The 144,179-nt window shown below is 35.9% G+C and overlaps 6 protein-coding genes across 13 annotated transcripts in view; 3 read left to right on the forward strand and 3 right to left on the reverse strand.

Annotated features, from left to right (window-relative positions):
• The first annotated feature begins 18,969 nt into the window (after positions 1-18,969).
• LOC131545001 (transmembrane channel-like protein 3) lies at positions 18,970-58,994 on the forward strand. Of its 4 annotated transcripts, none has more exons than XM_058783587.1 (24): positions 18,970-19,173; positions 22,822-23,212; positions 24,059-24,205; positions 27,101-27,176; positions 27,711-27,792; positions 28,087-28,193; positions 28,577-28,675; positions 28,823-28,965; positions 32,169-32,316; positions 32,771-32,814; positions 34,356-34,503; positions 35,388-35,497; positions 35,593-35,671; positions 36,444-36,728; positions 37,989-38,117; positions 39,228-39,295; positions 39,667-39,795; positions 45,409-45,519; positions 50,424-50,549; positions 51,855-51,933; positions 52,100-52,142; positions 52,318-52,582; positions 52,680-52,751; positions 56,054-58,994. In XM_058783587.1, exons 2-24 carry the CDS (start codon positions 23,097-23,099, stop codon positions 56,919-56,921), a joined length of 3,474 nt encoding a protein of 1,157 aa, XP_058639570.1. In that variant the 5' UTR covers positions 18,970-19,173; positions 22,822-23,096; the 3' UTR covers positions 56,922-58,994. The 4 variants fall into 4 exon arrangements, with proteins under 4 accessions (XP_058639570.1, XP_058639571.1, XP_058639572.1 ...); XM_058783588.1 differs by having other exon boundaries at positions 22,856-23,212; XM_058783589.1 differs by having other exon boundaries at positions 19,125-19,173; positions 22,859-23,212.
• Positions 58,995-59,909: 915 nt separating this feature from the next.
• On the forward strand, positions 59,910-66,995 carry stard5 (StAR-related lipid transfer (START) domain containing 5). The gene is made up of 6 exons (XM_058782094.1): positions 59,910-60,462; positions 60,545-60,594; positions 62,003-62,135; positions 62,679-62,796; positions 62,918-63,011; positions 63,153-66,995. The coding sequence occupies exons 1-6, from the start codon at positions 60,373-60,375 to the stop codon at positions 63,295-63,297; spliced, it is 630 nt and encodes a 209-aa protein (XP_058638077.1). The 5' UTR covers positions 59,910-60,372; the 3' UTR covers positions 63,298-66,995.
• Positions 66,996-67,131: 136 nt separating this feature from the next.
• il16 (interleukin 16) lies at positions 67,132-105,963 on the reverse strand. Its single transcript, XM_058782093.1, has 22 exons — positions 105,781-105,963; positions 100,195-100,589; positions 96,442-96,554; positions 95,274-95,406; positions 91,987-92,097; positions 89,837-89,939; positions 89,372-89,520; positions 86,169-86,279; positions 85,967-86,081; positions 85,731-85,804; positions 84,664-84,883; positions 82,427-82,544; positions 80,984-81,116; positions 80,692-80,791; positions 78,956-79,464; positions 77,245-77,341; positions 75,589-76,825; positions 72,964-73,147; positions 71,133-71,234; positions 69,768-70,017; positions 69,132-69,260; positions 67,132-68,336 (listed from the first exon to the last, which is right to left on the reverse strand). Exons 1-22 carry the CDS (start codon positions 105,791-105,793, stop codon positions 68,176-68,178), a joined length of 4,557 nt encoding a protein of 1,518 aa, XP_058638076.1. The 5' UTR covers positions 105,794-105,963; the 3' UTR covers positions 67,132-68,175.
• Positions 105,964-122,198: 16,235 nt separating this feature from the next.
• On the reverse strand, positions 122,199-126,294 carry tlnrd1 (talin rod domain containing 1). The gene has a single exon (XM_058783615.1). The coding sequence runs from the start codon at positions 124,863-124,865 to the stop codon at positions 123,801-123,803; it is 1,065 nt and encodes a 354-aa protein (XP_058639598.1). The 5' UTR covers positions 124,866-126,294; the 3' UTR covers positions 122,199-123,800.
• Positions 126,295-129,868: 3,574 nt separating this feature from the next.
• mesd (mesoderm development LRP chaperone) lies at positions 129,869-135,423 on the forward strand. Its single transcript, XM_058782599.1, has 3 exons — positions 129,869-130,034; positions 133,079-133,311; positions 134,992-135,423. The coding sequence occupies exons 1-3, from the start codon at positions 129,882-129,884 to the stop codon at positions 135,224-135,226; spliced, it is 621 nt and encodes a 206-aa protein (XP_058638582.1). The 5' UTR covers positions 129,869-129,881; the 3' UTR covers positions 135,227-135,423.
• A 3,755-nt stretch (positions 135,424-139,178) lies between these two features.
• Positions 139,179-144,179, reverse strand: part of LOC131543563 (cell migration-inducing and hyaluronan-binding protein-like) — a 141,644-nt gene continuing 136,643 nt past the window's right edge. For all 5 annotated transcript variants that reach the window (XM_058781022.1, XM_058781025.1, XM_058781023.1 and 2 more), the window contains 4 exons: positions 143,801-143,890; positions 142,982-143,139; positions 141,787-141,887; positions 139,179-140,467 (listed from right to left, as the gene is read on the reverse strand). In XM_058781022.1, coding sequence (XP_058637005.1) covers positions 140,340-140,467; positions 141,787-141,887; positions 142,982-143,139; positions 143,801-143,890 — 477 coding nt within the window. In that variant the 3' untranslated portion in view covers positions 139,179-140,339. The remainder of the gene's footprint in view (positions 140,468-141,786; positions 141,888-142,981; positions 143,140-143,800; positions 143,891-144,179) is intronic.

Genomic DNA, 144,179 nt, shown 5'->3' on the forward strand with positions numbered 1-144,179 from the left:
ATTTTATCTCTGATAGTATCGATCTTGGAAGTAAAATAGTTCATAAAGTCATTAATGCTGTGCTGTTGGGAAATGTCAACACCTGCTGATACTTTCATTTTTGTTAATTTAGCCACTGTATTGAATAAATACCTGGGGTTATGTTTGTTTTCTTCTAAAAGAGACGAAAAGTAATCAGATCTAGCAGTTTTTAATGCTTTTCTGTAGGATAGGGTACTTTCCCGCCAAGCAATACGAAATACCTCTAGTTTAGTTTTCCTCCAGCTGCGTTCCATTTTTCGGGCTGCTCTCTTTAGGGCGCGAGTGTGCTCATTATACCACGGTGTTGGAGTATTTTCCTTAATCTTTCCCTAAAGTGCTAGAAAAGAGAGAGTCCATAGTTTCTGTTACATCATCAAGTTTTTCTGTGCTGTTGGATATGCTGAGGAATTGAGATAAATCAGGAAGATTATTTACAAAGCAGTCTTTTGTGGTAGAAGTGATGGTTCTACCATACTCATAGCAAGGAGTAGAATTTACAGGTTTAGTTGTATGGAGTTTGCACAAGACTAGATAATGATCTGAGATATCATCAGTCATCACTTTGCTGCAGAATTTCAATATCATTAACATCAGTTCCATGTGACAATATTAAATCTAGAGTATGATTTCGACAATGAGTAGGTCCTGACACGTGTTGTCTAACCCCAATAGAGTTCAGAATGTCTATGAATGCTGATCCTAATGCATCTTTTTCATTATCAAAGTGGATATTAAAATCACCAAAGATTAAGACTTTATCTGCAGCCAGCACTAACTCTGATAGAAAATCAGCAAATTCTTTAATAAAGTCTGTATAGTGCCCTGGTGGCCTGTATACAGTAGCCAGTACAAACATCACAGGGGATTTATCATTAACACTTGTTTCACTGGATGTTATATGAAGCACCATTACTTCAAAGGAGTTATATTTAAAACCTGCCCTCTGAGAAATACTGAGAATATTGTTATAAATTGTAGCAACACCTCCCCCTTTGCCTTTCGTATGCGGTTCATTTTTATAACAGTAATCTTGGGGGTAGACTCATTTAAAATAATGTATTCATCTGGTTTTAGCCAGGTTTCTGTCAAACAGAGCACATCTAGGTTATGATCAGTGATCATATCATTTACAAAAAGTGCTTTTGTAGAAAGGGACCTGATATTCAGTAAGCCAAGCTTTATCATTTGTTTCTCTGTATTATATAATTTTTTTATTTGTTGAATGTCAAATCAAATTGTTACTCTTAAATTGGTTGGGACGTTTTTTGTATTTTCTAGTTCGGGGAACAGACACAGTCTCTATAGTGTGATATCTAGGTGAAAGAGTCTCTATGTGCTGAGAATTAACTGACTTCTGTGACGTGAGGCGGCTAGCAGACGGTCGGTTTAGCCAGTCTGTCTGCTTCCTGACCTGGGCCCCAGTTAGTCAAGTACGAACTCTAAGACTATGTGCCATATTTCTAGAAAGAAGAGCGGCACCACCCCAAGAGGGATGAAGACCATCTCTTTTTAACAGGTCAGGTCTGCCCCAAAAACTCGTCCAATTGTCTATAAAACCTATGTTATTCTGCGGGCACCACTTAGACATCCAGCCATTGAGTGACGACAGTCTGCTATGAATCTCATCACCCCGGTAAGCAGGGAGGGGACCAGAGCATATTACAGTGTTTGACATCGTATTTGCAAGTTCACACACATTATTTTTAGTGATCTCCAACTGGCGAAGTCGAACATCATTAGCGCCGACGTGAATAACAATCTTAATGAATTTACGTTTAGCATTAGCCAGCACTTTTAAATTAGCCAAGATGTCAGGCGCTCTGGCTCCGGGTAAACAATCGACTATGGTGGCTGGTGTCTCTATTTTCACGTTCCGTACAATAGAATTGCCAATAACTAGAGCACTTTCATCAGGTTTCTCAGTGGGTGCATCACTGAGTGGGGAGAACCTGTTTGATGTTCTGATCGGAACGGAAGAGCGGTATTTTGACCCGTGACTAGGCCGCCTCACAGTCACCCAGTTGCCCTGCTGCACGGGCTCTGCCAGAACCGAACAATGTACAGGACTCCCTGAGCTAGCATCCAAAGCAGTATCTACAGCCCTCACATTTTTACTATCCTCAACTAAAGTCTGGATGCGTGTCTCTAGTTCTAAAATCTTCTCTGTCAGCCTAACTATTTCCCTGCATTTATCACATGTGAATCCCTCGTCGCAGAGAGAGAGATAAACTATACATGTGGCAAACAGTGCAAACAACAATAGCAGGAGAAGAAGTCAAGTGTTCATGAGATGGATTGCCTGAGGGAAGAAACTGTTGCTGTGCCTGGCCGTTTTGGTGCTCAGAGCTCTGTAGCGTCGACCAGACGGCAACAGTTCAAAGAGGGAGTGTGCTGAATGTGAGGGATCCAGAGTGATTTTGCCAGCCCTTTTGCTCACTCTGGATAAGTACAGTTCTTGGAGAGTGGGAGGGTTGTACCAATGATTCGCTCAGCAGTCCGGACTACCCTCTGTAGTCTTCTAAGGTCAGATGTGGTAGCTGAGCTGAACCAGACAGTGTTATTGACGTGCAGAGGACGGATTCAATGATGGCGGAGTAGAACTGTTTCAGCAGCTCCTGTGGCAGGTTGAACTTCCTCAGCTGGCGAAGAAAGTACAACCTGTGCTGGGCCTTTTTAACAATGGAGTCTATGTGAATGTCCCACTTCAGGTCCTGAGAAATTGTGGTGCCCAGGAATCTGAATGACTCCACTGCAGTCACAGTGCTGTTCATGATGGTGAGTGGGGGGAGTGCAGGGGGGTTTCTCCGATCATCTCCACTGTTTTGAGCGTGTTGAGCTTCAGGTTGTTAAGACTGCACCAGACAGCCAGCTCCTTAACCTCCTGTCTGTATGCAGACTCGTCACCGTCCTGAATGAGGCCGATAAGTGTGGTGTCATCTGCAAACTTCAGGAGCTTGACAGAGGGGTCTTTAGATGTGCAGTCATTGGTGTACAGGGAGAATAGCAGTGGGGAGAGAACGCAGCCCTGAGGAGCTCCAGTGCTGATCGTACGAGTGCTGGATGTGTATTTTCCCAGCCTCACTAGCTGCTGCCTGTCTGTCAGGAAGCTTTTGATCCACTGACAGACGGAGGTGGGCATGGAGAGCTGAGTTAGTTTGGGCAGGAGGAGGTTTGATAGTGTTAAAGGCCGAGCTGAAGTCCTCAAACGGGATCCTCACATAAGTCCCTGGTCTGTATAGATGTTGCAGAACATAATGCAGTCCCATGTTGACTGCATCATCCACAGACCTGTTTGCTCTGCAGGCAAACTGAAGAGGATCCAGTAAGGGTCCAGTAATGATCTTCAGGTGGGCCAGCACCAGTTTTTCAAAAGACTTCATGACCACAGACGTTAGAGCCACAGGCCTGTATTCTTTTAGTCCTGTAATTTTGGATTTCTTTGGCATGGGGATGATGGTGGAGCATTTGAAGCATGAAGGGACTTCGCACAGCTCCAGTGATCTGTTGAAGATCTGTGTGAAGATGGGGGCCAGCTGGTCAGCACAGGATTTCAGACAGACTGGTGTAACACAATCTGGGCCTGGTGCTTTTTTCCTTTTCTGCTTCCGGAAGACCTGGCACACCTCATCTTCGCTGATCTGAATTGCAGGTGTGGGGGAGAGGGGGGTTGCTGGAGGTGTTAATGGTTGTGTGGAGAGGTGTTCAGGGTGGGTGTAGGGTGTTTTTTCAAACCTGCAGTAGAACTCATTCAGATCGTCTGCCAGTTGTTTATTCTCCACAGTGCTGGGGGATGGTGTCTTGTAGTTGGTGATCTCTTTTAGACCTTTCCACACTGATGCTGAGTCGCTGGAAGTTAAATGAATCCTTAGTTTTTCAGAATAATTCCTCTTTGCCACTCGGATCTCCTTTTCCAGTGTGTATTTGGCCTGTTTATACAAGACTTTGTCCCCCTTCCTGTAAGCATCTTCTTTGGCCTGACGGAGCTGTCTGCGTTTTGCAGTGAACCACGGTTTGTCACTGTTGTAAGTTAGATGAGTCCTGGTAGGAATGCACATATCTTCCCAGAAACTGATATAAGATGTTTCAGTCTCTGTGAGCTCGTCCAGATCATTTGCAGTAGCTTCAAAAACTCCAATCAGTGAGAAAGAAATAGGCTTGTAAATGCCGCTCTGCTACATTAGTCCATCTTTTAACAGTCCTTAAAACAGGTTTAGCTGATTTCAGTTTCTGCCTGAAGGTCGGTATAAGATGAACCAAACAGTGATCAGAGAGTCCAAAAGCTGCCCGTGGGACAGAGTGATATGCATCTTTTATTGGTGTGTAACAGTGATCCAATATATTACTGTCTCTGGTGGGACATGTAACATGCTTTCTGTATTTTGGCAGTTCATGGGAGAGATTTGCTTTACTAAAGTCCCAGAGAATGATTAAAACAGAGTCCGGGTGTCAGCCAGGTTTCCGTGAAACACAGAGCAGCAGAGTGTGAGAAATCATTATTTGTCTGGCAGAGAAGAAGGAGTTCGTCCGTTTTGTTGGGTAGAGAGTGGAGACTCTCCAGATGGATGCTAGGCAGTACTGTCCGAAATCCGCGCTGTCTGAGCTTCACGAGCACACCGGCTCGCTTCCCCCATCTGCACGTCCTAAAGCGTCTGAACAGCACCGCTGCTCCGCCGACTACAATGTCCAGCAAAACATCCGAATAATCAAAAACCCATGAAATATCAGGTGGTGTGTGTGTACTACCGAATGTCCAGCAATTTGTCTCTGGTGAAACTGATCACAGTGATATAACTAAAGACGGGACAAACTAACAAAAACATAAAAACAACTGCGGACGATGCCACGGAGGCTGCCATGAGCGGCGCCATCTTGTACTGAGTGGCGCCATTTTTGCACACTCTGATCATTTTGCTGTTAGAATCAGAAGCATAATCAGAAAGAGCGTTTATTGCCAAGTATGCTTGCGCATACAAGGAATTTGTTTTAGTATCCTAAGCTTCCAGTGTACAGAGACAACAACGACACACAGACAATAAAAATAAGATGAGAATAAAAAATATACATATATAAATATAAATAAACAAAAATTGAAAGAAAAATTATTTGAAACATAAATGACTGTATGTACAGTTGTGTTATAGATGATAGAATGGGATAGAATAGAAGGAGATGCAGGGATGTCCTAGGATGGAGGTGGTAGCAAATAAATATAAGGTTAAATAACACTTTGTTATTGCATAATGGGGAGGGGGGACATTTAACTGTTCATAAGGTCCGAATCGTTATCTGTAGTCTTCTGATCCCTGATTTTGTAGCTGAGCCAAAAAAGACAGTTATTGAAGTGCACAGGACCGACTCAATGATGGCTGAGTAGAACTGCTTCAGCAGGTCCTGTGGCAGGTTAAACGTCCTCAGCTGGCGAAGGAAGTACAACCTTTGTTGGGCTTTTTTTTACAATGGAGTCGATGTGAGTGTCCCAATTCAGGCCCTGAGAGATGGTGGACCCCAGGAACTTAAATGTCTCCTCTGCAGTCACAGTGCTGTTCATGATGGTGAGTGGGGGGAGTGCAGGGGGGTTTCTCCTGAAGTACACGATCATCTCCACAGTTTTGAGCATGTTGAGCTCCAGGTTGTTAAGACTGCACCAGACAGCCAGCTCTTTAACCTCCTGTCTGTAGGCAGACTCATCACCGTGGTAGGCAACCTGGTAAATCCATCGCAAAAGTTCATGGGCTATTATTGGACTCAGAACATCTAGTTCAGGGAGATCAGCATCTGTCTATGGAAAACAGAAGCAGTCACCCTCAATATTAAACATTTTATTTAATTTTCACATTGCTATACATTTTAGAAGTCCCAGAGGGTAAGAAGATTATGTGAGGGAGTAAATTGTTTTCCATGTGTTGCATTACAAATAACTGAATTGATTTACCTTAATTAAATGTACAGAGTCTTTTACTAATACCAGCAGAAATGGACTGCTGTGGCTGAGAAACCACACTGTTTTGTGTGCATAGCTCATCAAGGTGTACACAATGAAAGCTATTCCGGTGTGATGTTGTCATTACAGCAAGTACAGACACTCAAGGACAGGCAACATCTCAAAAACCATCGGTAGCACGAAAATATTTTTTCCTGATTGCAAGCATTCACAAAACTTCAGTCATATTCTAGAAATTCTTAATTTAAGTGTACTTTAATCTACTTGGACACATGACCAACGGGTTAGCACACTTGTTCAGCTGTGAGTCTGAATCTCCTCAATCATTTCATTTTTTCCATTACTTTTCATACAAATAAGTCAAGCAATGAACTGAGTGTAATTTTTTTTTTAATTACTTATTACTATGTTAACAAACCAACTCAAACTTAAGCTGAACTTCTCTTTTTAACTTGCTCGTCAATGCAACCCATCCTACAGGATCTTCATGAATCTGCAGCCGGCCTCATTACAGCACAGACTTGGCGAGGTGTGAGGAACCTTCATCAATAATGCTCTTTGATCTCTGGCCGGGCCGCGGTGGCCGTGACGCTCCCTCATGGACAGCTAGACTAACAGTAGAGCAGGCCTGCTGAACTCCATCACCAGTCTTAAATGGGCCAGAAAATACTTCAAATCCCAAACCGGCTAGCCTGCTAACACTGTGTTAATGTAACATTATTACAGCACAATCACAGAAAGCTTCCTCAGCATCTACTGCAGTATTTCAGCATGCATCAGGAATATCAAACTTTTTTTGGAATTACAGAAGAGCTTGTTATTTTAGGAACCTGATTTGGTTCCCCTGCAGCATAATGAACAACAATCATTCATAACATTCTGGTTTAATGGTTATGCAACCTTTCTTCATGAATCAGACCTGCACCATGTAGGCTGAAGCTTTGTGACAAATAGCTACCCAAAATTGTGTGGGCACACAGAGCAATGAGAAGGATGCATTATTTTCAGTGGGCAATAATATGGAAGTGATATTATATTTAAAAATGTACAACAGCCATTTGGCCCTCACATGAGTTGAATGTCTCTTTGAATGGACATATAAGTAAGTGGGTGTTGTAAGAAGTGTGGGGATGACAAGACTGAGGAAACGTATTAAGAACAAGCAACCCAACAAAAGACTAGAGACGATGCAGTTTCTGTTACCTTGAGGCTGCCCCCTAGTGGCACAACATTACAATTAAAAAATATATTTTTGACATTCATTACATCATTGTAAAAACTTTTCAGAAAATGTTCTCAAGACGAATAAAGGCAAAAGTCTTGCTAAGAATGCAAGCATTTTTTTCTAAAGAAGACAGGTAATAGTGGTTCAGCAATAAGGATTGCCTGCTGCATGACAGTTTAAGAAAATCTTGACAATTGTTCATAATTTTGCAAAAATGAGTCTTGAAATCCTCAGTAACAATGATACTACAACCCAGTCAGTAATGTTTTGCATGGTATACCATTAATTAAAAGAGTAAAAGGTGTGTTTATAGAGTTAGAATTATAGTTGTATAATCTTTGTTCACATACTTTCTTTTTGTAAAGAAAAAATGAAAATAATTCAATTTAGATCTGAAATTTTGTATTTTTCTGCATTGCAAACTTTTGCAAACATTTAGTATTCTGTGATGTACTCTATCTTTGTCTAGCATATGAGGTTGTGGAAAATTAAAAGAAAGAAAAAATAAATAAATAAAAAGACTATAATAAGTCATGAAAGCATCAGTACTGAAAACTACAAATCAATCTCAGATGTTTTGTATCATATACCATCAGTTTCCAGAAAAAGTGTATTTATGTAAATAGCTTCCCAGCTTGTCACTGTTTTTTGTAAAAATAAATAAATAAGTAATTAAATTTAAATAAATGTTTTAAAAATAATTAATGAACTAATGCTAATGTAATGAGAAATATAAATATTTCCAGCAAATATGAGACTGCATAAAAATAAAAAAATATCATACTTTTGTGATGGGAGCAGTGAAAATGTTCACAGAGTAAGTAAAACTCTGGACCAGAATTATTGAATCCTGGAAGTGATGAAACTGATGTACTGTTGTTTACTTTGATGCCATCTGAAATGTGTGACATGAATATTGTTTAAAATAAATCCCACTAATGGAATTAAAACTCCATCTTCTGCTATTTTATTGTTGGTTTGGTGAAGATGGCAATCTCGCATTCCACCAGAGTCCACATTCCTCCGGTTCACAAAGAATCTCTGTGTTACTTATAGATTAGACAGCTGTGTTTAGTTTCCCAAGCAAACTAAGACAATATTTACACACGATAGTAAGGTGACATTACAAAATAGCAAAAGCCCAGAAGTAAAAGCCTAAAGCAAACAATACATCCGCAGTGTTAAAATTCAGCTAGGCAGCTAGACTAAAGGGAAAATAAATGCCTTTTAAGGAGGTGGCTGATACTTAGAGGTCTAACCTGAGGTCTTGGTCATTATGGGAAAGAATAACAGATCGCCATGTGTGTCATTATACAGATGTGGAGCACATAGGCTCATATTATGCATCTGAGGTTAAGTGCTCACAGGAAGAAAACCTGGAGCTGTGATACAGAGGCAGCTTGTTTTGGCGAGGTCTTTAGGTACTAGATGGATTCTGGGGATGGGTGGGGCAGTTTTAAAGGGGCAGAGGAACAGGGGTCAAAAGGAAGTCTATGGTTTAGGTCCCCAGAGGCTTGCAAATCACAGGGATACAATCCAGAGGCTGCTGCAAACCAGCAATGACGCTGTTATTATGTACCAGGGGAGATGAGGTGAGGGAGGCTGGGAAAAAAACACCATGCAGATGTTGAGGCCAGGCCATCGGAACACCTCTATTCATGAAAACAAGCAAACAGAACATCATGATGTTTCTGTCTTATCCCACTCTCATTGCTGAACTACACAATAAAACATCTATTTTGTGCATGCTATTTACAGGTGGTCCTATTCCTAGCCTAAAGCAATATTTGGCTTCAGTACAAGTCAAACTCAGCTGACAGCACTTGTGGAATAGTATTAATTGCTACAAAAATGAGCTTTGACGTGTGAGGCACTTACAATGGAAGTAAACGGAGACAATATTCGGAGGATTTAAAAGAAGAAATAAGAAGTTTTATAAAATTATAAAGCACTTAAATTAGTTTTCTGTTGAAACTTGTGTTATTTGACCTGTAAAGTTGTAATATCTATGCATGTTGTCATGACAAGTTGAAAAATTGGATACAACTTTACACAGAAAGTGATTCTTCCACTGAACCTGGAATGTACCTATAAAATGGTCTACAATTTGATTCCCCCAAATTCTTTATATAGGAAACTATATTTTGAGTGCAACTCTATCAGATTATTTGACCTGTTTTATCAATCACCAAGAAAAAAAAAAAAAAGAAGATTTTGCATCATGATCACTTATACAACAGTTCCTCTAGCTTGATGAGACATTATTCATGTACATAGAAAAAACAGTAACGGACAAGTTGCATACAGAAGTTTAACAGTAAGTCTTAGGTTTTCTGAAAAATCTTTAGCGATCATCACTAATACGGAAGTACAAACAGAATCTATGCATCAGAGGACTCATAGATGGCCTGCAGGGTGCGTTCCAAAACACTGCTTTGTTCGAGTTATCCTCACCATGTGTTTCTGTACACCTTGTCCCGTTTTAGGTTAGGCATCACCGTGCCCAGGTTTTTCATTTATATTGGGTTGACTATATAATTCCAGATTAGTGCTAAATCCCCTTACTTTTACTTAGATTTGTGAAGCATGCAAAAGAGCCTTGGCAGCTAGGAAAATAAGACCCTATTTCAGAGTCACAAAAACACTGAAGGCACAATCCGTTTTCTTCACATCACATTCTAGGTGAACATCTGTAAGAAATTGATAAAATTCATTTTGCTGGTTAGGTGACCAATGCGATTAGCAAACTTAAATCAGCTGTTTGCTGCAGTATCAAGGCCTCCTGAAAAGAATAAATCTTCTGCTGATGTAGATACAGAGCTGACTTCAGGCCTGTTTCATTAACAGAGAGGGATTGGATTTCTCATAGACACATACTCATCAATCTTAATGTGCAGACGTGTGCTCGCACCTCTGTCTTAAGCTACAAAAATTACAATTGTGCACAGATGCTTGTACCTCGAGAAATCTGCACATTTGATGCAAAGCAGACTTTCAAACAAAAAATATTTTCAAAGGTAAAACATAAGAAGGCAAAGACAGTGAATTCATTCAGTACAATAACTATAATAAATTAAACTCGACAATCTAAAGCTCCAGATCACAGAGGAAAAATATTAAGACCGTTGCTCTGCCATCTATTTCATTGCATTTCAGGGCTGTCATTTCTTCCACAAGTCATTCTTTCCTGCTTTGTCTTGATCCTAAAATGAACCAAAAATCTATCTGGATTTTCCCTTATTTTTTTGGTCTGTCTAACCATGTGCTTCTCTTTCATCTTAAGAACAATCTTTTGCTGGTTTAAAAGGTCACTAAAGTCCACTCTAAAATTTAAAAAAAATAACTATCAACACCAGGCAAATAAAAATCTCTATGAGCACAATATAAAAAAAATAAAAATTTAAATAAAAAAATAAAGATGAAAAACAATACACTATAGTTTGATTCACAAATAAATCACCTCTTATGAGCCAGTTCTTTACAGAGAATCAAAATCATCAGTGTTGCCAGATTCTGGAGACACATTACTCTTATGAGGTTTTAACAAATACTTCAATATAATTTACAGCTTTAGTAGAGAGAAAACAAAAGCTTGTGAATGAGTTTCATATTGAAAAGTCAAATTCTTAATACCACCAGAGGGCGCTGTAGCCCTGTTTAAGAAAAGCATTTCTGACTTCTGCTGCCTTCAAGTGCACCTGGGAAACTTGTACCTTACAATTACTTGCAAAAGCATTCATTATAATTTGCTACCAACTTCTGCTTACAGATCTCTATGGATTATAGATATATTCAAATCAACATGCCCCTGCCAACATTACAAATCAGCAACTTCTGTATCAAAGAACTCAAGAGTTTTCCACGTGTAAACATGGCTTTGCTTCAATATATATGACCCCACTTGAAGGGCACATTATATATATTACTTTAGGATTGTCTTGTCTACAACCTTTCTTTTTGCACATGTGTCTTTTTTACTACTTTTTAAATGCCTGAGTTCTTTCACTCTCTGAAATATAGTCTTCCTTTCAGCTCTCCATTTTTGCCAGAGCAGCATGTTTGTGAGACTTACAGCATACTTACAGCTGGCTTCCCTTATATTTAGGTAGCCTGTATAACTTTTCTCTCAGCGTGCCATTGTCTCTACAATGTAAGTGGTTAAAAGTTCAGGAAATACTAAAATTTAACATTCATTGGAATAAAATAAATGATTAGATGAAAACATTTAACTTAAAGTACTAAAAATTTTATAAAACTGAAATAAAAATACTGCAAAATAAAAAATGGTTTAAAAGGTATACCATAAAAGCACATACCAAGGTTATTAGCTAAATCATACTGAAATTAAAATGAAAACTGAAAATTAAAAAATACAAGCTAATTCAAAATATCATTAAATACTATAATATAATATATAAATAATACTAAAATAGTATTATTAATAGGCACGCTAAACACATTGAGAAAGTCACATTTGGCTTATTAATACAGTTACAGTATCTTAAATTTTGCATTCCTACCAATATTCAGAGAACTTCATAATCAACTCAACATTAATTTGCTCCAAATAAAAGAACAATATGATGTTCTGTAAAACAAAAAACTTCTTTCATGCTCTTTGTCCTTATTGCAAAACAACAAGACAGAGGGCTTATGTAGTACATGGACTTAATAGGGTAACTCTGCCAACCTAGCCAAAAAAATTTTTAAAAAATGAAATATGAAACTTGTCTAAGCGGCAGCTATGGTTGAAGGGCTGATCTCTCAGTTGGCTACAGTATACTCAAAAATGAGACAAGTTCACAGGAAGTTCATGTCTGCTTTCCTTTCATATGACAAGCCTTTCATGTCTGTCTCCCAGCCGCCCACAGCCTCACAGCAGCAAAAAGGATCTAATCTGCACTTCATACTGAATGTGTGCATCAAACCAGCTCAATATTTAATGCTGCTGTTTTTAGCCTCCTTAAATCAATATACGCACATATTCTCTTTTAATTATGCAAAATAAAAATCACTTACTATAATTAGCTGGAAAATAAGCTTAATTTATTTGTACTGTTTTGATTAACATTCAAAATGCAATGGAAATAATAAGATTATAGATGTCTAATTTAGCAGATTTTGGGGTTCTAATTATTGCCATTTACTGCATTCCCATACTTTAATAATGTGGTCTTTGCAGGCATACAGAGAGGTTTTTCCTTATTTTATTGCTTCTTCAAAAACCCATCTTCCTCGTAAAGTAAATGCATGTCCTTTCTTAATGCACAGCTATATGTCTTATTTTATATCTGTGTATATGTACATTACATTAATCTAAACTGGCATCAAACTGACGATATCATATCTGTCCACTAGGTGTCAGCGGTGCTCTATGAACGGTTAGATTCGTTCAATAATTGCTTTACATAAGTGCACTTGACTTCATATCATGACTGGCAAAATTTGCTTCCTTTTCTGTACACCACAAGTTAAAAGATTAACAGATCATTTTAAAATGATTATCTTCAATCCTCTATTTCCCCCAATCAACATCAGACTGCTTGAGATGCACACCAAGAGTTCTATTAAAATATTTACAGTTGCTATTACATTCCCCAGGGGTAGGACACAAGAAAGGGAAAGTGAAAGACTTCCACTCAAATTGCAGAACAGGATGAGAAGATAGAGCCAATAATAATTTATTAGAAATAGTTTAATTCATAGCTAGTAATATTCTTAAATCTCATGCATAATGGAATAGCACCAAACCAAGTAGTGGTTTGAGAACTCTCATACTTTCCAGCATTGTTCATCTGACCGGTTCATCCAATCTGAGCAAGCAATCCTACGCTTACTGTCTTTGCCATATAAAGATATACAATGTGTTACAGCTCACCGAAACATGACAGACTGAACAAGTTAGAAATGGTGCAAATAACTCAAATAGAAAAGTTGAAGTACTAAATTTACTAAAATGAACTATACAAACAATAAAGCTAGATAGAAATATTAAACGACTAATAAAAATGTACATAAAATTACTAAACAGAAATAAAATAAATTAAAGTGCTAAAAAGATTTTAAAAATTTAAGCTTAATAGAAATATTTAAACAAAAAAATACAAATTACATAAGCACATAATAAAATTAATAAAACTAAAATGAAAATATAAAAATAAAAGCCATTTAAAAATATTAATAAATACTGTAATACAAATATGACTAAAATAACACAATGATAAATGCTCACATTCACATAGCTAACTTTAATAATATATAATATCTTCAGACAATTTCTTCTGAGCACCATTGAGTACTTCTTAAGTAATGTCAGAGACCTGCACTTCTAATACTACTCCACGACCCCTTATTAGTCAACTTTCCTACCCCAGACCACAATAAACAGGTCTATAATTAAAGAGATTTCTCTTTATATAAAGAGATAGATTAATTTTAAAGAGTAAACATTTATTATAATTAATATCCGTCCAAACAGACCAGTTTTAATATAGTATTATATATATATAGTTTCTAGGAGCATTTCATTTAGAGCTGTATGCTTAAAAAGTCTCTGAATCATGACGCATGTTATACCAAAAACAGTTGAATAAAAAGCTAGAAAGTGCGAAAGCTGTAGCTAGTAGCAGGTGACTCTCACTATCAAAATGCCAAAGGCCATGAGAGATGCCAACCTGTCACAGCGCACAATCTGTGATGCTATGGTTAATGGCAGACACACTATTGGGCATTCCAGGCTCGTAAACACATGCTGAAATTGCACTTACAACAAATTTAGCTCTCTGCTGGAATAAAATGTGCAACAATCGATTACACAGCAGATTATGACATCCTAAAACTCACTGCTACACAGTGGAAGTTAATTGAAAATTCTGCTTTCATTCTTGTACCCTTTGAAGCGTTGAGAAGAGATATTAGCAACATCTATGCCAGATGTCATCCTATCTATCAGTGCTCTGACGTGCCTCCTTGAGAGAAATGCCAACTCAGAGGAGTGAAAACAACAAACACTTCTCAAAGCCGTTAAAGGGTTAGTTCACCCAAAAATTAATTACTCCGCCTCGTGTCAGAAAGCTCTCGAATTTCATCAAAAATATCTTAATTTGTGTTCTGAAGGCGAACGAAGGTCTTGCGGGTTTGGAACGATATGAGGGTGAGTAATTAATGACAGAATTTTCATTTTTTGGGTGAACTAACCCTTTAAGAGAAAGTTCAGCAAAAATATTGTTATTTTATTATTATATAATAGCATTATTTCAACTGCCATCCTTGAGGCATGTAAAAATAATTTTGGATAAATGTGCCTTATATAAGAAAAATTCAGAGGTTGTGTTTAATTCTGTGCCACTAGCAGCACCAAATATATTAACATTTATACTTTAAGATTACATCCCCCACCTACAGGAATAAATAAGGTGCCATGTATGACAAAGTTTGTTAAAGTATGTAATGCATTAACAACATTTAAGTATTAAAATTTAGCATTAATCATCCCCCCACCCCCCAATCTAAGACACAATAACAAGGACAGACAGTGATTAGGAGAGGAAGGAAGCAACATGAGCCCATTGCAAAATCTTTTGCCATCACAAGAAATTCCTATGGGTCTTATTAATAAAATGACTGGATTTCACCTGCAAACATTCACCTAACAACAAAACTATTCTTTAGTATTGCATATGTTATTCATTTTTAGTATGCCTTCCCTCTAAGGATTATGGGATGCGTATACAGAGTTGTAGAGCAAAAGCTGCTTGTATATACTACAAATCAGATTCGTTTTTTGTTTGTTTTTTCCCATTTATACTAGGGGTGTCCCCGAATAGTCTACGATTCGATGCTTCGATTCGAGGAGCCTGATTCGACTCCCAATCTCACAGTCGAATATTCGCAGGGTGTTATGATCATACCATTTTGGCTATATGGGGGTGCTCAGTGTCTGATTTCACATAGAACTACCGGTTTTCTCCCAATAAGTTAATATACAGCCTATTATGATAATGCTGTAAATAAGAATCTGAAAAGAAAAAAAAGCTTTAAAAAAATATTTTAACGTGCGTGAATAAATCCAACCACCCCTATAGATTTAAGTTTCACTTTCCATAATCCGTGACCGACAGAGGAGCATCTTGGCGGCAAGGATTTAAAACTTTAACAAGACTCAAACTGACGCAGAGTGAAAGACTGGATTTTTTTTCGATCAGGTAGGATACAAGTGATTTCAAAACATTTCAGCCGGTTTATATATATCGTGTATATGTTACAGGTATTTATCTCGTATAAGATGCATTTGGTTGAGTCGCTGCAGTAAAGCGCTTTATTGAACAGTGATTATCTCTTCAGTGCGCAGCGCGAGCAGGACAAACAACTATGCAGAATAATAACTATGACTGGGACTGTCATATACACATAACATTATAACGAGAACACTATTATAATAAAACGATTATAATAATTTTTAGAGTTTAGTTCCCGTGTTTCTGCACGTTGTTGCGTCAAGAACGCGTCCACAAAAGGAGTTCAGAGCCGCGCAGACATGCATCGGGGCGTTTTGTGCAGATAGCCTATAAGTTGTTATATTAACGTTATGTTGTATAAATAATGAAGCGTATTTTATATGAGATAAATGAGTTAAATCCCATTGATTAAAAACCTTCTATCAAATGATTAATTCTACTGGTCATTCAGCGCGCGCAGCTCAAAACAGAAATGCAGAACATTAATAACTGTCATATACATAACGTTATAATGAGAGCACTATTGTAAAAAAAATTGTGAATTCTTAGGGTTTCGCTGACGTTTAATGTTAACTATCTTTTAATCAAAACATAAAACATTATTCACTCCGTTTGTATCTGCGAGGCGTCCATTGCACATTTTCCCTGTGTGTTAACGTCAGTATTTATGACTGTCTAATGTCTGACTTGACTCTTGGTAATGTATTTTGCCCCGCCCCCAAACATATGATTCGACTATCAGTCGACTGTCAGCAAGATTCGAAAATTACGATTCGACTATGAAGATCCTTACTCGGGGACACCCCTAATTTATACATAACATTATGAAATTAAATTGTTCACTCTGAGTTTGGACAGTACAACAAAACAGCCGACACAGATATAGTGTACTATAAAGAGAGTGATTTCAGGAAATGTATCGTTGTATCATTGTCCACACTCACAGTATGGTAGTCATTGCATCGTGTCACTGTCCAAATAATCAAGCTGACTTCATTACTTGGCCAACACTACAGTAGTATGAGATATAAAATTCTGAACAAATATTCTGACAAGCCAAAACAGAAAGTATTACTACCAGCTTACAATTTTTGTTTCTGGGAACGTTGTTGGTTACCCACAAAAAAAAAAAAAAAAAATAATAATAATAATATTTTCTCCAATTAAGAACAAATTAAATCCTATTTTTAATTGACTAAATTTTCTAAATTATTGTCCTGTCTTGTTCTTTCTTGATAATCTTCACCAATTTCAGGCAAAGGTAAGAGAACAACTCCACAGCAAAACTTAACATCCGAACAACTCTGAATCAACCATCAAAGATCACATAACTCCTCAGACCACAAATTTAAAAATCTCTTTAAAAATTATATTAATACTTTATATCAATCTTCGAACTGTCAATTTAGCTAAGTCAAATCATTAAGAAACGCCAATAAAAAATTAAAAAATAAAAAATACTACTAACCGATTAGAAGTCTTTGTGAGGGGAATCCTGAAGTAACGTTAACGTTAATCCGGTCCGTTATTTCGTTTGTCCTCCTCGTGCAGGCCTCGCCATCTTGAACGGTGACTGCAGGCAAGTGAACGGAAAATTACAGTCCTAAACGAGTGTATCGACATTTTATTGTTTTTATTTCAAAATAACTAACTTATACGTTCAAATCAAACAAACTGTCCCATCAAGTTTATTAACTGTTACTGGACAAAATGGCACTATTCAGGCATAACGTTAGTCTATTTCACAAAATCTTCTTCTGGTGTTTTATATTCCACAAAACAATACGTATTTTCAAGATTAAGAGAATTAAACTCACCAAATACCATTTACATAAACCACTGTAAAAGTTTGTGGACAGTAAACTCTTCAAGTTTGGTGTTGGCGCTTGCTAATGTACCATTTCGTAGATTACAATCATAGATTTCACTTTAAACAGATAATATATTTACTTTATTTCCTTTGTTGTATATTTCATGTTGAAAACGTCGTTTAGAAACTCTGTACTGTGAAAGAGATCAACTTCAGAAAACACATGCAAATTAAGAAAACAGCTTGGTCAATTTTACAACACATATGCGCTGCAAATGCTCACAACACAAACAAATAAAGAAACGCGCTGCAAATAAAATTATTTAGGCCTATTTGGTTGTGTTGTGAGCATTGTTGTAAAACTTACAAAGTTGTTTTCTTAATTTGCAGGTGTTTATTTTTATTTTATTTATTTTTTTCTATTTGCATGTGTTTTCTGAAGTTGAGCTCTCTCCGCCACCGTAAAGGTCATTGCACACTTTGTCCGAAATTTTCGCACGTTAAAAAATAAATACGACTTCATGTTGTGTCAATCAAGTTTACACACTGCCTCCGAAACTTTCGTCCGTCCGTCCAAAAAAAAAAAAATGTATCAGGTTCGATTTTCTGCGTTTTCGCATCCATAGCATGCATTTTGATAGGAAAGGATGGGGAATATGGAAAAACGCATGCGAAAATTTCGGACTCTTGAGTTAAATGGATTGGCTATTTTGTATTTCTTTTGATTGGTCGTTTGACACCTGAAGTGACATTCTTTCTCTTATTTGATTGGTTGTTTTGGTACTGCATTCTTTAGACAAGTTATGCAGTTTATTTAAATACATTAGCATATATAATTTTACTATACTTTTTCACTGTTTTATCTCTGGTCTTGAGTCTAAACCTTGGATCATCTCCTAAACGAATTAACCTGGCTTCTAGAGAAAAACATGTTTTTATCTGATTTGTGTATTCTCTAAAGTGGTGCATTGGGAATAGTAATTGTGTTCACTCCTGTAGTTCTGTTACCACGTTTCATGAATTGTGTTCTTATCAATAGACTTTTGTAATCGTCTCTCTTTACAAACGTTTCTCATTATCCTCTACCTAACAGATAGTGAGACCCAATGTCCTTCTCTTTGCCCCTCAAGGTCTTTGCCCATGTGTGATCTGCATTACTGCAAACCAGATAAAACCTTGTATAGGATTTACAGAGGGGCATGCAATTACTTTTTGAAATGGCATTGGTTATATACCAACTCAAACGATTCACTTTGGCCAGCCTTGATTGTCTTTTAGAGTTATAGCAATGGCTAAACTACCCACTCTGCCTGCAATCCAAATTTCCTCTATGGGATAATAAATTTGACTTGACTTGACTCTACTCTTTTTAGGACTCTCCTCTCATAAAGACTATAATGCCAATATGGGATTACAGTAAAGTGAAGTGTAAGTGAGTGACCTTGAACTTGACCTGTGTTTGGTGCCTCCATAGTTCACCATTAATGATTTATTTTGTTTTATTCATTTATTTAATTATTTTTTGGCAAATGCTCATACAACATAAAGAACAACTAATAAAAAAGTAATCATAATTGTTATTCTAACTGGATTTATAAAATATGATGGTTGTAAATATGTTTGTCGTTCAGTTGTATTTAGTAAAGTAGATTTTACTCTTTGCATGATAACTGATATCATAATAAGATTGGAATGATAACTGATGCTATGTTTGGGAAGGGATCTTTCTACGTTACTGTTTCAGCACAGCTCATATGCGATCAATAAGCCTCATTGATTTGTGTTTATTGGGTTAAATGTTAAATTGAAACCTGACCTCTGGGACTGTAATTTGTCATTTGTTTCAGGGCTCAAGATAGACACTCGGCGGTGGAAAAATTACAACATAATGGCTCTATACATATGATTCTGACCAATGATGGCATCAATGCTTTTAGAGGTATTTTTGGATTACCTGTAACTTCTGCCGTCTTTTGTATTATACTATATACAGTAAATGTACATATATGAAATCTGATATAAGCTGATCTAAAAGTACACAGGCATTTTGAAGAATAGAGAATGAACCTAATGAGAGGACATTAACAAAGGCCTATTAAAACTGTACTCTAAGAAATAGGCTGTTAGAATTCATTTCATTAATTTCCTCTTGCACATGTGGACTGCACAATGCTCATTCTCCTGACCACATTTTAGTCACGACAGTGATCAGGCTAAGATGTGTGTGGGCACAATGTGAGACATTACTTTTAGTGGACTATAGCTAATAAAATCACATCCCTATAGACGACTAAAGGAGTGCAGTGCTGCAAGATTCCTCAAAAAACAGTTGAGGAATGTTTCTTTGCATGGCTTAACACACTCTTTAAAAAAAAGGCACTAGACATAAATATATGGAAGTCTCTTTCCACCACAGAATTAAAAAATAAAAAAGGTAGTTTCAACTTTTTGTCTCACTTTTTCTTTTTTTCTTTTTTCCATGGCAGAAACTGAATATTGAGATACTCACAATTCTGAGTTTATATTTCTATCACAATTCTGACATTCTTTCTCTGAACTGTAAGTTTACATCATGCATTTTTTAATTCTTTTCTGGAACAAAAACTAAATTGCAAGATGTAAACTCATAATTCTGAGAAAGTCAGTCAGAATACTGAGATCTAAACTTGAAATGGTGATAAAAAAAAAATTCTGACTTTCTTTCGCTTTTTTATTTATTTTTTAATAAAACATTTTTACAAATGGTAATTGCAACTTTTCGTCTTGCAATCGCAAGTTTTATTTCTTGCATCTTACTTCAATATGTTTGTGCATAGTTTTAAGTATTTCAAGAGATTGTAAAGAGATTTTCAGTTATGAGAATTGTAGTATTAGTTATACTCCAATAAGATTAATTCTTCTTGCTTTATTCAGTGCTTGAGTACATTTTTAATACCTGACCAGTTCCTGTATTAGACCATACAGCTCTATATTGTCTACTGTCACAGTATCAGTTGCATTTGTTATAGCTGAAGTGTTTGTGAGTTCCCAACATGCATTGCAGCATGAATAAATTGTGTGGTTATACTGGTATGGGGATTATTGTTTTGCTGTTTACTGAGTTTATTCATACTTTTGTTTTTATTTTTATTACTATTGTTTAGGGCTGCAACAACGAATCGATTAAATCGATAAAAATCGATAAAAATCGATTACTAAAAGCGTTGGCAACGAATTTCATAATCGATTCGTTGTGTCGCGCGACGCGGAGACGTTTGATTATTAAAAAAAAAAAACTTTAGTTGAGCGCGGAGCGGAGTGAACACACTCGGTCTCTCGCGCACGGATGGTAGCAGAGTTTGGCGCCTCATAAATAAAAAAAAAAGTAAAAAAAAAAAAAACGAGCGGAGGTAGAGGAAAGATACATGGCGGAGGCAGAGAAATCCGTGCGACCCAAGTCATCAAGGTGTGGGAGCAGGGCGGCGTTTGCGTATGGCAGTTGCCATACTCTAGCCCAGTCAGGTGCTGTGAAAATTATCCAAACTTGAGTCGCTTATAATTCGTTTTATTATTTTAAATCAGAGAGTTTTAAAAATAGTAAACCAATGATAAGCATTAAAATAACTTGTCAGTAAAACTGTAACGCCATTGGATCATCGAGCTCTCAGCGAGACCTCGTAACTTCACCCCGCCTCCGTTCAGATTGACGCGCCGCGCACAGCCTGGAGAAGATGAGATCTCTGCTTTTTCGCAATGCAAGGGTGAATAAATAATTGGTGTTTGAATAGTACAGCGTTTTCTTTACTCAAACACTATGTCAGTAAAGGATAATGTTTTTGTGTGTTTGAAGAGTGGAGAAGAATTAGTTATTTGCTGTCTATATACGTTTTAAATATCCTGTGCATTATGTGCATAAGCGCTTAATTTGAGATTTTGGCCAAGTGTATTAAACGACAAGAAAAAACTAAGCGCCCATATAGCTACAATCAAAGTTATATAACCTGTAAAAGTTGATGAAAGCATAATGCACTTGCTGCTTCAGATAACAGTTACAGCCGTTCTAATGACAAACAAAACACTCCATCTCCGTCATTCTCTGGTCAAAAACATTATTAACTCCATTTGAGCTTGATTTTCATATAATGTTAAGTGCAAGTGTCTGATACAATACCAACGCTAACGACGCAGTGTTAAAGATTTTAGTTCTGTTTTTGAATAAAGGGTTGGAAATGAATGCTTTTCTTTTTTTTCTTTTTTTAATCCGATTCATCGATTAATCGAAAAAATAATCGACAGATTAATCGATTATTAAAATAATCGTTAGTTGCAGCCCTACTATTGTTAGTTATTTTTTATTTTGTGATGTAAAAGCTCATCTTTTTTGCTCATTTGTTGATTGTCGCCATTCTGAGGTTTGTGTCAAGCACTGACTAACTATAATCCAGATATCTTTGCTTTGTAAGATTATTGCTTCAGAAAAAAAAGATAGCATAGCTTACTTCACATAGTGAAGTGTCTCACGTATGAAACTATATAGATGGCTACCAAAATGATGTGTGATTGAAAATTAGCTGAACAAATCTGTGTAGTTCAAACCTGTGTGTGTGTGTGTGTGTGTGTGTGTAAGGTTTCCATTCAAGCATCATTAACAAATGTGAAAATATTAAAAATAGCACAACATTTTGTTGTTCTTCATGGGCCTTTCTCCTGATGTGCTCTATAAAAGAGTTAGACTTGTGCTTATGGAAAAGCGGTGAGCGAGTGTTACATATGGCACATTATCATATTGAGCTACTATGGCCTTTTTTCTTTTGCATGTGGGAACATTTATTTTCCTTGTACGTGACAATGTTGTTTAATTTCAGCGCACTCTAAGGCCACTTTATAAGGAAAACTGGAAATTTGCCCATGTGTGCCTATTTAAAATTCATTGTGCGTTTTTCATCTATATTATCTGTCTGTTTATTACCACCCAGACAAAACTCCAGAGTAAATTAACACGATTGATCATGGCACAGAACACTAACTATTGTCAAGAGAAAAATTGAAAATCTAGTATGCATGCAGCTTTCCAGAGGGAATTTTAAAATTTCATTTAAAATAGACTGTTAAAAGGAAGAGGAAGGTTTGTGTTGGTGTGCAATTAAAAAATGACATATTTAGCAGTATCACACAAGACATAACATTATCTCACGTGTCTCCTGATTGTGGCGTTGCAACTTGGATAAACATGACCACAAATGACATTTAATAGCTATGACAGAGGGGTTGGTTATGACTAATGACTTAAAAATATCAGTGTTGAGAAAAAAATACAAAATGGTATTGTATGGCATTACAATATAGCTAGTTGTATGAACTGCTGTAATGAATTTTATGCTGCCAGTTTTGTTCCATTTGAAGCTCAGCTTTATAAATATAATCTTGTTTTTTCATGTGACAAGCAGAAGCTCAGACATTCTGCTTTTGTTTCATAGAAGAAAGAATAACATTTGGGGAAGTAAATTGGAGAATTAATCAATTTATTATTTGGTTGTTAACTAGTGTTTTGATGTACTATGTTTGTTGTGAAGTGTGAGAATAGTGTTTACATATTCTCTCTTGTTAGAATCGCTTTGTACAGAGGCGTATGCATTCATCAGCAGGTTGCAGTATTCGCGCTGTCCCTTTAAGAAGCCAGTCCAGCTGTCATTGGAGTGATTGTCTGAGCTTAAACTCCTCTGGTGGAGGGGCTTATGCAGCGTCTCTTTAGGATCCAATCGGGCAGGTAGCGCTCCTCGCTCCTGCTCCCCCCAGAGTCCCATCAGGAATGCCGGCACGGGAGAACTCCTACAGATGGGACACATGCTCACTGAAGACTGCAGAAACTTTTAAGGCTGGGAAATGAGCGAAATGGCAGAACCAGCAACTATAACCAGACCCCTGATATCTTCCAAGCGACATAAGAGCATAAGAAAGAATTCCAGAAGGATTTATTCCCCATATCAGGACGATAATGGGTAAGTCACCTTTTTGCCTAAATCTGATAGAAATAATTTTTCAACTCTAGGTTACATTGGCTAATTTTGCACCTGACACTTGTAGACTGTAGCGTTCAGTCTCTTAAGTATGTTATTTATTGATTGATTTATTTATTATTTGGAATATTTATCCTTTATAGCAGAACAAAGCATTATATTCAATTTAAAAGTAAAACCTCTTAACTTGTATATTGCATATAAACTGTTTAGTTTATAACCTATATTTATAGAAATGTGTATATAATTCTTGAAAAATCCTGTATATCACTTTTTCATAATTTCTGAGTCTTATTTCTATCACACACGGAATTTAAATGAAAAATATTCATGTCTTTTACACATGTATGTGGATCTGTTGCTTTATATACACAGTCCACATTGCTTCACATGAATACAGTGTGATTTTTGTGCGACCCACTTTGCATATAATAAGTTTCATAAGCAAACTAGAGAACATAAAGTGACTTTAGTCATCATTTATCATTTTTACATACAACTAGACAATATAACAGGTTATATATAGAATTTTAGGATTCTGAATCCAGTTCACCTTCAGCCTTAAAAGTGTGTCTACATATTTTGCAGCATCCACTTTAATTAATTAAATGTTTAATTATAGTTTAGTTACAGTATTTAATTAGAATATTACAAATATTGGAATTTATGCACATGTATGTGCATTTTTATTTTTTTGTACATCCTTTGTATTTTTCATGTTCTTTTTTAATATAAATCAACAATGTTTTGTTACGTGCTGCACAAATAAAAGTCTAATGTTACTGTAAGATTAATTGCAGTGATTATTGATCTTTGGTTGTGTTTCAGACCATCTGATGATGAGGATAAGGATGGAGAAAGAGTGGACAGTAATGATCCAGAGGAGTTGTTCCAGAACATTCAGCTTCAGAAGGAAATCATCGCCAACATCCGAACTAAACCCTGGCCAATAAGACGCAAGCTAAAAGTGCTCAAGTAAGACCCCGCCAAGTGTATGTTAGGAAAATGCCATCAGAATTTCTGCACATCCTGTACTGAAATTATTACAGATCATAAAATTGAATAGTTCTCTAGTGGAGCGGTTTAAATAGCATAAGATAAAAAGGATAACGGATTTATAAGTTCAGCATTTATAAGACCAAAATGTGAGCATAAATGTGAATGTGTGGGTAAAATGTGCTGTAAAGGTATTTTTGAGCTGATGCCAGTGTTTGTACAGCAGTTGACATGATTGTTAGTGAGTAAGATTCATTATAGAAATAGGAAGAATGAAAAGAACTAAGCATTATTTCTGTCTAAAATGATTATTCGACCCCATTACTGCCATTAGCCTACTTGGAAATGGCATTTGAAAATGTTTGAAACTGATGATAATGGCTTAGGGAAGCATCCTCGCATTAAACCCGTAAGGTAAATAACAATTAAATTTCAGTGCCTGAAAGCGACTACCATATTTACAACATGATGCTTGCAGAACAAACTAAATTGGCTGAGTAATTGTTTCATTAGCCTGGCCAGCAGTTTCTCATTTTACTGGGTAGCGATCGCTGTGGCTTCTTTGGGCCAGGGTCAGGGATGCGCAAATGTACCTGCTGTGAATGACTGGGGTTACACCAAGATCACATTCTGGTTTTACTCTGGTACAGTGGACAAGCAATCATTGTGGATTTACGCACCTGAGAAAGCACTCCCAAAATACTGTGATTACAATAGAGCTACTTTTAATGTCTGACAGACATGAATATTACGTCTAACACATTGATTCATACTTGATATCCACTAAATATGAAGTTGGTTCATATTTACATAGAAGAAAGTATATCTAATATGCTTCTTTTCATATTTTTTTGCCTTCTCTTTTTAAATGAACCTCCATTGTGACAAATTCAATACATTACAATATATCATATTTAATATAATATTAATGTAAGGAAGTAAAAAAAATTGCATTAAATGTGCGCGCACACACACGCATATATATATCAGGGCTCTACGCTTACTTTTTGTTTTTGGAGCGCTTGTGCTCCTAATTAAAATAATTTAGCAGCGTGGTCAAAAATTTAGGAGCACCTTCTAATCAATAATCAAAATTTCTGATCAAAAAATTAACCTTCCTATTAGGAGGTGATATTTGACTCCTTAAAGTGATTTACAGGGAATTTTGTTTTTACCTTTGTAATGGCATTTTTCTAACTTTATTAAAAGTATGTCATCTTTTGTCAAATTCAAAAAAATGTTTATTTATAAGCGTTTTAACATTTTTAATTGAAACAACAGAATAAGAAGTAGAATAAGAATAAGTTACCAATACAATACAATACTACAGAGGTGGCACAGAAGAACACAAAAGTGGCTTGTAGGTGTATTTTCAGACATTTAATGAGGCTCAGAGGTTGCATGAGTGCAATTCATAAATTCATGTTGAGGTTAATGTTTTAAATATACAATTTCGAATATAGAAATATTAAATTATTTAAATAACAGAAAAGATACTTTAAAAATTAAATTAAAACTGCCAGCAGGTGGCGGCAAGTCACTGATTTTATCACTGAATCATTCATTTAATTGATTCGTTCGAACGGCCGATTCATTCAGGAACGAAGCATCTGACTGTCTTTATGAATGGGTAATTGAATCATTGACTCAGTAGATTCATGGAGATGGAGATGCGCAGCGGCTCAGATGTGAATTTGTCTGAAACTATTTTCATCGACGAAATAGAGCAAAATAAGGCAATAGTGTTGTAGTCAGACAATATAAGTCACTTAATATTAACTTCTTGTTTAATGAACTGTTGTATTAAATCAATATCACATTTGCAAGCTGTCACTCTCCTTAGTTCATCGCGATCTCACGAAACTCTATTATAATCAACGCAGCTCTCTACACCGCACAGTGAATCTCTTATTTACACCCTGTCTACACTTTGCTTGTTATAATGAGAGGATACGTCTGTGATACATTACTCAACGCTGCAAAAACACGTAAATACGTTAGAAACCTTTGAAGCTCCCTCCACGCAAACACAAATATGCTGATCGGGTCAGCCGCACAGGTGCTCCGAAATACTTTTTCATAGTCGCACTTAGTAGCTTTCAGTCGCAAATGCAACTGAAATGGTTGCACTATAGAGCCCTGTGTGTGTGTGTATATATATATATATATAATGAATAGATAATAATTAAATATTTTTTATATTATTTTTACATGCAAAGTAAAAAAACAAATATTTAACTATAGATATATATATATTAATAATGTTTGTTAGATGGAATGGAGCATAGCATGTCAAATTTCAAAATGTATTTTATGTCAACTACCAACATATGTTTTGATTATTCATTTATTTCAGGGATTCTGAACGTTTGCATCCACTCTAATGTCCAAAGATGATGTTTGTCCAACTAATTCTTTCATTAGCACATTTATCTATGAAGTTTCTTAAAATAACTGGCAGGTTTCTGCCTGATGGTGCATGGAGAAGATACATGCTCCATTTTACGAGTGTCCTCATCATCTTTGGGTGAGCGCTCATGATTACATACACCCATCTTCTGAAGAACCCCCCCCCCCTCCCCCGCAAAAAATCTATTTTCCATCTGTATGTGTTTGATTCCTCTATTATGTTGTCATTGAATTTTATGGCCTAATTTTGTTGTTGCTGGTTCGTTCTTCATTTTTATTAATAAAGAAACCAATGAAGCACCATTTTTAATGGGTAAAACATCTATGAAAACAAACATTAACAAAAGTGTTAGCTGTGTTCAGGATCATAGAACAGGAAAGCCTTCTATTATTGCCCTCACTATCACTAGTAACAGCTGTCAATCCATAACATTCTTAGATCGTTTGAATTCGTATGTGTTTTAGGCAAGCCAGAGAGGTTGTTCTGAAATATGAGGGCAGACTGACCAGGACCAGAGGTTACCAGGCAGCCGGGGCAGAGGTATGTTTTCTATCGGTTTATCCATCTATCCAGCCATCCTGCTTTTGTCTTTTTCATATTATAGCTTCTCTCCTTTTCTCTTAAATTTTTTTTTTTCCCTCTGTGTATGTGAGATTCTGGTTAGGTTGTGCGTGTCTCTGCTTCAGCGGCGTTCCTCATCTGTTCACAGACGCTGCACTCAAATTTATGGCCTGTTGTTATAGCCTGGTTTAATTAAAATGTCCAATGGCATTCGCCAAGGCTGCCCAAGCACCATTAAAATTAATTGACTTTTTAGCAAGTGGATTTGATGGTAAATTATTAATTCTGATTATGGCTTTCATGGCAGGCTGAAAATCAGATATCCGTACACATTGGTTTAACAAAATTCTGTTTTTATATGATCTACTATCCTTATACATGAGAGCTCGGATCTTACAGATCTTTCAACACTGCTTGGATTGAATATGTATTTATTTTTGGATTCCTCTGTCTGCAAACTATACTAATCGAATGTTTAATGTATTATCTAACTGTTGTATTTTTTGTTTGCAGTTGCTGAAGAAGATTTCTAGAGTCTTATACAACATTGTTGTCTTGTTCATTCCCTGGGAGATGAGGATTAAAAAGATTGAAAGTTAGTATCTTGACATTAAGAAAAACATTTGATCAAATTTTCGTGAATGATAAACTAGCTCTGATATGGTAAATATGTTAGACTTTATGCATATTTACTGTAAAATATGCTGTAAAATATATTAGGTGACTCCACAAATGTGAATCCATGTGGAAAGTATTCAGATTAACTAGTAGTGTGATTAAAGTCAAAAATGTCATTTAATTTGACTGAATCAACAAGTATTTTAAGGATCAGATCAGGTCAAAATAACCCCACACTGCATTAAATGTACAGTATATGTCGTTTTTGAAGGTCACTTTGGATCAGGCGTGGCCTCTTATTTCATATTCCTGCGATGGCTATTTGGGATCAATATAGTTCTCACTATTATGACTGGAGCCTTTATCGTTCTGCCTGAGGTTAGTATGCAATGCATTCATTCTTAAAAGTAAATAATAGGCCATATGTTCAGATATGAAAGCTTACAAACCAAAATGTCATGGCAGTTTAAAGGTACATTACATAAGGATATGCTAAAAAAAAATTGCACAGTACATGACATTATGCTTCTCTATTATTATTTCTGAACGCACATACAGATATTTAGATGCTGCTGTGTGCTCGTATATAATTTGTAGACAACATCTTTTATTAAAACTCAACAAGGACATTTTTAGACCAGGAAATGGAAAATACGGTTAGATTTATTTCACTCCCGGTGCAGAGACACAAAGCAATTTCTGCTCGGGTATCATCTGTTGTCTTCTATCATTCCCTCTGTCTCTCCAATCTGTCCAATCAGCTCCTGGCCGGTGCTCCGTTCGGTACCACTCGCAGCAAGACCATCCCCAAGGAGCACCTTTCCTCCGCACAAGACCTGGACACCATCTGGTCGCTGGGGGCAAGACTATCATCTCTCATTTTTACTGCTTTACAAATATGATGTGCATATTATTAGCGGAACTTCAGGGTTTAATCGCAAATAATTTATTTTTGATGTTCAATCTGCCAGTTTGTCAACAGTTTTTGTTTTATGTCCATATTGCAGGGATATCTACAATACTCTGTGCTTTTTTACGGCTACTACAGCAATGTGCGTAAAATCGGCAGTGCCGGCTACAGACTACCCTTGGCCTATTTTCTGGTCGGGATGGCCGTTTTTGCCTACAGCTTCATCACTTTGCTTAGAAAGTAATCACTACTTCAAAGACGCTTTGCTTGAAATCACTGATTAACCTCTGTACATTCACATTTATGCATTTGGTGGATGCTTTTATTCAAAGCGACTTACAGTCCATTCATGCTAGATATTTTCAGTTCATGTCAAACTCATGGTTTTAACTGCAGATAAGACAGGTATGGTGTTTTTGTTGAAGCTGGTTTATTAAGGATCTGGTTAACCTGTCTTTTTTAGCAGGGTTGATGAAAGTATCTGCTAAAAAAAAATGATAGTTCTTTTTAACACAAGGATAGTCCTTGTGCTGTGCTGAAAACCTTTTGCTTAATTTGACGTTGCTTGTAAATCTATTATTATGCTACATTATCACCAAAACCTGAATTCAATGTTTTTGTCATCTTGTTTTCTTTGTTAGCACAGTTTTGTTTTGTTTTTGAGTGCAAAAAGCATTATTTGTGGATAATTTTGGTACTGAGGTCAGGGCTTAAAGTTCTCCGGCGTGCAGGGTTTGGCTGCAGAAAAAAATAATCCTACATTTAAAAAACTTTTGAGTCCATGAGTTTGCCTACCAATGGTATGAGAGGAGCATAGCTTTCACTCTCAACCAAACTAACATAACTAGCCAATCAGAATGTTTTGCTCCTATAAACAAGAGATGTGCATAATAGTATCCAGAGTTACAGCCCTGATGAATGGAGAAGCGCGACACGTTGAAAAGGCTGCGAAGCGCAATGGTCAAAGATGTCCATCTAGCGCATATTTACATAGAAGAACTAATTAAAAAGCAGCGGAGTTTTGTAAACAGCTCAGAGTAATCATGTCATCTCCATAAGAACGATATGATTGCCAGAACAAATTTACCAGGATTTTTGAAAAGGTCCTGTACACACATGATCTCTTAATGTTAACTTACCGGTAATTTACCGGTAAAGACTGTGTGTTTGAAAGGGGCTAAACTCTTCCTCTGCATGTGCTGTGAATTTGAATTGCTTAACGTTCATCTGGGAAAACAGTGTGCTTTATCTCACTAGATTTGTTACGTAAATCATTTATAAACCTTTGCCAACACAGGAGAATATATTAACCTATTTCTAAATATGCCATATATTGTACACTGCGATTTCAAAATAAAAGTTTCTGAATTGCATGTGGCCAAATATAAAAAATTAATGGATTTAAACATTGTTTAATCACACTGGAAAGTGAAACGTCACCAGGCTGTTGGCGCCCTCTGCATGTATTTGTTATAATACATAATGTACTTATGTACATTATTTGAGGCAATTATTATTGCCTCATCATTAGATTATATATAAATAGTCATATTAAAGCCTGGTTTTCACTTAGGTCTATTTGTGTTACAAAAAAATATCAGATTACTCTATTGTCAAAATAATCAGTAGATTGCTTGATTACCAAAATAATCATAAGTTACAGCCCTAGATTAGTAAAAACATTTCAAAATAGAACTGCATTGTTTTACTTTTTGTAATTAAAAGACAAATATTTTGTCATTGAAAATTTCTTAAAAATAGTATTAAAATATTGTCTCGTTCTAGTGAACCAAGTGTCTGAATTTTGTCTCATCTTGTGAGCTAAGTGTATTGTCACACCCCTAGTGTTGATAAGCGGTGATATAGCTCATAATTTTCCAAGTGTATGATATAGCTTTCATTCTTCAGGTCAACCATATATTCATGAAAAAAAAAAAAATCAGTTTGAATAAGGAAAGCAATAACTTTTCCATAGTATCCTTTCAAAGGTTAAAGCTGCCACAGTCATTGCATGCTTTGCATGTGCTACACGCAAAGCATTCAAACACGCCCCCACATGTCTACATCATAGTGTGGGAAGATTTGCATAACACCGCCTAAACGTATAGGCAATGAAAGAAGGCGAAATGAAGAACTTTTATTCTCGCTGTAGTGTTGTTGTTGCTGCCGCCATGTCATGGAGACACTGTGTGTTTCGTTGTGAAAGTGAAAGTATTTAGTTTGGCCTTCCAAATGAGTACACAACTAAACATCAGTGGTTAAGTTATATTTACAACACTGTTCCAGAACAGTACAACGCAAATATTAGAGTGTGTGCAGCGCATTTTATGGAGAACTGTTTCCTGAACCTGGGAGAGAGTAGCCTACAATGTGAACACTATGAATGGCTGTGAACACTATAAAGTGGGGCAATTCCAATTTTGCAAGGACAGTCTGGTGCTTCTGACTCACCGCCTGGAAGTATGTTTTCATATTTAAAGAATTTGCCATTGACTATTCAAACGCGAGTTATGAGCAGTGTAGAGTAGTGCTTGTTTGATGTTTCTACATTCACAAATGCAGACATGGTAATGTTTACGCGGCGCAATGCGTAAAAAGACCATATGAGTCGTTATAATCAGTAATTATGTCCTCACTGAATGCAACAAATGCCTCGTTTATGATGGGTTTTATTGTTTTGGTCTCATCGCGTCGTGACACGGCATCACGGGCGATACGGTAAGGGGCGTAACATTTCCGTCACACACTTGAGGTATTCGGCCAATCACAATGCACTGGATAGCTGGCCAATCAGAGCACGCCTTGCTTCTCAGAACGATGAGCTTTGTAAAAATTTACACGTTTCAGAAAGGCGGAGCATAGAGGAGCAACAATAATGTACAGTATGTGGAAAATGTGTTTTTTTGAACCTCGACCCACGTAAACGCATTGCATTACACCAAATACTCAAAATAATGGTCTTTTTAGCAACATCATATGACCCCTTTAACCCCTGTGAGGTGCATGAGCTCAGATCAATGAGGCCTACAATCAATTAATTCCAAAAAATTAACCATAACCTGTGCTAACTGAAAGAAAACAAGTTGATAAAAAGATTGAATCCAAGACTTATATAGTAAGAGTAATAATATAGCATCACAAAAGAAAATCCGTATGCAATTTTGTAGGCCTGTCATTTTCGACAGGGAATGCCGCAAATGTAACAAGGTGGCAAACAATCCCCAAAAAGTGATCAGTTTTAGCAAAATGCCAAGTCAGTAAATCTTAGTCCAATGTCATAACATAAACTAGCATTTCCAGACATTCTCTCTGGGTCAAAATGAACAGAACACAACATGTTAAGTCATTTTTCACCATGTGGTAATTTTTTCATAGTCATATTCACTAAGAAATGTATTATGTTTCTTTAGAAAAAGCTCAATTCGTGTTGTTGTTTTTATCAGAATGGCTAAAAACTCCCGCATGAGTTTAGCTGGCGCCTCAGAGGAGAATTACACCTTCTGCTGGCGTGTCTTCTGTGCGTGGGACTACCTGATTGGGAACCCAGAGGCGGCCGAGAGTAAAGGGGCAGCCATAATCAATAGCATCAGAGTGAGTATCTCCTACATCCAACAGAGCCAAATAAACAATCTGTCCTTGATTCAATTCTCAATGATCATCCAGTTTTAATTCACATCATTGCCTACACAGGAGGTTTATGTTCCACTATTAGTGCTGATTTCTCCAAGGAAAACATGTTATTTGAGTCTCATTTGTGTCATGCTAAATTACAGATATTTCTTTGGAATATCATTCAATTTGTTCATACACAAATGTTGCACAAACTCCCGGTTTTTATTTATATTTTGAATCAGTATTTATTTTTATATTTTCTGTTTTCTTTTTAATTGTAAAGTTTTAGTAATTTAGCAACATTTTGTTGTTTTTGTCTTTTTTTTTTTCATATATACAGTATAAAATATTTATTTTTCTCTATGGTTTTAGTTTTAGATAACTGTAATAACCCTGATGCTAAGTAACCAAAAAAATGTGCTACTGTTTTTAGGAGGCCATTGTAGAAGAGCAAGAAAAGAAGAAAGACACAAGCCTGCAAGTTTTCCTCTTTATTTGAGTTTCCATTATCACCTCAACATAACCCTAAGTGCTGACTAAGTGTTTTCTCCAAGCTCTCTCAGAAGTGCATGTTTAACAGAACTGTCTTTTTAGGGCGGGAATGATCGTATCAGTAAGTGACTTATAGTGATGTGCTGTTTCTCTCTCTATCTGAGGCTGTTGTCACAGCGCCTGTAATGCTTCCTCAGACCACTCTGATTTATACATCTCTTCCCCGTCCAATGCAATCGCAGCAGAACATGCGAAACGGAAAACCATATTTTATACAAACGGCCTTTTACTGCGGGCGGATGACTGCACCTAAATCGCCAGCAGACCTGCTCACACATTAAAGCCGATTAATATGTTGTGGGAATGCGACACCCATGCTCACAGGGTACATGCTAACATTTGTACAGTATCTCTAGATAATTATAGCTAAACTCTACACTTGAATCTAACAAGACCAGGACACATTTCAGCCCAAAATCAAACAATTGAAAGAAGAAATAAATATGTATATTTTGCTTATTTATTTGTTTATTTTATTTATTTATTGCATTATGGAGATTTAACAGGATTTCTGCGGATGTTAAAAAGTCTTAATTTGCCCTTCCTCAAATTGAGGCCGTTAAAAGGTAGCAGAAAGTTTTAAATTCATAAAGTCAGGGCATATTGCATACATTGCAAAAATGAAAATCTTTATTTTTGATTTGTTTTCCAATACAAATATCTCAACGTCCTTAAATCAAGATATATTTACTTCAGATGCAAAATGAAGATATCAAGTCTTATCTTCTGAGAAATTCCAAAAAAAAAAAAAAAAAGTAAGTTTATGTTTGCTTTTATGCTTATGAAAACTTGTTTTCCCTTTAAATTAAGGTGATTTTTCTGCACCCACTGGACAATTTTTTTTTTGATGTTTTTTTTTTTTTTTAAGAAAGACTCCTTATATCATTTTGTTTCTTATATTATCTTACAAAAACCATGAGATATTGAAGTATTTGTGCTTTTGTCTGTGATAAAACTTGTCAGGCCAACTGGGAAATTAAGTGCATCAAGTCGGAAAGGAATTGTTTATTGATAATGTGCTTGCAGCGTTCATCCAATGCCGAATTTTGGAAAAACCTGTTATGATACTAGAAATATACAACCTCCTGAATCAGAAAGACTTTTATTAAAGTAATCTTTTGGGGTTACTGGTCCCTGGCAATAGAAAGTGCACACATTAGTCATAAAGTAAATCAGAATATGATACAATGTGGTTTTCTTATACTTGGCTCTCTATAATAATCGTAGCATTATACAGATGTTACCTAGTTCTAGTTTCAGGTTCCTCAGGTTCCATATCTCTTTGAACTCTTACATAAAATAATTATGAGTGAATAATCGATAGTTCATGTCAATTGATTTGAAAGTAGCCCTGTAAGCGGGTTCATGTACAGTCAGCTGTTCAGCATCGCTAAATAAGTTCCTTTCTTGATGATACAGGATCAGATGTTTGTAGGTGTATCTGACTGTTGTTTCTGTCCCAACAGTGCCGTACTGATCAGTTTGCGGATTCTGGCAAACATTCTGGTGCTGCTGTCTCTGACCGGCAGCATCTACATCATCTACTTCGTGGTGGATCGTTCTCAGAAACTAGAGCAGGAGAAACCAGAGCTAACACTCTGGGAGAAGAACGAGGTACACTTTGAGTTTTTATGTTTTTTTTTATACATTGTCTACAAGTGTACATGAGTACTTGACAAAATATTTCTTCGTGGCCTAGAGGTTAGACAAGTTTTCCGCTCCTTCTCCTTCTTTTTCTATTTCATTCTTATTTTCTTTTTCTTTTTTCTTCATCTTGTGTGGCATCCCAGTTTGCCTCCTTATATTTTGCCCTAAAAGTATGTACCCTTTTTGTGAAGAAAAAGTGCATAGTTTTGAATATGTAGCAGAATAGTATGCAAGCTTTGAGACTACTTGGTCATAATTACATCTTTAACGGAGCACTTAGTTACATGCATCCTGTCACCGTTTAAACTGCCCTGTCAATCATCTTGTCTCAGTTAACAACATCCACATTTCGTTCAATTTAATCTCCTACCATATTGGAGAGAAATGAAGAGGCACGTTGATGATGCATTTAAAATGAATGACCAAACGTATCTTTATAGAAGTCCACAGTGTTGTTGCAGATGAGATATAACATGGATAGCATTATATATATATATATATATATATATATATATATATATATATATATTATCAGGTTAGATATTTATTGTTAATCACTCAAACCCCTTTCTCTACTTGTCTGTTTGTAATTCTAAATGAATCCACATCCAAAGCAGAATGGGTTGTGGGCAATATTGTATGTAAATTGGGATGCAGCATTGTTCTTTTTGTTCTTCTTCTTTTCTAATTATTTAATTACTATTCTTTCTTCTTTTGCTTTTTCTGTTTTTTTTGGGGTTTTTTCTTATGTCTGTCATATCCAGATATTTCATCTAGTGTTAGGGACGATGTGTTGTGTGTTAGAGAAAGATGAGTGATTTTACTGTATGTGTATTGGGTTTCTTCTTTAGGTGAGTGTGGTTGTGTCCCTCATCACAATGATTGCTCCTTCAGCCTTTGAGTTAGTGGCTCAGCTGGAAATGTACCACCCCAGAACGAGTCTCCGCTTCCAGCTTGCCAGGTCTGAAAATCACTCTTTGAACACTCTTGGTGCTCTAGTTTGGCTCTACCTTTTTATATTTTGTTTTTCAAAAGAAAAATATGCCTTTTGTTTAGAGTCTTGGTGTTGTACCTTGGAAACCTCTACAGTTTGATCATTGCCCTCCTGGATAAAGTCAACAGTATGAGCTCTGCTGTGAGTCACAGTTACATTCTTATTGCATTCTCAACCTTTTCTCTAGGGCTACATGATAACCAATCAAATTGAAATCGCAGATTGCAAAGGCTTTGTTTTAATTAAAAAAAAATATGCACTGCAAATAGTGTGGCACAGTGTTTTGTCACACACAATCAACTCATGATCCAGTGTTTTTAGTGTCTCAGAATGGCTCAGTTCGCATTGAAAATGAAGGAATTAGGACAGTCATAAATATTTAGTGTAATTAAATAATAATAATAATTGTTGTTGTTCTTAAATATTTTTTAAATTCTTAAATACTAATACTTAATTTACAGTGAAAGATTAGAATAGTAATATTTATTTTGTCTAATATTTTATGTAATACTAATAGGCCTAATAATAAGTATTATTATGATTATGATTATTATTATTTTATAGTGATATTGATATTTAATCAAAACAATTTGGCCAAATTGTGCAGCACTTTACACAGTACAAACAAGCACTTTTTTTTCCTATCACATTCACAATTTTATCAGAAAAACAATTAGAAAAAAAATGAAATGTTCTTTTCCTAAATCGAGCAGCCATATTTTTTTCTGATGTATTACTCAGCTGTAAATATATAACATGTTTGAATAAATCAAACGATTGATATTTGTGCAGTGAAAATATTCAGGTTTTTACCACCCTTTAGTTAGAAAATTAACTTTATGTAAAAATTAAATTCAACATAACAGAAATAATAAGTAAACAAACAAACCATACATGTTTTGAATAATTTCAGATCACTGGGAGTCCAGGAAACCTGTCTGACTCAACATCATACCTAGCGACGATTTCCCAGCCTGCTGAGGACAACCTATCCACCATCGTCCCGGATATCACAGAGCGGCGTAACAGCACGCTGACCATGACTCTCCTGGACCTCAACAACAGCATGACCACCATCAAGAGCACCGCATCCTCCGCACATCCGATGAGAATGCAGTCTCTGCTAAACCAGACCGTCCTCTATGGGTACAACACCAGATCACAGCAGGACCCCTGCTGGGAAACATATGTCGGCCAGGTACTCGCTCACATGGAAATCATTGCTTAGCAGCAATCTTAGCAGAGCTTTCCTGGTTTCCACACCTGACTGGAGGATAGGAATGAACCCTTCATAGGTGCTAGCTAAAGAATTATCACTTAGCACATTTGTTGACTTCACTGCTGACGTTACCAGTTGGCAGAGCCTTCTGCTTGGTCTTAAAAATGAAACTTGAAAGCAAAATCTTTTAAATCTCTCTTTAATTCTGGTTTTTATTTGGCACAATGCATCATCGTTATATCAAGTAAACTAAATGTTTTCATGACCCTTGTTTCAAACAATTCCTGATATATAAAATAAAGTTCCTCCCTACTTTTGTTCTCAGTGTCTTGAAAATATGGCCAAGTAAAATATCTCTCACAAAATATAGTTATGTACACTGCCATTCAAAAGTTAGTGGGTCGGTAAGATTTTTAATGTTTTTAACAGTAATATTGTGAACTATTATTACAATTTAAAATCACTATTTTCTATTTGAATATATTTTCAAATGCAATTTATTCCTGTGATGCAAAGCTGAATTTTCAGCATCTATTGTCACATGATCCTTCAGAAATCATTCTAATATTCTGATTCATTTATTGTCGTGAATATGGAAAACAGTTGTGCTGCTTAATATTTTAGTGGAAACTGCGATGCCTTTTTGTAGTATTCTTTAATGAATAGAAAGTTCAAAATACCAATGTTAATTTGAAATAGTAATCTCTTATGTATTTTAATCATTTATATAAATGGATTTACTGTCACTTTAGATGAGTTTAAAATGTACTTGCTAAATAAAAGTATTAATTTCTTTCCAAAAAATGACATTTTCTTCCAAGAAAACCCAATAAAAGCTTAAAATATTAGTGTATGTCACAACTGAAAATTCCTTAAATATGAAACAATATATAATATAATAATCCTTTAACCACTATGACACAATCTTGCCTTCGAGTGAACTAATGAAGTATCTCAATTCCTAGCTTCACTGTTATTTATTAACGGCATTATTGTGACAAACAGTGTAAGAATGTTCCCTCTGGAGGAGAGGAATATGGATTGGATACGTGGCTTGAAATATCCAGCCCGGCTTTTATTTAATGAAAGTGCTGTCAGCGCTGACTTTCTCTTGGTTTCAGTCCAATGGACTGATTGAGAGTCCTGCTTGGGGATACTGATGGTCTGCGGAGGGGTAAAATTGCACCCTGCACAAGGAAGGTAAATGCAGACTGTTTATTTTGTTTGTCTTATTTACAGGAGATGTTAAAACTCTCCATCATTGATATGATCTTCACAGTAGCAAGTATCCTGCTCATTGATTTCATCCGTGGACTGGTGGTTCGATACTTGAGTGACTGCTGCTGTTGGGACTTGGAGAGCAAGTTTGTAAGTCGGTCGCTTCTGTTCGAAAACACACTCTCAAAGGTTTTTCAAGTAGATAAATGAGTGATAGATAGACCTGCCTGCCTGGAATCTGCACCTGTTGAAAACATTGGTCACATTTTCAAACACCATCAAAAACTGTGTAGGTCTCCACTTGGGTCACATTGCAAATATTTGTTTACATATTTAACACATTTAAAGCAATGTTCCAGGTTCAATACAAGTTAACGATAAGGTGTGTAACATCTGTGTCGCCAGCAAAACCAAAGAAAATAGCAAAAAAAATTCAAACAGGTTTGAAACAAATATTGAAGAAATGTTTCTATATCTGGTCAGTCAATTAAGTTGGATAAAGCCTTTTAATATTGAAAACATTGCACACATCACTTTTAAGCTTTTTCATTAGCATCTGTGATGTGCTTTTGATTACCACAGGAATATACCTGTTCCTTAAAAAATAACTAATACTTCAGTTTTTTAATACACTTGCAACAGACCCTAGTCATACGAAACTTTCATTTTGATGTAATTGAAAGCAAGGCTAGACGACAATAATTTGTTTGTATTGTTAAAGTGTCTTGTAAATTCTAAATTCTTGTAGACAAAAACTTTTTTTTAAATTAAATCAGGCGTCTGTAGAATTATACTGATTTACTCTGATAAACTGCAGAAAATCATGTGTGCTAATCATATCCTTCTGATATGATTAAAAGCATTATGTTAATTGAAGTGAATTTAGAAGTTGTCATTTTTGTTCTAGATTAGTAACAGGGATTCCCAAACATTTTTTTGTCGCCCAAACCCCTTTGACCTAAAATATTTATTTGAAGTACTTCCTGAAATTTGACATTAATATTTCAGTAATTTAACAACACATTCGCATGTCCACGGTTCTCTAATGTTGATGGTCATAAAAATAACCATAAAAATGTACTTTTTTTTTTTTAGTAAGATTCATTGTCATTGTATTTATTGAAATGCTTTTTAGATTTTAAGATGATTTTAATTATTAACATTTCATCAGCTTGTGAACCAAACCCCAGTTTGGGAAACCCTCTTCTATACCATGCCTTTATAAATTCCCTTTTTAATTAAATTAAATTCCCTTTCCAGCCAGAATATGGTGAATTTAAAATTGCAGAAAATGTTCTTCATCTGATATACAACCAAGGAATGATATGGTAAGTGAGTGATGATTCATCATTTATCAATATATTGTCTAAGATAAGATCATCAGTATAAAAAGAAATGTATCACAATTTTTTCTTACATTTACTGTGACTGCTGTTTATCTCTGATACACACTCCTAATTTAAAATACTGTCTCTCTCTGTGTATATCATTATTATTATATATGAGCTTTCCTATCTATATCTGCAATAAACTCTTCCTGTTCCCGTGGTGCTCTTTACACAGGTCCTCAATGCTCCATTGCCCTCCAGCTTCAGACTGTAATCCTACAATAATGACTTGTCTGAAGCTATAGGTGCACAAGGAGAACTCCTTTAAGATGGGAAATAAATCTTTCCGGTGTCTTTGTCTCTCCCTGTAGGATGGGAGCATTCTTTTCACCCTGTCTGCCCGCCTTTAACGTCCTGAAGCTGATTGGCTTAATGTACCTGCGGAGCTGGGCTGTGCTGACCTGTAATGTTCCCCATCAGCAGGTCTTTAGGGCCTCCAGGTCAGTGAGGCAGAATTAGGTCATTAGAGGTTATACATTCATTTAGAACTAATCTGAGGTCAGTGCTGCACTGTTCCAGTTGCACCAATCTAATGTTTTGATATGAGAATTTACTCAGGCAATTTGGCTTATGAGTGGAGCTGAGCTTGGATAATCTGCCATTATTTGCTTAAACAAAAAAATTAAAATACTGGTTTCATAAATCTTGGGGCTAGTTGAGCAGGTTGATGGTATAGTATTTTAAGTTTTTTTTTTTTTGGTTTTTTTTAATAAAGAAAAAATTTAAATTTTCTACAAATGTGTGGAATTTGGCTGAACATTACTCCTTTCTGTCTTGTAATAATTATACAAACTTTTTTTAATAATATTCATCCCTTGAAAAAAATCATCAGCTCTAAATTGTTGAGTTCAGTCTCAAAAATTGCATGTTTAAATCAAAGAAATGGAAATCATGAAAGTAATAGAAATGTATTGATTAAATCCTCATTTCAGATCAAATGTAAAGGTCATTATAAATCGATTAAATTATTTTATTTAAATATTAAAATTCCTTTTAATGTAAAATTTCTATATTATATATTCCTTCAAATATTAAATATTTATTTAATTGACCTCATATTCCCAGGTTTTGTAATTATTTGTAATAATTAGTATAATTGCTACAAGATCATTCCACACATTTGTAGAAATGTAAAAGTTTCTTTATTAAAAAAATGTAAATACTTAATTCTTTCATTTCATATTGGGATCAAAGTGGTTTAGCCCATCTATGTAAGTATTTTTCATAATTAGTGGTGCTTGCTAAGGTAAGCTAGGGATTTGAATGAACCCCTAAACCAAAGTGGATGTAAGTAATCAGTGGACGTGAATAATCAACGTATAATAATCCGATATCCAGAATACTAAAATTGCACACATTATGATAGATAGGTGCATTTAAAATACTGAAGGAGCTTTGTTTGATTTATTTTAATCATCAAATCCCTTTTAATACTTAATGTTTGCAGTTGACATTTAATATTCAGTGTGTGTAAGTTGCAGCTCTTGGCCTTTGATGTTTTCCTATATTTGACACAGCACACACTTGTAGGCAGGAAGAGGCAGCCTGCCAAAACAGAGCTGACATCAACACTAAAGCACAGACCACTTTAAATGAAGCACTGACAGTGGCAGAAAAGAATCTATAAATAGATATATTCAGCATTTCTACATTTGCACTGCAAGGCTTGCACAGACACCATATTTTGAAGCATAATCAGTTTTTGTCCTGTTTGATTACATTCACTTTAAACTGTGTTGACATTAATACCTTGGCAAGGCATGTTAGGCTGTTATAGCTTTGGATAAAACCGTATACCAAATGCATATTAATCGAAATGTAAACATAAAATATATTCTGATTAGCTGGTGAACTGTGTTGCATTTTACATTCAGTTTGGACAAAAAAAGTGCTTATTCTTATAATCGTATAGCATTGCATATGGTTAGTGTACAGAGTTAGTCAAATCGACCCTTAACCTAAACTGAGGCTTTTGTCAAATGTAGATTGAATTACAAAAAAGAACTGTTATTTCTACATCTTTCTTACTTGAAAACATCCCCAGCCTGTTTCTAGTTTAGTTTAGTTTTATTTAAAGTTTGACATGACAGGATATTGCAGCACAAAACCCTGAAATGTGTCAAACATACACATACTCCAAGACTTCTGTGTGTGTGTGTGTATGTATGTATTTATATATATATATATATATATATATATATATATATATATAAATTTAAAATACTATATATATACACACACACACACTAATAACACAGATTCACAGAAAAGGCATCCTAATCAAGGACCTGTGAGTTATCTATACAACAATTTTAGAGCATGGGGAATAAAGGCGAGTTCATGACGTTTAGTCTTACTCCTGGGTACAACAAATGTCTTGTGCCGCCAAAGAGAATAAGTAGGTGTTGGAGCCATAGGCAGGAAACAATGCAGTGGTGAAGAACTGTCCTTGTTGTTTTAGTAAGAGTACATATGGTGGCTTCCTCACGCCTCTCACTCAGTGTTGGGAGAGTTGAAGTCGGAATGCCTGTTATCCTACAGCATCGCTTTTGGATCCTCTCTAACTCATCAGAGAGACCTTTAGGTAGACCACCCCATACTGGACTAGCATACTCGAGAACTGGCCGTATAAAAGTCAAGTATACTTGCACTAAAACATCACAAGGAAGACCCGCTTTTTTTGCAGCGCAAAGATAGTATATTCTGGGGCGCACCTTCGAAATCATGTACTTAATCTGGGCATCCCCGTGACAAGTCAGAGGATATTTGAACTGCAAGCAATTTAAAGGTGGAAACTCTACTAATTGCATGTCCTGAGATAACAGGAGAGGGAGGGGAGGGAATGTTGTCCTCTCTCCTGGCACTAATTACCAAGTCCACAGTCTTAGCTTCATTCATTGCCAATGTAAATTCCTGTCCCCATTCCACTACAGAATCCAAGGCCTTCTGAGTGAGTCCAAGTAAATATCCCATTAGAAACTCTGTGATTGTTAGATCATCAGCATATTTCACAGGTATTACCGAAAGAGGCAAATATGAATCCAGGCTATTTATGCAAATGACAAAAAGCAGAGGGAATATAAGTTCCCCTTGAGGAACACCAGCTGGAACTGGAAAGGAGTTACACACACAGGAGCCCCACTTCACCCTCTTCTCTCTGTTACTCAGATGGCTCCTTACAATAAGCCAAAGGGGTCTTCTGACTTGCAAGTCAGCTAAGGAATGTAGCAGTCGACAATGTCCAATTGTGTCAAAAGCTCGAGTGAAGTCAACAAAAACAGCATGTATATCCATTTTAGGGGAGCTGTTAAGTGCTTCATGCCAGTGCTGCAGAATTTGAATCAAGGCAGTGCCAGTTGATCTGTTCCTCATAAAGCCGTGTTGTGATGGTTCGATCTTAGTAACTGTATCCTCCAGAATGGCATCTCTGAGGATTCCTTCAAACACTTTTCCAACACAGCTGAGTAGTGAGATCTGGCGATAATCTGCTGGAAAACTAGGCTTTGCTTTTTTAGGAACAGCTTTGACAATAGCCTCCTTCCATTGTTTTGGAAAAATGTTATGCTGGATGCATGTATTGAAGATGTCACATAACACCGGTGCTAGCTCTTCATGAAAAGTCTTTAGCACCCAAGGAGGAACGCAGTCGGGACCAGCAGCCTTGGCTGCATTCACTTTACGGATTCTAGTCTTAACTTGTCCTGTACTCAGAGGAGGTACACTACAATTTGACAACTTGCAGGTAACTTCATCCTCAGACAAAGAAATGTGGCTCGCATAATTCCACAAAGAAGCAAAGTGCCTATAGAGTGTCACACTCACGTTGCATGATGTTTTGATCCTGAGACACCATGTCACTCTTATCTCCTTCCGTCCCCATTAAATTTTTCACTGACTTAAACCATGTTTTGGCTTGGAGCATCGCAGTTCCTCCACCTCATGCTGGTAATATTGTTTCTTTGCGTTGATTTTTTTGGCAATGATTGATTTTTAACTTCCTATAAGAGGTTTTGTCGCCAGAACAAAAAGCACACTGTCTATCTTTTATCAGATCTTTAATTTGAACAGTCATCCAAGGCTTATCTGTGGTGTTTGTGACAGAGACTTTCTTTAATGGAACTGTTTTATCCAAGATAGATATGATAGTGGAAGTAAAGACACCAACCTTGGCCTCAGGATCCATAGCTTCGTGAATATGAGAAAAATCAGTAGTGTTCATAAGGAGGCCCAGTTCCCTGATTGTCTCAGGAGTACGTATTCTGTAACAAAAAAAAAATGTTTAATAGACTTGGTGGGCCAGTTTCCTGCATTTAGCAAGATAGTCTGATGGTCAGACGAGCCAACAGGAGGCAAATGTTCTGGTGTCTGATACATGGAGGAAATATTGGTAAATATAGAGTCTAGTTGACTAGCCTTTCTTGTTGCTCCAGCCACGATTTGTTTCAAACCATGTCTGCTGCAGATGGTTTCATACTTGTACTTATTTGTATCACCAAGTATGACAATTGCAGCCTGTTGGTAGTTACATTCAATATATCTGAGACAACTATCCAAATACTGTGAGAATAGTAAATCAGGTTGGGCTGTTGCAGAAGAGCGTGGTGGAAAATATAGCACAGCAGCAATAATACAACTTAACCCTCGAGGAAGATGACTGGGACATAACCAGACCCACAAAGCTTCATGCTCTTCCTCTTCTAGATGAGTCAGTCGAATTTGTTTGATGGTATTACAAACATACAAGGCAACTCCTCCTCCCCCACCTCCCTTGCGATCCCGCCGATGTATTGTATATCCGGGAAAAGTTACAATTGAATCTGGGATACCATCATTTAGCCAAGTCTCTGAAACAGCGACAACTGCTGAGTTATTATTCAGTGCTTCACTGCAGCTCATCACATTTGTGGCGTAAAGAATGCACATTAGAAAGGAGAAAACCAGGCATAGATGGTATTGACTTGCGTTGGTTTATCTTGATATGAATTAAGTTCTTGGGTTGGTAGCAACAGTCAGATAAAAACATTCAGTTTGCCCAGTCTTTTAATATCCACAGCAGTTCCACAAGAAGTAGGGCGATTTCCAACAATTGTACATATTGAATGAATATAATTTCTTACTTTCTTACCCCTTGGGCGAGATCTGAGTCGAAGAATCCCATTTAACTGCAGGATGTTCTTAACTTAAGGAGCTAAGGAGATGCACATCTTCTCAGACTTCTTAAAAAATGGAAATCACTTAAATGTCCAGGTTATGCCATTGTAAGGAGAAGAAGGAAACAATTACTTGAAGATGGTTTCCTCAATAGTTTCTTATCATCCACCCAGCTGTAGAAGAGTAGGCCGCATACCAAAATCCATCCAAAATCTCCCAGAAATAAATCCATCCACATGTCCTAACTCCCAATATAGCAATATAATCATACAAGTAAATGATCTATCCGTGCATTTCCAAACTATATTAAGTTAAAATTGTTTAAAAAGCTAAAAAGACCCGACTGCCAAACAGCTCAACATTCATGCGGCTGCCCTTAAAAGCACCACCTAGCTATCTCCATGTTTCCTTTGGAAAAAAATGAGGAGTGTAAATTCCTCTGACAAGAGCTGCAATGTGAAACAATTTAGCTTTTTACGAGCTGTGAGATTAATTTAAAGTCAGCCAGCATTCAGTGTCTCTCTGAACGTAACACTTTTGTTCTCTGCTTGACTGAATTCAAATCCCTCTCATTTTCCAGTGTGGTGAGTACAGAGATAACAGTGGATACTTCAGTGTGACAAGCAACTGGGTTGGTCAAAGCATCAGTCTCGCTCTCCCTTTCAGATTTATGTAATTGCATCTTCATCGTAGCTTTATCAGTCAGTCGCAGATGTGAGGCGAAACATTACCGTGTAGACTAAGCGTATTTCATCTTCAGTGCTGTGTTTTATATGATAAAAAGGAATCGTCCCACTGCAGGCGGGGAGTGTGTAACTTATCAGATATTATCAGTTTCATTGTCAACCTGAGTGAATTCAAAGTAGATTACGGTTTTTAATTTAATTTTTTTTTCCCCCCAGATCAAATAACTTCTATCTGGCGATGCTTCTCTTCATGCTTTTCCTGTGTATGTTACCGACCATTTTTGCCATTGTGAGGTACCGGCCGTCTCAGTACTGTGGACCGTTCAGGTAAATAAAACTGTCCTGTGTGGGGCTGCATTTAAATCTAATCTCTTTTAAGGTGATGTGTATAATTTTTTGAATGTTGAAATACTCTGTGGAGACACCTATGAGTAAGTCATTTGTGGTTGAATAGGCCGACACAGCAATACTGACTCAAACAATGGTGTGAGTTTTTATCACTATTTTTGCAATTTTGTTTGGTAGCACTAATGGAAATGCAAAGAAACCATACAGTATACACTACATTTCAATATACTATAGTTGCATATAGTTGCATTTTGAACAACACATATTTCACACGTTAAATACGCATATTTAACGCATGAAAAATCAGTGCGTTAAATACGCGTATTCAGTGTGTCAAATGCACGTGAAATACGTGTTAAATACGCGTTAAAAATCAGTTTGAACGGGTCAATGTCATTGGCTGCTGACGACTTGGGTCAAACCATTTATTTGAGCTTAGGGGGGTGTACCATTCATAGACCATTCCTACCACCATTTAACATGCTATAGATCAGCTTATTCAGCCTAATTATTTTGTCTTTTGTCTTTTTTTCCCTTTTCTTTTTGTGTATAGCTTATAGAAATAATATATTTAAATTGCTGTTTTAGAAAATATTACATAAAAATAACATTTCCTCATTTTTCTCCACTCATGCTTTTTTTGTTAATCAGTTAATGGTTTGACCCAAGTCTTCAGCAGCCAATGACATTGACCCATTCAAACTGATTTCACGTATTTCACATGTATTTAATACGTTGAATACGCGTATTTAACGCGCTGATTGTTCATGTGTTAAATACGCGTATTTAACGCATGAAATACGTGTTGTTAACACGTTAAATACGCACGCTGTAGTCTGTATCATTTCATATCAACGCACGAAATAAACTACGTGCATTCAATGTCGCTGGTCAGTTAAGTCATGAAGTTACCAAAAAGGCGATTAAAGCTGCCTTAAAACTGTGCGTGCATGTAATATATTTTATATGAGTTCATAGAACATGTCTGAAATGGTTTTCAAAACTGTCCTGGAGCAGCCCAGCACTGTCTCACTCATCTAACACACCCGATTCAACTCGTCAGCTCATTAATAGCGACTTTATGACCTGAAGTGTGTCTGAAATTGTGAAAAGAGTTGAGAGAAAATATGATGTGTGTCAGATCTGCGTCACGTTCAGCAGCAGCAGCTCTTAAAGAAATAATAGCCAAAATAACCAGCTGCTTTGATGTCTGTTAACCAAATGACAAAGAAAAAAAAAAGAGGAAAAAATTACTTTTATAGCTTCAATGATTCATCTATATTTAATTTAGTATTCAGTTTTTGATAATTTCAATTTCTGCTGAAGGGCACAGGTAAATATGACATTTATTATAATAGGTTTATATGAAGAATGTTTTAAGTTCACTTAAATTAGAAGTTGTTTTTTAAAAGTTTAATAAATGTTAAAATTGATAGCTCTCAATTATACTGTAATGTTGAATGGCTATAGTCAATAGGTAAATATGGGGGGGGGGGGGATTTTATAGAGAAATCAGTATTGGTATCAATGATGATCAATGAAATCAGTATTAAAAAAATATACTGTCTTTATGTTGTTTGTACATTAATTTGAAGATTGAATGTTAAATTATTGCTATATAAAAGTATATTTAAAAACTTTAATGTTAGGTGGGATTAATTGCGATTAATTTCAGAAAAATTTGCGATTTAATTAGTAAATTTATTTTTTAAGCGATTGACAACACTTATATATATATATATATATATATATATATATATACAGTCATGGCCAAAAATATCGGCACCCTTGGTAAATATGATCAAAGAAGGCTGTGAAAATGAATCTGCATTGTTAATCATTTTGATCTTTTATTTAAAAAAATCACAAATATCTAACCTTTCATTGGATAATAAGAATTTAAAATGAGGGGAAATGTCATTATGAAATAAATGTTTTTCTCAAATACACGTTGGACACATTACCCCTAGAAATTCTTATGAGTAAAATATCTCTGAAGTATATTCCCATTCATATTCACAATTTTGAGCACTCCAGGGTGATTATGAACATGAAATTATCCAGCCATGGCTTCCTGTTTCACAGAAATATAAATAGGAGGGAAAACAAAGCCCAAATTCCCTTAATCATCCATCACAATGAGAAAAACCAAAGAATATATTTCTGATGTACAGCAAAAGATAACTGAGCTTCACAAATTAGTGAAGTGGCTTTAAGAAAAGAGCTAGAGCAGTGAAAATTCCCATTTCCACCATCAGGGCAATAATTAAGAATTTTCAATCAACATAAAATGTTACAAAATTGCCTGGAAGAGGACGTGTGTCTATATCGTCCTAATGCACGGTGAGAAGGAGAGTTTGAGTGGCTAAAGACGGCTAAAGACTCTCCAAGGAGTCTTTATATATATATATTAGTCAAACAGCACCTACATCACCACATGTTGTTTGGGAGGGTTTCAAGAAAAATTCTCCTCGCTCATCCAAAAACAAACTCCAGCATATTCAGTTATCAGACACGACTGGAACTTCAAATGGGACTGGCTTCTATGGTCAGATGCAACTAAAAAATGAGCTTTTTAGCAGCAAACACTCAAGATGGGTTTGGTGAACACAGGGATAAAAAGTACCCCATGTGTACAATGAAATATTGAAATATATTGAAATATACTGCTGTATTTTTGATGTTGTGGGCCTATATTTCTGCTGGAGGTCCTGGATATCTTGTTTAGACACATGGCATCATGGATTCTATCAAATACCAACAGATAAAAAATCAAGTGACTGACTCTGTTGGAAATCTTATAATGGGCCATGTTTGGATCTTCCAACCGTACAATAATCCAAACACAAACCTCAAAAACAACACAAAAATGGGTCACTGAGCACAAAACCAAGCTTCTGCTGGTCATTCCAGTCCTCTGACCTGAACCCTGTAGAAAATGAGTGGGTGAACTGAAGAGAAGAAGCACCAACATAGAGCTGGGAATCTAAAGGGTCTGGAGTGATTCTGGATGAAGGAATGGTCTCTGATCTCTTGTCAGGTGTTCTCTAACCTCATCAGGCATTATAGGAGAAAATTTAGAGCTGTTAAACTGGCAAATGGAGGTTTCAAAAAGTATTGAATAAAAGGGTGCCGTTAATTGTGGCCAATGTGTATTAGAGAAAAACATTTATTTCATAATGATATTTCCCCCCATTTAAAATTCTTATTATCCAATGAAAGGTTAGATTTTTGTGCATTTTTAAAAAAAATAAAAGATCAAAAGGATTAACAATGCAGATTCATTTTCACAGCCTCCTTTGATCATATTTACCAAGGGTGCCGATATTTTTGGCCATGACTGTATGACTGTAATTAAAAATTAATAAACTAGTTATACTAAAATAACATCGCCCCTGCGATTAATAACAAATGCTTACAATCAACAGATCATGTGCAAAATAAATCCATGTGATCAGACTTGTCTGGGGCCGGTTGCACCAGCTAGACGTAAAAAAGCTGGGTGTAAGCCCTACGCTGGGCTTTGCAACGCCCAGCTTTACGATAAATATTTACACCTGTTGCACCAACTAAAACTACGATCAGGCGCAGCTAAGCCCGGTGTAGATGATGCGCGTCCACGCTGACACATTCTCCCGCAGTTATAGATATAGCTGAGACGACGTTCACGCTGCAATGGCAACAACTACTAATATAGAACTGAATTGCTCAAGACATCATAACAAGTGAAGCCACCGCGCCATGATTTCATTGAGTAAACATTTTCTAACAAGTCCGCATTTTTATATAGTCTCCCTGCATGTTCCCATGACAGATTTCTTTAAACAAACATTAAAAATGAAGGCGGCAGGTTAAGTAAAATATAATGAATGCAATACAAGGCTTCTTTCTAGTTATTTTTTTCTAGCTGACAATCGAGGTTATATGTACAATGCATGTCTTTCCTGAGGTAGCCAAATGTGACTTTACGTGACGTCTTTCTGTGGCTGGAAAACCACATTTATAGTTTGTATTTTGTGATAAAACTGACAGAGTTTGAAAGCTGATACTTTTATCTCTGATTAAAAACAACAAAGCACAAACTTACTGTCATTATTGAATGGCAGGCACGCTACAATGGAATTAAAGACGTGAAATATTTCCAAGCATACTGTCCTTCCAAGCAAGATGTGGAATGGTAGGCTACATTTCTTTTAATAATCCCAGATCATATGTAATATTTTACTGTATAATTACAAGATGTGCATTTTTTTATTATTATTAGTTCAATTACTGTCGACAGAGTGTTATAGTCAACACCGAGCTCCGCGACTGATATCGCTTATCCTGCCTGAAAAGACCATAAACATTGCAGTTCACGTCTGCAGTAATAATTAACTAACATACATGAATCCTAAAAACTAATAATGTCCGAGCAAATCATGAGTTTTCACTTTACACCTACCTTTGACTAGGCGTAAGATTTAGTGTCAGACGTAGCACTACGCCGAGATGGTGCAACGGGTATAAATTCTACGCATGACTTAATGCGCATTTTATGTCCAGCCTAGCCTTACGACCGGGTGTACGTCCAGCTGGTGCAACCGGCCCCTGATGCCTAGTATACTTTAGGTTATCTTACTAACTACACAGCTACGTTCAAAATAAATGAATAAATGCACATGAAATTTATTTGAGTTGAAATTAATTTAAAATGTGACCAGCACCAATATTTAGAAAATAATTTGCCTGCTTCATACAGTTTAGCATCACTTATACAAAAATATTGCACCGCAAAATGATTTACCATTCAGATTCAAATATTAGCGCAGTATAAGAATTGTTTAAAATTTGCATTAAAGTGCACAGCTGCATTTCTTCACATCTCCTCTGCTGCTCTGTAGTGGACAGGAGAAGATTTATGACATCATCTCCGAAACCATTGCCAATGACTTTCCGCTGTGGTTCAGTAAGGTGATGAGTTACGTCACCAGTCCTGTGGTGGTGCTGCCCGCTCTGCTGCTACTCTTGTAAGTACTTCTCTCTGGCCTTAATTACAACCGAGAAAATAACTAGAAAAAGCCAGTCTTACAAACAACAAACAGATGTTGGCTTGACAAAGTTTTATCTGAAAGATTAGCTTCTTCTTAGAATGTTGTGTTTGTTATGCATGGCTAAGTGGTTACTAAGGTGTTTTAGGACATCTCAAAAGTCTCTTTTATTCACCAAGGCTGCGCTTATTTGATCACAAATAGAGTAAAAAGAGAAATATTGTCAAATACTATTAGAATTTAAAATAACTGTTTTCTACTGCAGTATATTTTAAAATGTAATTTATTCCTGTGACGCAAAGCTGATTTTTCAGCATCATCACTCCAGTCTTCACTGTCACATAATTCTTCAGAAATCATTCTTATATATACAGTACTGTGCAAAAGTCTTAGGCCACTAGTATTTTCACCAGCTAAAAATGGTTTAAAGTCAGTTATTTCTATCTTTTGCTGTAGTGTGTCAGTAGGAAATATCAGTTTACATTTCCAAACATTAATTTTGCCGTTAATTGTAATAATCGAGTGAGGTCTTTGTTTGCTCCACACAGAGATCAGATCTGATCATCATCCAGTCTGTCTATATGTGCTTCAAGAGACCTACCTACAAAGCCTACTGTTAAAAGTTTCAGGCACTTGTTTAAAAATACTGTAAAATGAGGATGTTAGTTAACTTCTATTAACTAAATTAAATCAGCATTTGGTGTGTCCATCCTTTGCGTTTAAAGCAGCTTTTGCCCTCGGTGCACTTGCACATAGTTTTTAGCTTTGCAGGTAGATTTCTTGAAGCATCTTGAAGACGTTGCCACAGTTCTTCTGGATTTAGTCTCAGATTGTTCTGTTTCTTCATGTGATTCCAGACAGACTGGATGATGATCAGATCAGATCTCTGTGTGGAGCAAACAAAGATCGCTGTCATTTTTGATCAGTTGAATGTGTCCTTGCTGACAACTATTTAAAAAATAAATAAACAGAAAATACTGACATTATGTAATGTTGGTGCTTTTCATAGTCTGCTGTAGGAAAAACACAGGTTGATTCAATTAAGGAAGAGCATAGCTTCATTGCTGCTGAGTTTGGAGGAGGATGTAGACTAAAAATGTTAGGAGTTACATTTCAAAGTTTTGGCCTTGGTTAGAGAGTTCGACATTGGCGATAAAAAGTCCTTACCCCTGTATGTACAATATCAGCATGTTGGTTTTGTCAAGCCAACATAATTCGACCAGGCGAGCAGTACAAATGCCTTCAGTTACTCAACCTTGTGCTGTTCGTCACTGTCTCTTTCAGCATGCTGATCTACTACCTCCAGTCCATCGCTAGATCACTCAAAGTCACCAACAGCCAGCTGAGACTGCAGCTGCAGACCGTAAGTACTCGAAACTGAATATCATCATGATGTATTTCAGTTCATTTAACAGATCCATGATTTACAATAAGGACCCCAAGCGAAACAGGATGAGGTCTTTGGATTTCATATAATCTCATTTCTCCAGCAGTTTATTTTATAACGCTAATTAAATCTCCTGTTGCAGGAGAGGACAGACGACAAGAAGAAAGTATTTCAGTTAGCTGCAGGTACTTTGTCTATAAACTATCTTCATTACGAATACAAGAGAACGTTTCGGGCCCATTTCAGGCTGCTGAGCAGTAATGGCCAAAGTTATGTACTCACAATATATAACGTCATAAGGCAATATCAGCTTGTCACCAGTTGGCTGGACATTTGGGTGTGTAAATGTGTGATTTACAGCATGTCTGCAGCCACCTGAGGGCAGCGATAAAAAGCCGGAACAAGAGAGCGACATTACTAGTATGGAGTCGTCTGCCCGCTCCGCCTCTCCTCCACGCCGCAACGGTAGCGTCACCAACTTCGAATCTCCCATCCGCCATGGCAACAGCATCCGGACCATAACGCAGTCGGCTTCAAGGCCGGACATCCCTAGAGCCGCCGGAGCGACACGGAGCCCCCCTGTTCCTGTGCGGCAGAAACACAAAGCAGAGCCTGTGGCCAGTAGGTCTGTGCTGATCTGTGACTTTATATTTGACTGCTGCTTAGCTGCCATACATCTGCAGTTCATGAAGCTTCACTGCCCTCCATTTCTGCCCATGTAGTGCTTTCAGAATGTACAGCAGCCCCTCAGTTCCTCAAAGACAAGTACGACGAGTGGAGTACATACCCGTCAGGTTTGGTATATTCATGAAGTTTGATTATGCATAAACATAATTCTGTAATCTTGTTTTTACCTATGATGGTAATCTATTAAAGCAGTGTTCCAGAATTCAATACAAATGAAGCTCTTTCAACAGCATTTGTGGCATAATGTAGATTACTGCAGAAAATAATATCTCTCCTCATTTTTTAAAGGTAAAAATAACGATTACAGTTGTGTTGTAACTAAAATTAAAACTATTAAAATATTTTTGTAAATTGAAATAAAGCTGAAATTATAAATACTGAATAAAAAACAAACTTAAATACAGAGGAGAAAAAAATTATTTGATCCCCTGCTGATTTTGTACGTTTGCCCACTGACAAAGAAATGATCAGTCTATAATTTTAATGGTAGGTTTATTTGAACAGTGAGAGACAGAATAACAACAAAAAAAATCCAGAAAAACACATTTTCAAAAAAGTTATAAATTGATTTGCAGGTATTAAAAATATTTGACCCCTTCGCAAAACATGAGTTAGTACTTGGTGGCAAAACTCTTGTTGGCAATCACAGAGGTCAGACGTTTCTTGTAGTTGGCCGCCAGGTTTGCACACATCTCAGGAGGGATTTTGTCCCACTCCTCTTTGCAGATCCTCTCCAAGTCATTAAGGTTTTGAGGCTGACGTTTGGCAACTCCAACCTTCAGCTCCCTCCACAGATTTTCTATGGGATTAAGGTCTGGAGGAGGCTGGCTAGGCCACTTCAGGACCTTAATGTGCTTCTTCTTGAACCACTCCTTCGTTGCCTTGGCCGTGTGTTTTGGGTCATTGTCATGCTGGAATACCCATCCTCGACCCATTTTCAATGCCCTGGCTGGCTTCAGTGCCCTGGCCCTGACGGTACATGGCCCTGTCCATCGTCCCTTTGATGCGGTGCAGTTGTCCTGTCCCCTTAGCAGAAAAACACCCCCGAAGCATAATGTTTCCACCTCCATGTTTGACGGTGGGGATGGTGTTCTTGGGGAACATAGGCAGCATTCCTCCTTCTCCAAACACGGCGAGTTGAGTTGATGCAAAAGAGCTGGATTTTGGTCTCATCTGACCACAACACTTTCACCCAGTTCTCCTCCAAATCATTGGCAAACTTCAGTCGGGCTGTACATGTGCTTTCGTGAGCAGGGGGACCTTGCGGGCGCTGCAGGATTTCAGTCCTTCACGGCGTAGTGTGTTACCAATTGGTCCCAGCTGCCTTGAGATCATTGACAGGATCCTCCCGTGTAGTTCTGGGCTGATTCCTCACCGTTCTCATGATCATTGAAACTCCACGAGATGAGATCTTGCATGGAGCCCCAGACCGAGGGAGATTGACAGTTATTAAGTGTTTTTTCCATTTGTGAATAATCACACCAACTGTTATCACCTTCTCACCAAGCTGCTTGCCGATGGTCTTGAAGCCCATTCCAGCCTTGTGTAGGTCTACAATCTTGTCCCTGACATCCTTGGACAGCTCTTTGGTCTTGGCCATGGTGGAGAGTTTGGAATCTGATTGATTGATTGCTTCTGTGGACAGGTTGTCTTTTGTACAGGTAACAAACTGATTAGGAGCACTCCCTTTAAGAGACTGCTCCTAATCTCATCTCCTTACATGTATAAAAGACACCTTGGAGCCAGAAATCCTGCTGATTGGTAGGGGGTCAAATACTTATTTGACTCATTAAAATGCAAATCAATTTATAACTTTTTTGAAATGCGTTTTTTTGTATTCGGATTGGATTTTTTTCTCACTGTTCAAATAAACCTACCAATTAAAATTATAGACTGATTATTTCTTTGTCAGTGGGCAAACGTACAAAATCAGCAGGGGATCAAATAATCTACCCCCCCCCCCCCCCTTTACATACTTTATTTTGGTTAGTTTAAGTTGAAAAACTAATTTTTCAAACTGAAATAAAGCCAAATAAAAACATTAAAAATAATAAAAATGACAAAATCACGTAAAATTTATTAAAACTAAAATTAAAATACTGAACAAAAATGAATGCTAATTTCCCCCCCCCCCCAAAAAAAAATACTATAACAGTATATAAATAATACTAAAATAAAACTGGATTACAGTAAGGTGGGTAAAGTAAAATACTACGCTTGAAACACTGTTTCAAAAGCACAGCCACTATATTCAAATATTATAGGTTTTGACAGTGTAAGACTGTGACAGAAGCACTTGCTGATGCTGAAGTAATTTATCCAAATATTGAATATGTCATACTGTGTAACTTCAGCTTGATATGCATAAGGATGCATAAAGCAACTGCACTGCAGGAATTATTTCTGAAATTCATAACCAGAAGTTCATCCACATAGAAAATTAGTCCCAGCTCAAAAAGTATAATTTAGACTGCTTTACTGACCAAACAAATAACTGCAGTAAACACTTTCTGAATAATTAATGTTAAGTGCTTTAACGAAATACTAACTTTATATTCCTGCTTTTAAACCCTTCAGAACATTGGCTTGCTTGACTTAAATTGTTTATGCGCATTACTGTAAATGTGCTTTTTTTAATTTATTTATTTTTTAAACTGAGGTACAAGTCAAATAATCATTCTCTCTTTCTATACTTTTCTGCATTTGATGTTATACTTGCATTATACTTGGCACTGTGCGTCTCATGAAGCATTGACATTGCTTGTGATGTTCTTTGTAGGTCGCTTTGGATAAAAGTGTTTGCTAAAAGAATAAATGTAAATATAGATGCTGTTCAAAGAGCTTCACTTAAAAAAAAACTAACTTAAATATCTATCTGTACCTTATTTATATTGCTCTATCATATCAGCAGATAGGGTCATTAGTGCTTGCAATTTGAGTGTAAAACGTCATTTGGCTTTACCTTTCATTTCATAAAATGCAATGCACTTCATACTACTTAATTAAAGGAACTATTCACTAAAACTGAAAACATAGTCATCATTTACTCACTCTCATGTCATTCCAACCCTACATTTATTTTACTTTTTCTGTGAAACACAAAGTGAGCTCTTAAGAAGAATGTGGGCAGATTGCTTTTATGGTGCTTTTAGTCCTTGACGGTATAAATCACCATCCATTTTTTTGCTTAACATCTCCTTTTTGTTTCACAAGAGAAAGAACAATAAAGGTTTTGGAACTACTTGGTAAATGATAAAAAAAGAACTGCAGCTTTGGTTTAACTGTTCCTTTAACATAAATTGCAAGCTGCATCATAAAGGTCTGTTTCTTGAGCTTATAAAAGGTAGGGTGAATATGTGCAAGCATAGGCTACATATTCATTTCACATGTTGCATTCTCTGATATCTAGGCATTCTGGGTGCTTGGGCAGCACCAGCGGTTCCTCCCGCTCCAAGTCCTACCACAACATGGCCTACAACCCATGTGCACGGTATGCCGAGAACATCCACTCCGATCCGCTGTTTCGGAAGACCCTCCGGGCCATGCGCACCGAGCCCGGCGTAATCACGGCTCAGAGCTATGCGGGCCGCCGGGCACATACGACACGCTACGTCATCGTCAACGAACACGAAGCTCGCAAGAAGCTCATGCGCTCAAATACACGCATACAGAGACATTACCGCCTCACGGACGAACCGACGGAGATCGTAGAGCTTTATCCACGCAACGTGAAGTGCTACATTCCTCGTACTCCTCACCGAAGCCACCAGCCACACCTCAGCGAGGAAGAGGAGGAGGAGGAAGAGGAAGATCCGAAGAGCAGCACAAGGAGGGTGTTGTCCAAACAGTCGAACCGTCCAACATCACTCTCGGATATCCATCAGACCGCACGATTCTACATTGGCGATACAATAAACAGTCAGTTGTCTATGGAGCAGGGTTTATACGCCGATGAAGAAGAGGACGATCAAGAAGACGATTGGGTGAATGACCCTCAAACAAACATCCGAGGCCCAGAGTCGGTTCACAGGTACGGCGAACCATACGTCAAGCCCAAGACCAAGCATAAAGTGGAGCCGTCGCTGACAGAGTCGGATTCTGCATCGCTGGCGTCCAGTAGTGACCAACAAAACAGCAGCACTGACCAGTACATCCAAGTCATTCACAACAAAGAGAAGTACCTGAAGTCCAGCGCCAAGCTGACCAAAAAAAAATCCAAGAACCGCGTTAAACTCAATGTGTCTGGTACTAATGATCTTGTCTGCTCTAACGTTTAACCTGTTTAGAGCTGAGATTATGGCTCTGTTCGAAAACACTGGTAAGATGTCTACGTAGGAAGCATTTTAGGTGTACACCAACACCAAGTGTGTTTCAAAAGTTGCATTATCCTGCCTTCTAAAATCTGGAATGCATTACACAGCTTTTAAAATCAGATTTGAAAACACTAGGCATCATACATGATCTGATGACTTTTCGGTTGTTCCTAGTTGATGCTTGGAGACGTGACAAATGAAAACAACAGGTGTTCTAAAATTGGCTAAAAATATCAAACACGTTTGATATCCTCCAGCTGGATAGAATCAGGTGGAGCATCATACACTACGCAATGTTGTGAACTCTGACTGCCCAAAATCTGCAGAATGACTCTGAATCTCAGCAACTAGCATAAGCTTGTTCAGGGCAAAAAATCTGGGCAAAACTCCTGTAGTGTAATCTAGCCTTGAAATGCTGCCTTCTGGCCAAATTGTAATGCAGCTTCATATGCATCCTATACCAGAATGCATATTCCAAACAACTTGGATTCTCCCATAGATATGCATACATAGATGTTTTATTAGTAGCTGATTCTTTGGGCCACTATATGTAAGCCGCCCACCATATTGGAATGGTCAAAGCTGGTCTGTGAACACTTGAGAGCAAGTTGACTGTGCGTCTGCAACCATTGTTGTACGCGTGTATGAATATCTATATCTGCAATAGACTTCAGCAGATGATTTTGCTGAACTAATACAATACAAGCAGATGAAGCCATTAGCTAACACAGCATTAAAAACTTACTATAGTTTAAAAACCTGTAATATTGAGTTAATACGTATTAAAAACACAAGCCAACACATTCTCCCTTATGAAAGTTTATCCCATTTCTTCAGGAATTTTGGCAGTTTTTACAGCCAGAGGCTGCGCAATGTTGTGGCATCTTGGAAAATTCATTGATTTTTTTTACTGTAAGTGATGGCACAGTGACCGTTCCAAGATGGTGGACACATTGACGTGTCTGGAGTGATGAAATGTGGCATCATATACATATCTATGAGATCCCCCCCCCCCACTTCTGCTTAAATATAACCACTTGAATAGTGCACAAATTAGGATAATCCAACTCATTTAGAGCAGATCAATTAACTCCCAACTTCAAGGAGAAGCACACTTTTCAAGTTGATGGCAACTAAATTGACATTCTATTGGTTATTTTAAGTGGAGGTGAGTTCATTCTTAGTTAGAAATTGTTGACGTCGCAAATGGGGAACTTGAGTAGTCCCACCTCTAACTGTATCTGAAGTACAGCATGCAGTAAATCAATCCAAGATGGTGGATAGAGTTGAGAGATGTTTATTATAAATATAGCGCATTCCATTAAATAATGAAAAATATATTTGTGTATAGTGTAGCAACATGCAAATGACAAACTCTGAGTGCCAGGTGCTATCTATGAGGTGTGTTCCAAATCAGTCATTTATGAATTTCCATTGTAGTTAGGATCCCTCCTTAAAAGTCAGCTGCCTATGTAAGCAGTAGACAGCATGGCAGCTTACTAGGGTTTGGAACAGAGCCAGTGATTTGTTGTAATATATATATATATATATATATATATATATATATATAGGTTTATCATATAAAAGTTGCAGTTTTGCCTTGTAAAGCACAAAGAAATAACTAGTCTATATAAGTATACTTTGCATGTACCTAGATTTCCATTAAATCTGATATTAAAAAATGATAATGTTTGGATATTTGTAGATTGTGCTGTCTGATTCAAGGCTAAAAATGTGAATTCAAGATTGGGTGTGTACGAAAATAAAATAAAAATTTAAGAGTCAACCATTGAAAAACCCACATCAAACACTTTTCCCTCTCAGTGTGTGGGGATTGAGGTATTGATCCAAATGATCATGGGCAACAGGGGAAAAGGTTATGTAAAAGTTCCCGCTAAGCATGATTAACTCAACACTTTGAATATCAATATTCAGATTAACAGGTTGAAACAGGTTAATGACCAGTCCCAAAATTATTACATTTCTGAATGTGGTAACAAAGCTGCACAATTAAAAATGACACTTTTGACAAAATTATTTATTCATTCATTCATTTATGTATTTCTACATTTATTTATGTATTTCTATATTTATTTATGTATTTCAGCATTTAATTATTTCTTCATTTATTTATGTATTTCTATATTTATTTATTCATTTATGTATTTCTACATTTATTTATTTATTTATGTATTTCAGCATTTAATTATTTATTCATTTGTGTATTTCTATATGTATTTCTACATTTTATTTATTTATTTATTTATGTATTTCAGCATTTAATTAATTATTCATTTCTTCATTTATTTATGTATTTCTATATTTATTTATTTATGCATGTATGTATTTATTTATTTATTTATGTATACTTAAGTTATTTCTCGTCCTCCATACTCCATAAGCTTTGGCATGAAATAGGAATATGTGTTTAAAAAAAAAAAAAAAAAAAAAAAAAATACTATTTGAGTCCAGGAGGGTTATGAATATGCTTGTGTTGCAAGTAAGCTTTAAGGAAGTATTTTTATTAAGGACAAGGCACAAATTTTCTTGTCAAGCTCAGGCACAAAATCCATGGCATTTTTAAAAATGAGTTTAGATGAGATTGTCAACCTTTGCTGTAGCTACTGATTTCTGTAACTTTATCAAAGGATATAATGTTTTGAGATAATATACCTCAAAACTAATCAAAACCATTGTTAATACTACTGAATTGTTTAGCCTAGATAAAATCATTTAAAAAAAAAAAAAAAGGACAACATCTGCTCAAACAAAAGTAGCTTAATTATTTAAAATTGCCCCATGTTCATCTAAATGTGATATTAATAAAATATTTTGGTGAAACTAATTCATATTTAAATAATGCGTCTGTGTTTAATAATGCATGCGGCAATGGGGACGAGTCAATGTAAAACAGGATCGACCCAGAAAACTCAAATTCCCAGAATGCAATATTCTTCTGACGAGCTACTGACTAAGGAAGTGGCCTTTTACTGATTTCTTTTTTAATTGTGATTTTGTGGCGTTAGACGGGTTAATTGTATCTTTTTAACAGTTTTGATCGCGCATGTTTAATTGCATCGTTCCTTTGATTTCTATTGAACTGTATATCGATTATTATCCGTCGCAGCCGGTCAGTCACGATGACAGTCACTGTGATCATCTGTAACTAATGAATGAACCGAAAACATCTGACCTATTATACCACAAACTGGCATTTTTAACTGTAGCCACTGTTAGTGTATGGATATTGGACGTACTTGAACAAAGATCCCGGAAGAATCGAAGATAAATTGTTTAATTTGACGCTATTTAGCAGATCGCAACCGGTCGCTCGCGATATAACCCTTTGAATACATGTGCTATAGAGGACAAGCGATAAAGTAATATAAAATAAAACTATACACTCTCCATCGACATGGATTACATGCACACGGCCAGATCAGTGGAAGATCGTCTCTTGAGCTACAGAAAAGACGAGTCCGGATGGAAAACATGCAAGAAAACTGTAAGTATTCAACAGAACTGTCATTTTGTCATCTTTTGCAGGTGTTGTTTGTCTATTAACTAACATTGTGTTTTATTTCTAGAATGATGTTGTGGTGTGTTGGAGACCCTCTTGTGAATTCGCGGGATATGTGTAAGCATAAATTTGTAAATTACACTCTGATCCTGAATTTGTCACCGTGACATCTAATGTACTGACTTCCCGTGTTGTATAAATACTTAAGTTAGTGATACTCCTCTTACATAGCTTTTATATGAGAAATATTATGCGCTCATAAAATTGAACATTATTCAGCCTGTGAGACTGAGTTCAATGCATATCCGTACTCGAGCTGTCTGGGGAAGAAAAATAAGTCCTAAAGTGTCAAGGACATTTCTCTGTTGGAAATATAGCCTATTGCTTTAGTTATGCTTGGCTCTAAATATTTAATTGGTGTAATCACCAGCTCAGTCTTCATTTAGGGTCAGTTTTGAATACTTGAATTTGTAGGAAATGAAACATTGTTCAACTATTAAGTCCGGAAGACCTAAAGATTTTTGTATAATGTACTGAAAATTAATTGTTTTGAAATATTTGCTATGTTCATGGCATGCATGGAGGATGCTTCTAATATAGAAACTTTGATACATTTTTTACTTTTATTAATTAAATAAAAGCTTTAATTTTCTTTGACATTTTTGTAAGAATGTGATGTTTCCCAGAATTTCGTTATTTTGGGCTTGCCCTATTTTCAGAAAACTTCCCTTCTTAGATTAAACAAAATAAAGTTGCACTTGTTCCTAAAAACTTAATGAAACTTTGTGAACAAATTTGTATTTTTTTTTTTTAACAAAGAATATATGTATATATGTGACCCTGGACCACAAAACCAGTCTTAAGTGTAAATTTTTCGAAATTGAGATTTATACATCTTCTGAAATCTGGATAAATAAGCTTCCCATTGATGTATGGTTTGTTAGGATCGGACAATATTTGAAAATCTGGAATCTGAGGGTGCAAAAAAAGGTCAAAATTCTGAGAAAATTGCCTTTAAAGTTGTCCAAATTAAGTTCTTAGCAATGCATATTACTAATCAAAAATTAAGTTTTAATATATTTACGGTAGGAAATCTACAAAATATCTTCATGGAACATGATCTTTACTTAATATCCTAATGATTTTTGGCATAAAAGGAAAATGGATCATTTTGACCCATACAATGTATTTTTGGCTATTGCTACAAATATACCCCAGCGACTTAAGACTGGTTTTGTGGTCCAGGGTCACACATATGAATGAAAGTCATGTACATTTGAAAAGGTGAGAACCCTGTAATATTGCTAAATAAACATTATATATAGTACAGTGATATTTTTATAGGAATATTAATTGCATTTACATTTACTTCTTATTTATATTCACATTATAATCTGCATATTTAACTTTTTTCTATCATTTTGCACGCTGTCGACATCGTGTGCAAACATCATGGCAGCAGCAGTGACGTTAACCTTTGTCCCGTATGCATGAGCAGTGATTGTGTGTTCTGTGGGGTTTTCAGGTATAAAGGGGAGGGGATTGTTAATGGCAGTCCAGAGAAAGTGTGGGACTGCTTGAAACCTGAAATCAATGGACTACGTGTGAAATGGGATGCTAATATAAAAAAGTTTGAGCTGCTTGAGCAAGTGTCTTCGGTAAGAAAAACACAAATACACACCCATGTGAAAGGAGATAAGTTGAGTTAAATCACATGACCTGAACACTTCCTCTTTCAGCTAAGGTGTAAGAAACAGTGTTTTATTTCAGGATTCTTATTTATATTGTCAAAGATTGGTGATGGTACTTTTTATTTTAAAACGGTCTCTTGTATCCCGGTTTAATGTGCACAGTCACAGCCATTTGTTGGCTAACATCCCGAAGAGTGTAAACACTGGGTGTATGGCACATTGATCTGTTTGTTGAGTTTACAAACCACCCCAAAAAGCAACATTCACTCAACCGATAGCGTGAGTTTGAGGGAGTTTGTCCCATCAATGTCAGACGAGAGAAGTATCTGGGATACCTGTTTGAAAACAGTAATTTTTTGCCGTTTCCCTTCGCTTCACTATTAATAATTCTTATTTCTAATTTCCACTGAGATGTTCATGATGCACATGCATTGCAGTGATTTAGTACATAAAGCAGCGATGCAACAGTAGATTTATACATTTCTATATCTTTCCTTTTTCATTCCATAGGATGTTTCGATCTGTCGAACAGTCACGCCTTCGGCTGCTATGGGTATTATATCACCTCGAGACTTTGTTGATGTTATTTCCGTTAAACGCTATGAGGATGGCACAGTTTCATCAAATGGTACGCATGGCCTTTTTCCTTTAGTTGGATCATGAATAGGATCATATGGTCATTATAAATAAACATTAGACCAGATATCTATCTTAATAATGCTGTTATTGATATTGTTATTGATTTATAGCTACCAATGTAAGCCATCCAAACTGTCCTCCTCAACCTGGCTACGTCAGAGGCTTCAACCATCCGTGTGGCTGTTTTTGTGTTCCTGTTCCTGGGTGAGTTTCTCATGTCTTTGGTTGATGTAATTCAAACACCAGACAGCAGATGGTGGCAAAAAATTACATTTCAGATGTTTGTTTGTTTTTTTCATGCATTGGTTCATCAATAGCATAAAATGTTTATTTTTTCCTCTGTAGGGAACCAGGCAAAACGCAGCTGTTCAGCTTTTTCCAGACTGATCTTGGAGGTTTGCTTCCTCGTTCGGTTGTCGATTCATTTTTCCCCACTAGTATGGTGGAGTTTTACAGCAACCTGACCAAAGCTGTAAAATCGCTGAAATAGCACCAATGGCACTTTATAGATAATACCCCCCTTTAATCTTAAATGTGAATATTTTAATAATTTGACGCACTTAATTGCATCTAATCAAGCTTTAGTGGAAAGTGAATTTACTTTTAGATTTATTCCTGATTCTTCCAATAGCTACACATGTCCAAACACACTTGCACATAGACCGTTTTATACAGAGTTAAGAGTACTGGAACATTTTGTTTGACGTATTATTTCAGAAATTCTGAAAACTTGATTCAAGCGATAAACTATTGCACAAAAAAATTATACATTTATGCATTTGGCAGATGCTCTTACAGGGTTTCTGCAGATCTTAGTCTTAATTCACTTTTACACAAATTAAGGTCTTAAAAAGGCCCTAAATGGGTGCAGAAAGTTTATAAATTCATGAAGTTACGGTATTACATATTGCATGCACTGCAAAAACTGAATATTTTCCTCAGTATTTTTGTCTTGATATTTTGGCGGATCAAATACCTGAACATTCTTAATCAAGATACATTTACTGGAGATGCAAAATATGAAGTCTGAAACTGAACTAAATTAAGTGAGTTTATGAATAAAACAAGAACAAATTCTTGTCAGTGAGGTCTGAAATGGGGTCTTTTTTTGAGCACTTTGACAAATTTTTGTTCTTGTTTTATTCATAAACTCCATTTTGATACATTTCTCAGAAACGTCATTTTGCTTCTTGATTTAAACATTTTTTTAGAAGCTTGCACCACAAAACAAGACAAACTAACCGAGGAAGAACATCTCTTTTTTGCAGTGTGATCAGAAGTTACAATAAAAGTTATTTCCATATTCTCGGTTGGGAGCAGAGGTATTTAAGCCATACGCTATTTTTAGTAAAATGTATTATAAAGTAAAAGAGTTTTGTTGGAAGTTTCAAACTTGCTAATACAACCCATTGTCCCTAGACATTCACATTTAAAGAACATGTGTTGCCTTCACTCTATTTCATAAATTTTCTTTACATTGTCGTAAAATGACTTCATAAAAACCCGCAGAAACCCTGTTTTATCCAAAGCCACTGAAAGTGCATTCAAATGACATTTTATCAGTCTGTTTGTTTCATGGGAATTGAACACATAGTGTTGGTGCATCATTCCATCAGGGTTTTTATTTTTTTTAACCACAGTTCAGCAGTATGATCCCATAATGTAGCATGATAATAGATTTAGATCATTTTCATTCATTTAGGGCATTGTTAACTTTTTTGGACTTTACAGCTCTATTTTAAAAGGTAGTGAGCTGCCTTGCCATCTGCCAAGTTCTTTGGAGCTCCCTACATAGGCAACACAAATAATGCTCCTCACATGAAGCATAAGGGACTCGACTCATGATTGATGTACACAGAGTTTGGCATGAACATGTATCATGACGGTGCTTTAGAATGAGGTTCTTAGAAGGCAACCTAAGGTTGCTGCTTCTGTGTCAGGAGTATGTGTTTGATGTCTGGCCTGAACAGGCAGTTCACTCATTTTTGGAACAGAGTTTTATTTTAATAAGCTGTTTTTAGAATTTCAGGTACATATTTGAGGACAGTTCTCTTAGATTGGAGATTAGATTTTTATTTGAGTAATAGAGCTCTTGATAGATGCTCAAGCTTGACCCTTATACACAAGTCTGGGTGTTAATTATGTTGAAGTATTTCTATATTTGAATAGTGATATTTTAGCGCATAAATGGCTTTGGCAAATCAATGTTTACTGACAGACATATCTTCAGACAAATTTGAAGAATTGCATTTGCTGCTGTTCTCGGTTAACACAACTGAGTTTATGTACTGTATTTTTGAGACTGACAAAAAAAAAAGGCCAGAATAATCATGACAGAATTATGATGAGGGATATTAGATATAATGATAAAAGAATGGCCCACAGGCTCAAGGTTTAGCTGGTTAGCATGACCCCAGTGGCACCCTGCTGGTGATTATGTAACCAGTCTAAAGCATTTTTCTCCACTGATGGCCAATCAAAAGTATCCTTGTGTTTGTGTATACATGTATCCACATCCACTAGATCCTTTGCCAGCCAGACCAGCAATTGCCATTAAGATGAATGGGAATTCTAATAGAACAGGGAGTTGAGTGGAGTCCTGTGTGGAATCAGAGTAATTAAGAATGACCGCAATTCCAATTTTTTTTTTAGTTCCTGAGTTTGAATTGAGGTAGAGAACAGGATGCAGAGTTTGAATTAGAATTTACTGAATTTATGTTGAATTAAACAAGTGACTGAATGAGATTTAAAGAAATCATCTGAAATATAGTATATAATATACTTAACTCAATGAGTTAATCATTTGATGAACCATGGTGGAAGAAAGTCAAAAGGGATTGTCTACTGAACAATTGTGTCGTCATTTACTCACCCTCAAGTTGTTGCTGAAGACAAAATATATTTAGAAGAATGTGGGTAAACAAAGTATTGCCTTTGACTTCCATAGTGTGAAAAAAAAAAAATTGAAGTCAATGGCTACCAGCAACTATTTGGTTCAGACTCATACAGGCTTGGTGTAAACTCTCCCTTTAATTTCCCAAAATGCTGTAATTTTCCCCAAAGTCTAAATGATTGTGTTAGACTAATTCCTCTGTTGTTTGATTATGTTGAACATATTTGAATTTCAATCGAGTCAAATCTCATTTCAAATTCTATTCCAATTTTGCATCCTGTGGGGCCCGGCCATTTCAGTTCATATTTACATGCATGAATTAAAAGGGAGTGCATTTTTAAATTGACAGTGTTGCCCAACCCTTTTAAAACATTTCAAAAATATGGAAATTAAAAAAAAAATTCCATAGACATAGTAGAAATGAATCCAATTTTGGCCTTCTTTCTCTGCTTGTAATCCGTCTTAATCGCACATGGACAAAGGGACTGTTTAATATATCACTGATATGACTGACCTCAGAGAGAACCCAGTTTGTTGTGTGACTTTTTGATCTCTTTAATTACCGTTTGCCCGTTTGTGTCTAACTGCACGATTGTCCTCCTGACATGCGTCTCAACCAGTATGTACTTTGTATTTTTATGCCTGTATGCCGTCAGTTAAATTACTGTGAACGCATGCTCATGGCCTGGAGATGTGTGCTTTTTTAATTTTTTTTTTTAGATACTGTAAATGAGCAGTATGCTCTAGTGCATTTCAGGATTATTTTGAGTGTAGATTTTACATCCGTTTTGCAAGGAGTGTGTGCTTGCCTTCAGTAGTATTGTGCAAAGTCCTCTGTATATTTTAATAATACACACAAATTTACATTCCAAAAGCAGTGTATACAGTTTGTCAATTCTGTCAAGTGAGTTTTTGGTTATTCAAGATTTTAAATTTTCTTGAAGTCAACATGAAAAGTCATTCGCAATCATTTTATTTCTGTAAACTGATGTATTTCGAATAAAACATTGCTGGTACTTGATTTTATCCTCCTGGAATTGATTGGATCGTGAAAAGTGGGCGGTACAAACCAGAATGGAGGCAGATGATTGGATGGGAGAAGTTGAACAGTATGAGTGATTCGTAATGTGCGAAGCAAGCCAGTATATTTTCGTAGTACATAATTTTTAATAACATGCAGTGATGGACCTAGAAATATGCTTTGAAATCAGGTAATTTCTCATTTCATGTTGACTTCAAATGTGTTTTTAGTCTGTTTTTGCTCAATGCAGTTTATTACATGTCCACCTGCCATTGACTGTGGGACATCTGTGTACTGTTTGTTAATACTTAAAAGAAGCAAAAACAAAGGAAATTGCACTTTGTAAAACCCATTGTATGATTCTCCTTTTAGATTCTGTTTTCAGATATTAAAAATGATTGATGACCATATTTATCATGTGTATCACACTTTATTTCAACATTACAAACCTTAACAAGTAATTGCATGTAAAACATCTTTGTTCTGACACAGTTTCAATATATTAAGGCCTTTCTTTTTAAGGGGGAAAAAAAACTAACAAGACCAGAATACTAGAGGCACAGTAGTTATTTATTTTTTTTAAACTGTCAAAGGTGTAATCTGTTAGATAATAGATATTTTTTGAAAATATCAAATGAATATATTTATTATTTCTGGCTTTGATGAAAAACTAGAGCAATGTACTGTTAGGGGGAGCATTTGACAAAAAAAGATTTTTTTGAAATATTCCATTTCTGATCTCTTGAAAACCATGTGCCACAAATGCTTCATGACATGTTCTTTACATTCTGCTTTGGTGAAATGGTGTAGAAATATATCCGAAAATATTTACAAGCTTGTGCAAATCATTGCATCAAAACAGGCAGACTTGAAAAGTATCTTTTTTTTTTTTTTACGAATCCCTGATTGTGACGGTAAAACAGTATTATACCAGCACAGTGATGCGCTATAAAACTCTGCTCAGAAAAACAAGCTTTCCTGATCATATAGTACCACAACATGCAGTGATGCACACCATGCACATCATATAGAAGATCAAAGTCATACTGTCAAAATGCATTAATGGCAAAATGGCGCAATCAAGGCAACTGAATGACCCCAGCAGGGTTCCCCAGTCATGGAAAACCTGGAAATATCAGGCAATGGGATTTCCAGGCCTGCAAAACTCATAAAAGTCATGTAAATGTTTACAGTTTATAGGTTTTTCTTGCTCCACTCCAAACCACTTAATTGGATAGAAATTGTTCTTTTTGACTGCAGTCTTGATTGCAGTAAGAAGATGAAAATGAAATAAATTTCATTGGTCAAATCGTATGGGAACCCTGCTTTTAAGAAACACTGATTTGTCATGTAAATTGTAATGTAATACTGATTTTGAAATGAAGTTTTGCATAATTTAATGTTGGTTCAAATTTGGGATAAGTCCAGCATTTGCTTCTGAGTGGAGTTTAGCTCTAATCACATTTTTTTCTCTTAATGACGAGTGTAAACGGCCCGTCATTAAGGCCTTTAATGAGTGTCCAGGCCTCAAAGCGTGTGAGACCCTGCAGAGACGAGTCCTGTATCTGCAGTACCTCATCACCAGACTTCAGCCCCTTTTGCTCAGCGTCACTCCCTGCCAGAGAAAATACAGTGTATATTGCATGATTCATTTTACATTCTAATTTGCAAGCCCACATGTAATCTGCACCCACATAACTTTACAAAAAGATTTCTGCAAAATGAGAAAACCACACCATGTTTGTTAGTTTATCAAAGGTTTTGGTTATTTTGATGCTACACTGAAAATAATTTCCTGTAGAAACACTTTTTGCTAAGAATTTTACAATTAATTACAAGAAACAGCAAAGTAGCATTGAATTAGATGTGATTTTTTTTAGTAGAAAGACTGAAATGGTGTATGCTTATAACGTGTACTCCAATAATCACTATTTTATTTCCCACTTACAAAAACATTTTAACAGTTACAGTATTCTTAAGGAGAAATGTAGCATTGCATCACTTGCTCACCAATGGATCATATGCAGTGAATGGGTGCCATCAGAAAGAGAGTTCAAAAACCTGATAAATCTTGTGAAGTGAAAAAATGCATGTTTGTAATAAGTCCATCAAGACGTTTTAACATTTTTTAGACCGTTCCAAAAATGCAGCTTTTCACTTCAAAAAGTTAATTGATGGACTTGAGTGGTGTGGATTATTGTAATGTTTTAATCAGCTGTTTGGACTCTCATTCTGGCGGCACCTATTCAATGCAGAGCATCCATTGGTGAGCAAGTGATGTAATGCTACATTTTTCCAAATCTGTTCTGAAGAAGAAACAAAGTCATTTACATCTTGGATGACCTGAGGGTCAGTACGTTTTGTTCATTTTTGGGTGAATCATTAATTTAAGGTTCAGTTGTAGTCTCACCTGTAAATATTCTGTTGACGGTTAGTGGTCTGTCACCATTAATGGAGCCTTTTCCTCCCTCAAGACTAAATCCAACTCCACCTGCATTCTTCTCCAGCTCGATTGTTACAACTTCACCTCCATCTTCGCCTAAGAGTAATTTTTTTTAAACAAAAGCCATAGAATGAATTAACACACATTTTGCATAATTATATTTGTGTTAAGCACTATTTGGATAAGATTGACATTAACAGTGCGTCCAGATATATCATAAAACCCACTGAAATTTGATTCTTGAAACACCAGCTGTTAGAGGACTAAATCCAGCACAAGAAATTTGGCTTTAGTTACGAAGCATTGTGAAAAATTAATATTCCCTCCAAGTTATCTAAAGCTAAAATTTCTCAGCAATTTCCATTAAAGTTGTGCAAGAACAGATGATTTCTCAAATTTGGATAGAATTAGTCCATCTGTGAAACATGAATTCTCCTTCTCATGGAAAACTAGTCCAGTTCAAATAGGGCTTTTAATTTGACTTTTTTTTTATTACACAACATGTAGCTCTTGTAACATTCCTGTATTCCTTTTGTGCCCTTTTAAACACTGACATTAAACATTAATGCCATTTCTGTGCTGACGTCAGTAATGTTGGCCCACCTGTGATGCTGCTCTCTGCCCCGCTGCTGCAGCTGGACTCATTAGCGTTAGCGCCTCCCTTCCCTTCTGGGTCTTTGTTTTTGGACACCACTATCACCGCCTGCTTCATGGTGCGGGCCTGCCTGAGAATCGCCGTGGCGTCGCTGTGTGTGACGTTTTTTAGCGTTTGACCGTTAATGGACAGCACCTCATCTCCTCTTTCTATGGTGCCCTCCTGAGCAGCCAGACCACTGGGAAACACCCTGTGAACCTGAAGGTACATGATACAGTAAATAAAATCAATATATACAATTATTTTGCTAGTATTAACTGTATACATTTTGCATTTACAGTGGAACCACTGGAAGTTTGTAACTCTATCCTATACGATCCTAAAAGTTTAGGGTAGTATTATGTTTTGTTTTTTTAAAGAGGAGTCTTATGCTTACCAAGGCTTCATTTATTTAATCAAAAATACAATAAAAAAAACTTTTATTTTTACAATTTATAAAACTTTTCTGTTTGAATATATCTTAAAATGTAATTTATTTCTGTGATGCAAAGCTGAGTTTTCAGCATCATTACTCCAGTCTTCAGTGTCAAATGATTCTTCAGAATTCATAATATGCTGATTTGCTCAAGACATATTTATTATTACTAGCAATGTTCTTGTGGAAACCGTGATGCCTTTTTTCAGGATTATTTGATGAATAGAAAATTAAAAAGAACAGCATTTATTTGAAATAGAACCTTTTGTAACATTATTCATGTATTTACTGTCACCTGATCAAGTAAAAGTATTATTTTCTACTTAAAAATAAATAAAAAGGATTCAACGGTAGTGTTGAAATAATAAAAAATTTGTCATCATTTACTCATCCTCATGTCCATGTCATCCTAACGTCCAAAATGTTTCATACAACAAAAGTGCATGATGATAATCGCTGCTAAACTCATAAAAGGACCTCAGAAGAAGTCTGACATATTACATAAGAAATAGACCAAAATTGCATCTGTTTGTGCTCTAATTTCCCAAGATTTCAGTGGTTTGTCCACTAAAAATCATCCCTTCTGCCATAGATTTCACATTTAATGTGGAAAACCAAATTTGAAACCTACTGCAAAAGGGAGGATTATTGTCAGTGACGTCAAACCTGGTCCAAATGCATCATTTTTAATTTATTACGCTCATGAATGAGATTTGAGAGATTTGAGGCTTAGACATTCTGCCGGAGATCTTATTTTGTGTTTCAGGGAAGCAAGAAAATAATACCGATCTACGCATTTGCAAATGATGACCAAACTGAAGAGGCTGTGTATCCTGTTGACAGGTGGAGTAGATGAGCTGTGGTGTGTGGTTTATGGAGATATAGAGACATCACTCACTGTAGTTGCTTTGTTCTCCAGATCAATACCGCCAGCGATGCTGAAACCCAAACCAGCTCCTTCTTCTTTATGTAGAATCACAACATGGATGTCTTCCAGTTGCTAATGGACATTAAGAAATCCAAATCAGACTTGTTTATAGCATATTTTGTGGTTCAAAACCCCTTTGTATCTGTGGCTGTACTTTGAGCAGAACTGCATTTAGCAAAGCAGTTTATTCTAGAACATGCTGAAGAACAATCTGCATTTGTGAACACGGGTTTATCGCTTTGTAAAGAACAGCTGCCGCATTGATGATTTCCAGGCGGGCTGGATCCTGTTCCCACTCCATTACATCATGCAGTTTTGAGAGAAATATAGAGATATTGCCTTCCCTAGTGTTAAATTGCACTTAAGAATCTCATTAATAACTATTTTGTCAAAATCACTTAAGCATCTGGCACTGTCTTAAAAGATGACGCTTGTCTAGTTATGATTTATGGATTATTTGGTTGTAAATATAAATTTCTTAACAGAAGTGTCCTTAAGTACAAATCCTGATTTTAAGGCACACCTACTGAATTTGTCTTGAGACCAAAATTGTGTATTTTATGAAGAAATGTCTTCATTAAGTATGTTTAACATGTATGCATGCTTGTCGTAAGAATCTGAAATGTTGGAATTGTCATCTAACCTATAATGTCAGCCTCTACGCTTCACCCATGGCCTCATGGGATAGTAAAGTATCCGTCAGATGCATGCTTCAGAATCCCAGCAGAAATAGCAGGTAATCAGGTATTTATATTCACCGACTGTTTTATAATACTGCATATTTAAACATACTACTCATTTGATATAAACTTTTTTTTGCATACTCTATATTATTTGTAAGAACCACCAAAGTAATTTGATCATTAAACAAAATTTCATTTGGTTTTAACATTTCTTTCCATTCCTGTTTTGAATTTATTTATTAATACAAATTATACTGAGGGACTTAAAGGCCTTATGCTAGATGTTAGATTTAAAGCTATAAAATGGCTCCCCGATTTAAACTATCCTCTGGCATGACATGCTAAACTCCCTCTAAAATGACTGAGAGACTGCATAGAAGATTGTTACATTTAAAAAAATAAAATAAAATCTCGTCACACCACAGGAGCATTTAAAATGAACTATAGAAACATCAAAAAAGATTATTTGATTCATTGAGTCCATAATACAGCCCTACTAACTAGACTAATACAGCTAACCACTCATCTTGGATTACTTTTACAGTTCCCTTATTTATATAGCCAACAGAAAAACTGGCATGGCCTCAAGAAATTTCTGCAAAATACTGTAGTGACACTTCCTGTTTTTCTGCATTTTGCTCCTACAGCACAAAACACGTTTTGTCTAAGGGAATGTGCATAGTGCTCATCACTTCATTAATCTGAAGGAATATGGACAGCTTTGTTTAACTGCAGACAGAAAATATGGCAGAGGGAACAGTCATAAATGCAAAACAATGCAACAAAATGCACCTAAGAGGGACATTGCAACACTGCCATGGTCAGGAAGTCGCACTCTTGACCAAGAGAAGCATGTCTTTTTTTATATTTTTTTCAACTCTGCTAGCAAGTGAGCTTCAGAATGTAGCAGCACATAAAAGAAAGCTCACTGACCTTTAAGAGCACTTCAAATATGCTTGTTTTGTTATAGAGAACCGATTGTTTCTCTGTCACACCTCTCATATATATATATTCAGGTTTGCGGAGCAGGATGTGGAAGTAATCAACGCCAGACAATAGCCAACAGCGTGCACTTTGTTGTATCAGCTCTATGATTATCAAACCAGAGCTAAACCCACCCTTAGCGTGTCTTCATCCAGATCCTTGACTTCCTGGATCATCTGCTGAATCTCCTGTGGCGGAAGGGCTGAGAGCATGGATTGGGCACAGACATCTGTGGCTGAAGTGAGCGGTCGTTCAGGTTTCCATTCTTCCTTCTCCTCCTCCCCTCTCTCGATGGTACGCTCTCTAAGTTTAGCCAAGCTGTAGACCAGATACAAGTTAGTTTGATTGAAAGTGCCTTTGACCAGGGGTAGTCAACACTGTTCCTGAAAGACTACCATCCTGCAGAGTTTGGCTCCAACCCTATTCAAACACACCTGAACCAGCTAACCAAGGTGTTCAAGATTAATTGAAAATATACATTGGAGCAGGGTTGTAACTGAAGTCTGTAGGAAGGTGTCCCTGCCCTGACCTGTTGTTCCCAACCACGTTCCTGCCCCTTCAACACTGCATGTTTTGAACATCTTTGTATGACACACCCATTTCAGGACTTGGAGTCTCTACAAATGAGCTGATAACCTGAATAATTCATTAAGCAGTGTTGGGGGAGGGGCTCCAGGGACGTGGATTGGAACCACTGCCAAGACAACATTGGTTCTAGAGCAGGGGTGTCCAATCCTGCTCCTGGATGGCCGACGTCCTGCAGAGTGTAACTCCAACCTGTTTCCAACATACCTGCATGAAAGTTTCTAGTAAAAGATCAAAATACCTCGATTAGCTCTGTCAGGTGGGTTTCATTATGGTTGAAGCTAAACTCAACAGGACAGTGGCCATCCAGGAGCAGGATTGGACAACACATTAGGCCGATTTTAAAACTGTGGGAGACTACAAACTTAAAGGGATAGTTCACCCTCATGTCGTTCTAAACCCGTAAGACCTTCGTTCATCTTCAGAACACAAATTAAGATATTTATGATGAAATCCGAAAGCTTTCTGATCCTGCACAGACAGCAACGCAACTACCACGTTCAACGCCCAGAAAGGTAGTAAGGACATTATTAAAATAGTCCATGTGTCATCAGTGGTTCAACTGTAATGTTACGAAGCTACGAGAATAATTTTAGTAGAATTAGATGCACTGCACCTTGTTTACAAGCAGAGGAAGATGCATGCTGTATATAAAACGTCTTCGTAAACATGTCTGAAGATTTCGACAGAGAGGATGACTTGCAATTTTTTGCCCAGCCTTACTTATTTGAACCAGAATATACAGATGATGAACTAAGCGATATGGACGCTGCGTTGTGGTACTCTCCTGAACACCCGTTGAAGACTGACACGAAAGATAAGAAACTGTTGAATAAAGTAATGAATTTTGATTTCTTTGCGCACAAAATGTATTCTCATAGCTTCATAGCATTATGTTTGAACCACTCACGTCACAAACTATTTTAACGATATCCTTACTACCTTTCTGGGCCTTGAACGTGTCAGTTGCGTTGCTGTCTATAGAGGATCAGAAAGCTCTCGGATTTCATCAAAAATATCTTAATTTGTGTTCCGAAGGTGAATGAAGGTCTTATAGGTTTGGAACGGCATGAGGGTGAGTAATTAATGACAGAATTTTCATTTTTGGGTGAACTAACCCTTTAAGGACAGTTCCAACAGATGTTTAACATTATAATCTTCCAAACACACACACTACATGATTAGAACAGACCGCGAGACTACATGCATGCAGATTGTAGTATAATTTTCAAAGTGAGATGAGATTTCACTGAGACTTGCGAGATCAAACGTGACTTGGGAAGAAAAACAAATGGAGGATGATCGGCATCATCAGCTGGTTCTCCTTGCGTGAGTTGTGTTTCATGGGAAGAAAAACAAAGGAGAATAAAAGAATATGGGTGATCTTCTTTCTCAATACTCCACTTTCGTGGTACATTTGTGGCTGCCAAGTTTCAGCTATAGAAGCATGCAACATCCGGTTGATGAAGCTTGCTTGCTCTCATTGGCGGATGCCACGTCAGAGGCAACCCTGATCAAGATTTGTAAATTTATCAAACATGTTTGATATTTGTGATCTTTGGATCGTGTCGGCTCTGAGGTGATTGGGAGCAGTAAAATAATCATAATGACACCACACAATATTTTGGCCAAAAAATTTTTAAATATCGCACAATCGCTATGCGGGACAAAGAGGGCTTAAAATTTAAGTGGGTGGCCAGCCTTAGACTTCTTCGAACTACAAGCAAATTTTACATTTCACTTGCACATGTTGTGGCCAATTTAATCACATCTCACCACATCTATCTGTAGACTACTTTAGCTCAAACATGCATGACAGGAAAGTGTTTTTTTCTTCTAACAGCAATAAGGACTAGTATGAGAGCTTGCAAGACCTTAGCATGAAATGGTCTGTTGTTTGTGACTAACTCAAAAGAGCTGCATTTCCGCTTCTTGTTTCATTTAAAACAGATTCCCGAATGATTCAAACCTCTGCAATGCCTTTATCGTGCAGCCAGTTCTCAACATAAAAGAAGCTGACATTGTTGGCTCCAATCCCTGCAAGTGATCTTATCCCATCCCCTCAGCCAACACAACACTGCACAGAGTGTAATTATGCCACAAACGCTTTCATCTTCCAAGCACATTTGTCCTGCATTGTTTTCAGAGATAATATGCTTGGATAAGTTGCATACCTTACAGAGAAACCCTTTTCGTTGTTTTCTAGTGCTGTTGAAGGTGGGGGCTTTTCACCAGGAGAGTCTTCCTCTATTGGGTTATGAAGAGGGGATCCTGGTGGGGCGCTCCAGGGGTTCCCAAACCGAATGCAAGGCGATTGCGGCAGGGATTGCATTGATCGCATCAAAGCATTGGACACTTGGTTGCTGAAGGACAAGATGATCCCCAGGCTCTCCCCGTCCAAGCCGCTTGAGTTGGGGGCATCTGAAGAGGGACTGAGGGGTAGACTCCGGGTCCTCACGCTCACCGCATGAGTTCCTGCATCTTCAGTTTTTTCTATAGGACCCTCCTTTGAGCTGCTTGATCTCCTCGGGACGTGGCTAGAAGGGGGCAAATCCTCTTCAGAAGGTGAGGGTTCTTGCTCAGTCTCAGTAGCAGGTGGAAGCTCTTTTGTGGAGTCAAGAGCAGGTTCCTCAAAAGAGATCGGCTTACAGGGCTCTGAATCATGAGAGGTTGATTGATTTTCTTCCTCTGCAGGGGAATGGGGAATTTCTTCCTCTGAAATGATATCTGAACTGAGGGAAGCTGGTTCTTGCTTTTCTTCTTCTAGAGGCTGGGTGGTGGCTGAAATTGTTGGTGTAGACTGGCAGTCATCATTATTGTGTAAGTTGCTTGTGGTAACTTTAGTTCTCCCTGCATTGCTGTAGTCTGCAGATGAGGTTTTAGTCGTCTTCTCCACTGGAGGAAGAGATGCAGTTGGGGCCAGTCGCCTGCTTGGCCTTTCGGCTCCATCAGGACTTGAGAAAGTCTCAAACGAGCTGATCTTCTGCCTGATCGACAAATTGGCTCCCGATGAAGCAGCCCTCAGACTAATCCCAAAGGTCCTGCCAGTATTGTGACTCCTGTTATCCGGATGCTTCAAAGCTTCTGTTATCGGTTTCCCAGACTTAATGCTCTTAATGCTCTGACGTGCCCATGCAGGCTTTGGAGCCACCGGGGGGGCTTTTTTGACATTGGGAGGTTGCTCAGATTTGGAGTCTGAGGTGGTGTTTGTAGTTTCAGGGGCTGTGCCGTTAACCTCACTATCTCCATTTTGGTCATTCATGGTTTTGTAGCAGTAAGACTGGTTCTCCGGGCTGTCGGTCAGCTTTACCCAGGGGTCAAGTGGTTGATCTGTACTGACCTCCAAACGAGCCTGACGTCTCAGACCGACCCGCTTACTCGGACTACACACGTTAGATGGGGACTCTGGACCTGTAACATAACAGTGTCCTGTTAATTTCCGTTTAATAAACTGTCAAACAGAGAAGTGCAAAGTGAGAACTAACTCACATGCTGCCTCACATCCATTATTTGGCACAATTGTTTTATTTTCATTCAAAAATAGAATATGATATAAATATATCATGTAATATGAAAATGTTATAATACTATAATATGAATGTTACAAAGAAAATAAAAAACATTGCTTTTATTTTATGAAAACCTTGCTATACAGGAACCTACTGTTATCAGCTGAATCAGGAAATGAAAAGTCTCAGCATACATGTTTTGATCTTGCTCAGGATAGTATAAAGTAAATATCTAAATCTAAGTTATGCAACCTACATGACATATGTTTCATGTCATGTAATAATATTAACCAGTAGTAGGTGTATTTCAGGATAACGTACCTCTGTGCTGTCTGTCCCCTCTGTGTGTTGAGTCACTTTTATGCTCAGAGATACAGGCAGATGCTTTAGTTCCGACTTCTGCGCAATCAACCACTTCCTGTCACAAAAACAGGAAATGGTTGGCTGAGTTTGAGTCTTACAAAAAAAATCGAAAAGGTGTAGAAATGTATTCGGCATCATTTCGTCATGCATCACTGTTGCACACAGAAACACAGGCATATGCACACACTAGAGCCATGCCTCATGCCAAACACTCAAGCATTTCAATACCTGAATCACACGTATAACAAAAAGATGCACTATTGTGCAAATATATGTATAAAGTGCACACAGATTCATTTTCAAAAATAAATTGTCATCAAACACTGACATGAACACGTCCAGAAAGATGTAGCATGAATTTCTACGTACATTTTTAAACAGAAGCCTTGAGATCTTTCTCAAAGCCCTGTATAGACTGCAGAAAAACTAGATGAATGTGGAGAGACAATAAAAGATTGTGTAAGGCAATAAAAGTTTTTAAATAATTATAGTCACTGTAAAATAAATGCCTATTTATTTTCAAATGTATTTATTTGTAAAGGAAATAGAAATTAGCATAAAGGAAATGCATTTGTAAAAATGTATAAAAGTGCATGTTTTAGATTTGTCCCCATTTTTCACGTATTTGTCACTTTAATCAACTTTCTGATTTCACTAATTCATTTCAATGATCCTGTGGTGTGACGAAAGATGGTGTGCATATATTCACTGTAGTCTGACCAACTGAATATTGCTTAGTTTTATTTGGTTGACCCCTGTTATGGTGCACTTATGTTTGTAAAATAAATTAAACTAAATTAATCAAATAATGCATTGTGTGAGACTGATGACTGAGTGCACCTTTAAAAACTTAAAAATCTCTCAATTAATGATCATTAAGCCAATCATTAAAGCAAGATATCGCCAGAATAGAAATACTGTATGTGAGTCACTCCATCTAATCCCAATAACTGACCAAATATTCAAGTAATGGAGTTACTTTGATGATTTTTAAAATATATTTCTAAAATTTTAAAATTGATAATGGCAATATATTTAAACGGTTTTCACGTTGTTAAATTTGACACATTTCTGTTTTTCACAGATCATGATGACATCCTGTTGAACGGTTTCCTCATTTTATCGGAAATTGCATAAAATAAAAAACAATTTGCACACACTGTGTTATGTTTATATATAATTTTCTATTTGCTGTCCAGTCAGATGCATTCAAAAATCCATTCAAAAAATATAAGGGAAAAAAATGAATGCCCTTTTTCTGTTTGAGAACTATGACAGCTGCTCACTTGCGCTTTGATGGTGCAAGATTTTCTCATCCAAAACCCGTGAAAAATTCACCAATAAGGCAAGGGTTGCAGACAGTTAAGCCAATCATGTCTTGACTTACTCAGCTACCATTTATGGGCAATGCATCAGTCTTACAGTGAAAACCACCCATTTTCAATCAGTCTGTTTGACAGAGAGCAAAAAAGCAGTAATTTAAAGTAGATTTAAACCTGTATATAATTAATTTATTGTGCATAACCTCACTGACATGATATGTATTGCTGGGCAAACCTACACAAGGAAAAGAAAACAAAGAAATAATCATTTTAATTGAGCCAAAACAACCCCCGAATATTCTTTGTTTTATAAAAAGAGTGCATTTCACAAATGTGATTAGCCCTACCTGGCAATTGCTTTGAGAAGGCAACAGATCTTCCTCTTTCACTGGTGAACCTCGACTAGAGCCGCTCGAATCAGTCAGTGCTTCCTGACTGCTGACTTCCTGTCGTCTGCAGTACCTCCGTGCCTGGTTTGTTGCTCCTTGCGTAGAGCTCTTCACCACACCTGCATGCACATCTAATGTTTGTTGTCCAGTGAAATTCATTGGACATTTATAGGGAATGTTATAGTCGTCGTCTGTGAACGAGGCTGGAGACAGTGTGTTATTAAGTGAAGTTTCACTGTTGGTTGTGAAAGAGACGTCCATGCTCTGTACTCTGGTGACGTGCTGGGGTTCGAGGAAGGATTGAGTGGTGGTGCTGGCCGGTATACAGCGCTGGCTGTAGGCGCCCTCACTGCACGATCGCATCATGGGTTTCTGTGCTCGTCTACAGGTCAGCTGACTCGTGCTCCGGTCCAGACAGCGGATGCACTTCTGTCTGCTGTGAGAACAGGCATCGGATCTCCTCAGACCTGAGATCAGATACAGATACATGTCTAAACCAACTACTGATCTTCTTCACAGGAGAAATAATCATGGACAAGATCATTTTGTACAAACAGTAAACAAGACACTAAGCAGACATGGCTCATCTGAGCCTTTGATGCAAGTCCAGGGTTCCCACACTTTTTGACCTATAAATTTCCATGACACGAGTTTATGATTAATAAATGAATGGAAAAAAAAAAAATTATAATTTATTCAGGTTTCCATTTGATACCAATCTTTTTAAATAATGAGTTAAATGATTATTATTATACAAGCAAATTAATAATTTTCTCTGGTTTGCAAAATTGTTTGTACTCTACACAAACACTTACAAAATACAATATCTAACAATAGTATAAAATTGTATACAGTCTTAAATTATATGAAATGATAAATATTAGTATTAATTATTAATAGTAACAATTTTTTTTTTGTTTTTTTTTGTAATAGTTTTTTGCCATGAAAATAGCCTAAGATGCTGACATGGCATTAAATAAAAATATACTACCACTACTTCTGTATTTATATATATATATATATATATATATATATATATATATATATGATATAAAATATGCAATATTTGTATTATATAATAAAATGTATATAATTCATAATAACAGTAACAATAAAAAAAAATTGGTCTGGAAATCTGAAAATTAAAAGATTTTCATCCATTTCCAAGTTTTCCATGACTGGAGAAACACTGTAAATCATGTTGGACATGATTTGAACCATGTCTCAGGTGGGTAATTTTATTATTCATAATATTTTTTTTAAGTCATGGGCCTTGGGTTCCCACTAGTAAGTAAAGCATAACTTTACAACTAAAACAGTGTTCAACTGGGCCTGTTTTACACATGTACATAAGCAGCACACACAGCATTTTTTCTCTCAGTAAATCTTACCGAATCCAAACACAACCACCTCTACGATGCATTACCATTTGTATGCAATTGTGGTCCTCATAACATTAATTAGATTTCGTGATAATGTTGATCCACTTCCTGTTGCAATTTTAAGGCCATTAATAAAAGTAGTACGCAGTGTGGTAACCTTGAAATCACTTTACTTGCTCTATAGAGCTGCAGTTACAGTTGAAATTACGCTGCAACATTACTTAAAATCTGCAGATGCAGGATGCGTGAAACAGGCCTTGGAAATGACCGTCACAAGTTGATTTCAGAGCAAACAAAAGATCAATAACTCACTGCTGTTACATCCGTCCATACTCCACTGACTCCTGTCTCTCCTCAGTCTGCTGTGCTCCACCGCCTGAGCGATGGCCTCGTTCAGCTGCTGCTCAGAAACCTTCAAACACATGCAAGTTTATATTTTAGCACTCTCTGACAACTTAGATCTAGCTATGAAGACAAAAGTGTAGGTTTGACTGTAGCCATAATGAAGTGCAAATTGTTTTAGCACAGTTTGTGTTAATGTGTGGCTTAGTAAATCTGGCCTCTGTGATGATCTCTTGTACGTCTGAAAGGAAAGCAGACCTACTTTTGGGTCGGGGTGTCGACTGATGATGATCTGAACCGGGCCCGGGCTGCACTGACTCAGAACCGTGTACACATCATTCAGCGTCATGTTGCAAACCACTGTGTCATTGATCTCCATGATCTCATCGCCACATCTGACAAACATTCAGATACGACTTAATAACATCCCAGCAACCGCACACATTATTACAACAATTCACAGCGCTGCAGTTTGGTTAGTTGTAAAAACCTTCTAGAAACCACACTTAGGAACATATAAGAATGTTGCCATTTATAACATGATGTGCAGTTTTTATATTAAGGTTACCAAAAATGAACAGTACCCAACTTCAACTTTGGGAAAAGCTACATTTTCAGCTTAATACGTCTTAATTTTAAAGTGTCTACCTTGAAGTAGCATCACAACATCAATATAAAATGTTTTTGCTTTAAATAAAACCAGACCATATTACTTTGTTAAAATTAGCTAATAACATATTTCTTGAACAAGTTGCCACAATTTAATGTCCAATCCATTTATATTGTCAAATTTAAGTTAACAATCATTTTGTGTTGAGTCTACTTGAATCGTTTTTTGTTGATATACAGTAACTAACTGGGCAGTGGATCTGTAGTTCCCAGCAAGCTTTGCATTGGCATAATTGTTGTAGGCACGACCAATTTGTACGTATTTTACAAGGTGGCTAATTCGTACGACCTCACTCGTACAATTTTGTACGATTTGTCTAAACCCCAGTGACGGGTCGGTTTAGGGGCGGGGTTAGGTGTTGGTCATTCGTACAAATGCATACGAATTGTGCAACTCGTAAAATATGTACGATTTAGCAAAAACGTATGAATTTGTACGAGTGAGATCGTACGAATTAGCCACCTCGTAAAATATGTACGAATTGCCATGAGATTGGGCTGGGCATGCTCACATGCTTATCTAACAAGAACTTAAATCTATTAAATTGGTTAAAGAAAACGTTATTTATTTCGTCTTGCTCTACGGGTATAAACTAAATGCATGGATTTTCCTTCATTTAGCAGTACACTGAAAAAAAGGGTGCAGAAACAATTTTTTATTCACAAAGACTGAATAAAAACTGAAATGCTATTTTCTTGTAAAACATACTCCAATAATCTTTGTTTAATTTATAATTTTGTTTTATTCATTTATAAAGTAAATTTAGATTATTAAAATTATTCAAACTTTATGGAGAAGTTTGTTTGAAAGGGTGCAAAAAAAGTATAGGCCTAATGTCTTTGTTAACTACAGGTAGGTGGTTAAAAATTTGTATTTATTAGTTTTATTATTATTTCCACGAATCATACACTGACTATGACCATTTAAATTTAAACTGGCTAACTAATTATCAAAATGTACAAAATGTACAAAAGCCAACACTGGTGTCTCATATCTATGTCTCTTATTGGCAATACGTTTAAAGATGTGTCAGACCTTAATCGTCCATCCATGTGGGCCACTGATCCTGGTGACAGCGTGTGAATGTAGATTCCTGGACAGCCGCCAGCAGAAGGTACACAGCACAGGCCAATACCTAAACCTACACCAAACTCTGAGCCAATACAGAAAACACACATTTAGAAATACTCACATGCTCACATGTTCATGATTGCATCTTAATCTGTTACTATAACATACAATTTTAGCAGGGCTGTAATGTAATTAGAAATGGCCAAACTGTCCCCTTCAATATTTGATATTTGTGACCCTGGACCACAAAACCAGTCTTAAGTCGCTGGGGTATATTTGTAGCAATAGCCAAAAATACAAAAATCATTAGGATATTAAATAAAGATCATGTTCCATGAAGATATTTTGTAAATTTCTTACCGTAAATGTATCAAAACTAAATTTTTGATTAGTAATATGCATTGCTAATAACTTCATTTGGACAACTTTAAAGGCGATTTTCTCAATATTTTGATTTTTTTTTGCACCCTCAGATTCCAGATTTTCAAATAGTTGTATTTCAGACAAATATTGTCCGATCCTAACAAACCATACATCAATGGAAAGCTTATTTATTCAGCTTTCAGATGATGTATAAATCTCAATTTTGAAAAATTGACACTTAAGACTGGTTTTGTCGTCCAGGGTCACATTTGACAAAATAATTTCTAAGTCACATTTTTAGGCTCACCTGCCATTCGTCAATGTCAAAATGACTGAGATGGCCAATCAAATAAAAGAAGACGAGGCTTTACTTTTCACAGAAACCGAGCGCAGCGGCGCATCAGTGAAAGAGTGCAAGGTAAGAAGCTAAACATGTAATATCTGACAATTGTTTTATAATAAAAAATGTCAAATGACTAACAGTAATATCCAGTGACGCAAACTACTCAATTTAGCTATTTTGAATTGAAAATATAGGCTGTCATTTCCGTGATCCATTTAATTCATAAAGGAATGCGACGAGGGAAGAAGCATTTTTCTGTTTTGCATTTTCAACACATTAGGCATACAAATAAGAATGAATGGGTGAATATAAGCTAAAAGAAAAATATTAGCAAACAGTTCAAATAGATTAGCCTACTTTGCAAAAAAATCTGATTATTGTCCTTTTAATGTTCTTGTTTCTTTTTCTTTATTCCCCTAAATCCATTTAAATCCTTGATTTATTTAATTCCTTTAAATAAAGACCATTCCCCATGGGGTCTAGACTTTATTTATATTTTACGTCCTAAAACATTGTTCCACCCCAATGTTCTACATGTTTACAATCTTGAAGTTTAGAGATGGCATTTGAAAGCTGTATATTTACTACATGTCTGTTCTTGAAACAAAGGCACAAAGCTATTGCACAGCTTCAAAATTTAACACACAAGGGACTATTTTTATACTGCTTTTATGATGTTTTTTGTCCTTTTGAAGTTTGACAGTGCAATTTACTTTTTTTTTTCAAAGCATACCATATATCTCCCTTTTTTCTATTGTAGGAGAGAAAATCAAACAACATGATGACAGAACTTTCATTATTGGGTGAACTATGGCTTTAAGACAAAATTAAAGTAAAGATGAGTCAACGTCCTCACTGTCAGGCAAGTATTTTTAGTATCTCAAAGATTTGAGTTTGAATTTATGCTGTTGTGCAGCTACACAAATAAGTCACAATTTTGCTCTGAAGACGTTTATGTGCAAGGCTCAGAATGAACATGTTTGTGTGACCTGAAACTTCAGCAACAGCTGGCTGGAGCTCATCACAGTGTTTATCACACCCAAGACAGTGTTCAGTTTTGATAGGGTGTGTTGTGTGTATGTTTCTGAGCCTTCTGTATTAACACAGTTAACCAACTATTTCAATGCAGTTTTTTAAACCAGTCAGAATTAGAAATGCAGGGATAGTCCATCCATGCCGGTTATTTGCTCTCCCTCGTGTCATTCAAACATGTATGATTTTCTTTCTACTGTGAAACACAAAGCAAGCAATTCTGAAGCAATTCTAGTAATTTTTACTGTGCAATTATAGGCTTCAAAAAGCATGATAAATCATCATTACAAAATCATAAAATTAGTCCACACATCTTTTGCATTATGAATAGCTTTGCATGAGAAAAAATTCAATTGCATTAAATTTAAATCTTATTAATTGCCTGGTAGACAAATCGAAATCTTTCACTGCCTTTGAAGTGTGTATGTGACGAAACTTTGATCAATGAGATTTGGATACTCACCCTTCTGCAGCGTGATCTCCATCATGACTCTGTCCTGGGCTTTTGCGGGGTTATTGTGGCAGTTATAGTCTCCCAGATCAGCACTGACTCGACTGATACCAGTGCTGGAGCTCAGAGATCTGGATCGGCATAACTGAGAGACCTGGCCATGGCTGCCCAGCACGGCACCCATCCGCAGACTGGTCCTCACCACCAGCGTTAACAAACCCTTCTTCACTTGCTTCAGAAAGACAATCACAGTTTATTACTGGTAAAACATGACAGATTAATGATAGATAGACATATTGTCTAGGTGGATTAATCAACTGATATTGGGTCATTTTTTTTTATTTATTTTATTATTATTATTTTTTTTAACTTAGTTTTTCTGTCATTTGCAACATTGAGTAAATGTTCTGTTAAATAAATCTGTATTTAATACATTTAATATATTATATATAGAGAGAGAGAGAGAGAGAGAGAGAAAGATACTGATTAAAATAATTATATGCATTTGAAAAATGAGGACTTTTGCTGGGCAAATCGTGATCAGCACAATATTCTTGAGCTTGTTTGTAACATTAACTATATCTGTGATGCAATTTACATTTTAATTTTATAATTCAATACTTAATTTTATTTTTAAAAATTCTATAATTTTATAACAATTTTATCATTAAATGTAATTATTTTTGTATTTATATTTACAGCAAAAATAAGCATATTGTGTGGTATATAAACTACTGTGATAAAAATTACTTAAGCCGTGATATATAATTTTGAACATACTGTGTTATTGAAAAGTAAAAAAAAATAAATAAAAAAAAATATTTTTAAATTATTAATTGATATAATGCTGAAATAAAATATACGTGTTAGATGAAAATATATATACATATTGTATTTTAATTTTTAAAAATAAATATAAGGGTGAAATATATTTTTCACTTCCAGTTAACCAAATTACTGTGGCATTTTAATTTAGTTACTGTTACCAATATGCATTATGTGTTTCTTCATTATGTGTGCCAGTTCATTAATTACAGGTCAACTTTGAAACATGAAGCCAACCGGATGAGGTTACTCACTTTAAACTTGTGTAAGGCATCTTCATGGGTCAGGCCGTGCAGAGATTCACCATTCAATTCCAGTATCTCGTCTCCTGTAAACCAGAAACACTAATATAGTTTTCTATCCATTTCTGGGTAATGCAGCTGTGAGTGTTGATGGGAAAGCTTCATTTTGAAGTAAGTGTCTGGACAGATCTGGATAGATATACTCATGCATTACCAATTACAGTGTGATATTTAACTAATGAGCCTACCTTCCTGTAGTCTTCCATCAGCAGCCGCTGCGCCTCCAGGAAAGATGGTCTTCACATAAATCCCCATTGGGCCGTACATGCTGTCTCTTCCTCCTACTATACTGAATCCCAGGCCCTGGAATACCAGGACAGCATTTTTTTTTTTTTTTATGTTGAGAATTCAATGCATTGTATTATTTGTTGCATATACACATTTGGATACCTTTCCATGGCCCTTCATGAGGACAATGTTGGAGATGATGAAGGCCTGTACGCTGCTGCAGGACGGGACCAAGTGTGCTGAACTTAGAGAGCGAGACGGTCTAACCACAGCCTGCAGAGACCAAAAAGAGCACAAATAATGTGGTAAGCAGGTCAACGGCCTACGTTCAGGGTCAAAAAGGGCAATATGAGATGTTTTCATTTCATGAAATTCTGCTACCCAGAGCAGAAGTGGCCATACTGTATTTGAGTTGCATGTGCCATTCCCATGACATTCATTAAAAACAGCCACTCTGCTTATGTGGAGAGGGAAAGCACTTTGTAGAGAGCACTTCTAGAGAAGGAGAGATGCTTTGAGCACTTACTGCAACAGCCATTTATTTGATTACCAGTATAATGATGGCCTTATCAGATAAAGTGCAACAGCCTGTCACTGCCGTTCTCTCATCCAGAACTGTTCAGACAAAACACGTTCTGAACTTAGAACTAAACAGCTGCACCATTGATTTATTTCAGTGTAAACACCCATGACTTATTCACTAACCATCCATAAGTATAATCAGGCACTTTGCTATAATTAAACTCATTGTCATTCTTTTCGCAGTAAAGTCACCAGATTGGATCCTCCACAACGTTACACTCACAATCAGCCTGCAAGATGAGTAACTGCACCAGGCAAATAGTGAGCATCTCAATTTTTTAAGCTTGTTTGTACAGTTAATTGATTTGCATCACTTGCCATTAAAAAGGTTGAGATTTTGCTACATCTGGTATATCTGTGACACAATTTAAATAATTTTTATAATAAAAATTTAATATTTGTGCATTTCATTTTATAATTCAAAACTAATCACTTTATATTTTAATAATAAAATGCAATTATTTTTCATTTCCTATTTATACGTTTATGTACTTACATTTACAGCAATACATATTGGCTGTATATCAGCACAGCTGTGATTCGGCTACAGGCCGAGTGACGTAGGTAATCACAGCATGCCGATATACAGCCATATTTCACGTCTACGGGTGTGATATTGCATTTATACAACAGTTCGACGGCACGAGTGTGTAAAAATAAATTAGGAACAACAACGGAGTGTCTTTAAAAGCCCTCTTTTGTGCAGAATTACTTCCTTCTGCCATGGATTCAAATCTAAAGTTGACAGTTTAACCGCTGAGCCCAAGCCTCCGTTACTAATTCCAAAACGTCACTTTAGAACTAGTAACGAAGGAACGTTGAGTTGCTTCATTAAAAGCTTATTGTATTGCTGTATTTTTCCCGAGGCTTGCATATTTTTTCAATCGTTCTAAATGGGAGTGTTGCGTTTTTTAAAACACCAGGAGCGTGCTGAGCGCTGTGCGTCTTTTTAACAATATTAAGCAATATTTAACTTCTCCATTGTTGTTCAGCCATAATACAAGCAGGGCGTGGCGGTTGGTCGGTATTAGTCCCGTCCCTCATCCACTGTGATTGGTTAGCTGACTGAAAAGTGACAGTGATGAGTGCTGCATTTTACCTGAAGTTGAACATTCTTCAACTCTCGGCGCTGAGAAAAAAATGCCAGAACGCTCAGAGCTCAGCGCGAAAAAGACGCTCAGTGCTCAGCATTCATTCATTCTTCAGCTCAACCTCATATTCACAATAAACATTAGTATGAATGTCTGCTGAGGAAAGCGATATCTTTGTCATACTATCCTATCTTCTGTTAAGGTGATTGACAGCGCTGCTCACTGCATTTGTTGGCTGTCTTACAAGCTGTTGTTAAAAGTAAAAATAACTTCTGTTTCAGTCATTTTCAATATAAAATCTTTCCTTCTGACTTGTAAAAACAGTCTTTTGTCGCTATCTAATGGCAGAACACACTGTTTCCCAATACTAAATAAACAACAACAAAAGCAATCATAAAAGTTGCTGGGCAATTCAGTCAAATACAAAGACAGAACTCTGATATACAGCATTGAAGTTACATAATGTGATGAGATTTTGCCCTCAGCCAAAACAATTTGCTCTGGAACAAATAATAGATTAATGAGACCAAAGACTGCCCGTTAGATTTACCCAAAACAAATTATATCTCATGTTTAACCACTATAGAGACATCAAAGCCAGCGGCAAATTCCAGAAGATCCGGCCGATGTGAGTCTGCTCTTGGAGGGTTTATAAGTGCTGAACAGCCGCTGACGCCCTGGAGCTCACATCTCCGAAATGTCGAAGCAAATTTTCAAATAGACGTTATCTTTATTAACAAACCGCATATCTTAAGTCTAAACAAGTACATTCTCACCTAAAAAAACTCTTAAAACTACATTCTGTGACACAAAACAGTATTATTTTTTAAATTATAGTGGATTTGGGCGTCCGCCATGACACTCGCTGTGAGAAATATGACAACTTCAGAAAGCGGAGTGATTCAAAGGGTGAAACAGCTGTTGGAGTTCTGCTGGACTCTAATATCGCACTCTCATCAGCCAATCAGATTCGAGGACCAGAAAGAACTGTTGTGTGTGTATATATATTTATATATTGTGTGGTGTATATCGCTATTATGATAAAATTACTTATGCTGTGATATCATTTTGACCATACAAGTATTGTTACTGTTAACTAAAACTAATTTTTTATTTAATTGATATAAAGCTGAAATAAAATAAAATGTAAATATGTAAACAAAAATTGGAACTGTTCATTTCTCAAATAATTAAATATTAAATATTTTGCCTTAAAATACGTTTGAGTACTAAAAGTACTAAAATTACTAGAACTAAAACTAAAAAAGGCTAATAAAAATGACAAAAACATACAACAAAATTACTAAATTCAAAATTAAAATGAAAACTAAAAATATAAAAATAAAAACAACTTTAGAATATTAATAAATACTAGATAGACTTGAGATAGACCATGACAGTTTCTGAATGACAATACATTTCTGGCAACAAAAAACACGTTCTTAAAAACAGTTAACGGAAGCCATTGACTTACATATGGAAAAAAATACAATGGCAGTCAATGGCTACCATCAACTGTTTGGTTACCAACATTCTTCAAAATGTCTTCTTTTGTGTTCAACAGAAGAAAGAAACTCATACAGGTTTGGAACAACTTGAGTAAATGATGACCAACTTTTTATTTTTGGGTGAACTTTCCCTTTAATGCAACCAAAACAGTCCAGATTCTGTGACCGGTTCTCCCTCCCTCACCTGTGGAACGCTGTGAGGGAATTCCAGCTGCTGAGAGAGAGACTTCCTGTTGCCGTAAAAGCCTGCGGTGGCGTGGGCGGGACACGGGAACAGCTCTGGCGTCTTCATAATGATGGTATCCAAGTCTCCAATCCAGTATGGGTGAACGCCTAAAACCATGTGGATATGTGGAGTTACATAAGACATGCTCTTGATATTGGACAATGTGAACAGCATGTGAGCATCAGTGTAGCAAGAGTACAACATCATATGTTTATGTTCAGGAGCACAAAAACATGTTCACATCTCCTGTGGGATATTCTCAAGAGTTCATGAAGTTATGTAATGAAAAAGGTCATGCAGTGTTGCATGTGTGTAGTCAGTGCTTGAACTGGGATTAGCACAGTTGAGTTATACTATAAACAAATACTGAGAGATGGATTGGGATAGTGCTATGACTCTTGTGTTCATGCAGGTTTGTCTCACTGGTGGAGTTGGAGCGAGATCTCTTGCAGGACGTCTCTTGGCAGCTCTGATCCTCGTTGTCGCAGTTCTTGCTGTCATCGTCTGACACCTTAATAATTGGCATCTGCAAACATGCACATGGTATTAGTATGCTAGAAGAAATAGTATTCTAGAAATCATTCAGAAATAGGGCTGGGTGCTACGACAAATATGGTAGATATGTGTCGACCAAAACTGTATTCTTGATTTCAGTGTGTATATCAGCGGACAATGTTGCATTAAGTTGTGGAGCAAGAAAATGCACAATGAGATGTGTCCCAAACACTTCTTGGATTATCCTAAAAATGATCACTTGGTTATTTAATAAATCCTTTTCAGTCAGATTGTCAGCAAATGTAACTATATGTAAGTCAATGTGTAATTTATTTCTCATAATTGTCTTTATGTCTCACATTTGCAACTTTATTTCTTATAAATGTGACTTCATATCTTGTTATTGCCATTTTATATCTCACAGTTGGGACGTTATTCTCTTGTAACTTTATTTATTGTAATCATAACATTATATCTCACAATGCGACTTAACTAACATGGAAAAGATTCAGTAAGATTTGTTTTTAAAGAAATTGATAAAGTGATCAAAAGTAAAGACATTTATAATGTTACAAAAGTTTTGTATTTCAAACAAATGCTGCTCTTTTGAAGAATTCTGAGATACAGTATAAATACAGTCGAAGTCAAAAGTTTAGATACACCTTGCAAAATCTGCAAAATGTTAATTTTGTCCACAAGAGAAAATAGTTGCATTTAAAAGAAATGACCCCATTCAAAAGTTTATATACACTTGATTCATAATACTATGTTGTTATCTGAATGATCCACAGCTGTGTTTTTCCTCCAGCTCCCACAAATTCTTTGGTTTTCCAGCATTTTTGTGTATTTGAACCCTTTCCAACAATGACTGTATGATTTTGAGATCCATCTTTTCACACTGAGGACAACTGAGGGACTCATATGCAACTATTACAGAAGGTTCAAACGCTCACTGATGCTCCTGAAGGAAAAACCATGCATCAAGAGCCAGGGGGTGAAAACCTTTTGAATTTGAAGATCAGGGTACATTGAACTTATTTTGTCTTCTGGGAAACATGAAAGTATCTTCTGTAGCTTCTGAAAGGCAGTACTAAATTGAAAAAAAAATAATAATAATAATTTTGGCAAAATAAGAAAAATGTACACTTCTTCATTCTGTTCAAAAGTTTTCACCCCCCGGCTCTTGCATGGTTTTTCTTTCTGGAGCATCAGTGAGCATTTGAACCTTCTGTAATAGTTGCATATGAGTTGTCCTCAGTGTGAAAAAGATTTTTCTGAAGAACAGCAGGAATTTTAACTGTTCAGGACAAACAAGGGACTCTTGAACAACTATCACTAAACAAAAAACACAGCTATCACTAAACAAAAAACACACTTTTGAACGGGGTCATTTTTATAAATTCAACTATTATTTTCTCTTGTGGACTATATGTAAACGTCTTTTATGTGAAATATCTTATTCAGGTCATTTTGTATGATCCCTCTTATTTTGGTAAAATAATTAACATTTTGCAGATTCTGCAAGGTGTATGTAAACTTTTGACCTCAACTGTACATACATACATACATATATACGAAATGTTTCTTGAGCAGCAAATCAGCATATTAGAATGATTTCTGAAGGATCATGTGACACTGAAGACTGGAGTAATGATGCTGAAAATTCAACTTTGATCACAGGAATAAATAATATTTTAAATTGTATCCAAATAGAAAAGAGATTTTGTTTAATTGTAATAATATTACATAATATTACTGTTTTTACTGTACCTTCGTTCAAATAATTGCAGCTTTGGTGAGCAAAAGAGACTTCAAAACCATAAAAAGAAAATAATAATAAATAAATAATAATAATAATAATAATTAATTGTAGATATCTCAAAATATGACTTTTTTTAAATAAAAAAATAAGATATAAATAAGGCACAAACTGGCATCCATAGCATATCCATTTCAGTCATACCACCCACCCCTCTTTCAAAACACAACATATGACTCTAATTAAGCTAAAGATCACAAAGATCACTTTGAATCTGAGGATTTTCCAGCTGAAGGGAAAAACAGGGTATGCTCCCCACCTTCAAGTTATTGTTGTTTCCCATTGCCTCCTTTTCTCCATAAGTGTAGCCAAGCTGGTCTGATTCACTGACATTAGCGAACAGAGCTCTGCTTTCACATGGAGAGAAACCCTGCAGTACAAACAACAGATAAACATACTATGATTCTCCTCAAAATCTGAATGGGTCGTACCAAAAAAAACCCTGTACCATTCTGTACTATTCTGTGTCTCTTTTTCCATCCTGAATTAATTTTTAATCCCTGCATCTGGGATCTGCTCAGTGTCTTGAATGGATTCTGTGTTGTTTAAGGCCTGTTTAATCACATTTGATTTTGACATTTCTGCTCAAAGAGAGGTCAAACCAAGTATGCTTAGCTGGTTATGTGCGGTTTGCTAAGGTAAGCTTCACTATTACCAATACTTATACTTTGGGTCAGTCATTTGAAGAAGCCCTTAACCCATGAGTATTAAACTTTGGTTGTAACTTGTCTCACGCCATTTATGCAACAGATTATACCTCAAATCATGTTGCTTTTGGAAGAGAACTGTATTTTAATTTTTTTACACTGAAAAAGGATCCAAACCATATCTAGTGAATTAATGGTGGGCTCTTTTGACTTATGCCAGGAAATACCCACCTAGTAACCATATATTTTAAATATATGTTGTAAACAGTGAAGCTCGATTAAATATATTTTTATATTTAAAAAAAATTAATTAATTTAGTTTCAACCTTCATATAGACTTCAAAATGTATTTCAAGGGCAAGAAAATACATTTCCAATCTTAAAGTAGCCTACATTTAGGCTAAATGCAAATATAAATGGAATAAAAAAAAACCTACTAGATCAAAACTACTCACTAGATTTATAATGATATATATATATACACAGTGGGTAAAATAAGTATTGAACACGTCACCATTTTTCCCATTAAATATATTTCTAAAAGTGCTGTTGACATGAAATTTTCATATGTCCAGAAATTAAGTTCTGTGTAATAAAATGGAATGACCCAGGGAAAAAGTGTTGAACACGCTTACTGAAATTGATTTAATAGTTCGTACAAAAGCCTTTGTTGGCAATGACAGCTTCAAGACGTCTCCTGTATGGAGAAACTAGTCGTATGCATTGCTCAGGTGTGATTTTGGCCCATTCTTCCACACAAACAGTCTTCAAATCTTGAAGGTTCTGTGGGTCTCTTCTATGAACTCTGATCTTTAGTTATTTCCATAAATTTTCTATTGGAATCAAGTCAGGTGATTGGCTGGCCATTCTAGCAGCTTTACTTTCTCTGAAACCAATTGAGAGTTTGCTTGGCTGTGTTTGGGATCATAGTCTCGCTGAAATGTCCACCCTCATTTAATCTTCATCATCCTGGTAGATTGCAGCAAGATTGTTATCAAGAATGTCTCTGTACATTTTTCCATTCATCCTTCCTTCAACTATGTGAATTTTGCCAGTGCTACACCATGATGTTTTGGGGTGATGTGCAGTGCCATTTGACCTCCAAGCATGGTGTGTATTATGGAATCCAAAGAGTACAATTTTTTGTCTCATCTGACCAGACTATATTCTGCTTGTATTTCATAGGCTTGTCTAAATGTTGTGCAGAAAACTTTAAACGAGCTTCAACATGCTTTTTCTTTAGCAATAGAGCCTTGCATGGTGAGCATGCATACAGGGCACGGCGGTTGAGTGCATTACTTATTGTTTTCTTTGAAACAATTATACACTGTAAAAAAAAAAACAAGTTGAGCCAACTTAAAATTTTAAGGCAACCAGCTTCAGCAGATTTTTTCGTTTTCAACAAGTTTATACAACAATAATTTGAGAATCTCCCACAAAAATAAGTTGAGCAAACTCAAAAATCTGCTGAAGCTGGTTGCCTTAAGCTCTAAGTCTTTCTGAAGATCTCCACAAGTGATCCTTGGCTCTTGGACAACTCTTCTGATAATTATTTTTACTCCTCTGTCAGAAATCTTGCAAGGAGCACCTGGTCGTGGCCGGTTTATGGTGAAATTATGTTCTTTCCACTTCCAGATTATGGCCCCAAGAGTGCTCACTGGAACATTCAGGAGTATAGAAATCCTTCTGTAACCAATGCCATCAGTATGTTTTGCGTCAATATAAGCTCTTTGCTTTTACCCATCATAAAATGTTTCTTGTGTGACATGTTGGTCATGAGACACCTTTTTATAGGCCATCAGTTGGGACTGAACCAACTAATATTAATTTCCACTGACAAGAGGCAGGATTGTTTTCTAATTACGGATAGATTTCAGCTGGTGTCCTGGCTTTCCATGCCTTTTTGCACCTCCCTTTCTTCATGTGTTCAAAACTTTTCCCCTGTGTCATTCCATTTTATTACACATGACATCTGGTGAAAATTTCATGTCAACAACACCTTTAGAAATATATTTACTGAGAAAAATTACTTATTTTACCCTCTGTATATGTATATATACACAGTATATACAGTATATATTGTAAGCTATGTTATATGTTCACACAAGTTATAGACAACTAAGTTTTTCTTCAAATGTGAGATATGTATTTTTTTAACTGAAATACTGTATAGAGGGCAAAATCTATGCTTTTAAAAAATATATTTATATTTCTTAAAAACATTTTTTAAAAATGGCCAAAATATGTATTGTTAGAAAATATTAAACATATTTTAACAAATATTTTTTTGGCTATTTTATATATATTTTAAATGTATTTGAAAACATATTTTGCATTCACATTTTCTTCAATTAATGTAAACCTCATGAAAATTGTTGACATTCATTTTATCTTCTTTTTGTAATGATTATCTTGTTTGCATAATAAATATAACCTATATCTCAGAACTACAAAGCAAAATGGTTAATGTTACTGAAAATAATCATGCAATGATTAAAAATGTTTCAGACGGTCTGAGTTCTTACATTTTTCCAAAGCAGACAGTTTCCTGATATTTTTGAACTTCACTGATTAGTTTAAGTATTTCTGTCTAATTGAAACCATTCTCAACTAAACAGCACCCTCATTTTGTTGGATTTTTCAAATTAAACAAGAACAATAGATGGTCTGTTTCAAAGAAATAACCTCCTAATTTTTGCATGGCAATGTCCGCCTGCTGTCAGAGACATAGCTGAGTTTGTGGGAGTGTAGGAGTTATTTGGGATCTCGGCTGGTCGTCTGACATTTTCAGAATGCTTAGAATAGACGTTCATCTATCCCAACCCACAGAACTGGCCTCAGATCAGTTTAGAGGAATGTTGTGATGTTTGTAATGGACAAACAGCTGATAAAGTCTTACTTCAGTGCTGGTGGTTCTACACACAGTCTTCAGCACGGGCCTTTTCTCTGGATCAGCCTCCAGTTTTGCTTGATTGTTTAAAATCTGTCCGTTAAATGGGGCAAGTCTGTCTCCAAAGTAGATATAAGTGTCCCTAGAGACAGAAAACAAAAAAATATGTGTATTAAGGCACTTCTGTTTACGCTGTAATATGCGGAGAGCTGTGTGTGTGGTGTATGTTTACACACATGCATTTTTCATGGGAACATGTGAATAGGGCATTTGTTAGAGGGTTCAACAGTAAGGATAGACAGATGGACCAGGGTCAGTGTGAGCACTTATTTACATAATTTAAGTGTTTTTATTATTATTATTATTATTATTAATGTTTTACTACTACTAGAAAATCTATTATTATTACATTAACATGATATTACTATTAATTAATTGAAATGTATTTATAATAATATTATTTTAATGTTTTATAATGTGAATAATTTTATTTAGTTCCACCATACTCTTCATTTATTATTAATAATAATAATAATAATAATAAGAGTATTGCATTAATTAACCATACAATTACTTTTCATTACAATTATTATTATTATTATTACTACTATTATTGAATTACTAAACATTTTAATTAGTTTTAATTCATTACAATTTATAAAAATGTATATAATTATTTTTCTTTAATTTAAATAATACACTTGATTTATTATTATTATTATTATTGTTGTTGTTGAATTAATTAATCTTTTAATCACTTTTATTTATTATTATTTATTATAAATTATTTTTATGTAATTTAAATAATTTTATTAAGAGTTCCTCTATATACTGAGAAGATTGCTTTATAAGTTTTGATTCTGAACTGTTATATTTAACTTTTAATAATAAAAGTTATCGTTTGTAAATTTTCCTTGTGAGGAAATTCTTATAGAGTTTAAAAAAAAATGTTGTAGTAACACTTTGAATTAAAGATGAAATAAAGATTGAAATAGTATTTTCTTGTAAAACGTACACCAATTATCTTTTTATGTTTATGTATAACTTTTTTCAGCATATTAACTATAAAAAAAAGCTTCAGTGAAATTACCTGCTCATTTGACCCAGCAGAAAGATCCTTATTATTGAACCCTGTGTTTGGACAACATATAAAGCAGCAAAATGAGCTGATTATTACCTGTGTAAATCTTGTCCAACAGACGCACCATTGTTGCTGGACTGAAGTTTGTTATCACCCGCTTGCAGACCCTCCTCTCGCGTGGCGACACACATTCTCCAGAAACTGCTTTCCTGTTCCAGAGGAGCCATCAGATCAGTCAGACAAGGGCACTACTATTCCTCCATATAAAAAGAGCTGTTAACAACCAAAAAAATCTACGGTTTGACAGCTGAGGTAAATGTGACCATAATAGCTGTGCTTTATTAGACCATGAACCACATCAGTGACCTTTACAGGCCCCGCTATAAAGAGCTGCAATGTTTCACAGAATTAACTAGATGAGAGTTAAAGAGAGCAGGAGAGAGCAGGTCATTTTAGCAGGGTAACTTCATATGTGAAGGGTTTAGGAAACAAAAATCATCATGATCAAAACTGTTAAGTGCTGGTAAAATCTTCAGTCCCGCTTTTGCTTGAAATACCATACTAACATACTACTCATACTATTTCTGCAGCATGCAGTATGCTTGCTGTGCACAGTATGTGAATGTTCTGTGTGCATGAAATATTCAGATGATCAATTGTGAAACACTGTATCCCACAATGCAGTATGATTGACTTGACCTTTCATTATTAGTGTTATAAATAAATCATTTGGCTGTGATTTTTACATCTCCTTCTTGATGTTATTTCACCTTAATGGCAAGGACAAAAAAGTAATATATATATATATATATATATATATATAATTATACATAGAAGTAGGAATTATATATATATATACTGTATATATCACATAATTTAGCATTTTAACACATTAAATAAGTAAAACTATAATACAATGAATATTTATATATAATATTTTTCTTGATGTTTTATTTCACCTTAGTGCAGAGGATACTTTTACAAAAAAAAAGTATTTAATTTTAAATCATCATTATTATTATATTTAAATTAGTTTTAAATAATTTTATTATATTTTAAAATTATAAATTATATATAATATTTTGTGCAGTATAATACAATGAATACCTTGTACGCCAAGTCAAACCTTAGTGCCAAGGATTAAAAAAGAGATTAAAATGCAAAATGATATATATAGAGAGAGATAGAGAGAGTTTAACAAGAGATTATACTATTTATATTAATACATAACATTTTTTAAATAATTTTATATTTTCTGCACTCACATTTAGAAAGTGATAGATCATATACATTTTTTTCTGCAGTGTTATTATTGTGGCATTATCTAACTGCAGCTAAATGGAGCAAAATTTTAATTTTTTTTGTCTAAATTGGCTAGTCTTGTCCAGAGTAGGTTACAACCAGAGTTGGGTATAAGGCCTTACTCAGTACCGCGTTACTGTAGGCCCTAATCTAATTACTTTTCCTGGTAAGGCAGTAAAGTAATGAGTTACATTTTAAATTCATGTAATTTGATTACAGTTACTTATGTCAGTAAAATGATGTTACTTAAGTTACAAATACAGTGTTTTTAAAAAATAAAGTAAAAATCATGTTTTGCGCGTCAGTAGGCTATGCCCTTTAATAAATCACCGGAGATAAAACAAGATAAAATGAGAGTCCTACAACATTTAGATGCAATGAAAGGTTGCCTATCATATTTAAAACGTTGCACTAGACATATTTTAGTCTGGCATTATAGTTTGGGAAAAGTTCAACAAGTGAATGTGTACAAGTTTATTTCACAGTAACACTAATAAAGTAAAACAATAAAGGACTCATCAGAATGAGATCAACCGCTGGATTAAACCGCGTCGGCATCACAATTCAAGGCTTATTCCTCACAGCCGCGTCTTCTTCCAAAAACGAAAAGTAGCCGAGAGGAACTTGAATCTTTCTACAGAGGTGACTTGAGCGTCTCAAGCTTGGTTTCGCGCGGATGATTATCTTCTAGCGCGCGATGTGCGTGGGCATGATCACATTATAGGTGAGCTCAGACGGGAAAGACTGGACCTCGCGTTGGTTTCATACGGATTATTTTATCAGAGAATATTTGTTTTCGACATGACTTACTTCATTTAATAATAGACACTTCAAGCTTTCTTTAGATATACTGTATTTCTCATGTCATGTTCGTTCATTCAAGTGACTCGTTTCAGGAAGATATTCACGGAGGCTGAGAATACAGAAAACGCAGCCTATTTGTTTTCTTTATTTTACAAAACCAAAAAAAGAAAAAACGTTTTGTTGATATTGAGAGTGAATCAGGGTATACGAATAACAAGCCTACTTACATATTTTTTTCAGTCAATATGAAATTAATGAAAGAACTATGAATTTCTCTTTGTAGTGTAATTTTTAGGTTTGATAACTTGAAAAGTAAAGTAAACTTGAAAGTAACTTGAAAGTAAAGTAATTAGTAATCTGATTACTTTTTAAATGCAGTAATCAGTAATGTAATCAAATTACAATTTTAAACAAGTAATTAGTAATTTGTAGTGGATTACTTTTTTTGTAACTTAAATTTTGTGCAAAGGTCAGGCGGTGTTTTATCGGTATGTTATGATTTAAGACTACAGGAATGTCCTACAGTATGTGAGCTGTATGAGCGCTGCGTTCTGTGTCTCTCTGTATCACAACAAGCTCTCTTTTGTGCAGTAGTAATGAGTTGGGCAGAACCACAGAATCTCCCATCACACCAGCCATGTGATAATGATTCATTTCAGCAGGAGACGTCCCTGTGATCCAGGCAGGCAAGCCAGAATTAAGATTGCACGGAAAAGTTTTGAGAAATACTCTGGCATTCTCAGATATCATCATCGGGATTCATCAAATATGAAACTAATTCAATTTCAGATGTAAAGAAGCTCTACAGAAGATCATACAAGTGTCACAGTTCAATGCTGTTTTACAATGTTTGTATATTATAGTTGTCTTACATAATAATTTTTAGATTGTACATAGCTTTTAATTTCCACAGTCTTTCATATGAACATACTGTATAGTTCTTTTAATTTAAGTGCAAAGTTGTCATTTTTTATTAAATTATTAAATTTTTACTGTATTTTTACATACACACACACACACACATGTATGCATGTATGAACGTATGTATGTATGTTACTTAAAAATGTATATACTGTATATGTTATATATTTTCTGCACAGTTCACTTGCAGAATGTGATACAACATACGTTATATATTTTTTTCTATTATTGTGGCATCATCTATTTAATAATTGAATAATTTTATTTTTCTTTCCTTCCTTGACTTTGTCTTCATTATGTAAGCATTTCTTTTAATATTGTGTTTGCAATGTACTATATAATAAATAAACTTGCTTTACTTAATATGTGAACACTTCAGTGACTGGTGGACGCATGTGTTTTGTTCTAGGCAATCCAAAGCAACACCTGCGCTAAAAAAAAAGTTTCACCACTTACATTTCATTCATGAATTAAACATGACAGGAAAGCAGTGCATTAACAACTTCTGGAAAGCTCTTCCTAAAGGTACTTGAATAATTGTTAGTCGTTATTTCTTATATCTAGATAGTCTAATAAACCTGGCAATATATATTAAGAATATTGTTGGCGTTTTGAGCAATTGCTTTTGTTCCTCATTTTTAAGTCTGCTTAATGCATAATGCAAGCGTTCAAACATCTACTAGCTACCCAGAAGTATTCACATTTGGAAAAAGAGTGATAGAAACTTAAATGCAGGTCTGACGGAAGTTCATTCTTCTGTGATGTCATCAGATGCAACCAATAGGCAAGCCCAGCTGCTGTGATGTCATCAGTAACACCTACCTTGATAGAGAAGGACCTCCTCATAGTTCTTTTGGGGGCCTCTTGGCCCCTCTGAGGCGCCTGGATGCTGACGCTCCTCGTCATGTACTTTTCCGAATTTCCCATGGACCCTTCCAGCGGGTCCCTGCGGTGTGTCTCCTCCAGCCCGCCGTCCCAGGGCTCACGGTACCTCTCTTCTGGGCTGGACGCGTCCTCATTGGTGCTGGAGCTGCAGATGATGAGCGACCGTGACAGGATGGCCAGTTTCTTGGAGCGCAGTCCCGCTTTGCCCCTCTCCATCCTCTTGGTTCTCCTCCTGTGATGCAGCTGCTGGTGGTGGGTGTTTCTCAGAGGCAGGATGGCCACAGAGGGAGGTTCTCTCCCAGGATGCATCACTGCTAATGGAGGGGGCCGCTCTGCAGACGAGAGCAATTAGAAAATTCAGTTAGGAGTCCGTTCTGCCATCCTCCCGTTCCCTAAGTGTTCTCAGAAATCACAGAGGCTACAGACACAGATAAGAGCGCTTTTCTTCTCTGATCCATGACGGAGGAAAAAAGAGAAAGTATTGCCCCATGACTGTGAGAGATTTTTTGTGTGTGTGTGTATTCAACATGAGGTGAAATAGACTGCATTTCTTTGTAATTGTTTGTGAAATTTACTATCAAAGTGAAAACTGTTCATACACCAAAAAAAAAATTCAGTTTACTTCTAAATGTTGCATTTAATTCAGTGTTACTTGCCATTCCTTTGTATTTATTTGTGAAATTTACTAGCAATTTCTGAGTGAAAATTGTTTCAAAGTAATGCTACACCATTTGTTGTTGCTTTTTCAGTGCATTTTTTTTTTTTTTTCAATGAAGCACAGAAGAATGCATCATGCAGCTCTTTCAAAGTGACAACGTCTTCAAAAAGGACAAAAAGCACCATGAAGTCCCAGTAAACTCGAGCTTTTTTAATCCTTTTTTGGAGTTTGACAAATACAGTCACTTTAATCTGTTATAATAAAACATAAAGATACTTCAAAATCTTCTTTTTGAAGGAAAAAATAACATCATACAAGTTTGGACTGACATGAGGGTTAGTAAACAAAGACAGAAATTTTATTTTTGGTTGAACTGTCCCTTTAAGAGATTTTGAACATTTTGATCTTGGCTCTTCATTTAAATGTAAGACTGTCAAGTTACTTTTTCTAATTAGAAAACCCAGTCTGATGCAAATCTCTCAACAGAAATATATTATCTGTACAATATTGAGGAGTCTAAACCTAATGGTTTTGTTGTTTTCTTTCTTTACAGGCATGACGGGATCCGTCATGCATTATAAATGACCGGCTGCACATACATTACCAGTCATGTGAGATGAGCTCATATTCACGCTGACATGTGGGAATATACTGTGACTGCTAGCGTCTAAAGCGCCATGTACTGTACTTTGGTGAGAATGAAGTCATAATCACCTGCTGGTGATAGTGAGCATTACTGCACCTCAAAGAGAAGATTGCTTGTTCAGCGTTTCATGACCTCTCAGATATTCATGCATTATGAAGTCCTTTTGTGGTATTGTCTGCAAGAAGCTTTGGGGTCTGAGACTCAACAGACTGATTCGTTGGAACGGTCAGTTAGTAAACTTCTTGCACTTCCAGCAGCTGTTTGCTAATATTGCTCCCATTTACTTTACAGATGCCACTCAAGTTTCGAAATGGGAGGGGCGGTACAGACAGATCATGTAAATCATATTTTTGTGTTACATACATACTATTTATCATGGTAGGATTTATAAAATTCACAAATTTTATCCTTCAGGCCTTGTAGCTAAATGTACCACACCGACTAGCCATTGCGATACAATATCACAGAGACACACTTTGCTTAAATATTGTATATTTATCTGTTTTGATAAATAAATATGAGATCTATAGATTAAGTCTAAGTTGAGCATTTGCTTATTTCCAAGTCTACGTCAAAACTCTAATGCCAATAATTTGATAGGCCAATGTAACGTCAAACATCACAATTAGAAATAAATGTACAAAAACATTAAAATAATGACATTGACATTAAATGTATTATATATATATATATATAATATATATTTGTAATAATTTATAATAAAATTGTACACAGTTGTAGAGTCAAAGGTAGGCTTCAATGTTTTTAAATTATTTCATTATTATTAATAACTCATTTTGGTGCATATAGTCAAGATTATGATTTGTCATGATATTATTTTACAATATCCACTGTAAAGCTGTTTTTCACTTTGTCAATAATAACTTGTATTTGGCCATTGATTGATTGATTGATTGATTGATCGATTGATTAAACTTTATTATCCACCATTGTGGAGATTTTCCTTTGGCTTCTCAAAAAAAAAAAAAAACTTGCTCTCATATGGGTTGGAATGACATGAGGGTGAGTAAAGTTTCATTTTTTGGGTGAACTATATGTCATAATACATCCTCGTTGTCAAACATTTATTTATATGATATTTAATCCACATCACTTTTACATCAATCACTTCTATGGAAAGACATTACCCTCAATCTTATTCAGATTGCTCATATGAGAATTAAAATATTTCCCCCCCTTTGAAGTCTAGAAATATTATGACCTCCACAAATGAAACTTTATGAGAGCAGCTCCCACTCTTGGCCTTTAAACACTACATTACCCAGCAGCTCCTTTGTTTTCTCTGGCACTGATTGCCACAAAAAGTCCCAACTTCAAATACTGACAAATGACTCCAGCGTCCACAAAGTGTTGTAACGTTCTGGTGCTGCTGAAGTTTGATAGGGTAATTAGTCTACCGAGAGAGCTTTGTCTAGGCTCGTTAGTAGCATGGGTCCTGATGCAATGAACAGCGAGGCTCTGTTCCAGCACCTGGTGAGCTGCATTTGCAGAGACGGCATTTAAAGTCATCTTATAGACGTGCTGCTGGTGTGAAGGATGTTCAGAAAGGTAGGAGAAACGCGTCAAGATACAAAAAGCGTCATTTAATTGACACAGTCTTTAATGGTGCGTTTAAGTCATGTCGGGAAATATCGCATTTGCAAATTGAACGCACACCAATGCCGCCACAATGTTGTAATTATAAGAGGGAACCTCGGAACTTTCTTTAAGCCAAGAGTTTCCAAGTTGGGGGCGTAAAAATGTGGCAGACGCAATAGATGCAGCGTCTGTACTGATACATTTGTTGAAATTAAGGAAATAATTATTTTTCATTTTCAATAAAATTGTCTAAGTTGCATGTACAAACATATGATAGTCCTGTGCAATTACAATAGAATATATAACCATTCAATTTACGGCATCTTCATACAGAGAACTACGGCTCTGTGTAGTTAGTAAATGCTGCTCCATCTGAAAGCAGGTGATGGAGATTTACTACTAATCACAGAACCGGCTTTACTGACAAGATGTGCATGACAATCTCATTTGATTAATCGTGCAGCCCTAAATGTGACGCACGTATAAATTCTCCTCCCCCTTCACATCTGTAGTAATAATTTATATTTTGTCATACATGTCATATATTTCAACAGGGCATCTTACTTTATTAATATTTATTATGAATGCCATAAATAACGAGCTTTAACAACATAAGAGCAGATCCCTTTAGCGCAGCTAGTAACGCTTGAGAGGTCAAGAATCCATTCTCTGTAGATCCCACCTTCTCACGCCCCATGATTGGTCGATTTAAGCCTGCACGCTATAGGTCAAACTACATTTCAGTCATTACATTCAGCAAAAAATAAATAAATAGAGGCAAAACCCAGATATTTTAGGCAATTTAGAAATCCCGACCAACACATTTCTGGGAATAGGAGAACATATAGTCACCCTAGCTTACACCAAATTCTGTTGAAACCAATTCTGAGTTGAGCTCCTGCCTTTTGTATAGTGTTTCAAATGTATGTGCAGTAGACAGCAGGGCAGCTCACAGTGTTTTAAAACAGAGTCTGTATGTTTTTTTCTAAATGGATGTCTGAATGAATCACTGAGATGTACTGGGTTATTCATGATGAAATATCAGCCTTGTGCTTGCCTGCTTTAGGCCAGAGCAAAAGTAGCAATATCTGCCAACATATGTTGCAACTTGCAATCACTGAGACCAGCTCTCTGGCTGATACATCTATTCATTTAACAGATGCTTTTATCCAAAGCGACTACCATATGAGGAAACAAGTGTCTTCACTTTGTCGATCACATTTGTAAACATTTTAAGACTAGAGTAAATTGTTTAATCTGATCCTGGAACAAAACATATGTTTTCTTCATTGCAAGCATCATAAGCATGTTTTTAAAAAGTGAAAAATATGCTCAAAAATTTTGGCACATTGCAATATGGGTAAATTAATGTGATCTGAGCAATGCAATTTCATTTACCTCCCAGAATAACTGTGTTTGCAGTGTGTAGCACCTAATGTTGTACTAAAACCTGCCGAATGAAAATGTCAAAAAAAAAGAAAGATAGAAGAGTAAACAGAACTAAAATGGTAAGATGTAGGTGAAAGGTTTTAATGGCACATTCCGTCTATTTTTATGTTATTTGCAGCAATACTTTCCAACTGTGTGCAGAATATAATTTGCAGTAATTTCAGTGGCACAGTATGAAATTGTTTCCTGTTTGAAATGTGTTGACTCAACTATTGATGTAATGGTGCAGAGCCGTCATACGGTTTCGTTTGTAGACTTTTGAAAGAAAAATAGACCAAAAGCAACACTGGTTCATGGAAATGATGAAGTGACAGGATGATCTGACAGAAGTAGCATTTAAATAGATCAATGACAATGAAAACCTTTAGAAAATGTGTTTGTTTGTTTGTTTGTTTGTTTGTTTGTTTATTTGTTTGTTTGTTCCTGTCCCCCCTGATGAACAGACAGCCTTTTATCAACAACAGCACAACTGAATAATGCATGAAACATAATGGTGGTTGCTATAGAGTAATTATTGCTATTTGCAAACTAACTGAATACCTAGTTTAAGTCTTAGATTCCAGATTTCCATTGTTTCGTTTTCACGTTTCTCTTGTTTATTACCCATTTCTCTTAAACACCTCTGCCACTGTTTATGAAAGTATAAACAATTCCTCCTTTAATCAAAAGCATTTGTCAGATCCCAGCAAGCGGTGCTTTTTCTAATCAAACCATTTCCATATTATGCAATGATTAAAAGCCGTCCCAGCAAACTCTGCATTCAATTACTCTGAGACACAACATTCAACTTTTTTATAATGGTAATAAATTGTACGTTACTCTCATAACTGCAATATGAATCAGCACATGTTATGCTTCCACTGATGCATTGGACAGATTGCATGGTTTAGCTGGGACAACGTTGATGGATCTGTCTCCATCCGATCTAATTATGACAAACATTAGCATCTGGAGTTCAGTATAGTATCAAAGGAAACATGCACAAGCTCTGGGATACATGCACAGTGATTGCATGCAATGCTACGGTATTTTCTCTGCATATGTTTGGTTGATGCCATTTAACCTGACATGGTAAACTGTGTTTGTGTCTTAACATCTGTTTCTGAGCTCTGAATCAGGTGTGGCTAAATGTCGCATGTAAGTTTCCAGCAAAGAGGAATGAAAGACTCACCAAAGCTGAGCATTTTCGTGTCTTGCAGTGAAATGATCCCTGTGTTGTGAGTCTCGTCCTAGCAGTTGTTTGGTAGAGTATTCCAGAGGGAAGACGCTGGTCAGTTCAGCATGATAAAAGTCCACTGCTGAACAAGTTCCCCCTCTATGCTCAGAAATGTCTCCCTCTCGCTCGCTCTCTCTCACTCAGAGTAGTGCCAGAGGCTGTCAGTGAGTTAAGAGGAGCGTTTGTAACTGCCGCCTACCCTCCCTTTCCAGCGGCCAGCTGAACACAAGTGTGTCTCATAGAGCTGGCCACCAAATCACAGCCCCCTTCCTGTCTGACAGTTTAAAGAGAGAGGGAGAATGAGACTTTCTCCATCTGTAAGGGACCTTACACCTAGTCAACACGCAAGGCTTTCTTTTGCTGGCCACCTTGTTTCAAGCAAAAACTCACTTAATTTTCACTTGTTTTTGCTGAAAACAAGACAATATTTTTACTTGTCTAGAAAATCCTTCTTGATTTAAGAATTTTTAGGTATTTTGGCTGGAAACAAGAAAAAAAATCTAAGAAAAGCATTTTTTGCAGTGTTGCTGATGTTTATGATTTATGTCTTTCTTCTTTGGAACACAAAAGGAGAAGTTTTGATGATTGTTCATGATACTTACTTCCATACAGTGTAATTGGATGGTGAGGATCTCAAAATTTATCAGAAAAATACCGTAATAAGATCATAGAAGTAGTCCATATAACTCAATAGGTATCATTAGGGGAAGGGGAAAGAAACTGTCATTCTAGAGAGCATTTTATTGGACAGAAATTTGAAAAAGAATGATGGATCATCATTTTTAATTCATACAAAAGTTTGTGTAATATATATTTAAAGATCCATCCAGAATATATATATATATTATATATATATATATATATATATATATATATATATATATATATATATATATATATATATATATATTCTGGATAGATCTTTGGCTTTATTTGTAAATAGTTACAAGTTTAAAATGTATTAAAAATAAAGAATAAACAAAAGTTCAGACTTTTGGGGTCATTAATATTTTAAATATATATATTCAGCAAGGATGCATTCAATTGATCAAGAGTGACATTTATTTAAATATATAGACTGCTGCTCAAAAGTCTGGGATCAGTAAGATTTTTTATGTTTTTTAAAGAAGTTTCTTCTGCTCTTCTGATTTCTGAAGGATCATGTGACACTGAAGACTGGAGTAATGATGCTGAAAACTTTGATCACAGAAATAAATTATATATTAAAGCATATTAAAATAGAAAACTTATTTTAAATTGCAATAATATTTCACAAAATAACAAAATATAAAATAATATAAACAAAATTTTTTTAAAAATCTGTATTTTTGATCAAATAGATACAGCCTTCATGAGCAGAAGAAACATTAAAAAATCTTACTGATCCCAAACTTTTGAGCGGCAGTGTGTGTGTGTGTGTATGTATATATTGTGACGAGTATCCCGAGTTCTCATCAGCGTTGCCCTGGAGACAAAGGCGAAACACCTGCACCGGCTCATCAGGGCTGGGCCGGTCACACCTGATGCTCATCAAACCCCGACCATATAAGCCGGACACGGCTGGGTGAGGAGAAAGAGCGGACTTTCTCCTGAGCGAGGCTTAATGTGTGTGTCTGATTTCTCTCTTTGCAGCAGCCAGCGAGTGACCGACCGACCGACCGACCCAGCCCTGACGAGGGCACCACGGACATTGCCACCGCACAAGCAAGAACCCCGCACAGAGAGCACCACACCACGGCCTCCAGCCACCTTGCACCTACTTCACTCCTTCCTTTATTGAATAAATCCACCCTCCGGGGTATTTATTTGAGCTCTCCTTGTCGCGTGATTCTTCCACCCCGTCACTATATGTATATGTATGTGTGTGTGTGTGTGTGTGTGTATATATATATATATATATATATATATATATATATAATATATACATACAGTATATACAACCTGAATTCCGGAAATGTTGGGACGTTTTTTAAATTTTAATAAAATGAAAACTAAAAGACTTTCAAATCACATGAGCCAATATTTTATACAGGTCTTAAAAAAGTTGGCACGGGGGCAACAAAGGGCTGAAAAAGCAAGACATTTTGAAAAGATTCAGCTGGGAGAACATCTAGCAACTAATTAAGTTAATTGACATCAGGTCTGTAACATGATTAGCTATAAAAGGGATGTCTTAGAGAGGCAGAGTCTCTCAGAAGTAAAGATGGGCAGAGGCTCTCCAATCTGTGAAAGAGTGCGTAAAAAGATTGTGGAATACTTTAAAAACAACGTTCCTCAACGTCAAATTGCAAAGGCTTTGCAAATTTCATCATCTACAGTGCATAACATCATCAAAAGATTCAGAGAAACTGGAGAACTCTCTGTGTATAAGGGACAAGGCCGAAGACCTTTGTTGGATGCCTGTGGTGTTCGGGCCCTCAGACGACACTGCATCACTCATTGGCATGATTCTGTCATTGACATTACTAAATGGGCCCAGGAATACTGCCAGAAACCACTGTTGGTAAACACAATCTGCCGTGCCATCTGCAGATGCCAATTCTATCATGCAAAAAGGAAGACATATGTGAACATGGTCCAGAAGCGCCGTCATGTCCTGTAGGCCAAGGCTCATTTAAAATGGACTGTTTCAAAGTGGAAAAGTGTTCTATGGTCAGACGAGTCCAAATTTGACATTCTTGTTGGAAATCACGGACACCGTGTCCTCCGGGCTAAAGGGGAGGGAGACCTACTAGCGTGTTATCAGCGTTCAGTTCAAAAGCCAGCATCTCTGATGGTATGGGGGTGCATAAGTCGATACGGTATGGGCAGCTTGCATGTTTTGGAAGGCACTATGAATGCTGAAAGGTATATAAAGGTTTTAGAGCAATATATGCTCCCCTCCAGACGACGTGTATTTCAGCAGGACAATGCAAAACCACATACAGCAGCTATTACAACAGCATGGCTTCGTAGTAGAATAGTCTGGGTGCTGAATTGGCCTGCCTGCAGTCCAGATCTTTCACCTATAGAGAACATTTGGCACATCATTAAACTAAAAATATGTCAAGGACGACCACGAACTCTTCAGCAGCTGGAAACCTATATCAGGCAAGAATGGGACCAAATTCCAACGCCTGTAGCAGGCATCAAATTTGAAATGAGCTCATTTTGTGCATAAAATTGTAAAATTTCTCAGTTTAAACATTTGTTATGTTATTTATGTTCTATTAAAATATTGGCTCATGTGATTTGAAAGTCTTTTAGTTTTCATTTTATTCAAATTTAAAAAAACGTCCCAACACTTCCGGAATTCGGGTTGTATGTATGTACAGTCATGTCCAAAAATATCGGCACCCTTGAAATTCTGTCATAAAATTGTTCCAATTGCAAATGTTTTGGTATTCACGTGCTTATTGTTTTTGTTTGCACTGCAACAACACAAAAAAACAGAGAAGAAAAGACAAACTTGATAAAATTTCACACTCAAAAATCTCAAAAATAGACTTGACAAAATTATTGGCACCTTGTCAAAATTGTATGAAATCATTGCTTTTCAAGCATGTGATGCTCCTGTAATTTGTATTTAGACACGCCTGTGGCAAGTAACAGGTGTGGAAAATATAGTAATCACACTTGCAACCAGTTAAAATGGAGAAAAGTTGACTACCTTTGTGTTGTGTGTCACACTAAGCATGGAGAAAAGAAAGAAGTGTAAAGAGTTTTGAGAGGAAAAATTGTGGAAAAACATGGACAATCTCAAGGCTACAAGTCCATCTCCAGAGATCTTAATGTTCCTGTGTCCACTGTGCGCAATATCATCAAGAGGTTTACAGCCTGTGGCACTGTAGCTAACCTCCCTGGACCTGGACGGAAGAGCAAAATTAATGAAAAATCACAACGAAGGATTGCTCGAATGGTGAATAAAGAACCCTGATTAACTTCCAAACAAATTCAAGCTGATCTGCAGACACAGGGTACAACAGTGTCAGCTCGCACTATCCGTCGCCATCTGAATGAAAAGGGACGCTATGGTAGGAGACCCATGAGGACACCACTGCTGACACAAAGGCATAAAAAAGCAACACTGGAGTTTACCAAAATTTATGTGACAAAACCACAATCCTTCTGGGAGAAGGTACTGTGGACAGATGAGACAAAAGTAGAACTTTTTTGTAAAGGACATCATGGCACTGTTTACAGAAAAAGAAATGAGGCCTTCAAAGAAAAGAACACAGTCCCTAGAGTCAAACATGGTGGAGGTTCAAAGATGTTTTGGGGTTACTTTGCTGCTTCTGGCACTGAATGCCTTGACTCTGTGAACAGTATCATGAAATCTGATGTTTACCAAAGAATTTTGGGGCGCAACGTAGTGGTCAGTGTCAAAAAGCTGCATCTCCACCAGAAGTCATGGGTCTTCCAGCAGGACAATGACCCGAAACACACTTCAAAAAGCCCTCAGAAATGGTTACAAACAAAGCGCTGGAGAGTTCTGAAATGGCCAGCAATGAGTCCAGATCTGAATCCCTTAGAACACCTGTGGAGAGATCTGAAAACAGCAGTTGGGAGAAGGCATCCTTCAAATCTGAATGACCTGGAGCAGTTTGCAAAAGAAGAGTGGTCCAAAATTCCAGTAGAGAGGTGTAAGAAACTCATTCATGGTTACAGGAAGCGATTGATTTCACTTATTTTTTACAAAGGGGGTGCTACCAAATATTAAGTTAAGGGTGCCAATAATTTTGTCCAGTGCATTTTTTGGGTTCTGTGTGGAATTGTATCAGATTTGACTTTTCTTCTCTGTTTTTTTGTGTTGTTCCAATGCAAACAAAAAAGAAATGTGAGTACCAAAACAATTGCAAATGCAACAATTTTCTGAGAGAAGGGTTGCAGTTTCTGACAGAATTGCAAGGGTGCTGATATTTTTGGCCATGACTGTGTCGAATATAAATAGGAGGGAAAACAAAGCCCAAATTCCTTTAATCATCCATCACAATGAGAAAAACCAAAGAATATATTTCTGATGTGCAGCAAAAGATAATTGAGCTTCACAAATTAGTGAAGTGGCTTTAAGAAAAGAGCTAGAGCAGTGAAAATTCCCATTTCCACCATCAGGGCAATAATTAAGAATTTCCAATCAACATAAAATGAATACGAAACTGCCTGGAAGAGGACGTGTGTCTATATCGTCCTAATGCACGGTGAAAAGGAGAGTTTGAGTGGCTAAAGACAAGGACCACAGCTGGAGAATTGCAGAAAATAGTTGAGTCTCGGGGTCAGAAAACCTTAAAAAGAAACTGTCAAACAGCACCTACATCACCACATGTTGTTTGGGAGGGTTTCAAGAAAAATTCTCCTCGCTCATCCAAAAACAAACTCCAGTATATTCAGTTATCAGACACGACTGGAACTTCAAATGGGACTGGCTTCTATGGTCAGATGAAACTAAAAAATGAGCTTTTTAGCAGCAAACACTCAAGATGGGTTTGGTGAACACAGGGATAAAAAGTACCCCATGTGTACAATGAAATATACTGCTGTAATTTTGATGTTGTGGGCCTATATTTCTGCTTGAGGTCCTGGATATCTTGTTTAGACACATGGCATCATGGATTCTTTCAAATACCAACAGATATAAAATCAATAAGTGACTGACTCTGTTAGAAATCTTATAATGGGCCATGTTTGGATCTTCCCACCGTACAATAATCCAAACACAAACCTCAAAAACAACACAAAAATGGGTCACTGAGCACAAAACCAAGCTTCTGCTGGCCATTCCAGTCCTCTGACCTGAACCCTGTAGAAAATGAGTGGTGAACTGAAGAGGAGAAGCACCAACATGGAGCTGGGAATCTAAAGGGTCTGGAGTGATTCTGGATGAAGGAATGGTCTCTGATCTCTTGTGAGGTGTTCTCTAACCTCATCAGGCATTATAGGAGAAAATTTAGAGCTGTTAAACTGGCAAATATAGATTTCAAAAAGTATCGAATAAAAGGGTGCCGTTAATTGTGGCCAATGTGTATTAGAGAAATTATTTCATAATGATATTTCCCCCCATTTAAAATTCTTATTATCCAATGAAAGGTTAGATTTTTGTGAAATTTTTAAATAAAAGATCAAAAGGATTAACAAAGCAGATTAATTTTCACAGCCTTCTTTGATCATATTTACCAAGGGTGCCGATATTTTTGGCCATGATTGTATGTGTATATATATATATATATATATACACACACACACACACACACACACATATATAATATAATATAATATAATATAATATAATATAATATAATATAATATAATATAATATAATATAATATAATATAATAAATATATAAATGATTTAAAGAAATAATTTTTGTATTCATTTTTAATACATTTTCTAATAATCAACCATATCATCCTAAAAATACATAATGTTTTTTTTTACAAAAATATAAAGCAACACTGATAATAATAAAAGCAACATTGATAAGCAAATCAGCATTTTAGAATGATTTCTGAAGGATCATGTGACACTGAAGACTAGAGTAATGATGCTGAAAATTCAACTTTGATCACAGGAATAAATTACATTTTAAAATACTGTATATTCAAATAGAAACCAGTTATATTGAATTGTAATAAGATTTCACAATATGTGTTTTTACTGTAATGTTTATCAAATCAATGTATCCTTGGTGAGCAAAGGAGACTAAAACCATTTTAAAAAATGTCACCGACCCCAGACTTTTCAATGGCAGTGTGCTAAAAAGTAAATTTTTCTAACTTTTAGTATAGCATCAAGCTAAAAGACTAAAAGATGCAAAACTCTGCTTATGATTTGATTGCGTCTGTAAGAAGAGCGAGATGACGATGGCAGCTTACAGTAATGCTATAAATACGAGCACTGCTGCAGTTACTATATAGCATCACTTCACCCAGAGGAATATCTAATTGCCATGAGGTTGCTCTTTAATAGCTCAGGAACCTTAATGGAGTTCTCTGTCATGTTTCATTTAAGTATCAGGTTTGTCTCATATGGTTTCCTAAAATTCCCCAGGAGATTTAAAAATAAATACATATGAATCAGTCGTTGACATACAGTGGGAGTAAAGAGTTGTAAAATTAACATAAATGACAGCTCAGATCATTTGCTTTTTGAGTAATTTGATGCAAAATATTTGAGTTCATATTGAAATTTCTGACTTGTTTGCAGAAGATCACAGTTTGGGACATTGTTAAACATTTATTTACAACTCTTTGACAAGCTATTTTGTAGATTACTGTGGAAAAAATGGAAATGTATTTTATTTAATGTTTTCAGCTTTATGTATTTTATATCTATTTTTGATTTTATAATCATACTTTTGAAAAAAATGAATGTTCAGCAATTCAAAATCAGTCAATAAACTGACAGTAGTGTCATCATTGCAATGTTTGTGATTGGTCTTCTTTCTTACACGTATTTGCATACTGAATTGTGATTGGTTTAGTCTCTTCGCATATTTTAACTATTTATATGCACCTTTTCACCTCACAACTGTTTTGCTTCTTGTGTGCAGCTGACAGAAAACAAAATGCATAATGCCAAAAACCATAGACTACGACCTAAATGTACTTAATACTTAATAATAATGTTTTTTTTTTTTTTTTTTTTTTGCGGCCTTGTAAGCAGCGTCCTTCAGGAATTGCAAATCTAGTTAGCACTCAAATCTTATCATTTTCATACACGTGCCTTCAGTTTAGTTGGTGATCTTTTTAAGGAACACTATGAGTTTGTATCCAGCATTGGTTTCACTTTAGTCTTTCAGTGTCCAGATCTGGAGAGTTTGTAGATATGAAGGAGTTCTCTGTCTGAGTGTGTGTTTAAGTTAGTAGATGCACTTTTGCAGTACATACTGGGTTGGTGTTAAATGAACTGCAGGGGTAATTTACTGTAATTAACCCCAGTCCTATAGCACAGAAAGTCTCTCAGTGTAGACACTTACGCTCATATTCACCCACACCACACACGCCTGGCCTGAATGGAGAGTCTGTGTGCAGACTGCAGAGCAGTGTATTTCTGACTGGATAAACAGGAATCCCTGTACAAATACACAGGCCGGGGAGGACTCCACAAATAGATCGACTCTTAAGCCTGAAGTCAAACATTTTATGTTACATTTCAGTAGCATACAGCATATATACAGTATTAATACATAAATGGAAGCCTGTTTTTGCAACAAAATAAAAAAGGTAATTGCGACTCTTTTTTTTCAATTCTGAGTTTTTATATCACAATTATATAAACTACTATTATATAAATTGCAAATTTGAGAAGAATTACAAATTACAAGAATTACAAGATATGAGTGTATAATTACGACTTTTCCCCTCACTATTCCATGTTTACATTCTACAAGTATTAGGTTATATACTGTATCACAACAATTATGTTTTTTTTTCTCAGAATTTTTAGAAGTATGAACTATGAGAATAAAAAGTTGCAGTTTCCTTTATTTTTTATCTCGTGGTGGAAACAAGTTTCCATATTAATGTATTGCATAGCACAGTATTTTGGTAAATTTTACTTTTATGCCAAAAATCATTAGGATATTAAGTAAAGATCATGTTCCATGAAGATATTTTGTAAATTTCCTACCAGAAATATATCAAAACTTATTTTTTGATTTGTAATATGCATTTCTAAGAACTTCATTTGGACAATTTTAAAGGCAATTTTCTCAATATTAAAATTTTTTTCACCCTCAGATTCCAGATTTTCAAATAGTTGTATCTCAGCCAAATATTGTCCGATCCAAACAAACCATACATCAATGGAAAGCCTTTTTTTTTTTTTTTTTTTTTCAGCTTTCAGATGATGTATAAATCTCAATTTCAAAAGAAATGACCCTTATGACAGGTTTTGTGGTCCAGGGTCACAAATGACTAAATAATATAAATTATATTAAAGTAAAAATGTAATAAAAACACACTGAGCAACATGAAGCCACATCCACAATTGTTCCATTGATTTGAAGCTTTAATGTTGTTTTACAAAATTGTATTGTATAATAATAATTTTGAATATTTCCTATACATTAATTTCAGATAAATTTTAAGACCACTACTGTTACTATTACTACAACTACTAATATTAATAATAATTGTAATAGTGTCCCATTCTTCTTTCTTTCTTTTTTACATTTCTATAGCACTTTCTACAATACAGTTAGTTTCAAAGCAGATTCACAGTAATAAACAATGATGCAATCTTTTTCAAATATGAGCCAATTTCAAACAAAACAACAGTGTCATTAGTCAGCTTAAGTTTGTTATGAGTGCATTTAAGTGTCTTTCCATCATTACAGTGCTTTATATTCAAACTCGCATCCTTGTATCTCATTGCTTGATAGACAGTGACGCCCTCTCCTGGCTGACAGCAGTATTATTTATCTGTCCTCTTTAGCTCACATGTACAGGATTTCCAGTCTGTTACTGCCATCTGGTGACTATCAGCTGTAATGCTCCACATGCTATATTCAGAATAGCATGCTACCATAATACCATTATGTAATATGTATACTGTGCACCGTAGGCACATGTTCTGTAAACATAACATAAAATATCCAAATGACCCAAGCAGGTCGACAACATCTGGAGAAAGCTGTCAGAATTGTACATACACGTTTTAAGATCTTTACTCATGGGACCATGTTAAGAGCCAATCACCTGAACTGTAAGTGTCATGTGACTATTCACTTGGTTAAGCAATGCATTGTTTCACATACCTGTATATTTAAAAAAAAAATAGTAAGCAGTATACAGTATGCTGTGATGTAATTGAGCAGTATTCCAGCTAACAAAACTATGTTCTAATATTGTTTTATAAATGTTTCCATTAAGTTATGAAAACATTATTTCGGAATGTTCCCTGAACGTACAGTTGTTTAAATGCTTAAAAAAAAACATAGTATTTTTTTCCATACTATAACGGTCAGTGGGACCTAAAACCATCTGCTTACCAACATTCTTCAGCATGTGAAAGCTAACAGCTAGCTTTCTCCACATCTTGACTGGCTGATTATATATTTCATTAGGTAATACAATGACAACCAAACATATTTAAGTGGGACTGAAGTGTTCAAATATTTTTTGGGCCCCTATAGATTGTACCTAATCCCTCTGAAGACAACACAATACAACAAAAACATGCCCTTTGCATTCTTTAAGACATGCCTATCTCACTTTTACATTCTTATTCTCATATTCACCTTATTGTCAACCTGTGGTGCTAGAGAGACAGTAAAGAGAGTACTGAACCACCGCACTACAGAGACGGTGATGGTCTTCTGCTGTAAGACTGTGTGTGTGTGTGTGTGTGTGTGTGTGTGTGTGTGCGTGTGTGTGTGTCAGAGGAAATGAGCCCCACCTTAAAGAGGGGGAGGGAGAGAGAGAGACAGAGAGCCAAGAGGAAGACATTGTACTTTGGCTGCCCTGCTAAAGGAACACCCCCTCTCTCTGCCCTCCCACACCAACACCGCTTTCAGCATGTAGTATTTTTAAACAATAACTGTGCGCACACACAATTTTAGTTCATACCTATGTGTTTACTATAAAATTAAATCAAAATTTAAAAGTTAGATTTAAACATAAGATTTAGGCACATTAACAACAGATTTAATAAAAATATGATAATACAATAAGCTATACAGAATATAATAAAATAAAATAAAATAGAAGATTAACTCATATGTATTATGTTTATATAAGATACTGTATGTTATGTAAGACATCTTTAAAGACACAATAATACTATATATATATATATATATATATATATATATACACACGTATGTATGTATATATGTGTATGTGTATGTGTATGTGTGTGTGTGTGTGTGTGTGTGTGTGTGTGTGTGTGTGATTTAAAAAGTACTATAAATACAAAATATAACAAATTAATCTAGAAATGGAATTCTAGACTATAAATTAAAAAAGTCATCAACTGAGAAAATTTCTTTGATGTATTATTTCATATATTTATTAATTTTATATTTATTCTGTAATTCTAATATATTTAATATTATAAAAAATGTAGTTATATATTTTAAATATATGATTCTATATAGGCCTATAGAAAAAAACAACAAAATATTGTGCAATTCTCTATACATTTCAGCATTTATTTTCCTAACAGAGGCAAAGAGCAAAAGCAATATCCTGTTTCATCTAAATGTTGTCTTCTTCTACTTACTTAACTTATTATTTATTTAATCCCTCCCAGTCTTTTGGAAAATTATATTGCTAGCACTTCTCATGTTATTGCCTCCTTAAGATGAATCGCTTGTTATATTCTTCATTTGACCTTGGAAATAGCATCTGCTAAATGAATAAATGTAAATGCGAAAACTCTTGCCGGTAGCAAAACATCACGTGTGAGGTTCTGACCTCAAATCTGTCAGAGACTTTGGGATCGACTCAAACACACTCACACTTCCTCTCACACCTGCCATAACACTCTGAGCGCATGTGTGTGAACGTACGGCCCATGCAGGAATACTGCAGCGTGTGTGTGTGTGTGTGTGTGTGTGTGTGTGGCAACTCCTCTGAGGCTTTAGCTAACAGATGCTAGTTTTCCATCAAGAACCATTTCTTTCTTGTCTATTGCACAATTGAGCCCTGTGCGAGTAAACACATTATTTATCTGTTTGTTCAGCATGCTGCCCGTCTGAGAGGGATGAAATCATTCTCTGGGAATGTTCCCATAGGATGCTCATAGTGCTGCTTCATATTAGCAAATGGGAAGGTACGAAGATGAATTGCAACACAGATGCAGCCAAGGCTATTTTTTCCCCTCTGGTCCTTCATCCGTTAAACGTTTCGCCCTGAATTAGATAGAAGCTGCTGTGTGATGTTTGATTTTTTTTTTTCTTTGAGTCATTGTTGGTGCAGAAATCAAAATGCAATGAAAAGTGCATGAAACAACGTAATGAACTACATTTTCGTGAAACTGAAGACTGGAGTAATGATGCTGAAAATTCAGCTTTGCATCACAGGAATAAATTACATTTTAAAATATATTCCAATAGAAAACAGTTATTTAAAATGATGATAATATTTAACAATATTACTGTTTTTGCAGTATTTTTCATTAAATAAATGCATCCTTTATGAGCATAAGAGACATCTTTCAAAAACATTCAAAACAAATCTTATATGATTTCTCATTTTATATATATATATATATATATATATATATAGGCCTATATATTAAACTTGGCAGTTAAACCTAGCTAGTTGTCAAGGCAGCATTTCTACTTTATATTTAGTTTAAGTTGAATATATATATTTATAATTAAACTAAATAAAAATGAGAAATGCTGCTTTGACAATTAGCTATGTTTAACTGTTTTATATTTTATTTCAGTTAAAGTTTATTTTATTTCATGTAATGATTTATAAAAAAAAAAAAAAAAAGGTTTTTCTTTTAGTGATAAAATCCCTGGTTCAAGCTGCAGACAGTCTCTTGTGCTTTTACAATGCCTCTGAGTATTTCCTCAACTCATCATCTGACAAAAGCAAACACACCTAATCAGACGTCTGCATTTGGCAGCGTGCAGCACGTCTGGCCCACAGCAGGGAAATAACTTTGTTCCCAGGCTTCATTAGACAATGACGCCATGCAGACAATGTCAGGAAAGGTTTCTCTGCTGTCATCTTCTTTAGTTTAGGACAATGAGGAACCGCCCCATCTAACCTTTGATCCTGAAGGAGAGACAATAACAGGCCGTGGACAGGATCTGCTGGCTTTTGGTGAGAAAAAGGTTTGGCTGTACTGATTGACTGAGCATTCTGTACAAACACAAAACCGCTACTGTAAGACGAGAGCTGCAGAAATATAATGCGGAGAAATAGAGAGCAGTTGGTGGTTAAATGTAGGTCCTGGAGTATGAGAGGGCAGTGTGAAGAAACGACTGGTCCAAGGTCAGCCAAAGGGGAAGGATGAGAAATTCCAGCTCTGTCTGAATTCCTGCCAAACTCTATCTCTGTCTCAGGCTCGGAGGATTTCAGGGTGCTTTACGCTGAATATTCAGGGCAGATGTCAAGCTAACAGATGGCACAGGACAATGTATCCTCTCCACACCATTCGCATTAATATTACAGCACTCTCACACCTTTTGGATTTCCTCAGATGATTACTGGAAAGGTTTCTTTTAAAATCCTTTTTATAGATGACAGTGTGGAAATCACTGTTTTAAAATTCCCTGATATTTCCAGGTTCCTCGTGACCCTGGGAAACTGGGTGCCATTTACAGTAATAGATGCATTTCCATTGACAATTCAGGAAATACATTTATTATCAAGATGTCACAAGGTCCTAGAAATTTCAAAATGGTCATTTCCACATCTGAAATGTCAAAGTTTAAATATATGTCAAATAAAATGAAATATAATAATAATAATAATATACATTGATATACAATATACATTAAAAATATACAATATTTTATCTACATCTTATGTAGAATGTATATTATAAAATAATAATAATAAATATATATATATATATATATATATATATATATATATATATATATATATATATTATATAACAACTGGAAATTGAGTATATATCACGTGAGAAGGTGTTGTCTGTTACTAAGCCACTGTGTACACATTTCGATATATGACCTTTAAGCAGTTATTGGCAAAACATATCAATATTTACCAACTGTGATGCAGATTCAGTGAAATGCTAAAAATGAAACGTGACCTGCCCTTTGCAAACATTGGCACAATGACCTGGGTGTGTGTTTTATGTGAGCAGAGGGACATCTGATACCATCGGTATCAAATCACACAGCACTGACATTTGGCCTCGGTTTCCAAGAGACGTCACTTCTGACCAAGAGCACAGCTGTTGTTTGACACACTAAACCTAAACCAACCTACATGAGTAACCCAGTTTTTATCAAGGCTATAGGTTATTCAACTTCTCATTCTTAAGTCTTCAACCTCTAACCTACTACAATTTGTAACCTATAACCCCTCTAAACTGGCAGATTTAAGCCAATTTAAGTAAAATGAGTGGAAAATGGGCAAATATTTAAAATGTATGTATTTGAATTGCATATAAAATTTCCAACTGTTTGGATTACACAGTTTTAAAATAAACTGATAATCTAATGTGATGCATATTTGTCAGTCGAAATGAAACGGGTGATATTTCCATAATAGTTAGCTACTAATAAACTTAATGTGCTTTAAATACACAATAACCAGATTTATATGTTTATCATCAAAAATTCCAGAGTTAGCCATATTTTAACCAAGTGCATAAGCATGTTAAACTATTTTTTACATTAAATATTTAAACTTAGACTTTAAACGTAAACTTTAAAGGTCATGGAAATATCAGGGAATTTCCACAGCTGGAAAAGTCAAAGTTGAAACATACATTTTTAATAATATGTAATATGATATAGCACATCAATAATAATACTATTATTATTATTATTGGGTCTTTAATGGTCATTTATAAACTTGAATTCTCTTATTTTGTCAATTTGAAGAATAAACTATTTGAATAAATGCATTTTGAAAATATGATTTTTATGATATAAATAGATGCAAATAGTTAATAATAAATTACAAAATAAACTTGAAATGTTTTTGTTTCATGTATGACTGACAAATGCATTGCATTAAGTTTATTATAGTTTAAAAAAAAAAAGGTGATTCAATACAATGCAATGCAAATAAATAAATCTTTTTCCTTCTTCTTCTTCTTTTTTTTTTTTTTTGGAGTGTAGTGGGAAGGACAGAAAGGGCAACAAAATAAAGTGTGTCGACTATAAATTCCCCTCACAGTGCTCTAGCCCGGAGGCAGCATGTTAACTAGATGCCAATGTCTGCCATTTGATAAGGTTTTTCCATAAATTATGAGCTCAGCGTCATTCTACTCACACCACATGCATCTTATTAGGTCTCAAATGTGTAACAAGGTGTTAATGCCACCAGAACAAATCCTTAGCACACTAAAGATTAGACTAAATTCCACAGCAACAAAACTGGCCAGGTGTGAGTTTATTGTAGTTTGCCACAGATTTATATTAGATTGCCACAGGCACAAATAAACCTTTACATTTACTAATTTAGCAGATGCTTTTATCCAAAGCAACTCAAATCATTTCATGTGTTGAGAAGTGGTGTGTTATTACTTTTGTGATCTGTGAGTTTTGCCTGGCCTCACATCTAGTGCAGGATGTATTTATATCTACATTAACAATAATGATATTTTCTGTACAGATACAGAGCTTACAAACTTTGCTTTTTCCCCTAAACGTGTCAGTCAAATTTCATTTCAGATGTTAACATTCCTGACGTCTCTTTCTCCCACATCAGCCATATACGTCTGCCTGCTTTTGAGGGTGAGGTGTTTACACTGATAATAATGAAACTGAAACAGGACACTGGAGACTGGGGGAGAAGACAGACCCTCACAGCACACGAGGGGAACCGCATTAGGACGGAGAAGGGTTTGCACTTCTCTCCTTTTTGCAGGAAATGGGCGAAACCTGGGCTGAAATTATTTCTCCGACATTTTGTGCTGTGAAGGAAGCGTCTCCTGATAGAAGAGGTCATTTGGCTTCCTGTTGTGCAGCAGCAGTTTTTATGTTTTTCAGCATGAAAAGAGCATGACAGGAAGGGTCAGGGGGTTTGGTAGTTACAACAGTGAAATACACTGCCAAATTAGCAGGATCAGTATCACAAAAACATGTGATGGTCACACGTCACCACAAAAATCAAAAGAAAAAAAGATTATATTTTATATAAATATTTAAATGACATTAATATTATTATTATTTTTTAATCACAATTAAGCACAAAAAGCCCCAATTCTCACTATTGTAATGCTACTTTTCCCTAAAAACTTCTCTTTAAATCAGGTTTAAGTTTAAAATATTTTAAGACAACGACTGTACAAGTATTTTACTATTTCATCATTTTTTATATTTTACTATATAAATTCTATATATGTAATAACATTTTTGATTTACTTTATAAAGCATATATAACTTTGTTTTGAATTACAAAATAATGCAAAAATCCACAAAAATTAACAGCAGATAGGTATAAGAAACAAATCTGAGTACAATATTACTGTATATATGTAATAAAATTATATGATTTACTATGCAAGTCATGATTTCGTTACGCAATTACAGTAATGAGAATTTTGGATGAAATGTGCATGATTGTAATGAAAATAATGCAAAAAATCACTACATTAACAGTAGATAGGCAAAAGAAAATATAAGAAAAAAATACAATACAATTCACATAAATAATTTTGTTTTGAATTAAATAGTAATGAGAATTTTGGATGAACTGTTATGAAAATTCAGCAAAAATTCACAGTAGATCGAAATTAACAGTAAATAGGCATATGAACAAAATAAGACGTTTTTTTTCTTTCTTTTGATTTTTGGGTATAATATGACATGGCATATTCTTGACACGTTTAGTGAGATTTACCTTAATGTAGATTGTTGTATTTACTTATACCTGAGATATAAAGCACTTTAACACCGAAATCTTACATTAATGGACTAATAAAGGAAATGTGTGTGATAAACTGCTACACTTTGAACGTGCGGCGGCAGAGATAAACATTCCAGACTTCAAACACACGGATGAAGGTAGCAGGAGGCTTATCTAGGACTATGATAACAAATGGAACACATCAGGAACTAATCAAAGAAGCTTCTGCGTAAAAACGCCCTTCAAAGGCATCGGGATTGTTAGTTTAACATCCTTCCACCTGTTTAGTGAAAGAAAAACTGAAATTCTTTGACAAAATCAAATGCTTCACTAAAATATGAGTTTGTTTCACAAAAAACGACTGAATAAACATGCCAGATTTCCTCTTATTTCTAATGCTAGGATGCATCATTTATGATAAATCGAAAGATTCATTTGCTCTGAGCACATATTTTCACATTTCGCTCACCCAGTGAAAACTTTTGGTCTCTTTCGTAGATTTAAAATAATCAAGTATTTTAATCTTTTGACTGACATGTCACACAATAACAGTTATGAGAAACAACATTTTTAATTACTTGAAATAAATACTCCAGTACATGCATGATAAAAAATGAGGGCGTGGGCAAAGGGAAAAAACACAGCACATTAAAATATAATTGTAAGTCTGGTAAATAGTGTAAAACCTATGGCACACACTCACAGCAGCTTTTACTCGTTACAAATTCACACATGGAATACGAACATTATTATGCTGATGATTTCTACAAATCTCAATGACATCCATTCAGCTAGACACTGAGGTAAAGACTTTCAGTTTCATTTTAAGGCTTCTGTTTTTGGCCATATTATATTCTCAACCGACACGGATTTTGCAAAAGTTGTCAGTTTTAGTAAAAGCTACTTCTTCCCCAATCACATCCAGTTTGAGGAAAACCTACAAATGTGAGCTTGAGTAAAGCCAACTGCCATGAAAAGTAAATTTAAACGTTTAATTTAATCATACTACACTCTTAAAAATAAAAGTTCTTAATTGGCATCGAAGGTTCCACAAAGAATCTTTAACATCCACCGAACCTTTCAAATGCAGAAAAGGTTCTTTAGATAATGGTTCTTTTGAGAACTGTTCTCTGCAAGGTTCTTTTTCGGAACCCAAATTGATTCTTCAATGGAATCGCTGTGAAAACCCTTTAGGCTGATGATACACAGGGCAACTTTTTGGGCAATTTTTTTTTTTTAACAATGTTGCTTGGTCACTTTCCCGTTGAGAATAGGTAACAAATTATCTGGATACTTTAGATCAGTCGTGGGTCCTGTGTCTCACCTGGTTGACGGCAACATTGCCTAAAGTTACCCAGCAACATTGCTCAAAAAGTGGCCCTGTGTATCATCAGCCTTACGGAACCTTTATTTTTAAGAGCATATGTGGGGTTAAACCTGATTAGATTCTTTGGTACTTCAAAATAACGTGCCAGGGAGGAGTTTTAATTCACAGAATGAGAGTTAACTGGCGGTAAAGTTCTAGGTGAGGATCGTTCCCTTAGTGCCTGAGACAGGAGTGTGCATCCGTCCGAGACGGCGCATGCAGAGTTTCGCAGCCGCTCCCGATAGATGGGCATCTGGGAGCTGCTCTCGGGATGCTGGGAAATATCCCTGAGGCCCTGGGTCAGGAGCACGCAGGCCGAAACCACGCTCATGGCGCCGCCCAGAACGGCCGTCTGCACCCCTTTGCCCTCGGGGGGGATAGTTGCGGCTTTGCCGAGGAACTGCGGCTCGGTGGCGAAACCCACCAAAGCGTGCACGGCCTGCACGAGCGGCCCGCTGAAGAGAACGCAGCGGTTGCGGGTCAGATCGCTCGGGCAGGCCTTTAGCTCACGCACGCATGCTAAAAGAGCCGTGGCGCTCGTGCTCATGCACTTGACACTGGCTTTGAACTGCTCTTTGGCGAACTTGTCCTTGGATTTATCACTGGCCAGAGAGGAGGCATCCGTAAGCGTGGTGAGGTTCTTCAGGATGTTCTGCGAGACTTCCAGAAGGAGCTGCGGAGTCAGGTCGACCAGAGCCGTTAAGCGGAGAACGTTGCATGTTTGCTCCACTTCTTGTCGGCATCGGGTGACTTTGTAGCGGTCAACCAGGCCAGAAACGGCAGCCTGGGAACCCGGGATCTCCACAGCCGCCAGGTAAGCGGCGTGCGCCGAATACTCGGTCAGCGAGACCACTAGGTCCCCCATCTCGACCAGTCGGTCCCCGACTTCCACGAACTTCCCCATGTTGAGCTGGCTCTGGATATCGTGAACGATGATCGACAGCTCCTTGGTTCGCGCGATCACCGTGTCGCGACATTTCTCGAACGTCTCCGCTACGGGCATCCCGTCAGTATTCACCACCGGCCTGGTCTCGCTGGACAGCAGGAGCAGCTCCGCCACCAGCTGCATTTTGCTCTTGCATGCGTCACAGATGGATGAAAGTCTTTTCCTTTGTTGCAAGCTTCCACAAAGGATGTTGGTAGAAACCTCACTATCTGATTTTCCCGAGCCACTACTAGCCATAGTAGTGTGGTCGCGCTAAAGTTCAAAATAAAGATCACAACGTACGTTCCCTTGTGCGAACATGTGATTTATGTCATTTTCTTCAGTAAATAAAAAGATTCCCGCACCTTCTCAGGGAGACTGAAACTGGCCAATAACGTCCTTCAGGAAAAAGTCCGCTCAGCTTTGAAAACTCAAAATAATATGAAACTTCACTCAATGCACCAATAAGGGAAGTACTTTAGAAAAATACTTGGATTTCAGGCAAAAGAGCTGATGAGAGCTGCAATTAAATATCCCTTCAAATGAATTGCCCGATGTTTAAATAATCAGATTTTAGGTGTGCATAATAACGAACACAGAATAGAATTCACAACTACCTCCGATAAGGTAGGCTACAGTCTGATCAGTTTCACAGGTTGTCAATGTCTCTCCAACAATGCAAAGAAACCAAAAACACTCTTTTCTACAAAAGGCTTCTGCAGTGCCATGTACAAGAAGATGCCCAGAAGAAGGCAAAGTGCAGGTTGACTTCCAGAATCGCTACTTTTGCTGTGTGGAATCTGTCATTTCAGGTTTTCTTCGTGTCATGCACATTACATGCATTTAAATACATGTCCTGCTGCAATGTGATGCTGCTGATGATATATTGACCGTCTTGCTGACCCGCCGACCGAAGCGGGAGACGCGCAGGCGCCCCGCCGCCACTGCACCATCATCCCAGGACACCTCGGAAACTCATAAAACGTTCCCGAACGACTTTCAGCCGTTTCTTTTTCGTACACAATCCAAGTTCTGCGGGCAAACTCAGTTCCTTATGCATATCTATTGTCCATACGCCCTCTCCAGCAGGAAAGCATCGGCTGTCCAGTGGCAGATAGTTTCGCTTTTGCTTGCCATTCTTTAAACGCTCGGCTGAAAGTTTTAACGCGGTTTCCGCGACGATAGCAAACTCCGTTTGCTGTTGAGACTCTCGCGCGTCGGTTGTAGTCTCCCGCTACATCTTGCGTATCAGGAAGCGGCGGGAGGGTGTGGCTGAATAGCCTGTTAGCTTCCCGCAAACTCTTGGCACTTTCATACCCTCCACAACCATTATTCCTGGTCAGCGAGACGAAATCCCTCCTTTTAAGTCTCCAGCCGCTCAAACGATACGCTTATTTTTCTGAGGTAACGTTAGTCGCGCGAGAAGTCGCGTTCATTCCTCACCCAGTCATCGTTTCCCGAGGCCCCGATGTGAGACTCAACTACCGGTCTGAGGGCAAAAGTTACACCCAAAGAGAAATTCCAGAGAAGTTCCTTGTGTTTCCCCTTTTCGTTTGTTTAGTTGTGTCTTGTTTCTGGTGTTTTGCCCCAGGTTTGCGCTTCCCTATAAATCCAACAGGTTCTCTCGCGTGTGGGTATTTACTACTTTCACAATGTTCGCATTCAGAGCGGCATAGAGCGAATTATTGTTTAGTTTAGCGGGAACGCCGGCGGCATTATTACATTTTTGTATTCTAAAGGTCGGTCTTCTCAACTGAAACGTTTTTTTTTTCTTTTTCTTCTTCTTCTTTTTTTCTTTCTGTCGCATTTTGTGCTGTTTGAAGTACATATCACTATGTTTACAATTAATATTATAAATATATATATATTTACATTGTATTTATATTCTATTATATTTATATTGAATAATATGTAAGGAGAAGAATTACATTAGAATTGATCATTGCAATGAAATGAATAAATAAATAAATTAGTAAATTAATAAAAATTAATTGTGAGTAAAAGGGTTCAATTGTGAGAAAATTCAAATGTATTGCTCCATTGTGTTTTTTGTTTAATTATTTATCTGTCATTTAAAGTAGCCTATATTTCATTATATGAATAAAATATACAAATATTAAATAAATAACTGCATAAATTAATTAGTAAATAAATAAATGCAAGGTAAAAGTACAAAAAAAAAAAAAACATTGCTCCATTGTATACATTATTTATTTATATTTATTTATAATCCATTTATATTGTTTTGTGCAAATATACATTATTCATCTATTATTCACGTTTTTATGTATTTATTTTTAGGCATTTGAAATAACTCAATCCAACACAAAAATAATTTTGTTGTCAAATATTTATTCGATTAGCTTTCACTCGTCCTCTTTTGTATGGCACTGGAGGAGTTCACTTGTAAATAATGGAAGTATACATGTGGCGAGGGGTCTTTATAACGCTAATGGAAATAATAGTTCAAAAATAAATCACCCTACCGCGCTGATAAACATATCAAACTGGCCTCAAAACAGCTGACTCATCTTGGGAAGGGAAATAGGATTCACCGCTGCAAATACTATGACGTAAATGCAGTAGAGTACTTTTCATTGGACAACAAGGAGATGTTGGGAGTGCGAAGGAGCCAATCAGAATCAACAGGGTGGGTCTGCTGCACTGAAAACCCGCCTCTTTGGACATGGGAAGGGCTTTCAGCAACGTAAAGGGTCATATATGATGACAGTCTAAATATTGCATTGTTAGGACTTACAAACATACTATGAAGATTTCATATAAAACACTTAAGCTTATCTTTAACCCTTAACATTACATTCTACAATGATGCATTGTTCTACTCCATCAGTTTCAAACAACAGATGTTCTTCATATTCAATGCAGAGATCCCTGATGTACTTTGTTTGGTTTGATTCCTTATTAAATTCCAGCAGAAAAAGCTACTGGATTACACAAAGCATGTGTATGTAGTGTTAGATGTGAACTGGGGCTGAGGCCGTGAATACTGCATGTCAGTTGTGCAGCTGCACAGGGCACTGTGCCATTGGGTGGGGTGTCCTGAGAGGAAACCGTTCTGATTCTGTTTCTTCTTCTTCTTTTTTCTTTCTGTCGCATTTTGTGCTGTTTGAAGTACATATCACTATGTTTACAATTAATATTATAAATATATATATATTTACATTGTATTTATATTCTATTATATTTATATTGAATAATATGTAAGGAGAAGAATTACATTAGAATTGATCATTGCAATGAAATGAATAAATAAATAAATTAGTAAATTAATAAAAATTAATTGTGAGTAAAAGGGTTCAATTGTGAGAAAATTCAAATGTATTGCTCCATTGTGTTTTTGTTTAATTATTTATCTGTCATTTAAAGTAGCCTATATTTCATTATATGAATAAAATATACAAATATTAAATAAATAACTGCATAAATTAATTAGTAAATAAATAAATGCAAGGTAAAAGTACAAAAAAAAAAAAAAAACATTGCGCTCCATTGTATACATTATTTATTTATATTTATTTATAATCCATTTATATTGTTTTGTGCAAATATACATTATTCATCTATTATTCACGTTTTTTATGTATTTATTTTTAGGCATTTGAAATAACTCAATCCAACACAAAAATAATTTTGTTGTCAAATATTTATTCGATTAGCTTTCACTCGTCCTCTTTTGTATGGCACTGGAGGAGTTCACTTGTAAATAATGGAAGTATACATGTGGCGAGGGGTCTTTATAACGCTAATGGAAATAATAGTTCAAAAATAAATCACCCTACCGCGCTGATAAACATATCAAACTGGCCTCAAAACAGCTGACTCATCTTGGGAAGGGAAATAGGATTCACCGCTGCAAATACTATGACGTAAATGCAGTAGAGTACTTTTCATTGGACAACAAGGAGATGTTGGGAGTGCGAAGGAGCCAATCAGAATCAACAGGGTGGGTCTGCTGCACTGAAAACCCGCCTCTTTGGACATGGGAAGGGCTTTCAGCAACGTAAAGGGTCATATATGATGACAGTCTAAATATTGCATTGTTAGGACTTACAAACATACTATGAAGATTTCATATAAAACACTTAAGCTTATCTTTAACCCTTAACATTACATTCTACAATGATGCATTGTTCTACTCCATCAGTTTCAAACAACAGATGTTCTTCATATTCAATGCAGAGATCCCTGATGTACTTTGTTTGGTTTGATTCCTTATTAAATTCCAGCAGAAAAAAGCTACTGGATTACACAAAGCATGTGTATGTAGTGTTAGATGTGAACTGGGGGCTGAGGCCGTGAATACTGCATGTCAGTTGTGCAGCTGCACAGGGCACTGTGCCATTGGGTGGGGTGTCCTGAGAGGAAACCGTTCTGATTCTGTTGAATGAGCCTCACACTTCATATGCGTCCCATGAACAAGCACTGTAGAGACCCAGCCTGTGCAGAGCTGGAAAAACATCAAATAATTATATATATATTATTTATATAATAAATAATTGTTACATTTTGTTACCTTTTATTTGGTATCAAAGGAGTTTAGCTATAATGCATGCACTTTTGCAAATACTGAATTTTTTTTATGAATGCATAATTAAACAAACAAACAAAAAATACAATACAAAAAAATGTAAATAAATAAAAAGTTACACTCTCACTCTATACAAAGTAAAAAATGTATAGCTTTGTATTTAAATGTTAATTAATTATAGATCATTTAAAACAGTTTTCAGAAATAGTCATTTTAGTGCATGCTATTATTTTATTATATAGCCTAAGTGTAATCTACTAATTATACTGCCCTCAAGATATGCATTATAACTAAGATGCACAATGCACGATGTTTATTTTATTTTATCTCATTATTTACCATGCACACTCATTAACTTTCTCTACATTACGTGTTTCTTCTTTTATACGTTCTTGTACTCAGGCTAATGCAAAATAACGTTTTTGAGGAGGGGGAAGGAAAGGTATGAAATAATCACAAACATGCATTGCATCAGAGACTCTTCGTAATGTATTTTGCATTTGATGCATCATATTCATATTATTAATCATTGTGTTTATTATCGTAATGCAATTATTTAACAGACTGTACTTTTTGTTATATTGTTTTTGGAAGAAATAAATGTTTAAAAAAACAAACAAAAAAACTTTTAACAGTAAGACACGTGATCACGTTGACACGCCCCCTTTCTTAAACCCATGACTAGCGGAAAGGTTTCAACCAATCAGCGAGCTCCAGGTTTAAAGATGGCGTCTCCCGTCAGCTGCAGGACTGTATCAGTATTGTTTTTTCTCATATTATTCATATCGGTTCATTGTACAGACACTAAACCAAAGAAGAAGAAAGATGTAAGGGATTATAATGATGCGGATATGGCCAGACTGCTGGAGGAGTGGGAGGTATGAACGAACTAACGAACGAGCACACTGCTGCAATCATTCAGTCATGTGCCTCTCACTATAAAATACCATGGTAACCGCCGAAATACCGTCGATGCTACTGCAAAACCATAATAAACGAATATAGGATCTCGTTCAAACGAGTTTTCAGAATAAACGTTGTCATTTGGTTTATTTTTTGATGCGTCTGGATGTTAATGTGAACTCTACGCTTTATTTGTAGTAACAGTAACTGTCATAACTAATATTTTGACGAAAACGGTTCAAATAAAGTGTATTTCACACTAGCAACTTTTCTTATAGTTATTTGTAGTTATTCATGTACACATTATTTAAAAATAATGTTTTTCATAGATAGATAGATAGATAGATAAACGATACAGTCAGACACTTATGTGGGAATGAAACGGGATGTGATTGGTGGATATCTTGCAAAGTTTAGCAGATTGACACATTTTATAAGGACACTCCTTGAGTCAAAGGTTGTCTTTGAAAGATCACGCTTCACAGAAATGAGCTAGATAGTGTCACAGTCATATAACCTCCTGAGACCCTGCATCCTCATATGAGGACATTATATTTTAGTGAATTTCTCAGAGACTATACATGCCACAGTTTTAAGTCTGGATGTTTTCAGAGATACTAAATGTTTGGATGTTTCAGCATGACTACTCCCTCTCCATGGTTTTCAAAAATGTCTTAATATTAATTTAGTGACACTCTTATGGAAATATGATTATATTTTGTAATTATCATTTAAATCTGACTCATTTTTAAACTGTGTGTCATGAATCAACATCTCAGGAAAATGTTATGGGGTTTCAAATCAAAATATGACTTTCTGTTACGAAACAGGACGTTGATTGCATGCATCTCCTCATATGATGACACCGGGACTAAAAGCATGTTTATTACGCATTTTGGGAGAAACAACAAATGAATAGGGAAACAAATTATATTTCAATGTTCCTATGAAATATTATATATTATTATGAAAATCTTGTCAATTATTAAACTTCTTTTTTCATTACATGTTGCCCCAAAAATACATTAATATGCAAATTAGATTTAGTTTATACAGGGTTCCCACACCTTGGTTAACTTCAAATTCAAGGACCTTTCAAGGACTTTCCAGGTCCAATACCCTCAAATTCAAGGACTTAATGTGGGGACACATTTCAAGTGAGAGCAAAGGTTCCATCGCGTCACCTTGTAAGATACATTGTTACAGTTTTCATGTGTCAAACACAACTATGCAAAAAAATTTTAGTTTTTTTGCATTTATTTTTGGCCATATGACAGAAATGTCAAATTAGCTGAATAGTTTATGCTTTTCTGCGAGTAAATTTCTCTTTTGACGGTTATTGTCGTTAAAGGAACACATCTCACGCGCTTTATATTAAAATACCGGGATGTGGCTGCTATTTTAAAACAGGATAATAAAGGGCTACAATTAAAATGTAGCGGTAATGAATTTGTTGTTGCTTATTTATTTATTTATTCTTAAGAAAAAAAATAAGATGTTCTTAAGAACAAATTTGAGAACGTCTTAAGATTTTTTCAAGAATTGCACTTAAGAAAATTCTTACGAACTTCTCAGAATTTATCTTAAGAAACTTCTTAATTTATTTCTTAAGAAGATTTTCGTGAATCCGGCCCCTGATATTTGTCGTATTTCTGTTTTGCATAAAATTGAATAATATTTGGTACAAACTATACTGTATTCTAAAATGATCTGATATTAACTTTTGCATGGATTTTATTGAAAAGAGCTTAGGCTCATGTAACCAGAAGTTTTAAGATATATGAATATGCTTTTACGTTTTTCTTGCCTCATGGCTTTACATTATCTTAACAAGCAAAGCAATTCAACATTACATCCTTTGGATCTCTGGCAAGCCATTCTTTGTAATCTTCTTTGGTGAGCCAAATATCTTGAAACTTGCATTTTCCAGTCATCACGTTTCAGCAGTTTCAGCCTATTTTTGCAATGTTTCACGGTGTGTCTGTGAAACATTGAGGTACCATCTTAGTAGTTTCGTGTGCGTGTGAACATCATGACAACGAACACCACAAAGTACCTCACGTGGGAAACACTTAACGTAACGCAGAAATGTGCAACGTAAATCAAGCAAGATAGTATGCCCAAAGTGTTGGCGAAATAATACATTAGCGGACCGGAGGGAATAATATGGAATTTTCAAGGACCTGTATCCATGTTTGTTTATTTTCAAAAACTTTCCAGGGCCTTGAAAATTTTTAATCAGATTCACAAACTTTCAAGGATTTCAAGGACCCGTGGGAACCCTGTTTATAGCTACATTGTATATAATGCGAAAACTCGTTTATGGCCATTTTACACACATTTTGCATAAAGAAAAATGGTATATCAAATCATTCTGTTATAACATAGTTGAGACTCATCTTTGGTTAAAAAAAAATAAAAATCCTGAAAACTAAAAATGTATTGGTGATTTTAAATAATCAATTGTTTTTGCCTATGCATGTTCAATTCATGTCCTTTTATAGCATAACTTATGTACAAAATACAATTTTTCCTTAAATCTTTTGCCCGGGTCTCAGGAAGTTAAAAAGTATTAAAGCGTACAAGATGATGTAAAAGTTAAAGCTATTGAAATATTACCTGCATATATTTGCATTTAGAATCGATGCTGAACGATGCATTAAAGTTTGAAAATAATTAATATTATAAGTAAGCCTATAAAATGTTTACAGTTTAAGGTTTTAAATGGTAAACATTAAATATTTAAAGTTTGAAAATGAATAATAAAAAATTTAAAGTTTTGAAGTATAAATATAAAATGCTGAATGTTTACATTTGAAAATAAATCAAATTCATTAAAAATAAAAATGCATGATATGCATGACGTCCAACAGCAGGGCTATGCGTTACATTCAATAAGCTGAAAAATATTCTATAATTTATAATGCGCAGTCCTGTCTACCAGTAATGTAAGTTTTGGCATTACATCTTGAAAATATATTTTCTTTCTTCGGTGATTAGAAATCTTTTTCTTTGACAGAAAGATGATGAGATCGAGGAGGGTGACTTACCCGAGCACAAGCGGTCTCCTCCGCCCATCGATTTCTCTAAGATAGACGCGTCCAAACCAGAGGAGCTCCTGAAGATGTCCAAGAAGGGAAGGACTCTGATGGTGTTTGCCACCGTGTCAGGAAACCCCACGGAGAAGGAGACGGAGGAGGTCACCAGCCTGTGGCAGGGAAGCCTCTTCAATGCCAACTTTGATATTCAGAGGTAACAACCATATTACTATGCAGATGTGTCCATTTTAAGGATGTCCGATGAGGATATTGATCGACTGTCAAAGCAGTTATATTATAGGTTTATATCTGTGTGACATCAGGTGTAGATATTTCATAACAAGAAAAATTAAATGTAAAGCAGCTCTAAAAATGACAATAGTGTCGGCATTTATCTTGTTTAACAAAAAAACATTCTCTTCAAATGCAACTGAATAAAACAATAAAAAATTTTTAAAAATACCTGTAACTTATAATGGGTTTCTTCTTTAGTTTGAATCTAGTCACGATCTTGAAAAGAATTGATTCTGTATAAAAGTGTGTAAACTGTTTGAACACAAAGTCTTGGAAAGGTTCGTTTAGAAAGTTCATTTTAAGGAACTGATTCAAAATAATTTACAGATTAATTTGAATTATTGCTCAGTTTTGCTTCTGGAATCCCTATGTCTTCTTTCTATAGTGCATTAAATATATAGCAGCTTATTAATATGTTTATAATTAGACTTATTTGACTTGTTTTCCTGTTAAAATATCTAAAAATTCAAGAGACACATTAAGAAACTAAACTGACTTGTTTTCAGAGAATCAGTCTTGTTTTCCAATCACATTTTTCTTTTCCTTTTAAAATATCTAAATATCTTTGAAACAAGATAAGATTACTACAAGATCAATTTTAGATTTTAATACTCAAATTTGATAGATTTATAGATTTTATAGATCTGCACTGGCAGATATTTTCACTTGCTTTTAAATATAAACGTGTATATATATATATATATATATATATAAGTTTTTTAATAAGTGAAATAATCTGGTGTGATTGAATGTGATAAAAATGTGATTTTATTACAATACTGCTGTTTATTATGTGTAGTTTGGGAAACTAGTTTGATCCCAACACTGTTTAATTAAAACAAATTTCTGCCTTTTATTTTATGTCATACCAGGACTAAAATTTTATACCATGTCTTCATCATTTTTACAACATTTTAAATACCTTTTATGTTTGTATTTAATTTTTTTTAACAAAGCAGACAACAGTCAGTGAAGAGCATGTTTGATATGAAATATTATTATGACTATTAGACGTGTGGGAAAAAAAGTTAAAATTAAGGTAAATATCATCTGAGAACAAAATATTTTTACAGTTTTATTATTTAATTTCATTATAACATTTTATGCATCATTTCCAATCAAGCTGTAATTGTGTTAATTTATGCAAAATGTCTAAAATAATTTGTGTGTTTTGTATACATAAAAAGCTAGGCAAAATATCATTAGAAGGACAAAGGAGTCAGTCAATTTATTAATATATATATATATATATATATATATATATATATATAATTTTTTTTTTTTTTTTTTTTTGATTGATTGATAGATTGTTAGATGTGGTAAAAAATGACATTTTTAATGGTTCAAGGGGGAAAAGTGGAATTGCAAAAGTTAAAGTGTTTTAGGGGAGGTTTTTTTTTTGTTTTAAAGAGCCCATAGAATGTTGTGATGCTAGAAACAAATTATGTATTTAACAACGATACTTTAAGAAGTAAATTTGAATCAGAGCTTCTGTGTGGCACAACCCTCTATTTTGAAGCTCTCCTTCTCAATCTCTTGAACTGCTCTTTGGCGCTCTGTCACCAGTCACTATAATCACTGTTTGTATCTTTCTCATCAGATTTGTGGTGGGATCCAACCGTGTCATCTTCATGCTGCGTGACGGGAGCTATGCCTGGGAGATTAAAGACTTCCTGGTCGCTCAGGACCGCTGTGAGGATGTGACCGTGGAAGGGCAGGTGTACCCTGGTAAAGCCGCCAAGAAAGATGCCAAGGGGAACAAGCAAAACGAGACCAAGAAGAAAGGAGACAAGAAAGCAGCCAACAGAGCAAATAAAAGCAAGCAGGAGCTTTGATACACGAGCCTCAAAGGCACAGCGTCTTAATGGGACTGAAGGAGCGTTTCTCTAACAGGTGTTACTAGGTACTTTGACACACAGGTTGATGAGTCAAATCTGCAATCTTTGTTTCAGTTTCTTTGATTTGTTTACTGTAACTCGCCTTATTTTTTTTCACAGTCTGAATCAAAGAATAAACCACTTTTACAATTACATTGCCATGCATTGAATTATTTGCAGTTGGTGTCAAACTGTTCATGTTAAAATTTTCAAATGCAGAAAAGTGTAGCACTTAAATAGTTCACCCAAAAATGAAAATATGCTGAAAAACTGCTCACCTTCAGGCCATCCAAAATGTACATTTTTGTATGTTTTTTTTAGAGTTTGTCTCTTCATCAGAGCAAATTTTGAGAAATTGAACATTACTCACCAATGGATCATCTGCAGTGAATGGGTGCCGTCAGAATCAGAGTCCAAACAGCTGAAAAAAAAAACATCTCAATAATCCACAAGTAATCCACACCACCCCAGTCCATCAATTAAAGTCTCGTGAAGCGAAAAGCTGCGTGATTCTCATCCAAAATAAAAGTTTTTGTTTACATTATATGTGTGTGTACTGTGCATATTTATGTATATATAAATAAACACACATACAGTATATATTTTGAAAATATGTACATGTATTTACATGTATATATTTATATTCATATAATTTAGATTATATATATTTATAAATATATTTAATATATAAACACATTTTTTATAAATATATACATGCATGTGTGTGTATTTAAATATACATAATAAATATACACAGTACACACATCTATTATGTAAACAAAACCTTATTTTGGATGCGATTAATCGTTTGACAGCACTAAACAAATCCTTCATTAAGGTTTTTAAACTTTACGCCATTGCTTCTGGCCAAAATATGAGCCCATAATGTTACATCCTCCAGTCAAAAAGTCCATCCTCTTGTCCTTGCACATCAAAATCCACCCACATATTTGTTTAGAACAGTTTTGGACTGCTTGTAATCGATGTTTAATCTGCATATTTCTCTCCTGATTCAGATTAGATGACTTTTTAACTGGAAAAAGCAATGTTATCCGTTAAAGTTAAAAGCGCCTTAATGATGGATTTTTTACTTATAAACATGCAGCTTTTCTCTTCACAAGATGTTAACTGATGGACTGGAGTGGTGTGGATTACTTATAGATTATTTGTGATATTTTTATCAGCTGTTTGGACTCATTCTGACGGCACCCATTCTCTTTAGTGGATACATTGGTGAGCAAATAATGTAATGCACATTTTCTAAAAAAATCGTTTAAATCTTGGATGGCCTGAGGGTGAGTACATTTTCTGCAAATTTAATTATTGTGTGAACTGTTCCTTTAAAGCCTAAAACAATGCTATTTTTCCCCACACCCCTTAGTCTAGACATTTCTCATTTTCAGCTGCATACGTTTTCTTTTATTCTATCATTTCCGTAGACATTTTTTTTTATTCAACAAGCTAGTACACAAGCAATCTGAGCTCAACAGCAGTAGAGAATATCTGATTTATCTGAAGGTTTACATAACAGCTTGTTGAAGGATGCTGGAATGCATTTGAAGGATGTGGCAGAAATGAACTGATCTGGAATCAGTCAAACAGCTTCTGGCAAAAGAAAATGAGTTTAGCAGCGGCAGAGTCTTTGCCCCAGTTTGAAAGAGAGCAACATTAGGCGCTAATAGAGTAATCGATCATCCTTTCTCTTCTGAAGCCCCATATGCCGTGATACCAGGGAAAACATAAGTACACCTCATGGAAATCTGTGAGCTTTTCAGCACTTTACTGAATGATAAATGTGATCTAATTGAAATAAACTTTTTTTTTGTTTTTGTTTGCAATCATCCATTAAACATTCATCCATTCTTGCAGGCGTTTGTTGTTCATCATCATCAACATTGACACATTTGTCCAATCCTTCCAGAACTGGGATGATAACGGCAAACTAACAGAGAGCCCTAATGGAAAATCCATTGCATAGTTTCAATACTAAATGTTTCTTTACCAACAAACATTTTTATTTATAAGTACATTTTCTGAATAAGAACTGTATATATAAAGAGCTTGGTAACACTTTACAATAAGGTTCATTAGTTAAACATTAGTTAATGTATTAACTAACATGAACTAACCATGAGCAATATATTTGTTACTGTATTTACTAATCTTCGCTAACGTTAGTTAATAAAAATACAGATGTTCATTGTTAGTTCATGTTAGTTCACAGTGCATTAACTAATGTTAACAAGATTTTAATAATGTATTAGTAAATGTTGAAATTAACATTAACAAAGATTAATAAACCCTGTATAAGTGCAATTTATTATTAATGTTAACTAATGTAGTTAACTAATGAACCTTATTGTAAAGTGTTACCAAGAGCTTTTGTTCTTCTGTCTTCTACTTCCAGAAGAAACCATAATGCATTTGCATTTGTTTGATTCATGATGTTGTAATTGCAGTTTTATAATTCTAATGAATATCTAGTTTATTTGCTTTTCAAAACTACTATCTTTCAAAAGCTTTTTCTGTAACTGAATTAAAAAATAATAAAAATCATGACCAGTCTTAAAGAAAAAATTGGCTGAATAACTTTTAAGATTAGTCTAAATCTTTTATGTAACCGGCCCATAATGTTAATGATATCAAACAGCCTTTTGAATATAATTTGCTCACTGGAAGACTGTTTTTTTTTAACCTTTGCGTGTATGTTTGGTAGACTTGCCATTTGAGTCTCCAGCTGATGACTTCAGTATTGGCAACAACAAATAAACAATAAAAAACACACAAATGTCCTGGAGAGCCTCATTCCCATTAACATTTGACAAGAGGATGACCGTTTTATATGAGTGTCATCTATTTGTCATGTGAGAACGCATTTGTAATTGCTTTGGACACGACTGATGCTCTGCATTAAATTAGGTCAAATAAGAAGATTTGACACTCCAGAAAACATAGCCAGTAACTCATGATGACATTCAAGAATGCTAGTGCAGTTTCCCATGTCTGAAGTAACACTTCCACAGTGACCGTAGAGCGCTTCAGGGTGCTTTACTGTGCAAACAGGTCCATATCTTTAGGGTACATGTACGTATGCCCAGAATGCAGGATCCACCCTAGTCCGGTATGGCCTCCATGGTCATTTTTCCAAACCATCTGCTGAAGAAACTCCTCATGGTCCCCCACCCCAACATCAACACACACTAGACACATACCATCAATCAACATCAGCTTATTTTATAGTGTTTGCTAAGGAAAGACACATTCCAGCATCACTGTTGTGCCGTTTTAAATGCCTTTGTGTTGATAGAAATCTATGGAAGCCCGTTTTTGCCAATGAATAAAAAAATGTAACTTTTTATTACACAATTCTGACTTTTTTTCTCGCAATTTCCAGTTTACATATCGCAATTCTGAAAAAATAAATAATTGTCAGAGAAAGTCAGAATTGTGTGATATAAACTCGCAATTGCAAGAAAAAGTCAGAATTTTATATGACGTAATTCAGACTTTTTTCTCGTAATTCTGACTTTTCTCAGAATTGTGAGATATAAACACGCAGTTGCGAATTACAAAGGCCAATTCGGAGGGGGAAAAAAAGACTATTTTCTTACAATTGCAAATTTATATCTCACAATTCTGACTTTATAACCTGCAATTGCGAGTTTATATCTCACAATTTTGACTATTTCTTTGAATTGTGAGTTTATATCTCACAATTTTGACTTTCAGTCAGAATTGTAAGATAAAAAGTTGCAATTTCCTTTTGATTTTATTTTTTATTCAGTGGTGGAAACAAACTGTCATATCTGTACTTGAACCCAGCTATAGAAAGGGAAAGTTCACCAAAAACGTGCATATATATATATATATATATATATATACACAGAAAGATAGTATCACTCCAACAATATGAGGAAAAAAGATTTATTTCTGTACAAAAGTCTTTATATTTTTTTCTTATCTAAAGTAATACATTTTTATTACTTGGAAATCATTCACATTTACATCACACCCATATACAACTTAAAGTTAATGTCATGTATATTTGAATTATACACTAAAGTGAAAATTGTACTTAAAGTTTTAGTTTTTACAGATAGGACAGAATTACATTACAACTTAAAAGTCCCTTAAAAGACGTCCCTTCTGGATTTTTTGTAATAGTGCCTGTACAATAAATAAGTATAAAATATATCTCTGTTATCAATCAGGATTTTTTGTATTTTTTTTTTTAGAAACACACAAAACATACAAAAACACTAACAAATTACAATCTCCGAAAAAAGACCAGCTATTTCGGCAAAGGGACAATGTCGTACTTCTTGCCAAATGGAAGAAAAGCCAATTCATCACAGATTTGATCATTTTATGATAAGACTGACATCTACTAATGCTCAGATTCAAATCCATTCTTGACTATTCAATTTAAAGGAACGGTTCACCAGAAAATGAGAATTGTGTCCATATCTGTTCACGCGTCTTGAAGCTGTATGGTGCTTTCAGAAGTTATGCTTGAAAAAAATATAAAACTAAAAATCTTGCTTGTTGTTACACTGAACGACATGAGGTGTAAATAAATGAGTGAAATTTTCATTTTTGGGTGACCAGTTCCTTTAAGGCCGGATTGTTGTTTTTTTGCTGGCTCTCTCGTTCAACAAAAACGAAACCAACTCTTGTGCGTGACAATTAAAATGAGGAAACCTCACGACATTTACAATCTGAAACCTCTTTTTCTACATATTTAGAAAAAACATGTTGAAACATGAAGGCAAACATCACCGAGAGGGACAAAAACAAGGAATGTTGCAATTGTTTTTAGTTTTTTTTTTCTTGTTTTTCTCCCGTCGAAACTCAAGTATAATCAACTGACGACACGATCCAAAAAATCACAACGTCCACGTTGTCACATACAATGGAATCCGCTGGGAGGGGTTTTTAGGTAACATAAACACATGCTGGGCTGTGATTGGTGCTTTAGGTTCAGTAGTCCTGGCGTGCGGCTGTTGCTGGGCTCGTCCGGCAGTGATGCTACTGCGAGTCTGAGATGTCCTGCAGCGTGTGTCGCTCGTCTTCATAGCTTCATCATCTTAATCACAGGGATGGGCAGCACTTGGTGGAGTTTGGCCCGCTCTTCATCAACACTCATCCTCACCCAGTCTGGCCGGAAGGAGCCTTTGAAGCCCACAAAGGCAAGTTTGTCTGGAAACAAAAACACCACAAAATGATTTTTAATGTCCTCATTCATGACAAAAATTTTGGTTAAGGCCAATTTATGTGCATCAACCTTTGCCAAACTGCAAACTGTAAAAAAAAATGTCAAGTACTAAATTATACAGGCTTTGATGTTGTGGTGCTTATTTAACAGCTTTCTGGAATACTTCATCCTGATTGGTCAATCGTGACATTCTTTGGTTAAATATTTTTGTATAATAAGGCTAAACTGCATGACCGTCATCCCTGTAGTGTAGTGTAGCTGTGCTAGTTTCATGTCTCCCATATCATTCAACACTTTTTATTCATATAATAATCTGAAATCAATATTTATTTTATTTATTTAAGCCATAAAATAACAGGAAAATATAAAGTTGATCAGTATCATAAAATCTTGAGTTGGAATGCTTTCATTTTTATTCCTTTGGGTTTCAGTACAGACTGGTCATGAGTCGGTGGTCTGTGAGACATTTGGTGTTGTTCACGGAACGAGCCGGTGGGAAGCACTTGGAATGTAAACTTAAGGGGCTTTGCCTGCTGGAATGACAATTCAATATGATAAATATAATATGTGAAGGGAGGGTCGAGAGGAAGGACCCTGCTGCTCTGGTATGCGTGTGTGTGTCCAGCCCAAAAAACAGCTTCTCTTCACACAACTCGACTCTTTTTCTTTCATTGTCTGGGGGCTTCACTGTCTTTTTTTGTGGTAATTCATCATAAAGTATCCCAGATACCATTGGGATGAAACTCTACGGCTAAAAAATAAGTGTGAATCGGTATCTGAGACACGTACAGATACACTACACTTCAAAAGTTTGGGTTCAGTCATTTTTTTTTTATGTTTTTGTCTCTTAAGTCTCTTATGCTCACCAAAGCTGCATTTATTCGATCAAAAATACAGTAAAAACTGAATAAATGTGAAATATTATTACAATTTTAAAGAGCTATTGTGTATTTGAATATATTTAAAAATGTAATTTATTCCTGTGATGCAAAGCTGAATTTTGGCAGCAATTACATTTGAAATAAAAATAGTTTGTAACATAATAAATGTCCTTACTGTCACTTTTGATCAATTTACTTTAGTCTTGATGAATAAAAATATTAATTTCTTTAAAACAAAAATCTTTCTGACCCTAAACTTTTGTACGGTAGGCCAAAATACATTAAGATCTATTTTGCTTGGTCACATGTGTTTCCTAGTATGCACATTTGTTTCAGACCTATAAATAATGTAAATTCCATTAGGTACTGATAATGTGAGACGTCTATCACAATCCTGAATTATTATGAGTGAAACTCGTTACCTTTCAACTTCACCGTCTGATCTGCTCCAAGGGTATCAAGAATTTTGGTCCATGGCCCTCTGGTGACCAGTTTCCCTTTAGAGGTGATCAAAACCACTGACCTGCAAGGGCAGAAAATTAGTTTCTATCAGACACAGCAGTTAAAAATAGAGAAATGCGGTTTCAACGCCCCTGAAATCAAGCTTCACTTTTATTTTACTTTACCTGCATAAAACTTGTGAAATTGTTGCTTAGTTGGCCATTTTTCAGTGGCCGCCCAAGCTAAATTTCAAGGCCACTGATGTATATGTTAGCATGCAATTTGTATCTCCCTATATGACTGTGTGATTATCTCCCGTTCGCTGCTTTTATGTGAGAATCCAAACACTCCAGCAGTGTCAGAGCGGTGCTACCCAACTTAACCGTGCAGAACGGATCAAATATCTGCACGGCCCACTTCACAGCACAGACCAATTTGGAAAGCGCCGCGTGTCGCACAAAGCCTGTGTGATACACTCGAATTCAACACATAATTCTCTACAGCGAAGCGCTACAGGAAGTGAAACATCTCAGATGGCTTCACGCTTAGCTGATAATGAGATGCTGTAAATCTAAAAAAAAAAATGCTTCTTTAAAAGCTGAAACAAAAGAAATTATTTTTGACCTGTTAAAAACTGTTTTGGTTTAATTTACAGAAGAAACAATGGTTTGAATGCCACAGAACAGTCATTTCTGTGTAGTAACATTGCATTGCGTGTGCATTTCATTCAGTATGCACGTAAACTGAAGATTCATGCATATATTTTTCTATTAATCTCACAGCTCAAACATTTGGAGTGCTCACTAAGGCTGAAAAAAAAATACTGAAAAAACCCCACACCAATATTGTGAAATATTACAATTTAAAATAACTGTTTTCTATTTGAATATATTGTAAAACGTAATTTATTCCTGTGATGCAAAGTTGCATTTTCAGCATCATTACTCCAGTCATTAGTCACATGATCCTTCAGAAATCATTCTAATATGCTAATTTGCTGCTCAAGAAACATTTATTATTATCAGTTTGCTTTTGATGAATTGAATGCATCCCTGCTGAATAAAAACCCTAGTAATTAGAATAGAATTTTCTAAAAGTAGATCATTTCATTGCATGTGTGCGTTTGATTTTGCATGGATGTAAACTATTCATGCATATATTCTGTATTAGTCTTACTCGTCTTTGAGATTTGTGATGTAGTTCTCTAGCTGAGCTGGAATTCCCATCAGGATTGAGTTCCTGAAGCCTTTAGACTCCAGGATTTTACCGCTGTGGCCGTCGATTACAGTCAGATGAATGCCGTCCTCTGATTGGTAGATCTTCTTTTCATTCACCTACAACAAGAAACAAGAACTTTATTTTCGTTTTATTTTTTTTTCTTTCAATATTTTACTTGGTCTGTCCCCATCCCTCTTTCCACTATTCATTTATCTGTAAACAAGTATAAAAATATAATATAATATAATATAATATCAAGGCCATAGTGGGCGATCAGCTAGACCTAGATTAAACCAGCTAAACATCAGCAAACCACCTTAGGCTTAGGCAGGCTAACTAGTGAATGAGAACTGATTTCCGGTCCCACTTTATATTAGGTGGCCTTAACTACTATGTACTTACACTTAAATTAATCATTTGGTACAATGCACTTATTGTGTACATACATGTTCTTACATTGTACTTATATTGTTAATAATACCTTTGTGTAATTACATCTGTAATTAATTTATGTAATTGCATAAATTGACCAATCCCTTACAGCTTAACCCACCCTTAAACTTACCCATACCACTTAACCTGTCTCTAACCTTACCCGTATCCCACCTCAATAACAGCAAAAGTGTCTTGCAATACAATATGAACACAATAAGTACATTGTACTTATTTTTTGATGTAAGTACATAGTAGTTAGGGCCACCTAATATAAAGTGTGACCGATTTTCCTCAGTTCTTTGTAAAACTCATTATTAATGACACATTACTAAGAGTTTGTACCTCAGTATAGGCGAAGTCCTCTTTGATGTGGAAGAAGCGTGTGTTATATGACTCCAGTTTGACTTCAAGGAAGTGCTCCAGTGTGTGAGGCTGTAAAGCAAACAAGAAAATTTGAGATTACAATAATATAACATTTAATAATATCTTCTTACTAGATGTTTGCACTTACATCTTGCATACATAATATCTGAACATATATACAATAAACGTTAAATGTCACTGTGGTTAAACTAATGGGGCCTGAACTTGTGAGGAAACTCCAAATGTGCCAATAGGCGAGATAACATCATATGAACATGCTGGCACTCAGGGAGATGCAGTTAATAATATATATGAGTGACAGACTAATATGCTTCCTCCACTTGGCTGAATAAGTATT

Source organism: Onychostoma macrolepis, chromosome 07 (assembly GCF_012432095.1).
Source record: "Onychostoma macrolepis isolate SWU-2019 chromosome 07, ASM1243209v1, whole genome shotgun sequence".
In the NCBI taxonomy this organism is placed as follows: domain Eukaryota; kingdom Metazoa; phylum Chordata; class Actinopteri; order Cypriniformes; family Cyprinidae; genus Onychostoma; species Onychostoma macrolepis.

Coding starts and splice junctions, on each gene's coding strand:
- LOC131545001 (XM_058783587.1), top strand. CDS start 23,097: ATGAGCGAAATGGCAGAACCAGCAACTATAACCAGACCCCTGATATCT. Junction 27,793..28,086: donor GAGGATTAAAAAGATTGAAA/GTTAGTATCTTG, acceptor TCGTTTTTGAAG/GTCACTTTGGATCAGGCGTG. Junction 28,966..32,168: donor TTCATCACTTTGCTTAGAAA/GTAATCACTACT, acceptor TGTTTTTATCAG/AATGGCTAAAAACTCCCGCA.
- stard5 (XM_058782094.1), top strand. CDS start 60,373: ATGGATTACATGCACACGGCCAGATCAGTGGAAGATCGTCTCTTGAGC. Junction 62,136..62,678: donor TGCTTGAGCAAGTGTCTTCG/GTAAGAAAAACA, acceptor TTCATTCCATAG/GATGTTTCGATCTGTCGAAC. Junction 63,012..63,152: donor TTTTGTGTTCCTGTTCCTGG/GTGAGTTTCTCA, acceptor TTTCCTCTGTAG/GGAACCAGGCAAAACGCAGC.
- il16 (XM_058782093.1), bottom strand. Junction 89,521..89,836: donor ATCTCGCTCCAACTCCACCA/GTGAGACAAACC, acceptor ACATGGTTTTAG/GCGTTCACCCATACTGGATT. Junction 70,018..71,132: donor TGGAGAACAAAGCAACTACA/GTGAGTGATGTC, acceptor ATGTACCTTCAG/GTTCACAGGGTGTTTCCCAG.
- tlnrd1 (XM_058783615.1), bottom strand. CDS start 124,865: ATGGCTAGTAGTGGCTCGGGAAAATCAGATAGTGAGGTTTCTACCAAC.
- mesd (XM_058782599.1), top strand. CDS start 129,882: ATGGCGTCTCCCGTCAGCTGCAGGACTGTATCAGTATTGTTTTTTCTC. Junction 130,035..133,078: donor GACTGCTGGAGGAGTGGGAG/GTATGAACGAAC, acceptor TTTCTTTGACAG/AAAGATGATGAGATCGAGGA. Junction 133,312..134,991: donor GCCAACTTTGATATTCAGAG/GTAACAACCATA, acceptor CTTTCTCATCAG/ATTTGTGGTGGGATCCAACC.